General features: G+C 39.9%; 1 protein-coding gene and 1 long non-coding RNA gene across 2 annotated transcripts; both read right to left on the reverse strand.

Annotated features, from left to right (window-relative positions):
• Nucleotides 1-16,131: 16,131 nt before the first annotated feature.
• fem1c (fem-1 homolog c) lies at nucleotides 16,132-38,391 on the reverse strand. The gene is made up of 2 exons (XM_039758950.1): nucleotides 37,144-38,391; nucleotides 16,132-17,625 (listed from the first exon to the last, which is right to left on the reverse strand). Exons 1-2 carry the CDS (start codon nucleotides 37,685-37,687, stop codon nucleotides 16,316-16,318), a joined length of 1,854 nt encoding a protein of 617 aa, XP_039614884.1. The 5' UTR covers nucleotides 37,688-38,391; the 3' UTR covers nucleotides 16,132-16,315.
• Nucleotides 38,392-40,485: 2,094 nt separating this feature from the next.
• On the reverse strand, nucleotides 40,486-75,542 carry LOC120532159. Its single transcript, XR_005634227.1, has 3 exons — nucleotides 75,507-75,542; nucleotides 68,341-68,426; nucleotides 40,486-40,627 (listed from the first exon to the last, which is right to left on the reverse strand). It is a non-coding gene; the product is annotated as an uncharacterized LOC120532159 (long non-coding RNA).
• Nucleotides 75,543-144,179: the final 68,637 nt, after the last annotated feature.

Genomic DNA, 144,179 nt, shown 5'->3' on the forward strand with positions numbered 1-144,179 from the left:
GGATCTCTTTGTATACCATGTTGTCAGTTCGGCACTCCGGTTGTAACATGACCAAGCTGTGCGCTGAGCTTACTCTTTAATCGGTTTCAGTTTCATGGTTTGTTTCAATTACGACAGTATTTGCAGGATTTGTTGTGTTGAAGTGACATTCGGCATCTGTCAAGCGTTGTAAGCACACAACCGGTTTCATCGATAAAATCACATCCAGCTTTTGAGAGTTTACACATTCATAAACATCAAAGTGTCCACTACTGAAATCGTCACCGGTGAATCTATGATGTTTAAGAGGCATTGGCGGTTGTCGAAAGGGGTAAAATATTTGGCCATTTTGGTACACTTGAAAGCGACAACCGAGCAATTCAGCGGCAGCCATCAACTCGCATGCAGAACCATAGGTGAAGGGCTTAAGCATTTCACTCTTCTAGTGCTCCTGTGTAGTATAATTATCTCCTGTACCATCATCAGTCCACACCTTGAACCTGTCCCAGTCATTCAATACATAAGACACAATGTTCCTCCAGATGTCAAGAGTGAGCCTGATATGGCTGTGCAATATGTAACAAAGAAAATGGAAAAGGTAGGTACCATCTCCGGGCATGGAAACCACTTGGTAAGTGACAGTTCTTTGATCGATAGTGATCACCTCGATAGACATGGTAATGGGGGTTGGAATGATAAAGGAAATGGGTACCTGAGAAATGTAAAGTAAGTCTATAATTGTAATAAACAAACAATAAAACAGCGGAGAAGCCGTGGATTAAACAAAAAGGCTGTAGTTATCAGTAGGGAGACGTGAATCCCGTGGCGAAGCAAGGAAGGGAATGTAGAGACCAGAGAGATGGACGGTCTTATATAGGCAGGCAGCCAACAACGTGGGAGGCATTGGGATGGGGGACCCAACACCACCTCACACGGTGGCCGAGCTGCAGGTTATGGACATATATATGTACGTAAGTAGGATTCAGTTAGCATTGGGAACCCGTGTACCAAATTTCTTGAAGATGGGCCCATAAGTAACAAAGACTGTTGAAAAGTTCAATATGGTGGCCAACAGTGGCATCATACCACCGAAATAAGTGCATTACATTGGTTTCGGTTAGTGCAGGGAAGCCGCCTACCAAATTTCGAGAAGATGGGGCCATAAATAAGAAAGTTCAACATGGCAGACGTTGTTGACCGTTATGACCATTACGCATAGAATTTCGAAATGAAACCTGCTTAACTTTTGTAAGTAAGCTGTAAGGAATGAGTCTGCCGACTTTCAGCCTTCTACCTACACGGGAAGTTGGAGAATTAGTGACGTTGGAAAGTTCAATATGGCGGCCGACAGTGGCATCATACCACCGAAATAAGTACCAAATTTCAGCCTTCTACCTACACGGGAAGTTGGAGAATTAGTGACGTTGGAAAGTTCAATATGGTGGCTGACAGTGACGTCATACCACCGAAATAAGTATGTACATTGGTTTTGGTTAGCGCAGGGAAGCCGCCTACCAAATTTTGTGAAGATGGGGCCATGAATAAGAAAGTTCAATATGGCGGACGTTGTTGACCGTTATGACCGTTATGCATAGAATTTCGAAATGAAACCTGCTTAACTTTTGTAGGTAAGCTGTAAGGAATGGGCCTGCCAAATTTCAGCCTTTTACCTACATGGGAAGTTGGAGAATTAGTGACGTTTGGAAAATTCAATATGGCGGCCGACAGTGGTGTCATACCACCGAAATAAGTACGTACATCGGTTTTGGTTAGCGCAGGGACGCCGCCTACCAAATTTCGTGAAGATGGGGTCAGCCTTCTACCTACACGGGAAGTTGGAAAATTGGTGACGTTGGAAAGTTCAATATGGCGGCCGACAGTGGCGTCATACCATCGAAATAAGTAAGTACATCGGTTTTGGTTAGCGCAGGGGAGCCGCCTACCAAATTTCGTGAAGATGGGGCCATAAATAAGAAAGTTCAACATGGCGGACGTTGTCAACCGTTATGACCGTTACGTGTAGAATTTCGAAATGAAACCTGCTTAACTTTTGTAAGTAAGCTGTAAGGAATAAGCCTGCCAAATTTCAGCTTTTTACCTACATGGGAAGTTAGAGAATTAGTGATGAGTCAGTGAGTCAGTCAGTCAGTCAGTCAGTGAGGGCTTTGCCTTTTATTAGTATAGATAATGGTGAATCACATACCACTATGATTTAACTGCTGGGGATATCACATTACACTACTTCTTAATATTGTGTAAATGAAGGCTACAAGAAGAAATTGCTGGAAAAGTTGTGTAAGTTGATGCTAGCTGTAAATCAGTGACTGTACACTGACTCTATGATGGACTGACACACTTTAGAGTGTGTATTCCTGCAGAATGTGCTAGTTAATTGGATTAAAAAAAATCTGAGAATGTTATTTCCTTGGAGTTTGTCTCAGATATCCTGAAATTATGAATTTTCATTTGGTTCTTGTGGCTAGCCCCAGCATGTCTTTCTTGGTCGTTTATCGAACTATTGATATAGTTAATCTGGAGCTGCAGATTATTTTCTGCCATTTTCTCCTGAAATGTCATGATTCTCATATCCTCCTTCATTATTGACTCTCACTGGCCAATAAACTTTATAGAAAATTTAGTTTCCTCTACAATTGTTGGTAAAACCAATATACTTTTATTTACTGAACGCAAATATGTATTTATAAATTTCTGTATTGCGAAGGGTTTTTAAGAAAACTGCAATTACGCATTTAACATTGTAACGTCTCCAGTGGCAGTAAGCAACACAAGTGGATTTTCGCTTATAGTCACTGATGTTTTGCATAGCAGTGTCCAATAGTAGTCTACAAGCATAGATGGACTCCACTTTTCCTGGTAGCGTTTCTCAATGTTGGCAATGTCTTGGAGAAACCTTTCACTATATTCATCACTGACAGCACCAAGGTTAGCTGGAAAGAAGTCCAAGTGGCCAAGAAAATGTATCCTCAGTGAAATGTTGCAGTTCATCGACCTGTATGCCTGTAGTAGACTTTGAACCTGTTTGATGTAGTTTAATGCTTTGCAACAGAAAGTTAGAAACAACATTCTTGAAGGTGGTCCATGCGACATATTCGGCACCCTGCAGAAGGCCATCAAATTGACTAAACTTTATCACCTCTCGGATCTGTGGGTCAACAAAAAACACCTTCTTTTATCTTGGTATCATCGATATGTGGAAACACCTGTTGCAAGTGTGCAAAAGCTTGAACTTTGATTGTTCATTGCCTTAACAAAGGTTTTCATTAGCCCAAATTTGTGGAAAAAGGTGGAAAAATATGTTCTTTGGATCAATCTTTAGTTCATGCACAACATTCTTCTACCCTGGAACCAATTTCCTGCAAGGCTGCCAGTCCTTTATCATGTAATGTGAATCAATTGCTCGGCTATCACACTCGCAAAGAAAACAACAGCCATTGGCGTATCCAAGCTGCAGACCGAGTAAAATTGCAACCACCGCCATATCATCGCATATATTCCAGTTGTACCTTCGAGTACTGAATGTGTTTTACCAGCAGTTCCATGTTCTCAAAAACCTTGCGTGATGGGAAAATTTTAATGTTATTTCTGTGATCAGCATTACAAACTCTATGTGGCACACAAGAAATTATGAATGAAACAAAAACCTTGTAAACCAGCGTTTTGTTAAAATGCAATACATTTATTTTTAACTTAAATTGTGCCACTTGCCATTATATTTATACCAGGAAACCATTACGATGTCACTAATCATGACTTCCGCAACATTGTGAAGAGTACCATGATATGTGTCTAACATGGTGTAAATAAATAAAACCTGAAAGACCTTTAAAATGAAATCAAAAATATGTCAGAAATCCCCCCCGATATAATAACCCTAAATAGGACAAAGCAGATGTATGAAAATGGGTCAAATGGTGGTGCAGTGGCTTATGATTGGTTGTGTGAATCCCACATCTGACAGTGTAGTTTGCACACCCCTACCCTTATATGTATGGGTATGGATTTTCTTTCCATATCCCAAACATATGCACTTTAGATTAATTAGTAATTATAAATTGATCCAGTAAATCAGTTTGGTTATGTTCAGCACAAATCACTCTACATCTGTAATGCAAAGAATCTGAAGTAGCTGAAAAATTATTTCAAGTGTCAAGTCAACTGTCATTTGTCCAGAGTCCATAACACATCGTGTCACTTTTATGACATCGAAGGCGAGTTTGTTAATTCTGCATCACTTTTTGAGATCTTACACATGCAACTTCATCATTGTTGTTGTTGCTCTGCACAGTTAGTCTGGAAGCAGTGATAGTTTTGATGCTTACTTGATATATAGTCATTGGTGAAGAGCAAATACAGTTTGAGGTCAAAGAATGAATGGAGAGGAGCTCTGCCATTTCAAATCTGATTGGATGAAGTTTTGTTACCAATCCTCACAACCTGCAGCCTACTGTTTTAAGAGTATATACCCAGGAGGAGCTGGATAAGCTTTCAATTTAAAATGTATCCAGAACCTTCAGCTGGGTATGGGTTACCTCAATATCAGTACTGACCATGTTCATACACCAGGCTGCATCAACAAAACTAAAAGAGATAATCTCAGCCGATGCATGAGTGATCACAAATATGCGAACATATAGAAGGCCAGAGAAGCTCTTATTGTGACATGAAGGGTGTGTCCTGCAGTCCATTCAACGCAGGTGCTCATAATCTGTAAGGCTCCTAAAGACAACAAGAGAATTCAGAGAGTGTAGTCAGCAGGTATGTCACTAGACTACAAATATTCTCAAAGGATTCAGCTTAGAATACATGGGGTCCAAGGACACTATGGGCTAGCTCATGAAATGATTAACAAATCGCCAATGATTACACCAAATGATTGGGTTGAAACAGACAAGCAAATCCATATCAGAAACTTTTGGCTGTATCCTACTTTGAGCGGCCTGAAAAGAAATGGAATATAGGGCTGGGGTGGCGGACTTTCATAACCTCTCACGCCAAAAAGCAGTGGAAAGAGTAGTACAGCACATTAGTATTACATAGAGCATACAAACAATAACCATACAGCATTGAGTATTACCTTTCTGTCACACCCAGCCACATCAACTTATGTGGACTTCTTTCCATACAATCCTCAATTCTGGCAACAACTTCTGGGGTACAGACGAAACGTTTTTTTGGTTTCACTGCAATGAACACAGTGTGCCACAGCATGATAAGGGACCTAAGCATATAGTTTTTTGATAACAACAGTGCCGCTCAGGCTCCATGGGGTGCTTAATGGGGCTAACCACACTTGCATGCGAGTGCCCAATTGGTTCTAATCTTCCTTTTATGTTTTCTTTGCATGCGGCATTTAGGATAATGTACCCACAGGGGTATGCAGAAGCCTGCATAGGAAGGGAAAAGGGATGAAAATAATGAAGAAAAGCAGAGGTCAAGAAACTGGAATGTGAACCAATGGGGTGGTGAGAAGGCAGGTGGGCAGTTCAGTGGCAGTGGAGTGAGAGGAATGGTGTCACAGGGGTGGCTCATTCCCCATTTAATGCTATGTAGGAGAGATTGTGGGGGCACCAAGGATTGCTGCATATGCCAAGCAGGGCATACAGAATGTGGAGGTCCAGCTCCAAGTGAATTTTAGAAATGTTGGATGTTCTACATTTCTAGAAATTTTATTCTGGAACAGACATAGAAATTAACCAAGTGAAGCAGCTCTCTAACGCCATCCAATCTCCATGGCACCTTCCAGGAAGCTCTACATGATCTCATCCGGCTCACATACTGCCTGCCTACTTAATTCTTGGTGCCGGTTCAGCCTCACTCCACTTATTTCGGGTCAGACGTAACACTGCTGCACCCACCACCAGATGAACGACCTGGAATGGGACCCGAGTGCAGCAGGTGACACCTCAGCACTAGACCACACTGGCAGATGAGATTAATACAAAAAAAAATGTGAATTTCACTTGCGGCAAAACAAAATTTGTTTCACGAAAAAAATCAAGTTCAACTTCACACTGCTCATTTAGCTAATCACTAGCCACTATTACCATTTGCAAGGCCTCAATGTCCACTACATGACTGCCAGTGGCTGACGGTCAATCATGTACACCATTTCATTTTTTTTTTTGTCACTTACTTTTTCTGTGGTGAACTCCATTTAGTTACTGAAACCGTTTAACACAGGCTGAAGGCGCTGATCAATTTTAAGGCCCATTCACACTCCGTCATACCAGGCAAAGGTAAACGCACACATTTGGGATTTTGTTGGAGGTAAATGGAGAGATGGGGAGAATGTATGAATTTCAAAGAGCGACCATGCCCGTGTTCAGTGCTGAAGCACCACCACCACTGTGATACGTAAATGTTGTAAAAAGTCCACTTTTGCGATTCCTGTCCTAACCCAATAGGGTACTTAAAAGCCATTTACTCATAGTTTACTCTGACAGGGTACAAAGTAAACAGCTGTCAAGTCCCAGTCGAACAGCTCACGTGGTAACCATAAAGAAACCAAAACCAAATTATTAAAGCAATAAGTGCCCACCCATGACGGTGTAGTGTCAAGTCATGTTGCATATTTTAAATCTGATTTAGCAAAACAGCAAGAATACAGGTGCCGGTCATAAAATTAGAATATCATGACAAAGTTGATTTCTTTCAGTAATTCCATTCAAAAAGTGAAACTTGTATATTAGATTCATTCATTACACACAGACTGATGTATTTCAAATGTTTATTTCTTTTAATTTCGATGATTATAACTGACAACTAAATTCAGTATTTCAGAAAATTAGAATATCAATTAAGACCAATGCAAAAAAAGGATTTTTAGAAATGTTGGCCAACTGAAAGGTATGAACATGAAAATTATGAGCATGTACAGCACTCAATATTTAGTTGGGGCTCCTTTGGCCTGGATTACTGCAGCAATCCGGCGTGGCATGGAGTCGATCAGTTTGTGGCGCTGCTCAGGTGTTACGAGAGCCCATGTTGCTCTGATGGTGGCCTTCAGCTCTTCTGAATTGTTGGGTCTGGCGTATTGCATCTTCCTCTTCACAATACCCCATAGATTTTCTATGGGGTTAAGGTCCGGCGAGTTTGCTGGCCAATCAAGAAACAGGGATACCATGGTCCTTAAACTGGTAGTTTTGGCACTTTGTGCAGGTGCCAGGTCCTGTTGGAAAGTGAAATCTGCATCTCCATAAAGTCCGTCAGCAGCAGGAAGCATGAAGTGCTCTAAAACTTCCTGGTAGACGGCTGTGTTGACCTTGGACCTCAGAAAACACAATGGACCAACACCAGCAGATGACATGGCACCCCAAACCATCACTGACTGTGGAAACTTTACACTGGACCTCAAGCAATGTGGATTCTGTGCCTCTCCTCTCTTCCTCCAGACTCTGGGACCTTGATTTCCAAAGGAAATGCAAAATTTACTTTCATCAGAGAACATAACTTTGGACCACTCAGCAGCAGTCCAGTCGAAGCGCTTCTGACACTGTCTCTTGTTCAAGAGTGGCTTGACACAAGGAATGCGACAGCTGAAACCCATGTCTTGCATACGTCTGTGCGTGGTGGTTCTTGAAGCACTGACTCCAGCTGCAGTCCACTCTTTGTGAATCTCCCCCACAGTTTTGAATGGGTTTTGTTTCACAATCCTCTCCAGGGTGCGGTTATCCCTATTGCTTGTACACTTTTTCTACCACATGTTGTCCTTCCCTTCGTCTCTCTTTTAATGTGCTTGGACACAGAGCTCTGTGAACAGCCAGCCTCTTTAGCAATGACCTTTTGTGTCTTGCCCTCCTTGTGCAAGGTGTCAATGGTCGTCTTTTGGACAACTGTCAAGTCAGCAGTCTTCCCCATGATTGTGTAGCCTACAGAACTAGAGTGAGAGACCATTTAAAGGCTTTTGCACAGGTGTTTTGAGTTAATTCGCTGATTAGAGTGTGGCACCAGGTGTCTTCAATATTGAACCTTTTCACAATATTCTAATTTTCTGAGATACTGAATTTGGGACTTTCATTAGTTGTCAGTTATAATCATCAAAATTAAAAGAAATAAACATTTGAAATACATCAGTCTGTGTGTAATGAATGAATCTAATATACAAGTTTCACTTTTTGAATGGAATTACTGAAATAAATCAACTTTGTCATGATATTCTAATTTTATGTATGGCACCTGTAATCTTAATACCTTAAAACTTCAGCAAGAGTTAGGACGACTGTATTTTGAGCATTCTGGGATGAATTTTAACAGGACGCTTGTGTTTGTGATGAACTTGCTCAGACGCCGACTACGAATTGTACAAATATACTGCTCAAAAGAATTAAAGGAACACTTTTTAATCAGAGTATAGCATAAAGTCAATGAAACTTATGGGATATTAATCTGGTCAGTTAAGTAGCAGAGGGGGTTGTTAATCAGTTTCAGCTGCTGTGGTGTTAATGAAATTAACAACAGATGCACTAGAGGGGCAACAATGAGATGACCCCCAAAACAGGAATGGTTTAACAGGTGGAGGCCACTGACATTTTTCCCTCCTCATCTTTTCTGACTGTTTCTTCACTAGTTTTGCATTTGTCTACAGTCAGCGTCACTACTGGTAGCATGAGGCGATACCTGGACTCTACAGAGGTTGCACAGGTAGTCCAACTTCTCCAGGATAGCACATCAATACGTGTCATTGCCAGAAGGTTTGCTGTGTCTCCCCGCACAGTCTCAAGGGCATGGAGGAGATTCTAGGAGACAAGCAGTTACTCTAGGAGAGCTGGAGAAGGCCATAGAAGGTCCATAACCCATCAGCAGGACCTTTGGGCAAGGAGGAACAGGATGAGCACTGCCAGAGCCCTACAAAATGACCTCCAGCAGGCCACTGGTGTGAATGTCTCTGACCAAACAACCAGAAAGACTTCATGAGGGTGACTCAAGGGCCCCATGTCCTCTAATGGGCCCTGAGCTCACTGCCCAGCAGCATGCAGCTCGATTGGCATTAGCCATAGAATACCAGAATTGGCAGATGCACCACTGGTGCCCTGTGCTTTTACAGATGAGAGCAGGTTCACCCTGAGCACGTGACAGAAGTGAAAGGGTCTGGAGAAGCCATGGAGAACATTATGCTGCCTGTAACATCATTCAGCATGAGCAGTTTGGTGGTGGGTTAATGATTGTCTGGGGAGGCATATCCATGGAGGGTCACACAGACCGCTACAGGCTTGACAAAGGCACCTTGGCTGCCATTAGGTATCAGGATGAAATCCTTGGACCCATTGTCAGACCCTATGCTGGTACAGTGGCTCCTGGTGCACGACAATTCCTGGCCTCATGTGGTGAGAGTATGCAGGCAGTTCCTGGAGGATGAAGGAATTGATACCATTGACTGGCCACCACACTTTCCTGACCTAAATCCAATAGAACACCTCTGGGACATTATGTTTTGGTCCATCCAATGCCACCAGGTTGCACCTCAGACTGTCCAGGAGCTCAGTGATGCCCTGGTCCAGATCTGGGAGGAGATCCCCCACAACACCATCTGTCATCTCATTAGAAGCATGCACCGTGTTGTCAGGCAAGTATACAAGAACACAGGGGCCATACAAAGTGCTGCGTACAATTTTGAGTTGCTGCAATTAAATTTTGGCAAAATGGACTAGCCTGCCACGTAATTTTTTCACTCTGATTTTTGGGGCGTCTTTGAATTCAGGGCTCTGTAGGTTGATCATTTTCATTTCCATCAAACGATGTGGCATCCTTTCATTCCTAACACATTACCAGTCTATATCAGTATAGATATCCAGGAGGATTTTTTTTTTTCCCATTGAGATCTGATGTGTTTTCAAAGTGTTCCTTTAATTTTTTGAGCAGTTTATAAAAACTTCAGTGATGTGGAGCTTCAAGAAAAATTAAAATCTGTCCATTTTAATCAAGCTTAGATAATTTGGTAATTCCTTTTTTCTTTGCTACCACTCATTTTTGTACATTTTGCAATTTATCATCATAGACAAGATTATATAAACGCAAAACAAAATAAAGTTGACAACGTGCTTTAACTCATGTCCCAATACGAATGCATTAGGAGCCAAGACCCTTATATTTTTACTTGCTTGCATACAAAGTATTGGGAAAGTACAGGAATTGTCCAAAAATTCGATTGAGATTTTCATGAATCGACACTTCAGACCTCCCGAGTCCAAAAATACCATTTTTAGAGTTTTGTCTGTGAGTGTATGTTAACACGGCAACTTTTTTAAAATTTTACATACAAGTATTTGGTACAAAGTGTAGATTTCTATCAACTTCCGGGTTATTTCCGCTAACTGGAAGTGGTACTTTTTTTATTCTTGCAGCTGCAGAGTTTGATTTATTCAACTTTACTTTTATAATAATTGTGCAATATATTAATTTGATTTGACTTATTGATGGTTCTTTCATATTGTCTTACATATCAAATATCCATCCTCATATCCAAGTATATGAGAAAGTCAGGGGAGATTTCATAAATTTAAAAACACCTGAAAAAAGAGCCACCAGGCAATGAAGAACCAAGCACTTGTGACATAAGAGGCTCATCAGTATGCACAGCTTGACTGAGAATGGAGTCCTCTCAAGGAGGACTTAGGACAAAAAGGTTCTAGGAACAAAAACACCAGAGAGTTAGAAAAACCATGACTTGCTTGTATCTATAAATAATGGGAACATATGGATGTGGGGAAACCACATCACAGATCTATGGCTTACTTCAGATGAATGGGGGCTAGGAGTTTGTATTAATGGTGTAGTGTCCACCGACAGAAGAAATGGTAATTAAAGTACATGATGGAGAATTCAGCTTTGTCCAATCAGATTTCCATTCATTTGCACATTTGAGTATGTGGAGACGCTGCTGTGGAGTATGGCAGTGGCAGATTGAGAGCCCCGTGGGTATCATGAGTAACTGCTCCAGTTGCAGTGCTTACAGCCAGCCCCAGCATGAAGAGCAAGTGAAGATCTTCCTTCAGCTCACAATGTAGGGGGCTGCTTCTGATGGTTTTCATAACCCAGATATTACAGATTCGCAGCTGCAACATACAAGAACTGGGATGGATTGTGGTGTGATTCCACGACGGACAAACTCTTTTACTAACTAAACTGCATCCACTCCCAACAGGTCACAGCAGTTTCTGACAAGAACACGCATATCTCACTTTCAACACCTTGTTCAGATCCCCGATCTTTGAACATTTCAGACTGTTTTGTGGACAAACATGGTCACACTTGCTAATTCAGGTTCGGAGGAAGCAACACCTACCCTAGAAGCACTGGGTGAAGGTCAGAGAATAGCCCTTGGCAGGTCACTAGTTCATCACGTAACCCACTCAAAACTGGGGCAATTTAGATTGGCAATTATGACGACATGTGCGTTCTTGGGGAGAGGGAAGCACTGCACTCCGAGGAAAACCAACAAAGGCACAGGGAGAATGAGAAAACTCCACAAGGACAACAACAGAGTACAGTCTGAATATAAAGCAGCAGCTACACAAATCACTATGCTACAAACTAACTCTTCAACCACATCATCTCACTCTCTCAATAGTGGATTCCGTTTAGAGGGGAATAAAACTCCCTGTGGAGATCCATAGTAGCCAAAAGATGACCAAAAAAACCCAAATAACTTTTGAAAATACATCAGAAAAGTGGAGTCCAGAAACAAACACCACTCAAGCTTATTTTATGCATAAACAGCAGTGCTCAAATATTTGTACATAAACACTGCATTGAATTAAGCAAGTGTTTGTAGCACACAATGGCCCAATATAACATGTGTATTATTATTTTGAGATACTACTAGAGAATAAAGTGAAATTAAAATTCTTTACACACATTAGGAGTAATTCCAGCAAAATGAAACTGATGCTGTCACAACAATCTTCTATTTCTTATACCATAATAGGTATTTGTAATTAATATCTTTTAAAATTCAAGAGCACTGATTGACAAGTTTTTAAAAAATTCTATGTATTTAATTTCTAAACAATCATTTAGTCCTGTATCAAAACTCACTAAACTCTCAATATAGGATGTGCTAGGAAACTGGAGCGGTAACTAAAACAGAGTTTCTCATTACTATAGTATACAACAGACCCACCAAGCCAGATGGTGAGCTTCAACCTCCTCCTCTACCTCATGAAGGGCTATGGTCACAACTGACATGCAGTCTAGTAAAGATGGACCAATAAAACAGTCTTCAAGCAGCTGTACAGCAGCTCCAGGGAAACTGGTTTTAAATTCTGGCTCATATTGTACATCATCCATGCAGGCTTTTGTTTGGGGTAATCCAGTTTTTCTCCGATATCCCTGAAATGCAGGTAAACTAGCCTAGTATGAATAAATGTACAACTGTGCATGCACACGACAGACTGGCAACCAACAAAGGGTTGGTTCCTGCCTCAACTCTAGTGATGCCAGGATACGTACGTACAGGCACGCTGCAATGCTAAAGAAGCAGATTGGAAATTAAAATTTAGAGTCAACCAAGGTAGCCATCTGTTTACAAATGGATTTACATGCCAATTAAAATAGAAGGAAATAAAACTACATTTAAAAATAGACACAATTAAAGAAATTTGAATAATTGACATTTTAGACCTGTGGCCAACTGAATAGCAAACACACTGTTAAAGGGCATCCGATTATCTTTACAGGCAGTTAGAATAAATGTGTATTTAGCACTAGTAACATCTGAATACTATACTCACTGGCCACTTTATAGGTAAACACCCGTTCAACTGCTTATTAAGGCAAAATGAGCATCAGAATGCAGAAGGAGGGCAAGTTAAATGACTTTGGACATGGCATGATTGTTGGTGCCAGAGGGTCTAGTCTGGGTTATTTCAGAAGTTGCTGTTCTGCTGAGGGGTTTACAAAGAATGCTTTAAAAAAAATAAAAAAAATAGGAAAAGATCCAGTGAGCTGCAGTTCTCTGGGTGTAAATGCCTTGTTGATGCCACAGAAGAATGGCCAGACTAGTTTGAGTTGATAGAAAGGCAACAGCAATTCAAACCACCACTCACTGTACAAAACAGCATATCTGAATACACAACACCTCAAACCTTGAGTAGAAGAGCTACAGAAGCAGGAGACCACATCGAGTGCCACTATTGACGTCTATGGACAGGCAACTGAGGCTACAATTCTCACATGATCACCAAAATTGGACAAGAGAAGATTGGAAAAACATTGACTGGTCTGGTAAGTCTTTATTTCTGCAGGAACATTCAGAACAGAGGGTCAGAATTTGGCATAAACAACATGAAAGCACTGATCCACCCTGCTTTGTATTAACAGTTCTGACTGGTGGTGGTGGTAATGTAATGGTGTGGAGGATATATTCCTGCCATATTTTGGGACCCTTAGTACCAATTGAGAATCATATACATGCCACAGCCTACCCGAGTATTGTTGCTGACCTTGTCTATCCCTTTAGGACTGCAGTGGGCCCATCTTCTTATGGCTACTTCCAGCAGGATAATGAACCATGTCACAAAGCTCAAATCATCTGAAGTTGGTTTATAAACAGGACAGTAAGTTTACAGTACTCAAATGGAGTGCACAGTCACCAGCTCTCAATCTAATAAAGCACCTTTGGGATGTGGTGGAATAGGAGACGCATCATGGCAGTTTACTGTCATGCATATAAAATTTCCCGACTTCAGAAGAGTTGCCACACTAGCACTTGTAGCTGTATCCAATATGGATATCAAAGATTTGCCATCAAGGACTAAAAAAATGTAACCTTCACAATAACCTAGTGTATTAAACCAACTTGTAAAATGGACAATTAGATACAAGTAAAAAGAGGGCAGTGCAATTTAACTGGACGATAATTAATGCCATGCATTGCATTTATCATCATTTAAACAGCAGTTAACTGGAAAGGACTAAACAATAAAAATTAAAAAAAAAAAAAACCTCAAAGTTTATTTTCTATTGCCAGCAAGCCTAATTACTGATGCCCTCCAAAAGAACACACATTCAAAAGACTAAAACGCTGTGAACACTGTAGATTCTTACTCAATTCAGTTTTTACAAGAACTACACTTTAAACAGACAATAAATGTGGATATATGTGGGAATTACACCATTATTACGGGTAATACTAACAAAACAGACCTTTCTCCAAGATATTTTAACCAGGGTTTTTCTGGATGGATGATTGTTAAGGCGAGAGAGATGGCCTTTGTAGGAGGCTTCAGATTCTATTCTTGGCTCTTCTATTGCATTACTCATTCCTCTGGTAACTCCCACACAGAATTACAGCTCAGCTTTAAAAGAACTGAAGACAAGCACCAAAAACAATTAAGAGCTTTAGAAAGAAACTCGGATTCAGCAGCTAATGACAAGACATGTTGTGACAACGTCCTGGAACAGAAACCGCTAGCCTAATTGCACTGCAGTTTTTATAGAAGAAATTTCTACTATGCTTTTAATTTGGCAAAAACTAAAAAAATTAACCAAAAATTAAAAACACATGAGGGGGAAAAAAGTGAAAAAAAATCTACATTTTAATGGTAGCGGCACAGATTTTTTTTTTCCTCCCCCTGAAGGTATTCAAATAAAATCTGTAACGTGAAAAACAAATTAAACTGATTGTGGAAAGCACAAGAGATTTAAATAAGAGAAATCTCCAGCTGGTACAGTAGGATGTGTGTTTAGCTTACCAGTTTGTTCAACCCACTGAAATGCAAAGCACATAAACGTCACACATGGTAAAGAAGCAAGTGCAATGATTTTATTGTGGACAGTTCAATTAAGACATTAGCTGAGCTAATATGCTATTGGATGTAAATTAGATGTCACCAAAATAAAGTGCAAAATGAGTTATTTGGATGATATTCAGCTTATAGTTCTTTCAGCAAGTCCGTGTTTGTTTTCTAAAAAGCCCTTTTTGCCACAAGAACAAAGCTGATGCACAAAACAGGTTTCACGTTTTAGAAAACCACTGTAGTTTTAATAGTAGTCCACAAAAAAAAAAAAAGTTAAGGGTCATCAAGGATTTTGGTTATGAAGCTACAAAAAAGTGAAATGAATATAAATTACCCAGTGACAAAAATACTGAGACCACTATCCAACTTTGCCGTTGAAACATAATGCATGGCAAATGCCAAAAACAGTAATTCTGCTTAACAGAATACTGGTTACATGCTGAAGTAATTCCAGATAAACCATTCTGACCGATGCGGTTTACTCGTAAAAATTCTGGTAACTTGCAGCATTTCATTGGGAATAGAGAATAAAATCCTTTAGCATTTCAGATTAAACTTAAGGTTGAGTAGCTTCTTATGCCTTGTATAGTAATCATACCCAAGGAAACCCGAGAAAAATGAAAAAAGCAGCATGAAGGTTGCAGTTATATCACTGTACAAAGCACTTTTGTTTTGTCTGGTGTGAATGATAACCTAAGTAGGAGCTTTTAATAGTTGCATAAATAAGAAACACAGGAAAAATGAGCAAGAAAATAATTGTCAATGCCAAACCCAGTCCGGCATTCCCCAAAAAATGGAAAGTGTGTCCTCCCCCCAAAAAAATAAAAAAAATTTTTGAGCTTAAATGGCAACAAACCAAAAGGGCCAGCCACAAGCAAATACTGGAGAGAAGGAGGGCATGTCACAATCTTACTCAATTTTCAAAGGGGTAAACAAAAGCACAAAATGAAAATTAAAATGTGGGAGGGGCCAGGAGCTCAATGGGTGCTGCATACGAAGGGAAAAAAAAGGGGGAACTTAAACGCAAGCACTGAACAGTCACATATTAAAGCCAGTGTGCATAGGAAAAATAATGCACTTACGGTTTTTGCAAACATACAACATACAAGATGCTTTCAAGTAGACAGTGTTAAACTGTTTTGTGCAACCACATTTAAAGGAAATAGGGCACTCCAAAGATTTAACAGAAATACAAGTTTAAGGAAAAGTCTATCACTTTAGCAACACATGTAGCAAAAGCATTAAGAAAGAAGCCTTTAGAAAGTATTTCCAAAAAGCCTATTTGCATCCTATTAAAACAAAACATATCCCAAACTGGGAACTGTTAAGATGTGTTTAAATTATTACCAATCTGGTATGGGCTACAGGGACTTGATATTTAAATAAAAAAAGGGGAGAGAATAAAAAGCACATTTACATTTGCCATGTCTTTGATATTCGTGCATTCTCATCTATGTTCAGAAACGAGTGGGAGAAACAACTTAAAACATACTAAAGACATTCTGCTCAAAACTAGAGCTATTTTAGCAAAAGCTCACATTGTCCAGTCTCCTTTTCCAAACACTTGGCTCAAAACACTGTCATCTGTGCAGTATTACAAAGGCCTCCAATTTCTGAGGGATTTGCCCTCTGTAAAAAAGGTTGTGCTTAACTATGACCCTTGCAGCCAGACACTGCAAAGTGGTGTGGTTGATGGGCTGGATCAGGTTCTTGGCCACTTCCTTCTCATCCAAAAGATCACAAGCAGTCTGCTTAAAGGAATTAGTGCTGTCAAAATGTGCACCAGATGCTATCAACAAATTCATAATGTCAGGTTGGTTGTTAAATGCAGCAACATGCAAGGGACTATTGTTGTCATCATCTCTGCAATTAACATCAGCTCCACACTCTAGCAGGATAGAAGTGACCTGAAAAGAAGGAAATTTGCAGACTGGGTATCGTCCCACACAGGTGGTGTTCCTATCCACTGCAAGGTGTAAAGGGCTATAGCCATTCTTCCCACTTGGCCGTAGTTTGAGAAACCTATAAATGGTCTCTTTCTTAAAATGATCCTGTTCATTGGTGCATGCCACCTTTTCCAGCAAACAGATTAAGTGCAAGATGATCGATAAAGCTTTGCTGAGCTGGGCTGGATCCAAGACAGTCAGGGTGTGTTTCACAGCACGTTCGATTTCCAGTACACTCTTGCACAAGATGCCCATGAGGTCATCAAAGGAAACAGATGTTCCAAGGAGTCCCTTGGCTCGATCTTGTAACATGAAGGAGAAAAGCTCTGCAAAGGAAAGCAAACTGCTAGCTGTCATTGGGCTCAAGGGGTCAAGGTTGCATTGTTGCATGTCCAAAGCATACTTCCAAAGGTTGATGCATCTCTCAAAATTGCCAGAATCTGCATACACCGCTCCTCTGTAGCGGATATAGTAGGATGTGTCTGGGTGGGATGGACCAAGGATTCTCTCTCGAATAAGCAAAGCTTGCATCCTCATCTCATCTGGATCAGCAATCAGATTATCTAGCTCATCAATACTGTTTACTTCTTTGGCATAATCATATGCCATAATCAATTGTTTTGGCTCAGGTTTAAGAAGGACATTACTGCTGTCACTGTACCTCATTTCCATGGCCCTTTTCCAATATTTTAAGGCACCAAGAAGATCCCTCTTTTTGTCCACAAATGTAGCCCCCAGCAGCTCCAGAGCATTGATTCTTTCCATTTTACTTGTCTGTGGATGTTGTGTAAGGAAGTCCACAATGTTTGTGTGACCAGTCACACTGGCAGAAAGCAGAGGTGTCATACCATAGCCATCTTTTTCCATTTTAGCAGAGTACTTCAAAAGCATTTTCATGATTTCCAGGCTCCCGGACTCTGCACAATCATGCAAAGCTGTGTTACCTGCAAAAGAGAGAGAAATGATTGATGTTTGGTATAAATTTTAGAAAAACACAGCTGAATCTTTGATTGTTGTAAAGAGTGAAAGGTGAATAGCACAGGTTTCTTTGATATGTTTAATTTTCCCAGGTGACCCCAAAATTATAAAAGAAAATACATATTCAGGAACTCATAATTGCAGTTGGATGCCCTACTGTAAACCTACCGTAGATCCCGTTATATAAGCCGAGAATTTCGTCCTAGATTTTTGGCTTGGAGCTTGGGGGTTGGTTTATACGAGTATTGTTTCAGATTCAAGATTTCCAGCGCAATGCCGGTTTTGCCGATGAATACGGAAGTAAATAATGACGAAACCACAGAGCCATCTTTCAGATGAAGAAGTAACTTTGCATGCCGGTACTTTAAATTAAAAAAAGAATTTATTCAAAAAAGTGTTTTAGTTGTTGATTTTATTAATAAAATTTATAATAAATTAAATCGGGAAGTTTAAAATGAAATTTTTTGTTTTGATTTACGATCAACATCTTGCGTTACGAAACAGATGCGGTCACGTGTATCCGTTTGTGCGATTGTAAACAAACAACCGAGAGCGTTAGTAGCGTCAGTCGGAGCCCAGATACATGTGTTTGTGGATGTAATTTCCGTCATTGCAGTGATTTACATACATACATACATACATACATACATACATACATACATACATACATACATACATACATACATAATTCATTAAGACCATGCAAGCAAGACACATAATTGCTAAGGAAGGAAGAGAAGGTAAAAGTAAGCGATCGCAATCGAAACGAAGATGGACATTGTGTGGAAATATCTCCTCCCTTACTGCAGCCCAAAGATGTCAAATTAAATGGCGAGTACAGTATGAAATTGTTTCTAGAATAGAATGCCTTTTATTGTCACTATACGCATCTACAATGAGATTAAAAGCAGCTCCTTCAGTGCGGAAAAAAGTTTTGTATAGGGCTTGTATGGTTGTTTTTTAGCCTTAGCATAACGCCGGATCTGCGGCCCCGCTTCTGCTTTCTTTCCCTCCTCCGTCTGTGTCGTCTTCTAGACCCGACAACAATCCACGGAGAGCCCGCTGGTCTCGCTATGTTGTCTGGGATGTTGTGCGTGTGATGAAAAACACTTGAAACAGATGTCTGGCTCTGGACACCGATGTCTATAAGGTTCCGAATGGTGTAGCGGATGTTAGCCAAACCGATCGTGCACAAACAAGGACAAAAAAAAAAAATAAAAAAAAAAAGTACAAAAACAACAAAAAAGTGCACTGAAAAAGAGAGGCCTGAGCTGCTGCAACCATGCGTGCTGCCGTTGCTCCTAGCTTAATCGAAGTAGGCTTGGCACTTTTTATAACTTTTTGGTTAGTACATTAGAAAAATTATTGGTGTTTTGGTAAACTATGCACATTATATTATATATCAAAAATGCCGGCAGTCTCAAATTCTTGCCGATAAACATTATAAATATACTCGGAGACACTTAAGGAAATTTAGAAAATTTTGCTTGGAGAAGGGGGTCGGCTTAAATACCGGTCATCGGCAAACACATGTAATTTAGTAGATAGAGAAGGGGTTCGGCTAATCTACCGGGTCGGCCTGTATTCCGGGATCTACGGTAATTTACAATGTGATCATGAACCTTAACTTATACACAAGACAGAGCAAAGCTAACTGAACAATCTGCAATCATTCAATAGGACAAATGTTTCAAAGCATACAGGTACTATAGGCAATTATATAGCCGGGAGTTGGGACGGAATCTAAAAATACACAACTTTCTAAAACTAAGCTTTTATATACATGCTGTACTTTTTGCAGCAAAATAACACTACTTGTGTAAAAATATACTACTGAGATTGAATGGATACTACCTGTTTTGACTGTTGAAGTCTCAGACCTAATCTAGTTTTGACTTTTACTATTTTAAATTACCCCATATATGACAAATGTGTAACAACCATCTTGCATCCACACCAGTGCTACATACCTCAAGATGAACTCAAGTATTCATTCTACACTAAAGACCTGGGCACTAGTCACTTTCTGCACTAAAGCAGACGGAAACGAATGACACCAAGTATAAATTTCTCAATTGCAAAGTGCCATATTATAATCATACACCAAACTAAGATTGTTCAGCAAATTTTTAAAACATGTTTGAAGCAAATGGAAAAAGATGTTTTTTATTATTTTTTTTTTTTAAATTGTGGCCCAACATTACTGTTCTTAGTGTCTTCAAGACCAAGACCATTATGAACGTCAGATGAGGGGGTGGAATCCCTTGTGGAGAATGGCTGCAGCCAAGCACAATTTCAGTCAACAGTCATAGTGGAGCAATGCAAATTGCGCACACTGTCCATGGTGGCCCATTGCAAGGCACTTCATTGGGAAAGGGTCACATATAGTTTGTGAATACAACGGCGAGTCATGATCCTACATGCCCCCAAAAGGCAGTAACCTCCAACCCATAGATTAAGAAACTAAGATTTAGAAATATCCCTTGCAAATCTGAACTCAAAAATGACAAGTACATTGTAGAGATGATTTCAATGCAAGTATAAAGTATTTGTAATTAATTTGACGAGTCTTTATAATAAAACTGATAAAAAGATAACTTACTCCAATTAATTAAAAATGTGGCCTTTCCGGAAGTTGGTCAACAGTATTTGGCAAAGGATGTGCTGGGGAAGTATACAGTAGCAACAGATACTTTAAAAAAGGTGTTTTTTACTCTTGGATTAAAAGTAGCAGTGGAATAAATGGAGAATATATACTAATCCTTTTCCTTGATTATTAAACAGAAACCACTTCTCACAGTAATGCTTCTCTCCCTTAACAGATATCTTAAATTTTACAATTTTGAACAATGTAGCATATCCTATTAAGACTTCCTCTCGCAAAAGAATTGTTTTGTAACCAACTGTTGGAACTAAAACTGTTGCTTGCTGGATGTGCAAGAAAGAATTGCATTGCACTCGGTACATAGGACAATGTTACCAACTATGAAATAGTTTAGGTAGCGATAAAAGTGACGTGTCCCCTGTAGCAAAGACAGTTAACCGAAATTTCAAGGGTGGTGGCTCAACCATAAGAAGAATCGGAATGAATGAATGAAAATACAGTGGCAAAAAAGTATGCAATCATGGTACAGAATACGTACGAGGGAAGTGTGACAGTCGTGAGGTCTGCAGTAGGAGTGATGGATGCATTCAAGGTAGAGGTGGGATTAAACCAGGGATCAGTCCGGAGTCCTTTCTTATTTGCAATGGTGATGGACAGGCTGACAGACGAGATTAGAGAGGAGTCCTTGTAGACTATGAGGTCAGCTGATATTGTGATCTGTAGCTAGAGTGGGGAGCAGGTTGAGGAGACCCTGGAGAGGTGAAGATATGCTCTAAAGAGGAGAGGAATGAAGGTCAGCAGGAACAAGACAGAATACGTGTGTGTGTGTAAATGAGGGGGAGGTCAGTGGAATGTTGAGGATGCAGGGAGTTGAGTTGACAAAGGTGGAGGAGTTTAAATATTTGGGATCAACAGTACAGAGTAACAAGGTTTGTTGAAGAGAGGTGAAAAAGAGTGCAGGCAGGGTGGAGAAAAGTGTCGGGAGTGATTTGTGACAGATGGGTACCAGCAAGAGTGAAAGGGAAGGGGTCTACAAGATGGTAGTGAGACCAGCAACGTTATATAGGTTGGAGACAGTGGCACAGACCAAAAAAAACAGGAGACAAAGCTGAAGGTGGCAGAGTTAAAGATGTTCAGATTTGCATTGGGTGTTACAAGGATGGACAGGATTAGAGACGAGTACAATTGAGGGTCAGCTCAGGTTGGAAAACAAAGTCAGAGGGGAAAGATTGTGTTGGTTTGGACATGTGCGGAGGAGAGATGCTGGGTATATTGGGAGAAGGAGGTGAGGGGACATGAAGGGGGTGCGAGTAACAGAGCAAGATGCAGAGGACAAGAAGATATGGTGAAAGATCATCCGCTGTGGCGACCCCTAACGGGAGCAGCTACAATAAAAGCAGCATATAAGAAGAATATAAACTTTTGTATCAGTACTTTTTCTGTATTTAAGACATTTTAAATAACCACAGAGTTATTATTCAGAAACTTTAGCAATATGTGACCAATTTAATACAACCAACTTCATCTCTATTTTCTTCCCAAAACTCTTAAGACGATTATAACTAGTGGAATCCAGAATGATTTGCTGCAGCAGCAGGTTCAGAAAGTCTATGTACTAGACAGAAGTCCAGTTCAATTCTCAATAGCTAAAACCTTCATCACAAAAACACAAACTCACAATATCCAACAGAAAAAGAAGCATCATACAAAGACAAAAGCAGTGTTAAAAAGCCAGATAATACTACAGTAAAAACTGGCTAAAAATGCATGAAACTATGGAGTGGGGAATCACATCTTCAAGTTACTAAATTCACTTATTAAATGTTTACCTTAAAATCTATATTTTTAACAAAACAAAAACCCATTAAATCAAAGGAAACATCCACGCACACAATGTACCTAATATTCTGCAGCTAGGCTTTAGGTGTGCAGTCTGTTTCCATGGAAACATAGAACAAGGACTCAAATTTCCTTGTAAAGAGTTTCATTTAAGCTTTGACCAAGTAAGATTAGTATGCTTTTAATGAACTCGGTTGATAAGGTGAAAATATGAGAGCATCATGATTGGAGGAGTGTTTTAATAGGTTGTCATGGATACACTGGGGAGGAGAATAGGTCCAAGTTCTAGTATGAAGTTAAAATAGCAACTGTTATCAGCTAGTAATAAAAAGACAGTTTCATAACAGAGGGTTTCTAATAACACATTGAGACTTTGGACCTGGCCCCATTTAAAAAGGCCAAAACACTCAGAAACAATGTAACAATCTTTATTAAAAGCACAAAAAAGGATAATTCAAATCAGATTATCAATTTCCACTCTAATTCTGGAGAGACAATTAATTGCCATAGAGAGCAACAAAGTATTCAGATTTTCATGGAAAAGTGCTTACATAGCCTACTTCACAAATTTAGCCAAATCCCTTGCTAAATTAAACCTTCTGTTAACTCATTCTAGTATGCTGTGGATTAAGAACATTTCAGCAGTGTTTAGTTTAAATTTCTAATACACTGAAAGACATGCAATTTAGCAACTTTATATTAAAGACATCAAACATCTAAAATGTATTTATCTGTCTTGTTGTTAAACTGTTTATAATACTGAAATTCTACTGAAGTCAGTAACAAAACAATTGCAGATGTGAATTAAAATCTACATCTGTTTGTGACTGTGACCAGGAATGGAATGTTTATGAAAGATTTGCGAGGAGTATTCACTAAGGGAGTAATATACGGCTGCCCAAGTCAAAAAACGTAGCAACACTAGAAAAAGCACACGGGAATGACCATGTAGATGCAAAGAGTGTCAAGGAGTGAGAGAAAGATCTGTTGCAGAGGCAACAGGTGTGTTGAGAAGAAACAGACAGACAATGGTGGTTTGGTCATGAAGCAAAAGGCAGAGAATGACCACAGCAAAGAAGGACTAAGATGAAGAACAGGAGACCCAGACTAAAGTTGTGGCTTGAGGTAGCACTAAATAAGAGAGAATAGGTCTTACTCTAAAAGATGTCTGTGGAAAAAGATTAGGGAAGCAATTGGCAAACCTAGGTAAACCCAAATTATGGTTGGTAAATTAAAATAAATAAATAAAATAAATAGTTTTGAGATTTGCTTATAGTGCTGAAAATCTCATTCAATTTCAACAACTATTTTAGTTTAGACACTACATGATATCAGAAACAAGTACTTATACTAGAAAAGACTCCCTAAAAAAAAAGCATTCCCAAATCTAGCACTACCCCTGTTTGGTGTTGGTTTGTGAAAACAGACCTACTGACGAGTTCCTTTTTTCAATCACTGTTTCAATCCTACCATAGCATATTTCTCCATTCACTATAGGTGTGAAACAGATGGGTTATGGTAGCACCTAGACAATTTCTTTCTCAACCTCATTCAGAATAGCAACATGATTTCTAGATCTGTCCAGTTGACACTTTCCAACTAGCTAACCTTATAAAAACAGTTACACAAAAGATGGTCAAAAGATTCAGCATGCCATCTTCCAAGTCTCCTACGACTGACTCACTGTCATTAAAGTCATCAACAAAAGAATGATAGTGCACCGCTACAATGTATGGAAAGTTGTTACGGCCAAAAATGTGGGTTTGCAGAAGGCGCTAGGACCTTCACATACAGCCCTGGCTATGAACCACTAAATTGCTATGTTGCGATTGTTTACACCTTGGTTGCATGTTACCTGACCAACCCCATAGGGAGAAAGTGCTCCCAACCACTAAAAAGGTTCTTTTTAAAATGAGTTTATACAATTATGGTATACATTCAAGCTTTGTGCACGCACATGACTCGCAATTTAAAGATAGAAGAAAAAAAAAAAAAAAAAGTCAATGGTGGCATTAGAGGTTATAATTAAAATGACTATGAACTATGCAATAAGAATGTACATATTCTGACTGGATTTACTGAACGAACATTTGATACTGTACTTTTCTAAAAGTTTTTCTGATTTTGAATACAGGTATTTAATATAGTCTGAACAGCGAGAACAGAACCTCTGGTTGGAGTGGGAAAAAACCTTATCACACAGGAATATGCAATACCTGACTTTTGTAAATGAATGAATGAGAGAGAGAGAGAGAGAGAGAGAGAGAGAGAGAGAGAGAGAGAGAGAGAGAGAGAGAGAGAGAGAGAGAGAGAGAGAGAGAGAGAGAGAGATTAGGAACAGATGGAACAGTGTGAGGTGTTTTTTTATGGTGGCTGGAGTGCCAATTCTGCCACCAACCCACAGGTTTTTCCCCTGCAGTTTAGAGGGCCTACAAGCAGGGCTGGATGCAGATTAATGTCATACCCAGGATGGAGCAATTGCAGGTTAAGGGTCTTGCTCAGGGGCCCAACAGAGTAGAGTCACTTCGGGTGTTTACGGGATTTGAACCGGCAACCTTCCGATTACCAGTGCAGATCCCTACCTCAGAGCCACCACTCCGCCCAGTGTACATTTTCTGACTGAATATACTGAACGATCATTTGATACTGTACAGCGAAAACAGAACCTCTGGTTTTAAGGGGGGGGGAAAGAAAATTTATCACACAGGAATATGCAATACTTGACTTTTGTAAATAAAAGGAATACCATTAAATAATTTCCTAGTTTACAGCTTCCTAAATGAGATATTTGAAAGAAGTCAATTCTACCTTTCAACCCAAATATTTTACAAAAGCTTGCCAATTTCTTTTCTCAATGTGATCCATACTTTAACAAAATAAAAACTGAATAAGAAAGATAAACAAAACTAGGGATGTTATTATGCTAAGGCATTGCAGACCCCTTTAAAAGGGAAGGATGGATACCTTCAGTTACTTTACATAAATACATTTTACATGCTAAAGAAATGTAGCAATTTACAGTACATATTTAAAGTGAGTTGGACTCGGCAGTAAATATTTACATTATTCTCTACTTTTAATGTGTTCTCTCCTTAAAGCCATCTGGTGTTGAAGCTCAGAGATGAAGATATCCAGAAGAAAGTTAAAACAGGATATAAACTGCATAAAACCATTCAGGTTTATGCCACCTTTGTCCTATCTAAATTCTCTTACTCAGATGGATTAATCTATGCTGCAAAGTGTACTACAAGGTCTGTTTTTGAGGAAATGACCTTTTATAAAAATTATATCTAAATTGAAGAAATAGTAAGACAACAAGTCAGTGCAGATTCACATCTTCAACAACTAACATCCACAAACTAAACAAGCTACCCAGAAACACATATACAGTCTAAATTGCCAGAGTTTTTCCCCAAAGAGAAAACAAACAGGGTGAACACTAATTGGCTCATCCTTTTGTCAAGATTTTCTTAACAATTTTGATATTTGCGTTTCACTGCATTCTTGTTTGCTCCCAAGCATGCTTTACAATGCAGGCAGCAATGTACACAATTAAGCAACACTATACAGTATTACATTACTTGAAGAAAAGCAGGCCTTATTAAACAAACTCATTCCCTTCCATTTAGGTCCTGCTTCAGGTTTTCCTTCTCTACTCTAAATAAATCTGGAATCATAAACTGACCATTTACTTTATTAAGAGCAATCAAAGCCAAATACTACATTCATAAGGAGTGTCCAACATTCGGACTACCTTTATGGCCTGGAATCCTTGCAGATTTTTTGTTTTTTTTCTCCGGCCATCTGGAGTTTTTTTTTTTTTGTTTTTTCTGTCCCCCCTGGCCATTGGACCTTACATGTGGCATACATTAATTAATTACATATGTTAATTAATGTTGACTTATTTTATTTTCTTACTGTGTCTCTTATTTTTCTATTCTTCATTATGTAAAGCACTTTTAGCTACATTTTTTTGTATGAAAATGTGCTATATAAATAAATGTTGTTGTTGTTTATTATGACTGACTAACTTGGGGTCTCAGTCATTGAGGGCTATTTTCACTCCAATGTATTTCCTATTCCACTGTTAATGAAACATAAGTATGTAGTGGGGCCACACAGAGGATTTTATTTGTATGTATGCATGCTGCATGATTTTTGAATGTGAACAGCATTGGTTGTGCCAATTCCCGTTTGTAAATTGGGGTCTGTGCCTTTAAACAGATTGGTCCTGTGGGATTTGTAGTTTGTATGTACTGTACCGATAAAACCGGAAGAGAAGAATTTAGCGGGACTTTTCGATTGTACCATTTTCTAATCAACTTCATCATCAGCAGCTCCTAAACCTTTTGTTAACAGGGCATTCGAAGCAGAGTGCTTGGCCACCAGAATAAGGATGTCAGTGGGTTCTTTTTCCTCCCACTCCAGTCCACTGATGCGCTCTGAGAAGACGCATGCCTCCGAAGACTATTCATTTGGACTCTGGTGGTAGGACTGAATTCACAATCCAAGTTCCAGGAAGCAGTTTATTAAAAGGAAATCTCCCATGACATCTTTCCATCTTTTAACCATTGTTTACATTTCCAGAACCACTGGACTATAATGTCATATGGGGGTTTGATCATGGTGTTTAGGACTTTTGTCATTATTTTTCTTTACCCTGTTTGTAAGTAGTTATTACAGTAAATAAGGAATATTTATATATTTGTTTGTTGGATGTGTTTAACCTATATGGGCATTTTCCTGGGGTGTTAATATTTGGGTGTCAGAGTGGAAATACTGTAGGGCTTAGGTGTTGTCCTGGTTCTATCCATCCCTTTCCTAAGTAAAACTGGTGGCAACCTCCACACTTGCTAGAAGCTGGGGTTGCACTACACGTACATGGCTTGTTAGTATTATCATTCTGTCACAACAGTCATTTCAAAAACTGTTTGTCTTTTCATGGAACCCCCATTCTAAATACTTGTGAAGCAATGCAATTTAAATTTTATTGATCTTGATTTTGCTTCTTTTCTTGTTTTTTTTATTGTGACAGATATTGCAAGAAACGCACAGATGCAAATGAGAGCCAAGTTAGACTAGTCACCATTTGGCCAGCTTTGCATCTCATTATGTTTTGGCTGCTAATTAAAGAAAAAACAAAAAAACTAAAATTGAAGTCAATTAACTTCAAGGCAACATAGTATGTTTCATTATCGTTAGTAATGGAGAAAGTCACTGGAAAGAAAACATGTAGCCACTGCCAGCCTCCAGGAACTGAGCTTGACATCTCCACAGGGTAAGACTATAGCCATAAAAGCATGCAGATTGTTCGCAAAAATTGGGTATGCTGTGGCATTCAAAAAACACTCACTTGGCAGAAAGAAGCCTACCGTTTGACAAAAACTACATTCCCAAATACCATACTAGCCACCACCAGGTTGTATCACAAACACAACGTAGAAAGTATCCATCAATTCCTGACGTTTGATATCTTCTGGCCTTACCACCTGTATGCCACAGCAAAAATCAAGGTGATACCTTTTACAGTGTTCAATTGTCTGGCTCTGATGATTATATACCAATGTACTTTTATCGTTCTGTTCTATTCTTCTTATCGGGCCACTGCTGCTGCAACCAATTAACTTGAAGGCGTTATGCATTTAGAAATGCCATTCAGCACTCCACATTTCCCCACAAAACTGTTGCAAGCAGCCGTTACTATTTAATTTATTTCCTTGCTCACTAGGCCTTTTTCCCCCTCCCTTCTTGCACTATTCTGTTTAAGTTGTGCACAAAAATCCCAAGAGGACAACTACGTCTGAACATGTCCATCACCAACAATCACATAAAGGTCAAAATTACTTAGATCAAACATCCATCTCCATCTGATATTCAGATCAACCACTTCTATGATTATGCCTGGATGTTGTGGTATATTTACAGTATACATACACAGTTGTAAAAAAAACCGGATTGGCTGCTTGGAGGAGGCGGCAATTTGTATTGATGAGCAGTAGTACCCAATAAAATAGCAAGTTAGTGTATATTACAACATGTGATTCAGTCCTAGACACCATAAAAAAGTTTTGTAACAAAACCACTACCCAGTCAGTGGCAACTGCAGAATGTTTGTATTTTAAAAATATACAGAAAAACACAATCACTATTAAGACTATTTAATCAGGAGTGCAGCCACTTCATATTTAAACTGCAGTCTAACCTACTACTTGAAGGACAGTGTCGTAGATTAATATTACACAGGAGATAACCTCTAAACACATATGTACACAGGTGCTATTACTTCATAGTGATGCATTATTCATTTGTAGGTAAGCGACTGAAAGCTGCTGCTCATCTTACATTAACAAATAAGAGTTGCTAAGCAGTGTGAAAAGTTTTGACTAAAAATCAAAATACTTCTGGAAAAGCAGGAATACCAAGGATTTAATATGTTTAATACCTCGTCCAAACAATAATTCTCTTAAATATTAACCATAATGGGAGGTTAAGCTATGATACTGGCTAAAATGGCATTGCACCCGTTTCACTCTATGTTGCAGGTAGTGTGGCTGCAAGGAGGCTCCATATCCCCATTTCATACTAAGCCTGACCAGTATTATGTGGAATGCATGACCACCAGGCGCAACCCCATCACTGGGTCTGGCTCCATAGATGAACCTCCGTAACTATAAACTATAATGTGTACCATCAGAAGGGTCGTTGTGAACCATTTTTTGACTGACCTTTCAGCCTAAACCTCTGTTGCCAAGGGAGAGTCTACCAAGAGCACAAAGCTCCAGGTGACCAAATTGAGCACATCTCAGGTACACTGGCTCTCAACCATAGCAAGGTGATGGTATGGGGTGTGTGGAGCATTATATAAATAATTTGTAGTATTCTACACATTCCCCATAGGAAGGCCACTTCAAATAATCCTCAGTGCATGAGTACTTCATTACAAAAATGGTTTGTTTTCCCCACTAAGTAAAACACGGATGGTGTCCCACAGCAACACAGTTTCAATGCATGAACACCTTCAAGGTAAATGCTCTGGAATTATAGCACTTTACATTACTTGACTGCTACTCTAAGTCATTTGACAATGGTTCTTTTAGCAATGAGATGTTAGTTATCTCAAAATAATTAATGCTACTAAGGAGCATTGGAATGAAAGTTAGACCTACAGCACTTCTTTGAGTAACAGAAATATAGCTGGCACAGGTTCACATTGTAGCTGCAGAATAGAGTATTAGGTAATTTTAGGATCTGAAGGCTCAGACAAGGCATAATACTATTAAAAAACGTGGGTTGGATTTAGAAAAAGTGTAATAACAAAAATGCATGTGTGTTTTCTGTTAAGACATTTTTCTGCATTACAAGTGACATAACAGCAAGGCCACATGAATTTGGGGGTGCTTTTGTTGAGAATGGGAAAGGAATGCCATTCATCCCTTTCTCTAGAAATATATTGTAGATTTGGGTACTAGCTTCCTAAAAGAAAAATACTACCTTGATACTGCAAAGACAAAATTAGCAACAGTGTAAAATCAAATTGATAATCCGTGGCATTTTAAACTTATTTTTTGGTGTCATTAACTAGAGGCAAAAAAAATTAAACAGCCACAAAAGACAGCCAAGTAAGGCTCAGCATCATAAACATTGTGTTTAATCATTTATGAACTGTTGGAAATGCAGGGCTGGATTTCAAAAGATTTGCAGTTTATTGAACTTTAAAACTTGTTTGAATCCAGCATTTACTTTTTATGTTTACCTCAGAACATTATTTTGAATTGAGTTTTATTTTGTAAGTTTGTTTGAAAATCCAAAGAGAATTCAATAAGTTGTTAATAAATTAATGCTGAAAATTTAAAAAAAGATGTTAATATTTAGGATCTACAAATCATGAACAAAGGCAAACATTCATCATAGCCACCCCCACTTTATTTACAAGCAATAATTTTCACTTTAGGTGAATATTAGAACAATTAATCAGCTAACTAATTATCCAAGTATTCCTTTGTTGCAGCCATAATTGTAAATATTCAGAATCAATACTTTCAGAATACTTAAAGTAAATAATTCCCTGTAAAACTTGATCACTAAGGCTGCTTGCCACTGGTTATGTTTACTGGCAAATGTGTCTTAACTACTGAATGGTCCGAGTTTAGATTACCTCGAGTATCGGTATGGTTTGCATACCAAGCCTTCCAGTACTGTAAATCTAGGCTTTCATTTCTAATCATGTCTTGGCTTATCATAGCATTTTCTCTTCCAGGAACAGAATTGCAGCGCAGCATATGGCATGTTAAAGTTGTGTCAAAACATACAGCATAATGGTTGCTACCTAAGATCGGGCACCTTTGAATTTGTAAAGAAAACAAAACTTCCTAAGAATTAGTGTTTAATAAACTGAAGACTAAATATTTTAATGACTAGATCACACTGTCCCTGTAGCCAAAGCCCTAGTGTCCAAACCTCGACCTTAAACTTGACATAACAGCCAACACTAATAATTAGATTATTTACTTTACAAAAAAGTCAGGCATGGAACAAGCAACATTTCATATATATTATCTCTCTCTCTCCTGGTTCGTCCTGCTTCCACTTCAAAACCGGTTCCACCCACACGCAACCGACACGGCATTTCTCGACAAGCTACTGAAGTACGCTTACAAAATAACGTAAACTTTGCATGTAGCGAAAATTTACTTCTCCAGCTAGATTCAATGCGAAGAACCATTAACCCCTTTGCTAAATCATACAAAAACATGCATGAAATCGCTCAGTCCAATCCAACAGCATCTGTATGAATGGTTTTCAAGGGAAACCCTAGGCAAGATTTACGACGATACAATGCTCCAACATGTCACACTGATGTTGCAGTGATTTTCATCAGAGATGACGGGGAAACGCCTGCCGAAAGGGATATTTGCATCTATCCCATAGGCAACTCCTGTAAACAGATTTCCACACTCAATATGAATTGCGATCCTATGGTTTACCCACTTTTATTCCCTTACGGAGACATTGGCCGGCACAAAGATTTACAACATGTTCCAAAGAACCGCCAAGCAAATAAGGCTTACTCAATGCCAATTTTATGTGTACAGATTATTGATGAGGAATACATCCAGCAGCAAAATATTCCAATAGTACGTCGTAGATGAGTATGTTAAAACAGAGGGCGCGCGTCTCAACTATCTCAGATTACATCATCAAGATCTGCACGTGGAACAATACAAAGGACTATCAGACGCACTGCAAGCAAAGGCTGAAAATAACGTATGTGTAGGCAAAATGATCATATTACCGTCCACATTTCCAGAAGTCCAAGATACTTGCAAAAAAACTATCAGGATGCCATGGCCATAGTACGTAAATTCGGAAAGCCTGATTTATCACTTTCACATGTAATCCTGCTTGGCTGGAAATTCTACATGCACTGTCAGATACACAAAGACCAGAGCATAGACCTGATATTGTAGTACGACTCTTTTGGATTAAGCTGCAGGAATTACTTAAGAGTTACTCTACAATAATATCTTTTTGGGGTTGTTATTGATTATATTTACATAATCGAATTTCAGAAGCGCGGCCTTCCTCAAATCCACATGCTGTTTACTCTTCACAATAATTCTAACAACCAGTCTTCAGCCACGGTCAGTTGTATTTGGCTTTTTCTAGGGTTAGATCTTTCCACTCATTATCTGTCGTCTCCGCCAAAACACCTATTCACAACTGCCTCTTTCAAGAAGAATTTTTTTTCTTCTTGATTTCTGAATTCCTTTCTCACCGTCTTCCGTTCCTATTCTTACACCGCAGTATGCTATGGCGGGCGTCGGCTAGTGTTATATAAAGAGACATCCATGCATACATCTTCCTAACCCAGTTATCCATGGCAGGGTTGCGGCAAATGGAGCCCGTCCTAGCAACCTTTGGGCACATATGCCTGGATGGCAAACCTAATTAAAAATATTAGAACATATTAAAGCTATTGATTCACTTTTGTTTTGAGATCGATCTTCTTGCAAATAGTCATGATCATAATCAAAATACAAATCAGGTTTCACGTGACAACTGTATACACTAAAAGATATTAAAAAAAAAAACACACACACACAAAGTCTAATAAAAAAGGTCCTTTATTTTGTTTATCAGACAGTATGTCCAAGTAATGCTTATTAAAAGGACATTATAGTAGTGGGCATGTACTTTTCAGTGATGTATAAATACAGTAAATAAATGAAGAGGAGGTTAGAAGCACACACTGATACAGTGTATTGCCGCACCCACCACGTGACAAACCAACTCAGGATCCAGATTCGGACCAGAGTGCAGCCATGCAACGGGCGATACCTCAGCACCACACTAAGTTCAGATGAAATGAAACAGTGCAAGGTTTTTTTTTATGGTGGCAAGTAACAGGAAAAGTATAAATTAAAAATATAGTAAATAATTAAATCATCCAATATAATTACACAAACAAGCAGGTGGGTACAGTACACAGTGCAGGGCAGGTAGGATCAGGTTACTGAGAGTTCAAAAACCTTACAGCATGGAGGAAGAAGCTGTCCCTGAAGCAAGTGGGAAAGCTCCAGCAGCACTTTTCAGAAGGTAGAAGTGCAAACAAGGGAAGAGCTGGGTGGAGATGAAGTAGTCAGCTTTCATGAGATATCTCATTGAATAGAGAGTTTGGAGCTATGGAAGGTCATGTGCATCTGACATTTCTTTGGAGGACTTTACACTCCTGGCAAGCGAGGTTACCAAACTACATTGTGACGCATCTTATCAGGATACTTTTAATACTGCAGCAGTAAAAATTCACTAGCGTTATGGTTCCCACCCCAAAGCACTTTAGCTTCCTCAGTAAAAAGAGTCTTTGCTGAGCCTCCAAGTAAGCAGATGGCACTGACACGACATTAGGCAGTAGGTGATCTGGACACCCAAGAACCTAAAGCCATTGATATAAACCTGTTAACAAGCAGATATATTCAAATATTTGCCTTCAAGTTCCAAAATTTAGTTACAAAATTCCTGGCAAACACTCATTCAGCTCTGTCACCGCTACTCTCTGGAACACTCTTTCTAGGTCTATTCATGAGGCTCCATCTGCTGACACTCAAACTGAGACTAAAAACCCATCTGTTCTATCTGGCTTTTTAAAATGCTTTTTCTTCCTTACACGCTTCACTGAAATTACCAATACCCTAACAATACACCATACTTTGTTAATCTTAAAAAAGAAACAAGTTAATTTTGCCTTTTTAATCCAATTACTACACCTCTGTTTAATTGATACAGGTCCTTTTAATACTTTCTGCATCACTATTTTGGTGTACCCCATTTTAAAGGCTGACAACTAATTTTTTTTTTAAACTCTGATAATGGTCATTTTTTAAATCTGTCAGGCATGTTTCAAATCCCTTCCTGGCATCCTTTAGTTGTACTTGCTAGATTTTATTCAGCTGCATGCCATACATTTTATTCTCCACTGTGCTAGTTTACACTTCTAACACTACTATACAAGGGTGGCTCAGACACAGGAAGCAGAGGGTGATGGTGCGAAGAACCTCATCAGAATTGGCCGATGTTAAGAATGGTGTTCCACAGGGGTTCGTTCTAAGGCCACTGCTATTTTTACACTTAATTTAGATAGGAATACAAGTAACAATCTGGTTACGTTTGCTGATGATACCAAGATAGGTGGATTAGCAGAAATTTGGAATCTGTTATATCATTACAGAAGGACCTGGATCGCATACTGGCTTGGGCAGATTTGTGGCAGATAAAATTTAATGTCAGTAGATATAAAGTATCACATTTTGGAAGTAAAAAAAGGAGTTACGAGTCAGTGGACTCTAAACTATTGACTTCCCAACAGTGTTCGGAAGCCATTAAAAAGGCAAATAGAATGTTAGGCTATATAGCTCAATGTGTGGAGTACAAGTCCAAGGAGGTTATGCTCAAGCTTTATAATGGACTGGTGGGGCCTCATCTGGATTACTGTGTGCCTTTTTGGTCTCCAGACTATAAAAGGTCCAGAGAAGAGCAACTAGGCCGATTCCAGGGCTACAGGAGATGAATTTTAGAAGAAAGATTTAGAGAGCTGAGCCTTTTCAGTTTAAGCAAAGGAAGATTAAGAGGTGACATGACTGAAGGATTTAAATATTATGAAGGGAATTAGTACAGTGGATCGAGACTTATTTTAAAATAAGATCATCAAGAACACGGGGACAGCTGGAAACTTGTTATGGGTAAATTTCACAAACATTGGTAAGTTTTTCTGAAGTTTTTTCGGAATAAGCTACCAAATAGCATCATAGACAGTAAGACTTTAAGGACTTTCAAAACTCAATTGAATGTTTTTATGGAAGAAATGTGGATAGGACTTTTGCAGGGGTGGTAGCTCCAATGATGGCATCCAAGGGTAATGTCTCACCTCTGTCATTTCAAAGGATGACTAGAAATGCATTAGAAGCTTTATTCTGAACAATTTCTCACAAGAAAGAACTAAAGTACTGCTGGACAGGTGTGTTTATGACTAGGAGGTTATTAGAAACCTTTAAGAAAGGGCAGAGAAGAAAGAGGAAAAAAGGGGGGCTGGAGGGGAGAAAATAAATCAGCCTCTTAAAAAGTTATAATTCTGTAAGTTGGTATGAACAATTCCAAAACTGCCTGATGAAGCCAAATGCTTATGGTGTTTTGGTTTATGTAATTTACCAAAAAAGGAACCTCTCACTGATCTTGTTACACCCACTATATTAAAAAAATGATTGATTAGGTTTCAGTGTTGTGCATTCATTTTCCTAATTGTTGTATATGTAGCTTTGCAGAAAAGCATTTACAAACCAGAACAGATCTCTTTAATGTTTGTACCTTATAAAGTCAATTATAAAATTTTAGCTTCAGAGTACCTGTATGGAAAAAGAAACATGTTGCAAAGTACTGTTTTAGTTCCACATCATACAGGACAGCACAATAGCATTTATATGTATTTCAGGCATCTGCATTCACCTATTCATCAGATGGGGACAGGAGTTATTGGCAATTTTCATTTGTCATCATTTGTCTCAAGAAAGAAATAGTTAAAGGGCACACCACTACAATGTATGGGATAAATGCCTAACACAGACAGATTTAACATGGATATTAGATAAGATCGGTAACCTAATCTAATAAATACAGTAGACCAAAAACAAAACTCTACATGACCAAAAAAATATGACATTTTTCCATCGGTATTAGCCATGAGTTCACTAAGCACTTGAAGTTATGCATTCTTAAAGTGGTGATCCTCAGTAGAGTAATACCGTTAAGACTCAAGTGTTAAATAAAAACCTATATATAAAGGTGCAGTACAAGCACACAATATTATGCAGTTTTTATTGATAATGTCTCAACCATGGAGGCACTGTGCAGAGATTTTGCAATTTTATTATCAGTATATTAAATTGAGCCATAATCTTCCACTGAAAAAAGGCTTTACATAATAAAAACTAAATGAACTGAAAACAGTGATTCAAACTGGTCTTATTTTCTTAATTTAAGACATGACGTTGAAGATCTTGAATAAAATATTCAGTCTAATTTTACATTGATCCACTATAAGTGTGGAAGAGCACAAGAGTATGGCTAGCAATTGAGTAGTGCCCCCTTTAGATGTGATGACTGTCTTGCACCCAACGCTACTGGAACCAGCCATCCTTGAGCCATCTTCCACAATCTTGAACAAGACTGTCAAACCTGCTCAATCTAGCATGATTTCTGTAATGCAACTGAAAAGATCTACAATTTTGGCTAACAACTTAACAGGCACAATTAAAAGAGGCATGCATGTGCTAGATCACATAAAAGCATACAAAAAAAAAATAAAATACTAGATGCAGATTATGCAGTCTAAATCAAACCTCAAATTCAATGTGCTGGCCTCTTTCTGCTTGAACTGGCTCAGCAAAAGCCCACACACCACTGCATGGGAAATGAATGGACTTATTTAAAAAAAATGTTTTTTGGTAATGTACTTTTCGACCAATTGCTGAACAAAGGATTTTTTTTTTTTTTAAACTATGGTAAAGAACTGAAAAACCATTAACATTTCTTGAATTCCACTGTCAGTTCATTTAAATCTGACATATCAAAATGTTGGAGAGGCGAAGACCTTGTTTCAAAAATGTTTTGGAATAGTTTTGAATTATGGCATCCTGTCCGGGGTGAGATCTTGTCTTGCACACTTCATCGTTTAGTTACACAAACTCAGAAAATGAGTGGGTGGAGGAAATCGTTTCGGATGCGAATGCCTGTAGTTTGAAACTGAGAAAGGCAACAAAACTCACTGCAGTACTCATTGAGCTAAGAAAGGGAAGCGAGTATACGTATGATTTCGTTTACCAAACATTGGTACAAAGAACGCACACGATATGTGGTGTTTGAACACGTTTGGACGCGTCTGCTACAAATTCCAAATGAATCAAGGTCTGTCGTGTTCTCTAGAAAAGTGTTGCAACCTTATGACGTATAAAAACCACGTATGGGAAATGCTAAGTCTTCACTTAAAAATAAATAAATAAATAAATAAATAAATAAATAAATAAATAAAAACCATTTTATGATGCCAGATCATTTTACTAGATCTAGTTAATTTTCATAAGGAGAAGTCAATTAAATCCGAATATGACCGACTGATAAGCCGCCTTTTGAGGGGTAGGATTCCACCAAATGACGTACCTGCACATCTGATGAGGACACCATAGAGAAAGAATCTATTGTTGCAAATCACCCTTGGGGATGACAATTTGGGATTAACAAAATGTACCCACTTAACCCCACCCCTTCATTCCCCTCTTTGTTCTGTCAACACCAAGATTTAGAAACTGGAAAATTTTGAGGTGGCTGCTACATTCGATCACCTGACGAACCCACTCTACCTCGGGAATGGATAAGAACACAACTTGGGATTCCCTAGTGTCACTATTACATATCACTACTCATTTCTGTACGTTGTTCACGCACACCTCCACACATCTCTTTTGAAGCTATTTCCCGGTGTAAGCGGCCTCACCTTTAACGCTCTTTCTGTTCACATCGGCTCCTTTCTCCAATAGGTACTGGGCGATTTCCCGGTGGCCTTTGTAACAAGAGATCATGAGGCAGGTGTGGCCATGCCGATTAGCTACCTCCAGGTCGGCATGGTGCTCCACCAGGTAGCGAACGATATCCAGGTGACCGTCAAAGCAGGCGGCCCGTAGAGGCGTAGAGTTGGTCAGTGTGGTGTTGTTGACCGATGCTCCGTGGTCAAGCAGTGACTGCACCACCTTAAGGTGCCCAGCCGCCGATGCCGCCCACAGCGGTGGGGCCCCTTCAATAGTCTCCCCGTCGAAATTCACCGAGCCTCCCGATTCCACAGGAGCCTGGCAGTACTCCAACAGATACTCTACCAGATCTAAGTGACCGTAACGGGCGGCCATGAGTAGCGGGGTAGCGCCGTTGGTCTTTTCGGTCATTAACTTGCACAAATCCTCGCGTGGCTTGTTCTCGAGCAGCTTCTGCAGCAGCCGCAGCTTGCCGTCCCGGGCGGCGTTGAATACCGCCGTCTTCAGATCCATGACTTAAACACACGGCACTTTGTTCCTTCAAAGCCTCATTTAATCAACGCGCCCTCCAGTCTTGAGCCAGCCAAAAACTCTATCACATTTGTTTACCCGATACATTGTGAACTCTGGGCCCTCTGAAAGCAAATAGACCGGGTTTTTACAGCAGACGGGTCTGTCGAAGGTGACCTTTGGAGGACGTGGAATGATAAAAGTTCGAAATTCACTTTTTAGTACGCCCCCCGAATTATTTCCCGTCAGTTCGTTTTCAAATACGGGCGTCTCCGGTCACTTTTCAGATTTCTTTTCCGCTTGAGCCTTCGTATTCGAAGTTCAAACCATTTCGGCCTCTTTACCATCCCGGTCTGAATAAAGGCTCACCTGGTCGTTTTAGCTGTATTATTTTTAACAAGCGCCCATAAGTACACACGTTAGGAAGTCGATCGCATTCTAATTGTTCGCAGGTTATCCGCGTCTCAGTTCCTCCTTCTTCCACCACGGCGCCCGAGTTTCCTTTTCATGCCAAATGAGTGACGTAGTAAGTTGTGCTTCTGCGCAATAACAAAAAGAGTCTTCAACTTTTTACTGTCGAACAGAAACTTTGACTGCACCAAAAATGGTTTGCTTTACAACGCGGTTTCAAACACTGTAATAAAAGTAGCGCAAACCACTACACCCTCGTATGTGCTTTCGTTTACAAGACTCCCCAGTGCGGCACCACTTTCTTTTTGCAATTCTAATATGATTTGTAACTCTGTCAAGGCGGTCCGTCGTTAGATTGACACCCGAACAATCCAATTGTGCTTGAGATTTCACAGTGAACCCATTTTACTGACCCAATCATAACATGGCTTATATGTATACATTTTTGAGGGCGTGCTTTTGTGTTATTTTCTTATATAAATTGTGAATAAGAAAAAGTGGTGTCGATTTTTTGTTCCCATTACAACAATATCATATTTTATTTTATAAACGGTACTAATCATCTTGTTTTAACATTGTTGACTACAATCAAATATGGGATAAGGTGTCATCATCTAATCTTATATTCACTCATGCAGGAATAGTTACGGACTGCCAATACAAGTCACTTTAATGTCTTTGATACTGCAGGATTTCATTGCGAAAGCTTTATCTCCATCGGACATGGAGATAAGATGCAAATTTCACCGCGATTTGGCTGAAAAACTAGGTGCTTGGAAGTGACAGACAGTAAATACAGCGTCACCGTGCCCATCTCCCAATAAACCGACTCAAAAATGTAGCCACACATAAAAATGCTAATACAGTAAGTTTGATCTATGATCATTTCGATTAGTCAATCAACGTTTATTTTAAACTGATTGTTGTGGAAAGTGCCCTCACGGCTCTAGAAATTTAGTTCAAATCCCGATCTAGTCCCTTTCGTCGAGTCTGCATGGGCTATCCGTGGTTACGAGGTTTTGCTGGGGATCAACTTTCTTTCTGTATTGAGTAGAATTAAGCGCCTGAATGACTGGCTAGGTTTAAAATGTCCCTTATGAATATGTGGATGTGTACGTTCATGTGCTCAACGATAAACCGATGTCAAGTCCAATATTTATTTTTGCCTTGCACCTGATCCTGCCGCGAATTTGACATGGATAAAGGGGTCAGTAATTTATGAACAGATAAAAATGCACTGGTAAAACTCTAAACAAGATAAAACGGAAAGCAATGGGTAGCATATAAGCGATGAGAACTGCCGACAGACAGCACGATTAAAGTCATTGTTGCCGTGGAGGAATTATTTAGGAAAAAAAGCTGCAGAACAGTTGCGCAACTTATTACGCTATTAAATAAGGAAATTAATAAAGCATATCCTACAACGTATGCAAATCAGTGCACACGAATTTGTAATCCGACATTCATCTGTGTTTACGGAATCAACATGTGATCCCCCCCCCAACTCGGCTAACACTAACGACTACAGGATTCCTGGAAGCACCGAGTTAGATGTATATGCAGAGGATAATGCTGATGCTGCGGTAGCTCGGTGAGCACGTACGCAAGCAAGCACGCTCCCGGTGTTTGCCGCACAGACGCAGCCCACGCTTTTCTCTCTCCCTCTCTCTCTTTGAAACGCGGACACGACTCAGATAATAGGCTCCTACCAGGTTGATCCCGGCAAACGCTGTGTCGTGAGCTGTGGTATGGAAATTGAGGAATGGGGGTTGGGAATTAGCTGCGACAGTTCACTCCTTCTGTAATTGTCTGACCAGGGGATTTGTCATTTGGTTAACCATGTTATTTATAATCGCTAAGATTAGAATCGAGAAGATTAAATGTGGCGTGGAAACGAATGCGTATTGTCTGTAGCACCTGTCGACAACCCAGAGGGAAATATACACAGACTTGGGGGGGAAAGTGTGAACTACTGGGTTCTGGGATTTGCCTTCGTGGGTTAAACTGTAGTGCACAGATGTTTCTTATTTGCACACGATGTTTCCGGTGGAGACCAATGCCCACAACACATCTGTATTGTCCCACTTCTGCAGATACTTCTAAATTCCCACTTAATGCGAACACAGGTCAGGGATCAATCCAGAATCCATGTTTACTTTAAGCAAGGGCATATCTGAAGTCCAAAGGCTCCAGAGCCTCACAAGACAATATCTTTGTGCCCCCCAAGGGGGTGGATCTAGGTATGGATCTACTATCAGATTAGGGAGCATTAGGGCTCCCTTTAAGGATTATATATTTTGTGATGTGTGGGTCACCGATTTGCTGAAGAGAGAAGGAGACGAGTCCAGGTTTCCGAGAAAATTAGCTTTATTGTAGTGAAAAAAGAACAGTCTCAGCATTTATTCAAATATGAGCTGCCACTTCAGTGCATACAAACACAGCAATGAAGCAGTGGCGTTATCGGTCGTCCTTCGGTTTAGGAACTGATATCTTCTCTGGTCAGGTAGGTTCAGAGGCTGGAGCCAGCCCATTCTGGAGGAGAGATGACAGAAAAGAGGTCAGTGGCCTGTTTTAAATATTACCCGCATCAACAATCGAGCGACAGAAGCGTTACACGGTAAGCCTGAGAATATGCAGTTGCACCGCCGGCGGACAACCAGTTCCCTGCCTGCGTTAACAGAGTTTGGGTGCAGGTTGTCGGGGTCTCAAAAATCTAGTGTAGGCCTAATTTAATTAAAAAATATGTAAACTTAAAATTAAGTGTCATTTATCATGTAGGCTAGCCATAAATAAATAAAAAAAAACCTTCAGATTAAGAATGTTTCATATAAAATTATTATAAATATTTTAAAACACTATTAACGTTTATAGAAAAAATAAAACTTTTTATGAAAGTTATTTATCCTAGGCTAGCTGTAATTAAAAAAAAATAAAGCCTATTTCGTTGCTTGAGGTCATTACAAAGGAAAACATTTTGGTAACTTTTAACTTATTTCTCATGGGTGCCTGTAATAAAAGATTATACTGTATTGACTGGTCTTTTCTATGTCTCATTTCATCATTCTATGATGCATCATGGGTGTATATAACATTTCCCTTATATTTTTCCCTGCATAACCTAAAAACTGTAAGGAAATTTGTATTCACACCAGTGACTTTGACATGTGCAGCCCAGTGCAGCAATTTCAATCAAAATATGAGATACAGTGTCAAATTTTAAAACATCTGTGGCAATCTGTCATGGAACAAGACCACTGAAGAAAGTAGCAGTGGTTACCCAGACCTCATTGTGAAAGGGGCCCCCATAACAGTTCACACTCCTTCTTCCAGCTTACTGTAGCTCTTATTACAAACATGTCAAATAAAAGTGCTTCATTCAAGCAAATGCTGAGGCTTATTTGTATTTGTAGGCTACCAAACACAATCTAATATGTTCATTATATTAGAGTAGATAGCACATACAGCATCACTTAGACACACATCATTTGCATTGGGATTAGTGTGTTTTACATTAAGAACTGGCAATTGAAGAAAAACACAATAGCTTCTATGCATTATCCATTTAACACTAAAACACAAATACAGTAAAACCCTGTAACAGTACAAATTAGGAAATAACATGATCATCGTTTGGCTGCCTTCCTTCCCCACAAGTAATCACAAAAGTTACAGTCACAAGCTCGCTTGAGTTTGTTCTTTATTTCCCCTTATACAACTTCTTGTATTAGGAATTTGTTAGTTTTCACATACCCCATGGGGTCAGAATGGAGGGTCAGCCATTGTACAGCACTCCTGGAGCAATTGTAGGTTAAGGGTCTAGCAAAGTTTAGTGGGGTGACTGTGGATTTTCTTATCTCGCTTTCCTTTGAGACAAATATGTTTAAGGAAGCTTTACTGACTAACAAGGATTTTCATGGACTGCAGTGTTATTTTCTTGTCGGGCTCTTTATTTCCATAGATAATCCTGATAAAGCCCCTGGTATAGTGGTAATATGGTACCAACATATTAGAAATGTCAAGAAAGAAATTTTCACGGTATTTCTACATTACCTAACATTATAAGCTTTTAAAAGTTTCTAAAGTTTTCATCTTCTTGAATGTCACATCTTTAGCCTTAAAAGTTCTCAGAAATGTTTGAAATTCACATAATTTCTGATACCTTTTGGAATACTCAAGACCTGAAGCCATGTATGGTAACAGAGAGACAAAATGCAGGAAACATTTATTGAAATAGAACAGCAGAACTACATAGAGTTAACAAGAGCTTGCATCACCCTTGACTGTCAGCATGGACATTTGTCTACTTTAACCAGTTCCTAAATAAGCAAAAAAAAAACATCATGAGACACACTTTGACCATGTAACCATGCCCAAAGCATGACAGGAATATGGCTCTGAGATGTAACAAAGTGGTGGCCAACATGGATGAAGAAGACCATTGTTGATTTGTTGCAGATTCTCACAGCAACACATGATTAACATTGCTTGAATTTTCCTCCTTAATTTCTGAACAGCCCCTTGTTGGTATTAATAGTGACATACATAAGCTGTGTTTATTGATATGTATGGCTCATGGCAGGCTTGCTGAATTTCTTGCTTTTTGTTAGGTTGGAGAAAAGACCTTGAATTCACAGAATCTATGCAGGAGACCAAAGGCAAACTGCCACAAAAAAACAAAACATGAAAAACTTGAAAATGCTTCACATCTAGGAGATGAGCTGTAGTCACAAATATAAAACTTGAAAGATTTTTTTTGTGTTTATGCAATCAGCTGCCACAAAATCCAGATTCAGAAATTTTGTATGACTGGAATGAAAGCTTTTACCTTTCAAAAAAGCACTATGGCCTAAAGGGCAGTTGTCGTCATAAAAATTACTACTGAAAAATGCACTTTGCCTTGAAGGTAAGCAGTCACCACAAAATTAACCCTCAAAAAAAGCATTTTTCCATGAAAAAGACCCTGCTTCAAAAACCACAATATGAAATTGTATTATTCCATGAAGGCTTTTGGCCATACACATCAAGGCTCAACAATGTATTTTTAGCAACATATTTCTAATACTTTTGATGCACTCTTTCTATTGTTATTAGCCTCTGGCCATTCCTTGTACTATTGTTATACTGCTTTGAAGGTGACATTATTATCTTCCTCAAACAGCTGTCAATTTATTGCATCAACACCAAACCTACACTCTGATCTGTGATACAAAATATCTTCTAGAATGTTCCAGAAATCCAAGTGTTTCAAAACCTGATGCAAACATTTTAACTGAATCCCCTGGTATAAAAAATAGAAGTAGAAGATGAACCATTGAACAATGGCTACAGATGGGTTATTTCTTCGCAATCATGGTGTATATTAAAAGACATATTAAATACTATTTTAAAGTGAAGCATAATTTATACATTTAAAAAATAATTAGACCGCTTTCAATTTATAATAAACTTTCAAACAGGGGAAGCACATTTTAGGCCTACATCATAAAGTACAGTATATTATTACGTCATGTTATTTATATGTAAATTCTACCCGTTTTCTTTTTGTAGAAAATGGTCTTTAACCCTGTCATACCAACTCAAGAGTCTTTTCCAGAGACTTGACCAGTTTCCTCTCAATGGCCAGTAGAGCAAGGTTGCTGAAATGGTTTTGGCCCATTGTGCTGCACCCGTATGACTTGAATAGTTTCGTAAGTAGGAGAAGCTCTCTACACCTGCTGATGTGGCTCCAATTGTTGACATTAAAGACAATAGCTTGTATAGCTGCTGCATTGCACTTTCCAACTTAATTGTTTTAATTAATGTTTGGCTGGCTAGTTTACCCGCTGACTTGCAATCTAATTTGAAATAAATCAATGAACTTTACTAAACTGAAGCAAGGAGCAAACTCAAGAATGCTATATTTATGTTTTTATTTACAGTAAGATATGTATAAATGAAAATAGTGGGCTATGTCACTAACAGATTACAGACTACAAGCAGCAGCTTCACTTGCCAAAAACTGTGACTGAACTTGAAATACCCCGATGCCAAAATGCTGTCAATCAAAAAGAGATGCAGCCACTCTGACGGTTCCTCCAGTCATCATACAGTAGCCCAGTGTCCTTCCAACCCACTGTCCCATTTACTCCCAGAGACACTGAGCTTCTGTGGAAATGACGTTTTGAAGAATTTGTCCAATAAGCATCTAGCTTTGCTACACAGAAAACAAAGCATATTCTAAAGTGCTACTGATGTCCAGTGAAGCTACACTTCAATGGATTTTAATGGATCGTGCTGTCACAGGAACGTTTGAGAAAAAAAAAATCATATTCGATGACCTGCAAGAAGATATTGCTGACTCTGACTCTCCCAACCGTCCAACTTACCAACCTAATTTTCCATTATCCAACACACTATATCCTAACTATAGGGTTACAGGGGTCTGCTGGAGCCATTCCCAGCCAACACAGGGCGCAAGGCAGGAAACAAATCCTAGAATCGCCAATGCACCTTACCTGCATGTCTTTGGACTGTGGGAGGAAACTAAACACAGTCTAAACACAAGAAGGCAAAATATCTAAAGCACTAAACCCAAAAATAAGCAAAAGGTCATTACAATACAAAACACTTATGCAACCAATAACAAAATCCTGGAATTTGGAAGGTTTTCTCAAGGAAAAAGAAGTACAATGGTAGGCTAGAGCAAAGACTTGCAATTAGGCCACTTCCTTTATGTGCTTGGCTCCTCCCATCATATGACTGCCACCTGATTAATGTTTGCCTAACAAAAGATACTGACGGGGCAGGCATAGGCAAAGTGCAGGCAAAAGGAGGGCCTAAGGGAGGATTTTCTGTTTCAGTGTGGTCACTGTCATTGTGTAACCTGATGACATATCAAAGGCCATGTTATTTAAGCCTGAGGCATTGCAGGAACAAACTGTACTGTACTGTACATAGAAATAAAGAATCTCTCAGTCTAAATAATTAAAGGCAAGTCATTTTGTCTAGGACTACTGTTATTAATTTTTTGCTTTCCCAGCTATCGTTTCTGTGGTTTTTTTTTTCTATACATTTCTGAATGTTCTACCTTTGCCTATCTTATGATTGCAATTTCAATCTTTGATCTTTTATTTCTGCCACACATGAAATAAAAATCACCAGTGACAAACTTTTTTTTCCTGGAAAGATGTTCAATTTTTTACATGATAAGTTGCTGTTCTATTCACCTAGCAAAAATAGTGAGTTTCGTAGCCTCATTAGGAGGCTCAATAATTGAGAAAAATGTTATCTAAACCATTCATTTATTCTGCCTGTTCCCTATGTAGATGCCCCAGAGGATGAGTGGGCATCCCGCCCAGGATGGTGGTGAATGCCTTACCCGGCTAAGATGCCATAACGGAAGGATGGAATAAGTGTGGGCCATACCTGTCTGGGATGCCTTATAATTCCTGTCCTGATTCAGATGCCCAAAGACATCAGGAACCATGAGGGGAGCAATTCATCCCCTGCCATTCTAGTTGGCAGTGTCCCTCGTTTAGGGTCCCAGTCTTTATACATGCAGCGCTGCATGGGATTTAGAATCCGGAAGTGCAACCCTGTAGGATTTTCGGGGGGACGGTAGAGAGCACTGCTGGGGGAGGATCTCCCTGGATTTCTTGTCGCCTGGAAGTGCTTCCAACTGGCCATGTAATGTCACCAGAAGTACTCACTGGTTCACCTTAAAAGGAGCTCTTTTACATAACTCTTGGAATCATAGTTGGGAGGAAGCAGGCAACGCTCATCTGGGGGATGAAAGGAGGAAGATTCATTGGTTTATTGTGGTTGTAATTATAGTTGTGGCTTATTACTGGGATGTTTGTGAAGAGGTGCTTGGGAAAGGAATGAAAATCCTTTATTTTATCCTACCAATGTGTGGTACGTTACTATGTCTGTGGTCTGGGGCTCTCTGGTTCCCCCTTGTGGTTACACCTGTTTTCTCATACAGATCCTTTTTGTTTAACAGATAACGAGTCCTAATGTAAATAAATAGTGGAGTAATCAGTGTTGCTGCTTTCTCTAACCCATTCAATTAAGTCTCCCAGGTTTATACTCTCAACTTAAACTGTTGCAAATTTAACAATTTAAATTTATGCATTTTGTGAAGATGGAGGATATCATTTTCGGCAGCACTTTTGCAGATACATCTAATTATTACTTCCTATTATGTCTCCACATCAGTGCTACAAGAGATGGGTCAGTGGTAGGAGCCTGCTAATGTAAATGGACAGTAGGAGACATTTATCCCTAAGAACTGAAAGGCAACGAAACACAGCAGCATCAATGTAGACTGCATGAAAGGATCCGGTGATAATACTAGTAAAATATCTAAAATATTATTGGCATAATGTGAAGAAAAAAACTGGAAAGACCAGTTATACTGTATCTCATACTGCAGTACAAGGACTACCTGCCCTTTACTTCTCTACTCCATGTAAATTGCTGCACCTCTATCACAGCATCAGTCTCCATGCTCCCACTTGCCTTCACAGTCCATTCCTTTCCAGTGCAACATATACATCTACTATGCAACACATGGACAGAGAGAAAATAAACCATTCATTGAATTTATTAACCTGCCTTCTCCAACGTAGGGTGTGGGGGCGCCAGAGACTGTCCCAGTTAAAATTTGGCACACAGAAGACATTGACTCTAGATGAGATACTAGGGCACAACAACAATTACCAGGCTTGTTGATAGATTAGTTATCATATATAAATATTAGTTAATAGGCAAGCCAACATCTTTGTGATGTGAATGGATGGGGCTTGTGGTGGTCTGTTGCCCCATTCGGGGTTGTTTCTTCTGCCTTGATCTTGTTTGGGTGCAATGTCTGGCTAGGGATTCTTGTGTTAATACAAAAATGGGTTCACAAAATGGATAAATGGAAAGTATTTGTGATAGCTTACTAAATCTTGACAGTGGCCCCCTTTGCTGCTCGTGTCTTTCTATATTTATTAAGGCAACACTCCAATCTTCTATATGGTTCATCCAACCATCCATTTTCCAACCTGCTATATCCTAACTGCAGGGTCACGGGGGTCTGCCGGAGCCAATCTCAGCCAACACAGGGCACAAGAAACAAACCCTGGGCAGGGCGCCAGCCCACGACAGCCTATACAGTCTCACTATTTAATAGCATGAAGCCATAAATGACCTGTTACAACCAATGAGCCTGTGTGCTACCAACCTTTAATAATGCCTACATGTACATAGATTCTCAAGCCCACTTAATTCAATTCAGGGTTGCAGTGAGCCCAGAGCCTATCCTGGCTGCACTAGGCACAAAGTGGGAAAACAGTTTTGGACAGGGTAGTAGACCTCTAAAAAGTAAGTGCATAAATGAATAAAATGTAATACTTTGCAATATAATCAATAAAATCAAGGGAAGACCCTACTATTTTAAGTGGCTTGCATTAAAAACAATAGTACAGATGTCATTGAATTCTTATGAGAAAGGAAAGCAGATTTTGATAGAATACTCATTTGATCATATATATTAACCATGTATTAATTCTTATCATTAATAGCTGAAGAACACAAAAGATTTGATAACGTATATACGATTTAGCAGTGTAACCAAGATAAATATTCAGGATATTGAACTGGTGTCTATTACAGGTATCATTAAAGTCTGAGCTCATTTGAAAATTCAAACTTTAGGCAAAGAAGCACTTAAGAATTTTTAGTATTCTTATTTAATATGGAATGGAACCGTGTGAGTTTTTTTTCTTTTTTTTTACAGTGCCTGGAGTGCCAATCCTTCCACTAACTCCCCTGCAAGTTGGAGTACCTGCTTGCCGGAATGGATGCAGGTAAACATCATACCCAGGATGGCTGCACTCAGGTCCTTGTTTGGGATTCTGAGGTGGTTCGTTGTGTGGTAGGTGCGACAACGCACTGTATCAGTGCATGCTCCCAACCTCTTTCTCTGTTTTATCTAATATTTAAGTAAAGCTCTTCTTGTATTTATTCTTGCATGTCATACAGTTGTTCATAATATATTCCTGACTTAAATACTGTATAATGTAGGCATAACCTGCATAATAGAGTGAAATCGTTTTATGATAAAATAATGACAGATGTAGTAATGTTGGTTAATTTGTTAGGCTGGTTACCAGCTTTATATTGTTAGCCCATTCCCCCAATGTTTGTATTGGTTGTCTTCCATATCCCAAAGATGTTTTTGTTAGTAGTGACAGAATGGAAGTGCTCTGGATTGAAGCCAACGCCCAGAAATACACCAGTATAGTCAACATAATGGTTGGGAAGGGGTTTGATTTAAACAACTTTAAAAGAAATGTGTACAAAAGGAATGTGCAGAATACAAACTGTAAATAATAAAACTGGTCTTTCCAATACTACCTCAGTCTATGGGCAAATAATGCTCCTTCTTCTTTCTCAACACACTGTCTCCTCCACCTTCTCTCTAGACAGGCCCTTACCTCTGCTCCTCTCCCAACTTTAAGCACATCTGACAGAGGACGAGAACCTTATAAGTCTGCTTCTGAAGTTATTCGTTCCTGTTACTCAGCATTTCCAAGTCTCCCCTGTCCCACAGAGATTCCTACAAATGCTACACTTCACAAGAGTCTCTGAGAGAACCTTATCCCTTGCAACAGAATAATTCTTCTGTCCACAAGCAGAGGTTAAAGAAAAAAGAAAATTTAAATCATTATTCTTTATTTGGAATTTGCATTTATATACTGTAAGAGGTTAGGGGCACACGCTTATACAGCGCATTGCTGCACCCACCACATGACAAACCACCTCAGGATCCCAGATTAGGACCCGGGTGTAGCCATGCAATGGTTGACACCTCAGCACCACACTAGTTCAGATGGAATGGAAGAGTGTGAGGCTGGAGTACCAATTCTTCCACCAACCTCCAGGTTTTTTGTCCCTACATGCAGGGCTGGATACAGATTAATGTCATACCGAGGACGGAGCAATTGGAGGTTAAGGGCCTTGCTCAAGGGCTCAATGGAGTAGAGTCACTTTTGGCGTTTTTACGGGATTTGAACTGCCAAAATTGTGATTCCTAGCATCAGAGCCACCACTCCACCCCATTAGCAGCTTGGGGAATTATTGCTCCTGTAGAGCTCAACCCCAGCTAAGAAGAGGTTGACATGGTATCCCGAATGAAAAAGAGCATCAGGAATATATATTCCCTGTAGTTCTTGGTGTCCACTTAGTTAAAAGGCATCTGTAAAGAAATCTATAAATTTGTTTGAAATGAGGAAATATTGGTTTGTTTGTCTGTGTGCCCCACTGCCCTGTAATGAAGTGCCATGACATCCAGGATTGTTTTCTGAGTTTTCGCCAGTGCTGCTCCTTTGTTCCCAATGAGAGTAAAAGTGGGCTTAGAGAATAATAGAAATGGACATACAAGAAGTTCTTAATGTTAAGCTATACATATTATTGCCACCTAGTGGTAAAGAGATATTCAATATACAGAGATTGGATGAAGTCTTTGCTGTAAGTTAAATATATACTGTATGTAACAGCCACCTATCCAGCATTAACTGTTTTAATGTCATCCCCACCACACTCAATCAGTGTTTATGTTTTCTTCTTGAGGCTGTTACTTTTGATTTAAGCAAGCCTTTAAAACTCTTTTATCCATTGTCGAATCAGTCATAGTATCTAGTCTCTTAGATTCTGTAGGGTTTTGTCCTGTTTATATTTTAGGTTTTAAACCTTAATTTTTTCAGGTTAACTTTTATTCCTATGACTGGTCCTCCAAACGCTTTTACAGGAACTTGTCTAAATTCTTACCAGTTCTTCATGTTTTTGCCCAATAGTTTGCAGACCACATCTCCTGTCATTTGTATTCAATTTTTGATTAAGTTCATATTCCTAGCTGCTCTTTTGTCTGCTTGAGTTGACTGCTCCATGCTCACATTAATCTGGAGACAAAAGATAAAGAATAAGCACCCAAGTAGGGTTGAAGAGGTGGTGTGCGGTGGCATCAGCTCAAGACAACAACATCTGATCATTTCTGCTCAACTTTCATAGATTAATGTTTTCTACTGTATCCCTTTGGCTTTAATGTTATTCAGATCCTCTAGCACCAGTCCATTTTCATTTATATAAATTGATTTAACATCGATTTGTTATGTTTCTCTAATCCCTTAAGGTTGGCAGATTCATACTCTCTGCATTTGACCAAGTTGCAATTTTCTACTTTCCTTCTCTCTTCCTCACCATCCTCTTCACTTTTTGCAGTTATCTTAATCAATTACTTCCTTATATTATTAGCACTTGAGAGCATCTATCTATCTATCTATCTATCTATCTATCTATCTATCTATCTATCTATCTATCTATCTATCTATCTGCAGGTTGTCTTGTTTGAGTCTCTGTTTTCTTGATATTTTTAGGCAGTTAAATTATTTTCTTGAACATATTGTTAAATTTCACCTGCTTTCATCAGTAATTAGTAATACAGTATAATGTAATTTAATATCTGCTGTTGTTTGGATCAATTACTTATTCTTAATAATGTTTCTCTATTTTTTGCGACGTATAATGTGCTGCTACAGTATGTGAATTTCCCTTTGAGAATAATAAAGTTATCTATCTATCTATCTATCTATCTATCTATCTATCTATCTATCTATCTATCTATCTATCTATCTGCAGGTTGTCTTGTTTGAGTCTCTGTTTTCTTGATATTTTTAGGCAGTTAAATTATTTTCGTGAACATATTGTTAAATTTCATCTGCTTTCATCAGTAATTAGTAATATAATGTAATTTAATATCTGCTGTTGTTTGGATCAATTACTTATTCTTAATAATGTTTCTCTATTTTTTGCGACGTATAATGTGCTGCTAGAGTATGTGAATTTCCCTTTGAGAATAATAAAGTTATCTATCTATCTATCTATCTATCTATCTATCTATCTATCTATCTATCTATCTATCTATCTATCTATCTATCTATATTTAATCTTTAACCTCTTTCTATTACTGCCACCTAGCCAAATATATCTTCTTTTCTTGTTGCCACCAATTGATTTTATGTCAGAACTTACTTTCTTGGCATTTCTTCTTCCTATTGCAATTTTTTCCTGCATCATTAATTATGTTACAGTCTACTAGTCATTGCCCCTCACTCTTTTTCTTTTTTTTTTGTTAATTACATTTTAAATTCTTGGAAAATTTTTTCACCCTCAAGAACTGATATCATCATATATATTCGTATCCTCATTATATTTTTTGAGTCTGTCTCAAATTTCACATGCTATTCGCTCAATGCCTTGAACTGTTTCTTGACCAAAGCTAGTGCTTCTAATTTTGCATGTTCTTCTTTCGGTTGTTATTCTTTGCCCTTCTCAGGAAAATAAATGTATGGTAAGGCTATAATTTTTATTTTTTGTATACCCTTTGTTATCTCTTTCTTATTTCAATTCTCAGCTTTTCCCATTTTTCTTGCAATCCAGAATATGATATGCATTTTTACTGAACATATTGTGGAATGACATCTTTAAATCCTTGCTTGTTCTGTTAGTTAGTGCTAAGGCTGTGATCCCATCTTATCTGACTCATTATACATTGGAAATTGAGCCTCAGGTACTGTGTGGGCATCCAACATTACTTACACCTCTTTGAAAAATAAGGCTGACAGTGGCGAGTTATATCAAATGCATATTTTTACAATCAGATAATTCATTAAAGCCATTATGTAATTGTACTTAACAATTAGTAGTCAAAAAAACACCATATCAATGATACTAGAAATAAGTAAAAAAGAGCACACAAGAAAACAGAGAATTGGTGGGATCTTGATTATAAAAGAACTCCATGTATGCAAAATATGTGAAAAACTCATAAAAGTCTTGCTCATATACTGCTCATAATTAGATTCTGTGTTCTGGTGGTCGCAGATGACGCCCTTGTGCACCTCTTGACCCTCAGGTACCACTCCAGACACCGGATAAAAGTCCAAGATTTCATTATTAAATAACACTAACATGCACAAAGCACCCTCCTCACTACTCATAAGCCAACTACTCACACTAATAAATCAATAATCCTCCACTCCCAGATGCATTGCCCTCCTACCACCCAGCTCAGCTCTCCGTCTGGGAGCTCCCTTAGTTCTTTTATACACCCTGACCCGGAGGTGTTCCTGCCCAATCAGTCCACAGTTCCTTATTCCTTCTGGGTCAGGGTAAAACAGTCCTTTTCTTCAAACCGGGAGCACGTCGTTCCTTCCTGTCACGTGACCGTGACGTACTCCCGGGTTATAGGGCACATAAGAGCCCACGAGCCCCCCTACAGCAACTCCCTCTGGCCCCCAAGGTATCCAGCAGGGCTGTGTATAAACACTACATAGTCCATGAGGCCCTGCTGGAACCTGGGGCACAATCATGCTGTCGGGAGAGCTCCTCCTGGCAGCCTGGAGGTAAGGGCTGGAGTAAGAAGCCGGCAGTCCTCCACATGGTGTATTGCGTAGAAGGTAAAAGTGAAAGGGTGCATCCTTAAAGGATATCTCTTGACTACCATGCTTTACCATTGACCATGTCCATTGTATCATCTGCAATTACTTTCACATCATCTGAGCTTTCTTGTTTTTGTTACCTCTTATATTTAAGGAGCTAACATTTAAGGGATAGTAACTAATGGGTCACTAGCTGTGCCACCTGTCTAAGATGAGTTAAAATCTAAGTAATCAGTGTAGACCCCAGATTTGAAGTGCACTGTGCAATGCATATGTCTCTGGTATATGTCATTTGGTATGGGATTCATAAAAGTAGTGTTAATGTTTGTTATGCACCATCTATTGGAATAACAGAGACAATAGCAAAGAGAAGGGCACACAGACACTTATCCTTTTATTAAGGTGGATTCTACTTCTTCTTTTCTTTATGTTTTGGAATTTCTACTCTCATACTTTGATTTTCTTGCCTGAATATTGGTATATTTAATAGGGGCAGGGGGTTTACATCCAAAATTAGTATTTTCAATTACTAAGATCTCTAAAATGTTCCCTTTTCAGTTGTTATTCTCTGTATTTCTCAGAAAATGTAAGTTTTAAAAGAATAAACAGAGTAATCATAAAGGTATGGGGCAACAAAGTGATTCTCGTATATTCTGATGCAAAAAAAAAATTAAAGTCAAGTCAAGTTGGGGAGCATGCACTGGTACAGTGTGTTGCTGCACTCACTACATGACGAAACAACTTGGGATCCCGGTTGGCAACCCCCCAGGCAGACACGCAGTCCAGTCCCACACTCCAGAAATTACCCTCTATCTGCTGCAGCCAGGTGTACATGGGTGACCACTTGGCCTGGTCCAGCCACTCGGGTCCCCAACAATAAGGATTTTATGAGCTAGATCACCCTCGGGGAAACGCGCCACCTGGCTGTACTGCCGTAACTGACGCTCCCTCACAATGCAGGTGATGTGCCTCATTCGGGACTCCATGAGCAATCGCTCATTCGACACAAAGGCAAACCAACGGCACCCAAGAATTTTCCGGAGAGACACAGTACCAAAGGAGTCCAGTCTTCGTCTCAGGTCACTGGATAGCGTCCATGTCTCGCAACCATATAGCAAGACAGGAAGCACCAGGACTCTAAAGACTTGGACCTTCGTCCTTTTACATAGATATCAGGAGCACCACACACCCCTTTCCAGCAACCTCATGACCCCCCATGCTCTCCCAATCCATCTACTGACTTCATAGGAAGATTCACCAGAGACATTAATGTCACTGCCAAGGTAAGTAAACCTCTCGTCAAGGTTGACACTCTGTCTGCAAACAGACCACTGCTGATGGCTGTGCCCAAGAGGTCATTAAAGGCCTGGATCTTGAAAAATAAATTGAAGGAAAAAAATAAACCAAAGCTTCATCAGACGGTTCTCTCCATACTCTCCCAAGATGGTGGTTTAAATAGAACACTCATAGGAAGAGGTGGATTTGGTAAACCGGTTACCGGAGGTGACGGAGGCCAGTATATCAAGTATTCTTTCTGCAAAGGGAGGTAGAAGAGAGGCATTAGATGACAGTGTCAATCCCTGGTTTGGAGGGTAATCACTATCAACTGAGCTCTGAGATTGGTTCCCAATCGCACTTGTGTGACACAGTCCATGCATGTTAAGGGTATTTTATTAAGGAGTATATAATTAGCTCAAGCATTAAAGAAAATTGAGTTATATATTTTAATACATTCATGTTTACCAGATGCTGGAGTGTAGTGATGAATCCCATTTTGGATGGACATGCAAGTTGGAATTTCCCTGTACTCTGTACATGTGACAGTATCGCTACTAATATTAATAATAATGTTTTTTGAAAAAAGAAAATTGACAATATTCTTTCCAGCTACTTTGGTTATTTTGGCTCTCATTTGGCTTTGTCTGTTCAGTTAATGCCTCTGCATTTTCCTTCTGCTATTCTGTCAACATTAAATCCACCATTAAACAACACCACATAGTTTCTCTCCATTTTGGTATAATGTCATTTAATCCACCTCAGGCTTGCAGCTCACCATATGCTAAAAATAAAAAAATCAAGCTCTACCATATACAGTATGTTCATAATACAAGTTTGTGGTGCCCTAAAATAGGCAAAAATAGGTGCTACTGTAAACATACTATGTTCTTGCTGTGACAATACATGTAGCTTTTTGTGATGTGTTAGAAAGAATGATTGCCAAAGTGCTCACATTGCCACGACAGTGTTTCAGCATCCTTTCACATTGATTTTGTACTTTTTAATTTATGCATGGGTGGCACGGTGGCGCAGTGGGTAGCACTGCTGCTTTGCAGTAAGGAGATCTGGGTTCGCTTCCTGGGTCCTCCCTGCGTGGAGTTTGCATGTTCTCCCCTTGTCTGCATCGGTTTCCTCCCACAGTCCAAAGACATGCAGATTAGGTGCATTGGCGATCCTAAATTGGCCTTGGTGTGTGGGTGTGTGCATGCCCTGTGGTGGGCTGGCACCCTGCCCGGGGTTTGTTTCCTGCCTTGTTGGTTGGGATTGGCTCCAGCTGACCCCCATGACCCTGTAGTTAGGATATAGCGGGTTGGATAATGGATGGATGGATAAATTATGTATTCATGTTTCCTTGCTTCATTGGTTTGCATTTTAAGTTTTTGGCATTGTGCTAGAATGATCTTATCTGAATTATACTGCTGTGTACCACAGCTTGCATGATTGGTATGTCATATACACATGTCAGAAGGTGACTTCATGGTGGATTTTTTTCTGTTCAATATTCTGTTCATTTTCAAACAACAATTATTCTAAAATCCAGAGGAGAATACATCAGATTTCACTAAAATGATTAATGCCTAATTCAGTTAGGGGCTCATCCATTTTTATTTTTTTTTATTTACAATTGTAGTAACCCTTTGTTATACATCTTGTCAAGCATGGTGAGATACACCTTTGCATGATAATGTGCTATATAAATAAATTGTTAAGCATTTTGAATTTAGATTGTCAGATTTGGTCAATGACTATTTAGGTAACTAGCCCTTACCATTGAATGAAGATATTACTTATTGATTTGGAATATCTTTCTCTGCCAGTATAGTCGTGCAAAGGCCAAATAGATGTGTCAGTGTCATTTATGTCTGATGAACTGGGACTACCTACCTTTCCCATCACTGTCATTCTTCATACAAAAGGCAGCGAGTGCTGGCAGCCAGGCACATCCTGTTTTAGCTTTTTAACACAAAAACAAAAGGATGAAAAAGGGATAGAAAAATAAAACTTACAAAGAGTTCCCAGTTTGTAAGTATACCGTACCCTCCATAATGTTTAAGAGAAAGACACATTTTTTTCTTGATTTACCCTTCTGCTCCAAAGTTTAAAATTGCATATTCAACAATGCAGATGTGATTAAAGTGCACATTGCAGTCTTTCATTTATTAATGGTATTTGCATACATTTTGGTCACACCAGAAATGACACCTTTTATACAGGGTTCAGTGCACCATAATGTTTGGGACATAATATGGTATCCATCAATCCACTATCCAACCCGCTATATCCTAACTAAAGGGTCACGAGGGTGTGCTGGAGCCAATCCCAGCCAGTACAGGGCACAAGGCAGGAACAAACCCCGGGCAGGGCACCAGCTTACTGCAGGGCGCACACAGACACAGACACACACCAAGCACACACTAGAGACAATTTAGAATCACCAATGCACCTAACCTGCATGTCTTTAGACTGTGGGAGGAAATCCACGTAGACATGGGGAGAACATGCAAACCGGGTCTCCTAACTGCGAGGCAGCAGCGCTACCCACTGCGCCACCATGCCGCCTATGGTAGGTATGTTAAAGCAATCATGTTTAATACTTTGTTGCATATCCCTTGCGTGTAGTGACTGCTTGAAGTCTGTGATTCACAGACATCACCAGGTGCTGTGTATCTTTTCTGGTGATGCTCTGTCAGGCCTCTAATGCAGCCTTCGTCAACTCCTGCTTGTTTCAGGGGCTTGTCTTCTTATGTTTCCTCTTCAGGAAATGGAAGACATCATCAATTGAATTTAAATCGAGTGACTGGCATAGCCTTTCAAAAATTCTCCATTTTTTTGTTGTGAAAAACTCCTGTGTTGCCTTAGCAGTACATTTGGAATCATTACTTGGTTGTAGGATAAAGCACCATCCAATGTGTTTGGAGGCATTTACTGGATCTTGAGCAGATAAGATGTTTCTATACACCCCAGAATTCACTGAGCAACTGATGTCAGCAGTTACATCATCATTGAAGATAAGTGTGCCAGTTCCTGTGGCAGCCATGCATGCCCAAGCTATAATATCCCCACCATCATGCTTAACAGATGAAGTGCTATGCTTTGGATCTTGGGAAGTTCCCTTTCGTCTCCACATGCTGCTCTTGCCATCACTATGATACAGGTTCATCTTTGTCTCTTCTGTCTACAAAACCTTTTTCCAGAATTCTGCCGGCTCTTTTAAGTACTTTTCTACAAACTGTAATCTGACCAAACTGTTTTCATCTTACACTGTGGCTTCTGCATTTCTGTTCATGAAGTATCCTGCAGATAATAGTCTCCTGGAGACTATTTTGATATGTCAGAGAGCCATATGAGGCTTTTTCTTTACCACAATAAGAATTCTTCTATCTTCAGCACTGGACATCTTCCTTGGCTTATGAGTTCCTTTGCATCAACTGAGCTCACCCTTGTGTTCTTTCTTCTTAATGATATTCCAGACAGTTAATTGAGGTCCACCTAATGTTATACTGATGTCTCTAATAGATTTATTCTTGTTTTTCAGTCCTCATGATGGCTTCTTTGACTTTCATTGGTACAGCTCTTGTCCTCATGCTGAACAATGGCAACTACAGTCTCCAAAGGGTAGACTCAAACCTAAAGTATTTTATGTCAGCACTAATAAAATAATGGAACAGCAGGCACCTCTGATGGCAATTGTCCCATATTTTATGGTGCCATGAAATGGGGGGACCACATAGTAAAAGTGTTGTCATTTCTATCTGTGGTGATTGCAAGGAATGCAAATACCCATGCAAGGTGCTCTTTAATCACGTCTGAACTGTCTGATTTGTAATTTTAAACTTTGGAGCAGGAGGATAAATCAATGGAAAATACTTCTTTCTTCTAAATATTGTAGAGGGCAATGTAAGTAGTTATTTTACAGAGTTTATAAACTATGCTTGTTTTGCCTGATCGTCGTTATAATTTGCATGTCTAATCTTGCTCTGTGCTTGTCAGCCTCCACACCCAAATCTGAAAAAAAGATTTGCTTTTTAGAATAATAATCCAGTGTTGTCTCCAGTGTTGGATAAATCATTTCATGAGATATATCACACAGGGCAATGGCAAATTACTTTGGATATGTTCCAGGAAGAAAAAGCATGGAAAACACAAGTAAATATAGATTGGGATGTCATGAATGTCTTTAAATATCACAGCAAAAGACATGCTATACAGGGCCCTTAGCTGCCAATCTGCAACCCTTCTAGGCCTGTTTACCTAAGTGTGCATGGCTCTGCTCAATCTGTCAAACTCCCAAAGCTTGACAAAGACCAACCTTCCAATCTGGAGCTGTATAGTGCCAATAAAGTAGAGCCAGATTACTGAAGCGAGTGGAAAAAAAAAACACTTGTTTATTATTGCTGCCACCCATACAGTATACGTGGGAAAGAGAAGGGCTGTATATTATGTCAACAAGCACAGAATGACTTTCAAGTAAAACTGTCTAGTCTGAACATGCAGGCTGCCTTTTTCCTTTATTTTTTCCAGAATGTTTGGTGGATAAGTAGCTAAAACTGTCACATGCATTGATAGATCAGTTATAAGTTAATGACGTTTTTTCATTTTCATTCTCTGACACTGGGAATAGGATGTAGCTCTGTTCATTATCTCTTCATCTAGCACATCTTTTAGAAAATTCATTTGAAATGCTGAAAACATGGATTTCATTGTACACTCTTTAGCAGTGAGTGTCTGTACCAAGGTGTCATACTCAGTTCCTGAAGCAGATTTTTTCAATCCACACTCTTAATGAAAGGCTGATTCACAACTTATTAATGAACGAGACATTAAGCCCGTTACAATAACTGGCGCTAGAACAGCAGTGCATAAACATTAGTAGAAACGGTCTATATTAAATGGCAAGGGACTTTGACCTCATTCTGTTTGTTGTCTTAATTTTTTTTGTCAAAAATATTTTTGTAAGAAGCCTAAAGTAAAATAATAATCAAAATAAAATAGAAATGTATATGAAAATACAGTAAGTATAATTAATATTGCCTTAGTGTAAAACTTTGTAACAATCTGTAATACACAATATCTGAAGAAGATATTTACGAAAGAATTTCTATTTTTTTACCTCATGAAATGTTTCTATAAAATTTCATTATAGACAACATTTCTTGTAAATACTCTGTCTGAGTTTGGCAACAGTTTGCCTTGTTCAGGACCATCTACAACCTTGACAACAACATCTGGAAAACTTCTAACTCTTGACAATGCAACATACAACTGATCGTGGCTGAATACTGGTTCTAGCAAGTAAATGGAACTTTTTCTAAGGTTTGCTCTTCTGAGTCCTTCTCTTTTAGTATTTTTCTGACATTTTCTTTTTCTTCAGTCAACAACAACAACATTTATTTATATAGCACATTTTCATACAAGAAAAAATGTAGCTCAAAGTGCTTTACAAAATGAAGAATAGAAAAATAGAAGACACAATAAAAAATAAAAATAAGTCAACATTAATTAACATAGAATAAGTAAGGTCGGATGGCCAGGGTGGACAGAAAAAACAAACAAACAAAAAAAAAAAACTCCAGACGGCTGTAGAAAAAAAATAAAATCTGCAGGGATTCCAGACCAAGAGACCTATTTTCATATTTTTATATTATCAGTCGATCTATTTACTCGTATTTTTCTTTGTCTTTCAGCCTTTCTTTTGTTGATGTTTACTTGTTGAGCTGACCGTTCTTCTAGGAGATGTTGCTTATATAGGATTTGATTGTCTGTGTCTTTTGTCCTACTTGACGTATCCTTTTTTTTTGGGTGGCATGTTGTTAGTAGATATGTCTGTAATATTTTCTCTTACAGTAATACTGGCTTATATGTTGATGTATTATCCATCACTGTATTGTGTGCCTTTAATTTTCTCTCACAGTAATACTGGTTTGTATTTCCGTAAAATGCCTGTTATTTTCTCTGACAGTAATACTGGCTTTAATGTCTGTAATATGACTTTAATTTTCTGTCACAACAGTGGGCAATCAGCAGAGTGACCCCAGCAACTGATGTAATGTGTGGCGTGCAGCTGATAATCGTGTCTGTGTCGTCTCCCCAGCAAGTACTGTGCAGTTCCCCAGCAAGTATTGTAATCTGTGGTGGCGTGCAGCTGATTATTATATGTGTGGCATCTCCCCAGCAATGGATTTTATGTGCGCGGTCGCGACTACCCAATCAGCACTCTCCCCAGCAATGATGCCCTTTATTTGCTTATCATGCGTGGCTGCGGCTAGGCTGTTCACTGTGTGCCCAGCTTCCAGTATGTGTGCGTCCATGATGCCGTGCACGCGCACTTCACCAGAAGACACACACACAAGGACACCTAGACACACATAGGGGTTTTATTAAAGAGGATTAGACGTCTTGTGTTAACACAGTAATACTGATTAGATTCCATTAAAATAACCTACAAAGATGTCTTGCTTTTCCCGGAAAGGCTTAGCATTAAATTTCTTTTTAAAGCCCCAGTTCAATTCAATTTATTATACCTTATGATACAATGAAAAATATATGTTGCTAGTCCAATTGCTGTAGAAAAATTTGCTAAACAAAGTAAATGCAATAAAAAAAAATCAGTCATTTTCTGAACTGCTTTGTCCTGAACAGGGTTATGGAGGGTGCTGGAGCCTATCCAAGCTACCACAGGCACAAGACAGGAACAAACATACACACGCCAGACACACACTGGGGTCAATTTACTATCACCTGTCCACCTAATCTGCATATCTGTGGACTGAGGGAGGAAACCTGAGCAGCCAGAGGAAACCCGTACAGACACAGGTAGAACATGCAAACTCCACACAAACCCTGGTCTCCTTATTGCAAGGCAGCAGCACTACTACTACACCACCTGCAATAAAAACTAATAAATATAAATAAATACAAGTGAAAAATATTTTTTTCTTTTTTAACATTATCAGATTTGATCATCTTTTAAACAGTAACTTTAAATAAATGTGATACAATTGAAAAAAATGGAATTTGTAATCATTTATTCAACAGAAGCATGAACTGATGTTCAATTTCCATCTGTGGGAAAAGGAAAGTACCTCCTTGGCTCTAATAGCAGATATTGCCACGTTTGGCAGAAATAACTTCAAGTAGGCATTTCCCATAACTGTCTACCAGTCTCTATTATTGCCTGGGACAAAGTGTTTCCCAGTCCTCTATGCAGAAGTCTTCCAGCAGTGTGATGTTTATTGGGTGTTTTACATGCACAGCCTGTTTAAAAGTCCATCCACAGCATCTTGATGGAATTCAGGTCTGGGCTTTGACTTGGGCATTCCATACTGCTTCATTTCTTTCTTTACAACCATTCCTTGGTGCATTTACTAGTTTGTTTAGAGTCTTTGTCTTGTTAGAAGGTCCAATTTCAGCTTCAGTTTTCTGACAGATGGTCTCAAATTATCCTCAAGCACCACTCTGGTACAATGAAGAATTTCTATTAGATTCTATGATGCTGAGCTGCACAGGCCCTGATGCAACAAAGAAGTCTCAAACAATAATGTTTACAACACTATGCTTTGTAGGTGATATTAGGTTCTTCTGTTCAAATGGCATATTTGTTTTTTGACAAAAATGATAACTTCTGGTACTCTGGCCTAATTACTCTAACTTTGCTTCATCTGTCCAGAGCACATTGATTGCTCCAGAAGCCCTGGTCTTTGCCTAGGTTTTCAAAGTCAAACTTTAGTCTTGCTCTGATGTTCTTTCTGGGTATCAAATATTTTTTTTCTACCTTGTGCCTTATGCACTTGTGCAGCCACTTTCTAATGGTTGGGTCATACACTTTGATATTAAAAGTGGCGAAAGCCACCTCTAGGTCCCATGATGAAATTCTAGGGTTCTTAGAGACTTCTTCAGCATCTTGTGTTCTCTCAGGCTAAACTTGCTGGGAAAGTCTGGGCTGGACAAATTTGGAGTTGTTTGAAATCTTCTCCACTTGTGGATGATCTTCTGGAAAGTGGAGTGGCTAATTTACAAGTGTATAAACATCTTTTTAAATCCCTGTCCAGACTCATAGGCATCTATAACACTGTTTCTGAAGTCCTTGGAGAGCTCTATGGATGTAGGCATGGAGGTAACACACATTTTGTAACACATGGTGTTAATACACAAAGGGCAAACATAACTACATGTCTGAGGCTTAAGACAGATGCACCCAAGATGCTCTTTAATACAGGGCTGTCTTAAAAGTATTAAAAGCCCCTGGGCAAAGCAGTGCACTGGGGTCTTCTACCTGCACAACCACTCAGCAAGTCACAACATACATAAATTAGCATGGGGCCCCTGGGCAACTGCCCAGCATGCCCATGCATTAAGATGGCCCTGCTCTAATGATGTTCTAACCATTATAACCTGACCTGGTGCACCTAATTATACTTTTAGGTTTTTGAGATAATGGTAAATGTAGAGGTGCTTACATTTTTGGCATGCAAAATTAAAATTTGCATATATTTAAATTATACAATGGACTTCAAAATGTAAATGTGGCATGTTTGTTATGTTATACCACTTTATCGATACTGTTTAAATGGAGACCAAATCTTAAAACATGACATGGGGTATACTTTTTTACTTTATTGGTGGCAAATTATAAATAACTTAAATATCAGATATCAGCAAGCAAAGGACATGTTTTAGACAGAACAGATATCATCCAGAAAATACAAGTAGCTGAAGTACAAACAGTAAGAAACACTGAATAAATAATGTAAGCTAACTAATAATATATATTAGACTCCTACATTGGATTATGTACTTTCATGTACTTATAAGTTATTCAGAAAAAATGTGGCGATCAGATGAATTTTAGGACTTATTTGTCATCATTCCTAATTTTTCACAGTGCAACTCAATTTTGCATATTTGACTGCAAAATTATGCAGTTTTTCCTGCCTGACTGAGCATATTGTCATCACATCTTTTTCACATGGATGGAACTGATTTGCATTTATTTTGCACTGCCTTGGCCATGCTGTTGATTGAATCTTAGTTTGGCTGATACCCATGTAGTCTTCACTGTTGTGACATCATCACATATTTGCTATTGAAGCTGGCAGCATGGCAACATCAAACATTTTTGCTATTCTTAAAATTTTTTCACTGTTATGTTATTGTTTGTTTTTGGTTCTAGAAAATTCAGGACATATTGGTTTTGACCTTTGTCTTTTATTATTTGTTTTAGTTCGTTTTGGTTTAGATATACTAACTTCAGCCTACTCTTACTCAATGATTTTACCTGTTCCTTTATATCTTTATTTCTCCAATATAATAATATCAGTGAACACCCCACTAAAGCATTCACATCATTGTTATATTGTGTAGGCACAGGTGTAATCCTAAAATTTTAAAAATGCAGCCAGCTTTGGGAATAAAAAAAAACCCAATAATTTGTTGTTTTCTATTGTGCATTGCTTTTCTCTCTGTTACCAAAAGATTTAGTTGATCGTTGTGAGCTTCTGACAGCATCTTGGAGGTGGAAAGGATCCCATTATTCTTTTCTGTAATGGGAACATCAGTGTTATAGAAATGTATAACCTGATGTCACGCAAGAAAAGTTGCAGTTAGCAAGTGCCAAATAACTGATAATCCATCTCAAGTTAAGTCAGATGTGTAAGGAGACTTTGGTGCCATTATAAAATATAATATAACATGTGCTGTAAAAAAATTGCTTATTTAATGACATTTGGATTATACTAAGTTAATGAAGTATGACTCAGTGTCTGAAATGTTTTTATCTTTCTGTTAATTCTAATTAATTTCACATATTTTAGCATTACCTGTACTGTGCTATTATGTGAATGGATGTCATATAATGCTGGTCTTCAATTTTTGTCTAAAGTTTTGTTTCCTAAACAATTTTGGTGATTATTAGACAGCTTCATACTAAACACAAACATAATATCTGGTTGATTGTATCACATAGGAATTTGGAAAACATTTATTGAATTTAGTGTATTTAATTGCTAAACGATGCTGAAACATTGCATTAGTTTAAATAAGCAAAAACTGTTTTCCTGATGATTTTCATTTGTCCTCAACATCTGATGTTTCTCATTTCAGTCCAACAATTGTCATCCACCACTGATGGATTCCACTTGCTCCACTTGTCCTAGTGAAACCTCTTGCCATAATCTTTACATGAATGCACTAAGATCAGCTTTGAAAAAGTCCAAGTGTGAATGCAGAAAATGAATCTTCAGGTACATGAGGCACTGCATGGTTGTGTATACTTTAAAGCAGGTTGTCAATCAGCTGGACATACTTTGGTACTCTGTAGTTACCAAGACATTTCTCAACAACATCCTTGAATGACTTCCACCCAATTTCCTTGCAGACCTTCTAGTAGATCTTTGAACTTCTTGTCTTTGATGACATGTCCGATTTTTGTAATCAACAAATATGCCATCCTTAATCTTGTCACTAGTTATTTGTGGAAACGCCTGTCACAAATATCAAAATCCTTTATCTTTATTGTTCATCACTTTCACAATTTATTCATCAGTCCAAGTTGTTTTGAAGAAGAGATAAAAATGCCTTTCTTGGGTTAAGAAGTGCTTTATGTGGCACACCTTTCTGCCCCAGAAGTAGATGCTTATGGAGCAGCCAGCTCATTTTAATGTAATGAGTCAGTTTAGCATAGCAGCCTTGTTCACAGTGCTTGGTCTGTCCAAGCTGCATTCCTACTAGTAGTGCTGCTACTTTTAGATCAGCACAGATTAAGATACCATTGTTGTGGGTCATGCTCACAACTCAAAGCTGTGCCTGAACCAAACAAAACAAATTACTTTAAGGGCAACATATTAGTAGACTTACAATATGAAAGCTAATCACAAAAATAGGTGATTGCAATATAACTGTATGTAATAGGAAAATTTAAATGTAAATTTTGTGGTCAGCAGGTTAAAATCTACAAGACAGACCCAAAAGGGGTGGAGAAGTTACATCTTTGTTCTCCAGTGCAACCTTTAACAAGATGTCTGATAACCTCTTTAAAGGCAGAATTATGTCATCCATCAAAAGAAAACTAGAATCACACTTAACTCTATCCAGTAGTATTTTGTCATTGCATCTTGAATGATATAGAAGAAAAAACAGTTATAACCCCTGACTCCATCTGCTATAAATGGTAAGTGAAAAATGATGTAAACAGTTTAAATATGAACAACAAGGTACAGGATTGCAAGGTAAAAATAATTTTAAGATAAAACCAATCAACAAAAAAGCACATGTACAGCAATACAAGTCTAAATCAATTTTACAGCAGACTATCCACTAATAAACTCACTGTGATATTTGACAATTTTTTCTCAACGGGAAGAATACTAATGCACGCTCAATAAAAAACATTATAATAAGTAAAATAAAATAAAAAAAAAACTATTGTGTATAACTCTGTAGATGTTCTTTAGAATTGGACAAGAATTCATCCATCCATCCATCCATTATCCAACCCTCTATTCATTAATGTTAATTTAATATAAGTCTGCTGGTCCCCTGTGTAAGTGCCATATGGGATAGTCTGGCATCCCATCCAGTAAGAAAGGTGGCCCATTGCTTGGAAATGATGCCAGTGTGAAAAAACTGTGATGGAATGATGTCCCGACCAGGTTGGGAATAGATACTTGATGGAAGTATCAGGGGAGTTATTCTATTCAGCGTGTATATATGTTCCAGACATGATAGAGGACAGCAACCGTATGTTGCTGCTCCCATTTTCCAGACCATGAGGCTGACTGGGAATTGCAGTCCTTTGGAACAGCCCTGCTGGGTGCCATGATTGCTGCCAGGGGAGCTACAGGGATCGACTACAGTATTCCTACTTTATGACAATTCTGCCTGACCAGGAAGTACCTCCTCTGGACTTGGTGCAAACACCAGAAGTACTTCCAGGGTCTGCTTAAATGCTCTGCCTCATGGGAGTTGGAGTTGGGGGACAGTGGACAACACTTGTTAAGAGGAAGAGAAGAAAGATGAAGGATACACTGTCCCTTTATATACAGTGCTGTGTAAGGTATCCAAATGAAATAAAAATCATTATATTTGAACCCATTACTGTTCATATCAGTTTACATCCAGGGCTCGGGGCTCAGTGATGCTCACACCTGCCAAACTCTCTGTTTAACTCCTTCTGTTTTAATTAATATGAGGAAGAATAAAGTAAATGTAAATGGGCTTTTCACCACTAGCTAGGTTTTAGGTTGTGGTGGTGTTTTAGTAGCTTTAGTTGTGTTTGGGTTGATGAATCTCTTTCTGTGACTGACTGGATTGATTATATTTTTAATTGGTTTGATTTTTTTTTTATTTCTAGCTTATAGCAATGTGTGTTTGATTATCATATTATAATTCTTCTTTTTCTAAATAAAAACAATTTTAAGCTAAAAAAGTCACTGATGCAGAGGAAGTCTAGTAACTCCTGGTTTACTCCACATGCCTCATAATTATTGCCACTTATTGGACACAAAGGCAACTCAACAATGTCTGAGTTGACCAGAAGATTGTTATCCTGTGCTTTTGACTGACACAGTGTCACCTTTATGCATCAACATATTCAAATAACCATTAAATGGAGCTTACAATAATTTTATCCCCAACTCTTTTTTGCCATTCTCATTTAATTATTTTACAATACAGAACAGAAAGCCTTTTATTGTCATAGCAATTTTTTTTCTTTTCTTCTTTCAGAATTCAGAATTTTAAAGTTCCTTTAATACTTAGTCTAAGTCCTGTAAACTTACTGTACCTTATGATAGCAGAGGTATATTTACACATTTTAGGCATGGGTGACATCACGATTAGCCACCAGAGAGCCTTGTATAGTCATTAGAAAACTGCAGCCTAACACAACCTCAGAAAACCAAGTTTGCCAAATCGATTAGCAGCACTAATTCCCATTTCCCAATCAAAAGACATGTGTTTTACAGTTTAAAATTCTGAGCCTCAGGCATCTCTGCTAAAGCAAATCAAGCACAAAAATATTTTCAAATTCATTTGCGCACCCAGATGTTCAATGCAGGTGCAAGGTTTCAAAGCAAGCATAATCAACAAAATGAGTGTGACTAAGAGTCTTTAATGCAAAAAGCCTATTAAAAGCTGAAAATAAACTATTTCATATTTATTACTTTCCTTGGTGCTAAGCATAGTTAAAGTACAAATATTAATTAGAGCAAATGTACAAAGAAATAAAGTCTGTCCCTTTGGGTGACATCTATAAAGAGCCAGGGTCTGCTTTGTTATAAATATGAATGACTGAAATTAAAAAGATGTGATGAATGCTTAACCAGCATCACTGACAATAAGATGTTCTTGTCGTCTGCTATTAAAGTGTAGCAAGCAGTGTGTATCTATAAATTATTGTAACTGAGTGCCTTCTAGAGCTGTTCCAAACTGGAAATTAGAGGTTGGAAAGAAGTGTAAATATTAAAAATGAATAGAAGTGTGTCCTCGGGCTTGCAATAAGAAATGATAAATAGCATTATGAAGTAGAATACTTTATTATAAAATCAGAAAAGGTGGGGATGAAAAAGGGAGAGCACAAAACTAATTTGTAATTACATGAAACACAAAGGCCCTAAGCCTCAGTGGGCCTGTCTGTCACGTTTTGCTGGGGTGAGTTCCTTGTTTTCCCATCTCTAATGCACAAATTAATATTTTCCTTTTATCTCATGGTCACGCTCAGCTCTCCCCCTCTTTCCCTGTTGGTGTCTCTCTTTAGTGTTTATGTATCCCAGACAGGAAACCTTTGATCCACTCCCAGCTTCAGACTGCCATGAACTGTACTTTATTTTATATTTTTTCAAGTCTTTCTTTAGCTTCTGAAAATAATGGAGATATCCTGTTGGGAGTTTTAGAGGTTAATTGTCAATTTTTTTAAGAACATTTTTGAAGATGAGTGGCATGGTGCAGTGATAGCGCTTCACAGTAAGAAGACCCAGGTTTGCAACATGGGTCACCCCTGCATGTTTGCTTATTCTTTCCATGTCTTCATGGGTTTCCACCAGGTGCTCTGGTTTCCTCTCACTGTCCAAAGACATACAGACTAGGCGAATTGTTGATGCAAACTTTGCCCTGGTGTGTGTTAGGTGTGTGTGTGTGTGCTTGCCCTGTGATGGACTGGCACCCTGTCCATGATTTGTTTCTGCCTTGCCCTTGTGCTAACTGGGATAGGCTCCAACACCCCCATGACATGACATTTTTGAGGATGTTATTTTTGAAATGTGTCCATTTCCAACACCATTTTGTGTTTTAGTGATAAGTGAACCCCAGGGATTTTGCTTCACTGTGTTATGGAACTTTACCAAAGATCATGAAATGCAATGAAATCAGTGTGGAAGAAGGACTGATTGTTGTGACCATAAATGTGACCTGAGCTGTGAGGCAACATTGCTACCAACTGTGCCTACAAACAATACACAAGAAATGGCCATAAACTGGCAAAGAGTTAAACAAAATAAAACATGTCGTGCTCACAGAGTCCAGATCTTCAGGGTACACTCTTGCCATGCCACGAAGTGGCGAGTGAGATTGGTGTGTTCCATTGTTTAAAGCTGTGGCATCTGAAATCAAGAAAATAGAGCACATTTAAAGTTGTAGTAAATCTTTTGTTATTATTAATATTTCAAAAGGTCTCATGTGTTTTCTGAGGCGGAGGACTCCTTTAAGGCTTGTTTTGACTCATAGCTGCGGCACATGGCTAATTATACATGTATTCAATCGGTATACGTAAGTAGCCTTGCGCTGTGGCAGCAAGTGAGTGAGCACATAAGAATCAGTGTTATATATTCGGTGGCAGTGCTCATGATATTTTCATTATAGGCAGTTAATGTACCCCTCAAATGAAAATACTGCAAGTTTTATTTTGTTTTTAAATTTGGCTGGAGTACAGACTGGTAAACAACATCAAACATGCTTTGATGGACAGCCGGGTCCCATGCCCAGCTGGGACGCTCCTGCTGCATATGTTCTGGGGGAGCCACCATGGACAGCTCAATACCTCCCCCAGGACGCGTGGTGGCAGCCTCCCAGGCCGATGTTCGTTTCCCAGTCTCCCACGTGGCTCCATGGAACATGGAGTCCTCCACAGCCTGGTTGGGAGATGGGGTGCCTGCTAGGGGGTACTGCTGAGACTCAACAACCTGGCTGGACAAGTCATCAACCCCACCCGGAGGTGCAATTGGGACCAGGTGGTCAAGCACCTGGAACACATCCGGGTGGGGTATAAAATGGGCCTGCCTCCATCACTAAAGGGCCAGAATTGGGAGGAAGAGGACGAGGTTGCCTGGGAGGAGTGGTGATGCAAGGTGAAGAGTTGTTTGTGTTTTGTGTTAAGTGCTTTTGGGACTGTGTTGGTCCTGTTCGACACGGGGAAGACGTGCCCCACGGCTGAAGAACTAATAAAGCCTGTGTGATTTTTACACGTGCCTCTGCGTAAGTCTGTGCCAGGTCGGGTGCTATATAGCGTCTTTCACAACTGGCGTAGCCGGCAAGATCCTGGTCCGTCCATTTGGGCCGGAAACTGCAGTAAAATTCAAGTAGAGACCCGGCATAGCGAAGCGCAACAGCGCGAGGCACGTGCTCAACTCAGCTGCGCAGAGAGCGCGCATGGCACAGAGAGCGCGCACGGCACAGAGTGCACAGCACAGCGCAAGGAAGCTCGCACACGCGACAGCGGCCATAAGCCGGCACACGCAACCCAACACGAGAGAGCGCAACTGAGGCAAGTTGCCCAAGGAGCAGCTGTAGGTGGCTCGTTTGAATGGAGAAGAAAAAAGCCAGGTGGAATCAGAGGCTAACTGGCAGAGGCCGCCACACTAGTCCGCCGCATGGTTTACAGTTGGAGGTAGGTGACGGGCCCAAGGCTGAAGGGCCGCGGGTATATTTTCCGCATGTGGGTCATCCTACCTCCTAGACGCCGAGGGGTGAAGCACCCGATGCGGGCAGGAGGACGTGTGTCCATGGCGTGACAGTGGAGCCAGCTTGGGAGAGAGCGAGGCGGAGCTGTGTCTTCCCTTCGGCCTGATCCAGCGGCTGGGGGAGGAGAGCCCGGACGAGCTTCCCAGCGAGGTGTCCCTGCAAGAGGAGCAAGAGCAGCTCCATGAAGCAGGTAAAGGGGGGTAGTGCGTGTGTCAGTCACCCGCCGAGGACGATTGGCAGGCGGGGACGACGGACCTTCTCCCCACACCTCCGGATTACCCGAAGGGGCCTGTGGGGGATCCACAGAGTCTCGATGGCTCGCGATCAGCGGGCAAGGACAGGGAGAGCCCAAGTCCACCGCCGACCGAAACCATTAATTTCTCTTGGGCTGCACGGGAGAGGTGGAATCCGTCCTCCTGCCCCTGCAGTCCTTGTTTAAATTCTTACAGACCCTGCAGGAGACGAAGGAGGGGCTCGAGAAGAAGCTTGGCGGCCCGTGTGGAGCCTTGGCTGAGTGGCTTCGGGGGCATGGAACGCCATCCTCCTACCGGCAGGACAGAGCGGTGCAGGTGAGTGAGACTTGTGCCGTAGAGAAAAGGGGCGGGGCACATCGGCGGTAGCGATGGTTAGTGCTGCTTGCCAGGCTGTCCCGCCCACTACACAAGAGGTGGCTGCGATGACCGACAGCTGGGCAGGCGAGCGTGCAGGGAGGCAACAGGCAGAAGCCGGCTGCCAAACAACCCCCAGCCCCGACCGCCAGGGCCGGTCTTGTGGCTGTCCAAAGGCATGCAGACGGTGAGGGGTCCCTCGTTTTTCCATAGGGGGACTCAAACCGCCAGTGCATCCCAGAGAAAGAGGAGGATCCGGAAGAGGAACCTCCTGACAAAACGCAGTGTAAGCCTGTCGGCTTGAGACCACAGGAGTGCTGCACTGCGGAGGGGCGGAAACGTCACAGGCCCTCCTCTATGGGGGCAAAGGGGCAGGGGTTTCCTGCCTGCTTCCGCTCTCGCAAGGGTCGAATTGGAGGAGGTTGGTTGTGCTTTAACTGCGACCGCGGTGGCCATATCTGGAAGTGTTGTCCAGAGAAGACATACGAGTGGCAGGGATGTCGGGGCAGCACCCCCAGACCTGTTCATTATATCTCCACAGGGCACAGCCATGGAACCAAGGATACCAACTCCCTGTCCTGGAGAGGACCAGCCCTCGCGGGGAAGGCCGATAAGTCCCACAAGCCTCATCTGAGGGAGGGGCACTGTGATGGACAGCCGGGTCCCATGCCCGGCCGGGACGCCCCTGCTGCATATGTTCCGGGGGAGCCACCATGGACAGCTCAATACCTCCACCAGGACGCGTGGTGGCAGCCTCCCTGGCCGATGTTCGTTTCCCAGTCTCCCGCGTGGCTCCATGGAACATGGAGTCCTCCACAGCCTGGTTGGGAGACAGGGTGGCCGCTAGGGGGTGTTGCCGAGACTCAACAACTTGGCTGGACGAGTCATCAGCCCCACCCGGAGGTGCAATTGGGACCAGGTGGTCAAGCACTTGAAACACTTCAAGTATAAAATGGGCCAGCCTCCACCACTAAAGGGCCAGAATCAGGAGGAAGAGGACAAGGTTGCCTGGGAGTAGTGGTGGTGCAAGGTGGAGAGTTGTTTGTGTTTTGTGTTAAGTGCTTTTGGGACTGTGTTGGGCCTGTGGGACACGGGGAAGACGTGCCCTACGGCTGAAGAACTAATAAAGCCTGTGTGATTTTTACACGTGTGTAATACTACATTTTTTCTTTATGTCACTGTATCTGGACAATACTGTTATGAGTTTTATTCACATGTGCATGTTAACTGTGGCACACAGAGGCTCAGCAGTTAGAATTGCTGACCAAGCATTGGATTAGATAGCCAAAGACAACTGGAGGCTTGTATAGTCAGCTTAAACACAGGTTAGGGTATTTCTGTCCTCTATCAGCACAAACCTTCTTTCCTTCTTGGGAGAATGAGAATCGACATGTAAGCACTATGATATTTCTGTATTTTGTGGGAGAGGAATTCAGCCCTTGTTCGGAGACGGAGAAGACCAGCAGATGAAGCAAGAACCATATAAAAGGTCTGGACAGTGGCCAGACCCTTCGAGGCTGTGCCAACAATAGGTGTTGGAAACCCTCCCAGCGTAGGGACGGAAAAAATGGCTGACTGTGTTGATCCAGATTCCCACCTGGATAAAGTCTGTCCATATGCCTCCCCGTCTGTAACTGCGTAAAACGTCAGTAAATGTAAGCTAAAAGATATTTTGTCTCATGTGATTCTTGTACCGTAATCACTATGGGAGGGATATCGCCTTTTCTGGTATATTATGATATTGTTTAATTATTTAATAAGCCACAATATTAAAAGAACACATTTCCAAGAGAGCTAATGCCTCTGCAGGAAACATAATGGCGTAGTCGGCAGGATTGTGGCTACATTAATAATTATATTATTATATATTAATTATAATATTTTATATATATATTAAACATATGCTTACACTGATGAATGGGAGGCTCGGTAATAATATTTGATATATATATTTCGGATTGGTTGCGACGGTCATGGACTCCGGCCGAGAATTAAAACTGCCTTAACATGCCTGGCCTGATTAATTTATCCCATCAAAAGACAAGAGGCGGACTTGTCAAACTCGGCACAGTGCATGAGGCTGGAAAGAAAGCCCGACATCTGTCGGCGAATCGTGGTAGCGTCTGCTACCTACGGTATGAGAGTGAACTTTAAGGTTGGACTTTTAAGTTTAACGCATAAGTGGGACTAAAATTGGACAAAATAAATGGAATACAACAAGATTGAAACTGATGGCACGAGACTGGCTGTCCAGTAAAATGAAACGGCACTCACAGGGGCAGCACAGATTAATTAATGGCCGTCACGAAGCCCAAAATCTACCTAGAAAAGTAAATGCCGTGTTGGGAAACACGTATTTACAATAAATTACATCGCTAGCCTTTAGAAAACAATATTGAAGGCTATAAAGAACGGCGTTATTGTATATTAGTTGCGGCAGGCAGACAAGACATGCAGGCATTGCACTCACCTTGCCGTTTGCGTGGTAATTCAGCGGAGCTGAAAAAACTTAAAGATGAAATCAAAGCAACAGCGATAGAATCCATAACGTCTCAATCACGATCGCTAAAATAATTTGTAGAAATCTTTAATGGCATCCAAGCAGCTCGATGCAAAAATACAAGCTTCGTCCACGTGTTACAAGCAGTCTAAAAGACGCCAGCTGTTTCTATCAGTCTACCTACAAGGGTAAAGGTTACAGGTTAAAGGTTTTGGCAAAACCCCCACCTATTTTGGTACTTTTAAGAAATTGCCGTGTGTTTAAACACACAGAAATAATTAAATTACCTTTTAAATATAGCTTAAATAACGAACATACTTTATAAGCTAATGTTTAAAAAGAATTTGTAAAACGGTGTACACATATAGCTAAAATGCAAAAGAGCTCGAACAACAAAGTGGAAAAAGAATAAATACATTTGGGGTTAAAACTTACAATAAGAACAATTGGTTTAAAGCAAATCAAAAAAGAATGTCTCCACTTTTGTTTAAAACTTATAAACGTGCAAAACATTTTTTCTTTTAAACCCTGATCAAGTTTAAAGGAAAAATACTCTTTAATAATACTAAATAATAAGGGAGACAAGTTCTCACGGATATGTAGCATGTGCCCGATTGTGCATGAATGGAGGTTATGTATTTTGGGAACTCTTAAGGGAATGTATGGTGGCGCAGTGGTTAGCACACTTGCCCGGTGATATGAGATAAAGGTTCAAGCATGTATGTTTTCCTTGTTAAGTCAGAATATTCTTTGTGACCGCATAACTTTTCTGGGAACACTTTCTTGTTGTGGAATTGTGCTGCGTGATTTCCTCGCGTGGATTTTCTTGTTGTCGCAGAATTTACGGATCGCCAACGGGTAATACGTTACCCTCGTTTGACGCTGAGTCGTGATGTTCGCCACGAAAATTCCATGATCTGGAAAATAGCGTATGAAACTGAGGTAAGAAGCATTCCTAATATTTTCAGTAATATCAGCTTGCGGCCTGAGATGTTGTTTGATTAATAATAAGCATGAAGGAAAAGACGTGCTTAAGTATGTTGCATGGTGAAACCCTATAGATAAACAAAAAAGCACAACCTCGAGTGAGTTTATAGCACGTGTGCTAGAAATCGAGAACTTTATTCTGTGAATGAAGTATTGTTGTAAAGAGAACGTGAGTATGTGAATACATGTGAAAGAATGAAGCAATTGCCAAATACTGTGTGTAGAAATGACTGAAACGAGTGAAGGTTGATTGTCTGTTCTCTAGTGAACGAATTTCTGCTTTAGCTAAGTAATTCTACTTGGACATGAAGCAGAGTTTAGAATCTAGAAAAGAAAATAAAAGACGAATAAATTATTTTTATTCAGAGTCTGGGGTGGCAGATGCGTGTTTATGTCATTTGTACGTCTGTCTTTCTATGTTCGTCAGCTGACTAAGAATGTTAAACTGTAGAAATGGGAGACGTCCCATATAAGAATATTCAAAGTTAAATGTAATACATGTGAATATCAATAGTGATCATGACTGGTGATTGATAACACAATCTGTGCCTGGTCTGTGTTTTGAAGCCTGCAAACAGATGCAGAGTTTAAATAACGCCATGACTTATTGACCTCGACGAATCTCAGAATAGCTTGTAACATGGTCAGTTAAAGAGAAGAATTTTCAAATCTGAATTTCATGAAAAGTGTTATAAGCATAAAAGTTGCATTTAAAATCTATAGATGTTCTTTTCTCCAGATTCAGCAAATCCAGTGACCAACGGATGGAAAACACAAACTATGTTTCTATACAAGTTGCAAAAAATAGCTTAATAGCAAGTTTGGGCAGAGCAATTAGAAATAATCTAATCAAGGATAGTGAATATTTATCAATCATAAATTAATGAATAGCAGCTATTAGAATAATTTTCTTGCATGCTGATTTAGTGCAAGTGTTAAATGTTTTAATGAAAATGCAAACAAATGAACACTAGACTGATTTCGTTCTTTGAAAAACAGTATAGAGGGTTTACATATTTTGATGTATGACAAATGATTATTATTATCACTTCAGTAATTACAGACTGTATTAGAATTGAAATACATTTATTGATTTGTTCTGTAAGTGATTAATTTTAGGAAGAGTTGTTATTGCATCAATGTATTAGGTTAATGCTCAGTGATAATGCACATAGCAAAATGGATTATTCAGTTATACATTAGAACCATTGTATATAACATCCTGTTATAAGTTAAGACACTTGGATAACTAAGGCAATGTGTTAATTTTGTGTAATGTATGATCCTACTGAAGAAACATTGTCACTAGCATAGTTTAAATGTATTACTCTATTTCTTACTGTTATTTTATGAGACTGAACTGCGGGTCTAGAATTGTCATTTATAATGCTGCATTTGTATGATACATATGATTGGGAAATAATTGCTTTATGTTATGTATTTGCTCTACCTTCCACCCTTCGCTAGTTTAGCATAGCAAGTAGCTTAAGTTTATCCACTAAATTTAGTGGTTAAAGCCTCTCCATTCAGTGGTAAAGTTTTATGAATGAAGTAACAGGTGGTGTATATACAAACGAAGATTTACAGAGACTGTACTGCACTAATGACTTTTAATCTGTTGCACATACCTGAGAATAGCTGGTGAAGAAACACTTGCTTTCCAGAGGAACGGAGTAAAGAACTAAAGAAAGATTGCAAGTCCAGCTACTCAGATTTGATGCCATGAACTAAGACAAGTTTTATGGACTGTGGCAGGGACAGGCTGTAGCCACTGAGGGGATGTGACAGCTGTTGAAGGCTCCCATGAATGACCACTGAATACAGTGCAAGCTTAGAGGGAAGTGCACCTCTGCTAAAAGGGACAGTCACCATGTGTTCATCTTATGAGCTCCCTAATGGCAAAAGGACTGTTTACTTTCTGTTCCAGTAACAACAAACTTTAGTGCCTTGAAGCAGTCACACTTTGTTCAGACGGATCTGCAAAGTTACCAATCTGCAAAGCCACCAAGAAAGAGACTTTGTTAACAAACCACTGAGTTGGACAAGGAATATATATATATATAGCAAGTCTAGGAATATACTTGAAACTATTATAAGAAGGGCTCAAAGGTATGAGGATATGCATGATTTATCAATGATGTGAACTTGTAAATTGGTAACTTGGAATAGAACATCTGATAGTGAAGTTGGGGAGGATAACAGATAGTGAATGAACAATTATGCAATAATACTAGTTAAGAACAATTAATAATCATAGCAATGAAGCTAGAATAGCATCTGAGTTATGTTACAACTATTGTAACTCATAAAGGGATCAGACATCAAAGGGTGGGCACATCTAGCAACATATTGAAGCTAGAAATGATAGAAGTGCCAAAGAATAGTGTAATCCATCAAGATGCTATATAGGATTGTAATATAATCTGATGCTATGACACCCACTGCATGAATTCAGTAATATGTAGACACAACACAGACTATGTAAGAAATAACAGGGCAAAAATCTCCACTAACACCATTGATGAGATATCACTACTTGATAACAGCATGTTAAATGTAACTGTTTGTCCATGTTTACGCTGGTTTTAGATGAATGGTACAGAAGCTATAGTGATACTACATCTCACATGTCCGCAAATGACTTGAAATATTGACACTGTGATGGGGGATCAAGTACCTTTTGTTTTGTGGATATGACTTTCAAATATTGTTTTTTGTCACAGATCCAGTGACAAAGGGTGGCTTGTAATACTACATTTTTCTTTATGTCACTGTATCTGGACAATACTGTTATGAGTTTTATTCACATGTGCATGTTAACTGTGGCACACAGAGGCTCAGCAGTTAGAATTGCTGACCAAGCATTGGATTAGATAGCCAAAGACAACTGGAGGCTTGTATAGTCAGCTTAAACACAGGTTAGGGTATTTCTGTCCTCTATCAGCACAAACCTTCTTTCCTTCTTGGGAGAATGAGAATCGACATGTAAGCACTATGATATTTCTGTATTTTGTGGGAGAGGAATTCAGCCCTTGTTCGGAGACGGAGAAGACCAGCAGATGAAGCAAGAACCATATAAAAGGTCTGGACAGTGGCCAGACCCTTCGAGGCTGTGCCAACAATAGGTGTTGGAAACCCTCCCAGCGTAGGGACGGAAAAAATGGCTGACTGTGTTGATCCAGATTCCCACCTGGATAAAGTCTGTCCATATGCCTCCCGTCTGTAACGCGTAAAACGCCAGTAAATGTAAGCTAAAAGATATTTTGTCTCATGTGATTCTTGTACCGCCGTAATCACTATGGGAGGGATATCGCCTTTTCTGGTATATTATGATATTGTTTAATTATTTAATAAGCCACAATATTAAAAGAACACATTTCCAAGAGAGCTAATGCCTCTGCAGGAAACAACGTGCCTCTGCGTCAGTCTGTGCCGGGTCGGGCACTATATAGCGTCTTTCACAATGCGCAAAGCAGTTCGGGCAGCAACCTAAAACGTGAGGTGGAGTATACTTACAATACACTAGTTTGAAAGTCCTTCCATGGCTGCTACAGCTCTGTGACATCAGGTTAGGTCCACAAAACAGCATGGGGCACTGGGTACAAAAGCCTAAGCCAGCTGCATGGCAAATTTTCAGGAATATATTTGTCAAACAATATCACCAGCAATCACTGCATCTTCATGTGAGAAACATTATAGCAAATTTCACTGATCGAAACTATTGTTTTTATTAAGAGGATCTCCATTGTTTCTTGCTTGTGATGCAGAGATTCCAGGCTGTGTTTGGGCAGAATGACTGGGTATATGTGATGGGTGACATAATTACTATAATAATATAAAAGATGAGAGTTATACACTTCCTGACTGTCCAACTTTGTTGATGAATCAAAACACACAAACAAGTGAGTACATTATTATTAAACATATCTCTGGCTATGAATTACTTTCCATTCTTTGACTTGGATTTATGTCTTGCATTTTGAATTTGGCTACATGCTATATTCTGTTTATTGATTCCCTCACTATATTTCTGAATCTACGATCATCCAGGCTTTTATTATTTAATTTCTTACAACTTTGGCTTGTTACTACAATCACAATACATCTTTTGATTCCATCTTACTTTAAACTGCTGCCACCCTGTTCATGCTCACTTAATGCAACTGGAAGTGATTACATTTTAAGGCCCACCCTGGAGTCATTGCCAAATACTGTTACAATAATTTCCGGGGCTGAGGTTAGACCTGTCATCCTAAGAGTTTTACTTTGGAAACCCCATATAAAAAGGGAAACATGGCCAGTATTTGAGTAAAGTGAACAATCTGAAATTAACTTAACAAAGCATAACATAGCATAAAACAAACCCATAGGGCTAAAGAGTCAGCTATGCAGGCTATCAGGAGCAACACAACAGCCACATAGCTTAGGTTTACATTGTCAAGTAGTATTAAAAGCAGTAATGTCATACAAGGACTATTGGTCTTGTCTCTTTGGCCCAATTAATGATGCACAAAGTATTCATTTTAACTTTCACTCACCTGTTACCACAATCTACCCCAAATACAAAAATGCACAGAACGAATGGTGTCTTTTATGTGCAGAAAATCCTTTCATCCACTTTCAAACTGGGTTTATTCATTTTAGTATCAGAGTACAGAGTATACATTTTCAAATAATATTTTTATTTTAGCAAAAAAGAAACAACATCTACATTAAGAAATACAGTATATAACGCACCAGACATCTATCAATCATCATCTATCATCTGTCAGTCCTCTGGTTTTCTGTTACCTGAGAATTTGCCACAATGTTCTGTGCCTGCACACATTAAAGAGAGCTATATACAAATAAAATGAATGGAACTGAATATTAAGTGCAAACGTTCATTCAGATAGTTACACTTAGTTAATTACATTATACTGATTTCACAAATTGTGAGCAGTCACTGACAATCCAACAGCCTAGCGTTTTTAAGCAAATGTACAGTACAGTAAATGGAAAGTCGCAGCCTGTCAGCAAAGTTCATTACTTTTTCCCTTCATGCTTTAATAATGGCAAGCTCACCATAGTTAAGATCACCGGTTCATTAGATGTCAAAAGTGTGACACAAGGATACTGACCCAAGATGACTGTACAATTTTATAGTTTTTTTCTCCCCTGAGAGTTAAATAAAGTCGCAAAAGACAATGCAATCAATTCCTAAAATGTCATTATCATCACCGCTAAAATTTATTATCATATATTATATTACTTGTGGTGGGCTGGCGCCCTGCCTGGGGTTTGTTTCCTGCCTTGCGCCTTGTGTTGGCTGGGATTGGCTCCAGCAGACCCCTGTGACCCTGTATTTAGGATATAGTGGGTTGGATAATGGATGGATATTACATTACTAAAGTGTCTTATGTAATTGTTTTAATGAGAAATATTGCATTATTTGAAAGAAATATACACTCACATCAATTTTAAGGTGCTCGACTGCAGAAAGGTGACTAGTGAATTTTCAAATCTGTTTTTTTTATCTGTTTTATCTATGACAAGTATGAGCAAAGGCAGAGTTTATTCTTGTGGTATTAAGAGCAAGCAAGGAAATAACCCTGAATGGGACATCAATCCATCACGGAGCACAGTCACACACAATTAATATTAAAAGTTGTCAATTGACTTAACATGCATAACTTTGTCATGTGGGAGAAAACCCCAATGAACACAGGGAGAATGTATACACTCTGCATAGGCAGAAGCAGCAGCGCTTACCATTGTACTGAGATAAGCACATGATAAATGGCTGTCTGATTTTCCCCAAATACAAACACAATTAATTTGTGTGTTTTTAAAGGCTTTTCTTGCATTGGAAAAAGTTTGGCAAGTAAACATATTATCTTTTTCCACAATAGCTGCCCAGGTGTATTGAAGAGCTTTTAGTATTCATCACCTTGATCTGAATCTTTCACATACACCATTGTTTGCTCTTTTAACACTGTTTGCTAACTGTATCAGTATAATCTCTTTAGCCTTTTGCTTTACCTGCAACTGCCCTCCCTCCATGTTATACATTCCCCTTTACCTTTTAGCTACACTCCTTGTTGTAGTTTGTTTCTGAAAAAATACTTTTTTTTTATTCAAAGCTTATTTGTAGCCTTATTCAGCTTCCACATTTAATATTTATAATGTATTGTAACAATACATAACATTCTCTCACCTGCTTAACTGTCTAATCTAATTTAGCTAAGAGCATTGAAGTAGTGTAACCTTCACAAACTTGTGCAATATGTATATATACAGGACCAGGGGAGAAAACAGGACCCTGCATTCCTAAATGGCATGCTGTTACTTGGGGTTTGTGGGCTCCAGAGATGCCGCCTGGGGGTGCTTCAGAAATTGGTGGGCCCTATTTTATCAGGCTTCTGTCACACCCAGGAGTACTTCCGGTTCATGCTAATGGGCTACCTGTAGCACTTTTCCACTGCATAGTACGGCACGACACGGTTCAGTTCAGCTCACTTTTGGGGGGTTTTCCACTGGGAACAGTACCTGGTACCTGGTCCTTTTTTTAGTACCACCTCAGCCGAGGTTCCAAGCGCTACCAACCGCTACCAAAACGTGACGTGTAAACTCTGCTGGTCACTGATTGGCCGGAGAAAATCGTCATTACTGCGTCACTGAACTTGCGACACGAGACACAACAGACCCGCTAGATTTTTAGCACAGCCAGCGAAGGTTCTTACCCTTGCGCGTCGTCGAGCTAAAGTGTTGTCGTTGTCTGCGTGTTGTTGTAAAAGTTCCAAAACTCTCTTGTTTTTTTTAGCTGTGTTTTCTTTGGCTGCCATCAGCCTCTTTTGAAACAAACTCCTTCGTCTTGCTGTTAAAAACATCCACATGCCGAGAATGAAGAACACCATTCTGTCGATATGCTCCATTGTTGTTTGTTTGTTTGTGGCGCGTTTACGATGATGTCACGGCAGTAGAGGCGGCGCAACTATAACGACACGTGAATAATCCCGCCCACTCTAAAGCGGTACTAAACTGCAGTCGAAACGCAAACCGAGCCGAACTGAGCCGAACCAAGGTGAGCTGTACTAAACCGTGCTGTGCCGTAATATGCAGTGGAAAAGCGCCACTGGAGTGCTCCAGGGAGCAGCATAAAGGGGACCACCTAATTTCATTCAGGGAGGCAGAGTTGGGAGGTAATGGATGAAGCTTGCTGAAGGAGGAGTGGGGATAGATAAACAGACAAGGAGAAGAAAAGTAAAAAGACAGAGTACTTTATTCTTGTGCTTTGTACTGTGCATTGCTGGAAAACAGTTAGAAAGCATTTCTCACAGCTGAATAAAAAGTATGTGTTGTGCTGAACTTGTATCAATGTGTGTCTGTGTCGGGTTTGGGGAACTGGTGTTCCCCTGGTGGCGGCCACACATCCTTCTATATGAAAGCGGTTGGGATTGTCCTTCCGTCCCGTGAGTGCTACGCAGGAGCGGAGTTTCACACATGCCCTGTCCATTTTGCAACGCATAATGGGGTTTGTAGTTTCGTTTTTCCAGGTAAAAGATGATTTTCTACTCCAGACTGTGCGATATCTTCTTCTTTCTTACTATATAAAAGCGGTCGGGATTGTCCTTCCGTCCCGTGAGTGGAAAGCGTAGCGGTATTCTGCTTATCACAGACTTACTACTTGCAGCTTATGTACGTAGCGACATGATGTGAGCAGAGTTCTGGTGCTCCCATCGTTCCCTTGCTTTTGTGTGCGATGCGCTGGAAAAAAAGACAAAATTATGTCTCTGGAAATAATGTTGATGGAGTACAAATGCCTCACCACGTAGTAAATATCAGGGGGGTTCAAAAGGGCAACCTCAATATAGAAAAAAAGTTTAAATTTCATCACAAAAAATAACAGAAACTACGAGTATTAAAGTAATACCGCTCAAATTCAATATAACCAAATTAATGAGTTTGTATGAAATATCTAATTGATCTACATATTGAATTGCCTTCAGAAGTGGTCAACTTAAAAGTCGGTCGCCTTAAAAGGCGGGTCAGCCTAGTATATATATGTACTGTGACAGATAGGGGGCGCTATCGCTCCCCTGAACCCTTGACCAAGACGTCAGACATCAGGTAAAAGTCCAAATATTGACTTTATTAGTACTGCACAGTGCACAAAGCACCCTCCTCTCCACAATACTCATAAATTAAACAAATCACTAATAAACAAACCAATCCTCCACTCCCAGACGCGTTGCCATCCTTCCACCCAGCTCAGCTTATCGTCTGGGAGTTCCCACATTCCTTTTATAGTTCCTGACCCGGATGTGTTTCCCATCCTTCAGTTCATGATTCCTTATCACTTCCGGGTCAGATAAAAAATCCTTTACTTCACCCTAGAAGCACATCATTCCTCTTGTCCATGTGACTCGGATGTACTTCCGGGGGTGTAGGGCAAATAATCTTCCTCCCTGCAGCTCCATCTAGTGGTCCCTGTGGTATCCAGCAGGGCTGAGGATGAAAACTCCATTGTCCATAACTCCCTGCTGGTATTCGGGGCACCTCCACACTGCAGGGAGGGCTCCACCTGGCGGTCTTGGGGTATTGGCCAGGATAACTGGCCGGTCATAGACCACTATATATATATATCTATATCTCTATATATATATATATATATATATATATATATATATATATATATATATATTGTCACGCTTGGGTCACAGATTTGCACAGAGACACACAAGGTCGTGGAAAGAAGAAGGATTTTTATTCAAACACTGCAAACAAACATTTGACTCTTCAAACTTGCTCCTTGACAGAGATGACAGTTTTGTTTATCAATTAAAGGGTAGCGTAAGTTTCTTCTTCTTCAAATGTATACACATCAGGAGCAGAAGCAGTCTGAGAGAGAGAGAAAGCAAAACAAATCAATACCAAAACTGACAGGCGCTGCGCAAGGCTTTTAAGTCGGCAGAGTACCGTGCGAGGCTTGTATTACGCGTTATAGCGCAAGGGTAAGGAGCAATGTGAGGGTAGTCAGTGTTTCAGAGGTTGTGGTTTTCCCAGGCGCGTCTGTCTCTTTTTGAGGAGCGAACAGCCCTCCAGCTCACACTATCCCCCTCAGCTTTACTGACATTCTTGTGAATCAAGCGACTCTATGTACTAGGTTCATGTTCATGTAGTCGTGATAATACGTCTGTGTTGACGTGTTCAGAACCTGGTCGGTGCTTTACTGTGAAACTGTAAGGTTGTAAACCCAGAAACCATCTCATTAGACGAGAGTTTGTATCTTTCTATCGGTATAACCTTTGAAGTGGAGCATGATCAGTTACCAAAGTGAAGTTTCGTCCCCACAAGTAATAGCGAAGTGCTTCCACAGCCCACCTGATTGCCATTCATTCTTTTTCAATTGTAGAATAATTACGTTCCCTAGGTAGTAATTTCCTACTTAAATATGTGATTGGATGTTCCTCTCCATCAAAAATCTGTGACAAGACTGCGCCCACACCAAACACGCTCGTGTCTATTTGCAAGTTAAAGTCTTTTGTGAAATCTGGGTTTCTTAGAACTAGGTAAGAAGACAATGCTTTTTTCACGTTCACAATTTTCTGTCCACAAGATAAGTCGGTTTTTCTTGCCTCTAGTAAATTCTGTAAGAGGGGCTGCTCTATGTGCAAAATTTGGGATGAATCTTCTGTAGTAACCGGTAAGCCCCAGAAAAGCGCGTACCTGTTTCAGTGTCTCAGGTCTCAGATAAACAAGCATTTCTTCTATTTTCCTTAACTGTGGTCTAAGTAAACCCTTGCCCATAGAATAGCCTAAGTAATGAGTCTCAGACATACCCAGTTTACATTTCTTAGGGTTAGCAGTAAGGCCAGCCTGCCTCAAGCTTTCAAGAATGGCTTGAAGCCACTCTGTGTGTTTGCCAATCATTGCTGAAAATCACGACATTGTCAAGATATGCCCGGCATATTCAGAGTGAGGCTGTAGGATCTGATCCATCATACGTTGAAAAGTCAGAGGTGCCCCGTGAAGACCAAACGGGAGTCTTGTAAATTTATAAAGTCCGTCAGGAGTCGCAAATGCTGTTTTCTCACAACTGCTAGCATCCAAAGGCACTTGCCAATAGCCTTTTGTGAGATCTAGCGTAGAGATATCCCATAAATGCCGAAAGTGACTGTACTTTGTTGAGCCCCTGAGCAAGGCCCTTAACCTGCAATTGCTCTGTCCTGGGTATGACGTTACTCTGCACCCAGCCCTGCATGTAGGCCCTCCAACTTGCAGGGAAAAATCTGGGGGGTTGGTGGCAGAATTGGCACTCCAGCCACCATAAAAAACCTCACACTGATTCCATTACATCTGAACCTGTGTGGTGCTGAGGGGTCATCCGTTGCATGGCTACACCCGGGTCCTAATGTGGGATCCTGAGTTGGTTTGTCATGTGGTGGGTGCGGCAATGCGCTGTATCAGCGCGTGCTCCTAACCTCTTACAGTATATAAATGCAAATTCCAAATAAAGAATAATGATTTTAATATTTTTTTTTCTTAAACTGCAGGTCACTTACTGTTGCAAGGCATTTAATTAGCAGACATGATGACTATCTGTGACAACAGCTTCACGGTTTCAAGCAGCTAGAAGATATTTATCTCAAGTACTTAATATTTTATAGAATGCTAAAACTCTGTAAAAAGCATCCTGTAAATCCCTTGACACTCTGCTGAGTCATTTCCAATTAACAGCTATAAAGCGATTTAAGAACAGGACATTCCATCATAACTGAACACTTCATCGATAACACTGAAAATAACATAGTGTGCAGTAGTGGGTAATGGTGACTTTTAATTTAAAGTAATACAACAGCTTTAACCAATCACTTTGTAAAAGTATGAAAAGAAAGACTAGGGTCTTTGCATCACCTAATGTTTCAATGCAACAGTGTGCTTTGAATTAAAAACTGTAGGGTGGTGATCACTATGAATATTGAGGAACTGTCAAGAACTGACTAACCAGATCATTAAAAGTATGACAAACTCACCAAAATGCCAGTTTTGAGTGTGTTTTGTTTGTGAAAGCATTTTATATGACCAACACAAAATGACAGATAGTATTTAGTGAACACATAGAGTAGTCAGGATGTTTTTTTTTTCTTTTCGTAAGACCTTCAGAGCTTTTAGCCCACTCAACCTGTTTGTCTAGAGATACCTATTCCACCCACATATCATTTTTGCATTTGTAATTAACTTGACAAAGCAACTGCTCGAACGTATAAGCACCTAATTTTAATTCTAGTTGTTGCTATAGGGACTCAGTGCTTAAAGTGACAGTAATTGACACAGTGAAGGAAGATGCCCTATAGGGGATGACACTACATTATAGGACACATAGAAGTAGAAGAATAAATGCAATAATATGCTACTGACAACAAGCAGCCTGTCAGCTCTTTAAGTAAAAAAGCAATGTTTTTTGGTTGAAAAATGAAGTAATCCTTATGACCAGATAAGTATACTGTTTTTTTTCCCCACAAGGTTTCAGGAATTTGTTGCAAACAACTCAAATTGAAAATAATATATGGTGTACATCAAGTAACCAGGTTTGTGTTTCTATTAAATAAAATGATTATTTTAATACTGTCTTGTTTATCACAGTGTACGAGAGTGGTAATGGGTTGCATGCTGGTTAGTTGCATGAGTAAGAATTTTGGAATATTCTGTACATGTGCTACTACTAGTAACACTACCACTATGACTACTGTCTTCTTTTTATAGAATAACCCTAAGCCTAATTATGAAGTTCCTGGAGGTTATTAATATAAAAACTGGCAAATTTCTCACATAATTGTGCAGAAAATTGTTTGGTTTTGTGAAAATTAGTTCTTTGATATGTTACTGATGTCCTGACAGAAGTATGAGTGACTCTCTGCTTTTGTTACAAGACCTCATCCTGTAGACAATGCACCAACGCAGTTAGGGTGTTAGCCTTTAAAAGAAGAGATCTTAAATGGTGCACATATCACTAGAAAATTAAATACGGTATGAAAAAAAAGGTTGAGAGGTAGAGATTTTGACATTTCGGAGAGGACTGTGCTGGAGGTCAGCTTTGACATCATAGATATCTTCATGGTATGGCATATGAAGGGCTTTTTTTTTTATAGAAAAGACAGACAGGACAGAGTAACTGTGGGTTAATGATGTCATCTGTCTACTGATGTCTTTTTTCCACTCTGTTTTTCCTTTTTGCTCTTAATTTTAATCTTAATTAACAAAACAGATCACACTAACCTCATTTTGTGGAGTAGCTAAGCTCTTACCCTGTACGTCTTTTTCTCCATCCATCCATCCATTCTTTCTCTCTATTAGTATTTTTTACTAGACCACACGGGTCAACACAAAAGCAGATTCCTAAAACAGTCAACGTAGCCTACCAGACATTAACATGTTTGGCAAAACCACCCATTTTCACTGCAAAACTCCAATTAACTGCCAATTAAAATAAATAATTGCAGCAAAAATGAACAATTCATTCAAAAGAGTAGCACACAGCATCACATCACTAACATATACAAAAAGTCACTGGCAAAACACTGGTCATCCTTCAAAATGAGGCATAACCAGGGCATTGTTGCCAGCCGTACAATGTGATTCTCTTTGCTTGCTGTGTGTAATGCCAGAAATCAGGACATTTACTCCATTATTGTATTGAATTCAACTCCAATAATCAGTATAAACATGTATGGAATAATTAATGGGATTCAAGAATGAAAACACACACAGTCTTCATTGTCAAAGACAAAACTGCTCACGCCTTTATAGTACTACAACAACAACATTTATTTATATAGCACATTTTCATACAAAAAATGTAGCTCAAAGTGCTTTACATAATGAAGAATAGAAAAATAAAAGACACAGTAAGAAAATAAAATAAGTTAACATTAATTAACATAGAATAAGAGTAAGGTCCGATGGCCAGGGTGGACAGAAAAAACAAAAAAAAAAACTCCAGACGGCTGGAGAAAAAAATAAATTTTTCCAGACCATGAGACCGCCCAGTCCCCTTTGGGCATTCTACCTAACATAAATGAAACAGTCCTCTTTGTATTTAGGGTTCTCACGGAAGGACTTGATGATGATGGTCACATAGATTTCTGGCTTTTAGTCCATCAATGTTGGAGCATCATGATGCTTTGAGTAGGTGGTGGCGCCACCACAAAGAAACCGGAAAAAGAAACAGAAGAGAGAGTAGGGCTCAGTACGGATTTTAGAGCCACCATGAATAGTTATTATGATGAATTGAACATACAGAGTATCAGGATTAAGTTAAAGTGAAGTTATGAGAAGGCAATTGTCACATACGTGCAAGTAGGAGGCAGCTAAAGGGCCTGAGTAAGTGTAATGAAACATCTGACCAGGGGGGTGGCGGAGTGCGCTGACTGTCTTTCTCAATTCCCTACAGACCTTTCCCGGGAAATCCTGCAAGGTTCCGGCGCCTCAGAAGACGTCACTTCTGAAGCCGGCCCCTTTGCTGATGTCACTTCTGAAGCCGGCCCCTTTGCTGACATCACTTCCGAAGCCGGCCCCTTTGCTGACGTCACTTCCGAAGCCGGCCCTTTTGTTGACATCAGTTCCACTCCAGGCCTTTAAAGCCTCCATCTTGGGCTACTATAACCAGTTCTAGTTTGGACTTTGTGAAATGCACTTCGTATTTCTGATACAACAAACCCTTTTGCAGCTGGGAAAAACAATATATGGGTTGCTGCCCCAAACCTTTATGATGTCTTTGGCGTATTCTTATCACGGTGGCGTAACCGGCAGGATTAAGTCCCAAAAGAAACCGGGACACGAACATGAAATCAACCAGGTAGGAAAGTACTGGGGCCAAGTTTCTGGGGGGGAGTACGTTTGGGGGTCAGGAAGGACTCAGTGCAGGCTCTGCTCCTCAAATACAGCACTGGGCACATAACTTGCCAAAGGGAGAGTGTGAAGGGGACATACAGACGTAGGCTGGTTTCTGGGGATGAAACGAAAAGGGCTTATTATACTCTCTCTGAGGAGAGAGCTGAGCAGCCCATTGGGGCTGAGGCCCCAGATAAATGTAGGCTATCCCCAGTCCAGCAGGCAAAAATAATACAAAACTAGGAATTTGATCCAGAGAGATCAATCCAGACACAGGCTATGACCCTCTGGGAGCAGGTGGCCTTATGGCTAAGGCCATTTGAACTATCCACTTGCCAAATAGTGCAGTAGGTAGCCTGCTTTATTTTTTTAAAGAGCCTCCCAAATAACTTTGCCCAGCCGGACTGGGGAGATTTCCATTCTATGGAAGAGCTTATAAAGCTTGTAAAATCATCCATGCCAGTCTCGAAATCTGGGAGAGCAGAACCGTCCTCTAGTGAATTTCCTAGAAATTACGTCCTACAAAATAAATCTCTTCCACATAAGTTGGAGCCTGTTTCTGAGTTCCCGGGCCACCGGACGTGCAACCTACCCGGGAACAAGGCGGGATGTAGGTGGAAGGGGGAAGACGGTTTGTGTGCTCTTGCCAACCCTCTGACGTTATCGAATAGGGGACCGTAGTCATTAATGGTTACAAAGTCAATGCCTTGTTTGATTCCGGCAGCAACATTTCCATTGTTGATTGCCATTATGTCTTACCGAGACAAAGAATTAAAGAAAAGACCAGTATTAAATGTATTCACGGAGACACCCGGATGTACAATACCGCCCTGTGTTTCATAAGTCAGGGAGGATCGCTAAGAAGAATTCCCATGGCAGTTCACCCCAATCCTCCCTTTCCAGCGATTCTAGGGCGGGACTGGTCAGAAAATAAAAGCGGTAAACTATTGACTACTCCCGATACAACTTACGCCTAGTTATAAATGGGGCTAACTCATCTCAAGCTGTCTCCACAAGATATGGAAGCCCACGAGGAGGACGAGGAGATTCCTGGACCGTCGCAGGCAAATACGTCATCAACCCGCGCCTCGACGAGTCGGGAGAAATCCCCTCCCCTTGAGGTCAGACCGGATCCTCTCTCATTCACATTCAGTTTAGAAAAACACTGGCTTCTTTTAAAAGGGAGCATTGGAATGATGACTCCCTAAAATTTGCAAAAAATGCAGTAATCCTTGTCAACGGCCAACACACACACCAGCCCATGCCACAAGGACCTCACTTTGTAATAGAAAATGATCTATTATAATGGGTCGCGGAACATGGGGCGGAGGTCTGGAAACTGTTGTTAATCCCACGAACCTACTGGCGGCAGGTTTGTGAATTAGCTCACGCCCACCTCCTTGGAGGCCATTTAGGCTCAGAAAAAACTTTAGAGCGGATTAAGCTCAGATTTTGTTGGCCGGGTATGCGAATTGGGGTTGATATTGTAGGACCCTTAGAGCCCTCAGCCCGAGGACATAAATATATATTAGTCCTCGTGGATTATGCAACCCGATATCCGGAAGCTGTTCCCTTGCGCTCTGCTTCATTTAAAGCAATCGCACAGAAACTAGTAGGAGTATTTGCCCGTGTTGGTATTCCTAAAGAAGTCCTAACAGACCAAAGAACACCTTTTACCTCGGAGTCGTTCAGGGAAACGGCCAAGTTACTGAAAATAAAGCACTTAAAAACCGCGGTGTATCATCCTCAAACCGACGGTCTAGTGGAGAAGTTTAATCAGTGGACAAGCACATGCTTCACAAGGTGGTCAGCGGGGATGGGAGGAATTTGGATCAACTCCTCCCCCTCGTTCTCTTCACCTATCGGGAAGTCCCACAAGCCTCTACATGGTTTTCTCCTTTTGAATTGTTATACGGACGACAACCCCAAGGTATATTGGATATTTTGAAAGAAGGTTGGGAAGGAGAGACTCTTCCCTCTACAGATATTTTGGAATATATCACACAGTTACGCGATAGATTTGGGAAAATTCAACCTATTTTAAAAATTCATATAGAAGAGGCACAAGCAGCACAGGCCCATTATTATGACTGTGGCACTACACTCTGAGAATTCCATCTGGGGGATCATGTCATGGTATTAGTTCCCACCTACCATTCTAAATTGCTCGCCCATTGGCAAGTCCCTTATTAAATTAAAGAGAGAAAAGGATTGGTCGAATATTTGGTGAAACAACCCAATCGTAGACCAAGTGACCGGGTTTATCATGTGAACTTGCTGAAGCCATGGAAGGAGAGGGAACCAGAAACCTCCTCCGCTCAGCCCTGGTCATTCTTTGCTCACATAGACACCCTTAATTTCGGTGAGGAATTAACTTATAGACAAAGACGGGAGCTGGAATCAGCTATCCTGTCCGTCTCAGAGGTGGTGAGTGAAAAACCCGGAAGGACCTCTCTGATTGCGCACGACATAGTGACTGAACCAGGGGTTATAGTCCGGGAGCGCCCCTATAGACTTCCTGAGGTAAAGAAAGCAGAAGTGGGGCTGGAAATCAAGCGGATGCTGGAACTAGGAGTGATTGAGGAAAGTTATAGTCCCTGGTCCAGCCCAATTGTCTTGGTTAGTAAGCCTGACGGCAGTTAGAGGTTTTGCAATGACTTCCGTCGGCTTAACCAGGTCTCCCTGTTTGATGCTTATCCCATGCCTCGCGTGGATGACCTCCTCGAGAAGCTTGGACAAGCTGAATTTTTGTCCGTGCTTTACATGACAAAGGGGTACTGGCAGATTCCTTTAAAGGACTCCGCGAAGGTCAAGACCGTGTTTAGCACTCCTAGCGGACACTGGCAGTATTGTGTTCTTCCATTCGGGTTACACGGGGCTCCTGCGACTTTCCAGCATCTGGTGGATAAAGTGCTCCTACCCCATAATGCATACAGTGCTGCCTATCTGGATGACATTGTCATCTATTCCAGCACATGGAAGGAACACGTACAGCAGGTCACTGAGGTATTGCAGACACTAGGAAAAGCCGGGCTTCGTATTAATCCCAAGAAATGTTTCTTTGGATTGAAAGAGGCTAAATATATGGGCTATCTGGTGGGTCGGGGTACCGTGAAACCACAGCGTTCAAAAATAGATGCCATTGTAAAATGGTCCTGTCCGCAAACCAAGAGGCAAGTCCAAGCCTTTCTTGGGTTGGCCAGGTACTACCGCCAGTTTGTACCTCGGTTTTTAGAGAGAGCGGCGCCCTTGACTGATCTTACAAAGAAGAGGGCTCCTAATCATGTGGTATGGACTGACAAGGCGGACGCTGCATTTAGTGACTTAAAACAGGCTCTTACGTCAGCACCAATATTAAAAGCTCCTAATTTTTCTCTCATCTTTTATTCTCCAGACGGACGCTTCAAACACAGGCCTGGGTGCCATGCTGAGCCAAAGCGTCGATGGTGTTGAAGACCTCATCATGTACCTGAGCCGGAACCTGAACTGTTGGATCGGGAGACCAGGTATACAGCGGTGGAAAGGGAAGCCCTTGCGATCAAATGGGCGATAACACAGTTGAGATACTACCTCTTGGGCCGGGAGTTCACTCTAGTGACGGATCATGCACCCTTACTTTTAAGTTTAGCTTTTGGGATTGTAAGGAGACACTCATTTGAGAATCTGAGGTTACGATTTGGAATATAGGGTGTCAGACATTTTGATATATAAGATGGAGCGAGATTATTTAAGGCTTTATAAACCATAAGTGGAATTTTAAAGTCAATTCTGAAAGACACAGGTAACCAGTGTAGTGACATCAAAACTGGAGAAATGTGTTCGGATTTTCTTTTCCTAGTTAGGATTCTAGCAGCTGTATTCTGCACTCGTTGCAAATGATTTATGGCTTTTATGGGTAGTCCTGAGAGGAGTGCGTTACGGTAATCTAGGCAACTGAAAACAAAAGCATGAATTAATTTCTCAGCATCTTTCAATGATATAAGATGTCTAACTTTTGCTATATTTGTTAAGTGAAAAAATGCTGTCCTAGTGGTCTGATGAATATGCGATTTAAAATTCAGGTGACAGTCAACAGTTACCCCCAACAGTTTTTTACTTCCATCTTAACTTTTAATCCTAATGCATCAAGTTTATTTCTGATAACCTCATTGAATCCATTATTGCCAATCACTAAAATTTCAGTTTTCTCTTTATTTAGCTTGAGAGAGATAAGTGGCCTCTGTCTGCATTTACCCGCAAGTCATTTACTACTTTAACGAGTGCAGTTTCTGTGCTGTGATTTGTTCTGAAACCTGACTGAAATTTATCAAGAATAGCATGTTTATTGAGGTGGTCATTTAACTGCATAATGACTGCCTTCTCTAGAATTTTACTTAAGAAGGGCAGGTTAGAGATGGGTCTAAAATTTTCAAAAGCAGAGGGGTCAAGATTATTTTTCTTGAGTAGGGGTTTAACTACAGCAGTCTTAAGACAGTCTGTGAAGACCCCCGTATTTAATGACGAATTTACTATGTGAAGGGTAAAGTCAAGTACTAGTAAAAAATCAAATCCTGTAGTTTCTGAAAACAGAAATACAGAACAATAATGGTCTTCCTTGATCTATTTTGTATTTAATGTGATGATTGATGATGATAATGTTATGATTTAATCAACATCAACTAGGATGTGCTCCCTAGCAATGCATGAAGGGGTGGAAATACCTTCTGAATGTTATGCCTTCGCTATGGAAGGCAAGAGACAAAGAAATGGACAGGAAACAATGAAAAACATTTGCATGCATCGTGGGAGCTAAAGACTTGTTGATCATAATTTTCCATCAATTAACATTTATCTTATGTCTATAAAAACACTAGTGACAGATGTCCAGGGACCTTGCCCCACCGGGATGCCGGAAGAAGGGAAGGCCCGGGAAAAGGGCATTATCTTCCCTGGACCACAAGGGGGTGATCTCTCTGGATAACATGGGGACACAGAGCTTGAGAGCTCAACCCTATGGAAGGACGTGACCACCTCCAGGGGGTGCCTGAACAGCTCTGGAACTGTGGTCCGCAGCTCTTCCGCCACACCTGGAAGTGCTGCCAGAAGAGGAGCTGAACTCACTTGCGGCACTTCCGGCATGCCTCCACTCCATTCAACAGCCGGAGTCGGGTGGAAGTGGACAGAGCTTGGAAGAGAGGAGTGGAGGCGACAGAGAGAGAGAGAAGGAAAGAAGTCTGAAGGACTGATTGATGGTGATTGGTGCACTGTGTTTGTGTGTGGTGCAATAAATGTGTGTGTTAAGGACGGTCTGTGTCTGCCTGTTTGTGTCTGGGCCCGAATATTTCCACACACTGTATTAGAAGACATGAGCACATTTACACTCTGTAAAATGTCCAGGAAGGAATAACCCATGCTACAATATACTGTATTTCAATTACCTTTATTTTGATCAAATATGCATTAGTAATTCCACACCTCTCACAAAAAATTATCCACCATGCTAGTTCATCCTTTCCTCTAGATTTGTCCATAAGTTCTCATCCACATCACATCTAATGTTCTCTCTAGCAATAAACCCATGAAAGTATCTTTTAGCATGACTACTCCAACTTTGGCAGTGCTCAGGAGAAATATCTTGGTTTCCAGTATGCATGGCATCCAGTAAAAATATTTGGTCATGTGGATGATGGTCATAAATCATCCACCTCCATACAGAATAGAATTCCACTTTGAGGTTCAAAAAGTGGTGGATGGGCTGGGGTTCATGAAAGTGAAGACATCCTGGGGTGTGCTGCTAACTACTCTGTGATTGCAATGAAGTGGAATGCCACAATAGCCCACACCATAACACATATTGGAGCATTGTCCTCACTTGCTTTCTGTCATACTCTGGTACAAGAATCCCTTAAAGTTAATCTATGAACAATTAGAACAATTAGAACAATCTAGACGAGAACAGGCCATTCAGCCCAACAAAGCTCGCCAGTCCTATCCACTTGCTTCCTCCAAGAAAACATCAAGTCGAGTTTTGAAAGTCCCTAACGTCTTACTGTCTACCACACTACTTGGTAACTTATTCCAAGTGTCTATCGTTCTTTGTGTAAAGAAAAACTTCCTAATGTTTGTGCGAAATTTACCCTTAACAAGTTTCCAACTGTGTCCCCGTGTTCTTGATGAGCTCATTTTAAAATACAAGTCTCGATCCACTGTACTAATTCCCTTCATAATTTTAAACACTTCAATCATGTCACCTCTTAATCTTCTTTTGCTTAAACTGTAAAGGCCCAGCTCTTTTAATCTTTCCTCATAATTCAACCCCTGTAGACCTGGAATCAGCCTAGTCGCTCTTCTCTGGACCTTTTCTAGTGCTGCTATGTCCTTTTTGTAGCCTGGAGACCAAAACTGCACACAGTACTCAAGATGAGGCCTCACCAGTGCATTATAAAGGTTGAGCATAACCTCCTTGGACTTGTACTCCACAGATCGTGCTATATAACCTAACATTCTGTTAGCCTTCTTAATGGCTTCTGAACACTGTTTGGAAGTTGATAGCTTGGAGTCCACTATGACTCCTAAATCCTTCTCATAAGGTGTACTCTCGATTTTTCGACCGCCCATTGTGTATTCAAACCTAATATTTTTACTTCCTATGTGTAATACTTTACATTTACTGACATTAAATTTCATCTGCCACAAATCTGCCCAAGCCTGTATGCTATCCAAGTCCTTCTGTAATGATATAACGGATTCCAAATTATCTGCTAATCCACCTATCTTGGTATCATCTGCAAACTTAACCAGCTTGTTACTTATATTCCTATCTAAATCATTTATATATATTAAAAATAGCAGCGGCCCTAGCACTGACCCCTGTGGAACACCACTCTTAACATCAGCCAGTTCTGATGAGGTTCCTCGCACCATCACCCTCTGCTTCCTGTGTCTGAGCCAATTCTGCACCCATCTAAAAACATCACCCTGAATTCCCACTTCTTTTAACTTGATGCCCAACCTCTCATGTGGCACCTTATCAAATGCTTTCTGAAAGTCCAGATAAATAATATCATAAGCTCCACTTTGATCGTATCCTTTTGTTGCCTCCTCATAGAATTCCAACATGTTAGTAAAACACGACCTCCCCTTCTGAACCCATGCTGACTGTTCAGAATAACTCCTGTCCTTGTCATGTGTTGCTCAATCTTATCCTTAATAATTCCTTCCATTAATTTTCCTGTGATGCTTGTTAAGCTTACTGGCCTATAGTTGCTTGGATCTGCCCTGTCACCCTTTTTATATAATGGGATGATATTTGCCATTTTCCAGTCCTTTGGAATCTCTCCAGTGCACAGTGACTTCCTAAAAATATGTGTCAAGGGTTTATATATGTACTCACTAGCCTCCTTAAGAACACGAGGATAAATATTATCTGGGCCTGGTGATTTGTTTGATTTCATCTTATTTAATCTGAGCAGCACTTCTCCCTCTACAATTTCCAAATCCCTCAGTACCTCCTTAGTAGTTGTGTTTACCTCTGGCAGGTTATCCACTTGCTCACTTGTAAACACCTCAGAAAAATGTAAGTTTAGGGCATCTGCTATTTCATTGTCTGTATCTTTTAATTCCCTTTACTATTCCTGATGAACTTGACCTCCTCCTTAACTGTTCTTTTACTACTAAAATACTGAAAGAATCTCTTGGGGTCTTCTTTCGCCTTATCTGCTATATTCCTCTCCAACTGTCTTTTAGCCTCTCTGATATCCTTCTTAATGGTTGCCCTCATGTTCTCATACGCTCACGGTTCTCTTTGCAGTCATTAGTCTTATATGCCTTATACAGCAGTTTTTCCTTTGCAACTTCTTTTTAAATCTTTATTAATCCATCGTGGAGATTTTTTAGTTTCCTATTACTTCCAAATTTAGGTATGTATCTGTCCTGCATTACATGTAAAACATTTTAAACCTGTTCCACTGCTCCTCGACTGTCTCCACATTTAAAAGCTTATCCCAGTCTATCCTACTTAGACTTTGTCGCATCTGCTCAAAATTAGCCCTACTAAAGTTCAACTTAACAATTTTAGTCTTTGCATCTGTACTCTTACAAAATACTGAGAATTGTATTACATTATGGTCACTTGACCCTAGTGGTTCAATCACCTCTACACCCTCAATTCTATCCTGATTATTACAGAATACTAAATCCAGATAGGCTTCACCCCTTGTTGGTGCTTTAACATGCTGTGTTAAAAACAGTCGCGATTACTTCTAAAAACTCCTGCTCTTGTGCTCCTCCATCTGTAAGGTTATCCCAGTTAATATTTGGATAATTAAAGTCCCCCATGACTATAATATCCCCTGTAAACTTGCCTTTTGATATTACTAAAAGATGTGTGTTGAAATTACTGTCTGAATTGGGTGGTCTATAACACACTCCTAAAATGAGACCTTTTCCCTAATATTTTCCAGGCGAAGCCACATGTCCTCACTAAGATGGGGCTCATCATCCAACTGAAGATGACTTACATTTAATTCCTGTTTGGCATAAACAGCAACCCCACCTCCTTTTCTGTTCTGTCTATCCTTCCTAAAAAATGTGTATCCCTCTATGTTACACTCATCCCCATCTTTGTTATTTAGCCAGGTTTCCGTTATTGCTATAATATCATAATTGTGCTCTGCTACATACAACTCCAACTCACTTACCTTATTTTTGATACTTCTAGCATTAAGGCAAGCTATTTTTAATGTGTTAATCCTTCTATCTTTACGTGTTTGCTTAAAATTTACATTACTATGCATTTTTATTTCTACACCATTGTTTGTTCTTCCATGTATAGATCTAAATCTGGCCTGTCCTAAACTCCCTGCCCCCATTCCCTAGTTTAAACAATCCTCGACTAGCCTACACATACGCCTCCCCAATACATTGGTGCCCCTCCGGTTCAGATGTAACCCGCCACGGCGAACAGGTCCCATCTGTTCCAAAAGGAGTCCCAATGCCCCATAAACCTATACCCTTCTACCCTGCACCAAGATTTGAGCCACGTTAAGCCTTCTAATCTCCTCAATCTTACCTGGACTGGCGTGGCACAGGCAGAACTTCGGAGAAGACTACCTTGTCAGTTCTGCTCCTCAGCTTGGTACCTAACTCTTTGAATTTGGATCGCAGAACTGACAGACTACCCTTATGTATGTCATTTGTTCCAACGTGGACAATGACAACTGGATCCACCCGCTCTGGCCAAGAGCCTATCCACCCTTCCAGGAGGTCTCCCACCTGTGCTCCCGGAAGGCAACACACCGTCGAGACTCTCTCTCTGGAGCACACCTGCGCTTCAATCCCCCTAATGATTGAGTCCCCAACTATCACTACCTCTCTCTTTTTGGGAACTGGTTTTGAGGTGGCCCGTTGGGGCTCCTCAACCCTGCCTACCACCTCAGAATTATCAGAGTCACCGTCCAGCTCCGCCAGGACATGATAACGGTTAGACACTTCTAATTCTGGGGTTGATGCCCCCGGACAGTGTGCACCCTTTACCTTACGCCTTGCGACCGTGACCCACCTATTCCTACCTGTCTGGTCTGGAATCTCCTCCCGCCACCTTAGGGGTGCACACTATCTCTAAAGGACACCTGGGCCAAGTCCGCCAATTCTCTATTACAACGCAGGTCAGCCAACTCCTCCTCCAGTTCAGCGACCCTGAGCTCGAGGTGCTGGATCAGCTGGCATCTCTTGCAGATGTAGCCCTCATAGACAACTGGCTCTTCCAAACCATCATCTAAAAAGTCCAACATCCAACAGGACTTGCATTGCACTGGCCTCATTATTAAAATTTGATTTGGGATTACTAAGCTGCCTTAACTATATATTTTTTTTTCTTAAAATTAAATTTCTTCTTCTTTCAGCTGCTCCTTAACTTAAATGGTAACACTAAGATCTGCTACAGATATTTTACACCTTTTCCCCCTTAAGCTCCTGTACTGTTCTCCCTCTCAGCTGCCTGCCTTTCTATGAGGTTAACTTTACTTTTCTCTGTCTCTTCTAGCTTTGCGCTCTTCTTACTTATAAGCTCTTCACTCGCACTGTTTGTATTCCCCCGTATTAATGAACCAATACGCTGTCGCCCACTTAACTGTTCTGCCTCTGGACGCTAAGGACTGTTTAATCTAAAATAAACAAATAAATAAAACTTTACTACCTTATTTGCTCCTACTGCTCCTTGTGCCTGATCGGTGTCTTAACGCAGGCCGCTTACCTGCGCACTACTGAGTTTCCACCTTTTACTGCTTTGAAGTCAGCCGCGGCCTTTTTTTCTTTTCCTTTAAACTAAGGAATCGCTGTTACGACGACGCGGTTATTTATTTACAAATGCCGATATCAGTTACTGCTGCTTTCTACCCTGCCGCCTCGATGCTAATTCAAATACAGATAACAAGAAAAAGAACAAGTACAAATAACTTTTCCAAGCGCACTTCCAAACACCCAGCTACTTTTGCTCTTGTGCGGGCGAAAAAAGCAAAAACCCTTCTAAAGGGAAAAAGCTTTAAAATTCCCACACGGTTCCTTAGAGGCAACCAAAACCCAAGTTTTTAAGAGCAAAATGTATTTTTTTAATGTAAATCTCACACCACAGAACAAACCAACACTCTCAACAGACTCTAGCGTTTGCAAAGCACACGTCAGCACAAAGCACACGTGACTCTCAGCTCTGAGCACCCTCCTCTCCCATGAATGAGATGATGTGCCCGGTGTTGTACAGATCAATGGACTTGCATTATTGCTCTTTACCCAATTATACTTCTTTCTCATTGGCATGTTTATGACAGGTTAAATCCAGTTTCATCAACAAAGATGCACAAATTAGATGTTTGCCTGGCTTCCAACTCCATAAATGCTGCACTCTTAACCCTACATCTCTGAAAGAGAGTCCATGACTGATAACATGGTCAATAATTCCACCCTTTGTTTTGTATTAGACCATCACCCCTGATCTTCATTTCTTGCTTCCACCACAAATTTGTTGGTCTTTCTATTTCCCTCTTCCTATAGCAATTCTTCCTATATGATGTTGTCTTACTTGGCACATGTTTCAAAGAATACCTGTATAATATGCATCTTACCTGTTTTTCTGCAGCCAGGGAAACTATACGGGTGGCCCTCCCAACCTTTGCTGTGTGTCCGGCTGGTTATTTCACTATATATAGTGATATATAGTGATATATATAAATAAATCAAAGAATACTTTATAAAGGTTTGGGGACGAGCCCCGTATAATGTCTATGTGTTTAGGACAAAAAGAATAACAAAGTGATCAAAATAAGGTATTTGTCAACAGACCATGGAAAACGTGGCTTTTTTATAGAAAAACTGGAGGCAGGAAATGAGAGGTGGAAAATGACAACAGCTGCAGGAGTACAGAAGAGACTTCATCAAAGGAGGACTGGCGGTGATGTCATCTTGGGGCGACGGGTCTGACGTCATCTTGGTGCACCCGGATTGAGTCGTCTTGGAGTGCCGGGGTTGACATCATCACAGGAGAATTGGAAGTGACATTGCCGATGGGAAGCAGAGACGGAAGAGATTCAGGATCATTTTTGTGAATAAACGAAAATACAGGAAATGGGTTATTGCTTGACTTCTTTGGTACTGCTAATAGAGAAAGAGAGGCATTAATAACAGTACCGTGCAAAAGGTTTAGGCAGGTGTGAAAAAATGCTGTAAACAAAGAATACTTTCAGAAATATAAATAATGATTGTTTATTTTTATCAGTTTACAAAATGCAAAGTGAGCAAACAAAAGAAAAATCTAAATCAAATCAATATTTGGTGTTACTACCTTTTGCCTTTCAACCAGCATCAATTCTTATAGGTACACTTGCACAAAGTCAGGGATTTTGTAGGATTATAGTCAGGTGTATGATCAACCAATTATACCAAACAGGTGCTAATGATTATCAATGTCACACGCAGGTTGAAACACAGTCATTAACTGAAACAGAAACAGCTGTGTAGGAGGCTTAAAACTGGGTGAGGAACTCTGCTACCAAGGTGAGGTTGTGGAAGAAACTTTCATGTCATGGCAAGATTGAGCACAGCAACAAGACACAAGGTAGTTATACTGCTTCAGCAAGGTCTCTCCCAGACAAAGATTTCAAAGCAGACTGGGGTTTCAAGATGTGCTGTTCAAGCTCTTTTGAAGAAGCACAAAGAAACGGGCAATGTTGAGGATCAGAGACACAGTGGTCAGCCAAGGAAGCTTAGTGCAGCAGATGAAAGACACATCAAGCTTATTACCCTTCGAAATCAGAAGATGTCCAACAGTGCCATCAGCTCAGAACTGGCAGAAACCAGCGGGACCCAGGTACACCCATCTACTGTCCGGAGGAGTCTGGCCAGAAGTGGTCTTCATGGAAGAGTTACAGCCAAAAAGCCATACCTCCGACGTGGAAACAAGGCCAAGCGACTCAAGTATGCACGAAAACATGGGAATTGGGGTGCAGAAAAATGGCAACAGGTGCTCTGGACTGATGAGTCAAAATTTGGCTGGAGCAGAAGGCAGTTTGTTCGTTGAAGGGCTGAAGAGCGGTACAATAATGAGTGTCTGCAGGAAACAGTGAAGCACGGTGGAGGTTCCTTGAACATTTGGGGCTGCATTTCTGCAAATGGAGTTGGAGATTTGGTCAGGATTATTGGTGTTCTCGATGCTGAGAAATATAGGCAGATACTTATCCATCATGCAATACCATCAGGGAGGCGTATTATTGGCCCCAAATTTATTCTGCAGCAGGACAACAACCCCAAACATACAGCCAAAGTCATTAAGAACTATCTTCAGTGTAAAGAAGAACAAGAAGTCCTGGAAGTGATGGTATGGCCCCCACAGAGCCCTGATCTCAACGTCATCGAGTGTGTCTGGGATTACATGAAGAGACAGAAGGATGTGAGGAAGCCTACATCCACAGAAGATCTGTGGTTAGTTCTCCAATATGTTTAGAACAACCTATCAGCCGAGTTCCTTCACAAACTGTGTGCAAGTGTACCTAGAAGAATTGATGCTGTTTTGAAGGCAAAGGGTGGTCACATCAAATATCGAATATGTGTAGTTAATCACATTTCTATAATCCTTGTGTTTATCAATATATTGTATGATCCTGTTTCTTAAAACAAGGGGACTTCAGTTACCTTTACATAAATCTAACGGATGGAGGCAACCGCATACACAGAGAAAGGTAAGGTAAATAAAGTAGGAGCCTTACAGAATTATTTAATTACAGTAATTAATTATCAGTTTTGCTTCAGCAATGCCAATAATTACTATAAGGTAACTCTCTCCTCATTTACTACATAGTAACTTTATCAATGGTTTTGAAAATGTAGATTCAGTATTGAAAACATTGGTTAGCAATTGAAAAATCTAATGGCAGTTTCCTGCTCATCATTGGAAATTCTTCCTCTCCCCCATTTAGGCAGTAATCTTTGGGTCCTAAAGAATAAGAACAAAACTCAATGCAGGTCCAAAGGGTTTGATCACAGTAATTCACATATAGTATTACTGCAGTACGTTGTTCTGTCTGACACCACTGAGGAATCTGACCTGTTGGTCTGACTGTTCAGCTGACAGCAAAACATCTGGCTGGGTAATTGGCAGATGTGTTTAGCTTGATTTATTTTTTTACTTTGCAGAATCATACATACATCTGTTTTGATTAAACACAGTAATTCAGTTTTGAATTTGTTGTTAATAGTTTTGAAAACAGTAGGTAGGCCCACACAAAATGTCCTCAAAAATGCATGAGGTTATGTCAGTGGTGGATTTTAAATGAGAAAAGAATCCCTTAATTTTGAAGCATGTAGTCATTGAATGAATTTTGTGTGAAAGCAATAAGAACCAATCTACAGTTTAGCCCACACAGATTGGTGTTATGGTAACTTTGTAAAAGGTTTTTTAAAATCCAGTGAAAGAATAAAATATAGCATTGTAGAAAGAAATCACACACCAAAGTTTTTTTTTTTGTGATATATAATAATAATAATACATTTTATTTATATAGCACCTTTCCCTTGCTCAAGGCACTTCACAGAGTTTACGATAGAATGGCAGGGTATACATTATATAGCATTGTACAAACCAGATAAATAAATAAAGTAAAATAGTAAATTCAGAGAAAAGCCTAACAGACAACATAATTGATGGTGTAACACACACACACACAGGTTACATGAGCATCTTGACAGAGAGGTAAACTGAGAGAAGGGTAATAAAGTCAAGTAGAGCTAAAAGCCTTCCTGAACAGATGAGTTTTGAGTTGTTTTTAAAAAGAATTCATGGAGTCAGCTAACCTGATTAATTTCGTTAGGTCATTCCAGAGTCTGGGCGCAATAGCTGAAGGCCCTGTCACCCATGAAGTGTAGATTAGTGTGGGGCACAACAAGATTGCCAGAATCAGAGGATCTTAGTGGGCGGGCAGACACATAGTTATGGAGGAGGTCACTGATGTAGTTTGGCGCGAGGTTATTTAAGGCTTTGTAGGTTATTAGTAGGATTTTATATTCGATTCTGTAAGACACAGGGAGACAGTGAAGACGGAGCAGGATGGGTGTGATGTGCTCGCTGTTGCTGGTCCATGTAAGGACTCTTAAAGCTGAGTTTTGAATAAGCTGGAGCTGTGATATAAGATTAGAAGGGGCACCTGCCAGTAGGGAATTACAATAATCAATGCGGGATGTGATAAAAGCTTGGAAATGTTTCTCAGCATTAGAAAAGGAGAGGAAGGAGCAAACACGTGATATGTTACAGAAGTGAAAGTAAGAAAGTTTCTTAATGTGGTTTATGTGGGTGGAATAAGAGAGGGAGGAATCAAAAATGACACCAAGATTCTTTGCAGTAGAGGCAGGTCTGATGAGATCACTGCCAAGATGGACTGGGATAGAACTCATTTTATTAAACTGCATTTTAGTCCCAATTTGCAGGAATTCAGTTTTGTTGCAATTTAATTTTAAAGAGTTCTGTTCCATCCAGGTTTTAATTTCACTAAGGCAGGTTGTGAGCTGAGAAAGCTCTGATGAAGTTCCACTTTTAACATTGAAACAGAGTTGAGTATTGTCTGTATAGAAATGATAACCCAGTCCAAAGCTACGGATAATATGGCCAAGGGGAAGCATATAAATACAGAAGAGAAGAGGGCCAAGGACAGAGCCCTGAGGAACTCCATGTGTGACTGGCACTGAGCTGGATCTGCTGTTGCCAAGACTAACAAACTCTTGCCTATCAGTCAGATAGGACTTGAACCACTGGAGGGCAGTGCCAGAGATACCCAGCATGTTCTCCATTCTGGACAGTAGACTGTCATGTCTGACAGTGTCAAATGCTGCACTGAGGTCTAACAGAATTAATAATCTGATTTGTCCAGAGTCTGCTGCCATAAGCAATTCTTTGGTTATCCGTAGCAGAGCAGTTTCACAGCTGTTCTGTGCTCTGAAACCAGACTGAAAGGGTTCCATCAAATTATTAGAAGTTAAGTAGTTGGTGAGTTGGGAGGCTACAACATGCTCAAGAACTTTTGACAGGAAAGGTAAGTGGGGAATAAGCCGAAAGTTGTTAAGGTTGTCAGAATCAAGCCCAGACTTTTATAATATTGGGGTTACAGAAGCGGTTTTAAAAGTGAGCGGCACAGAGCCAGTGTCAAGGGATGAGTTTATTATTGTCGTAACAGTCGGGATTATGGCATGAAAGCAGGATTTAAGTAGTGTGCTGGGGATGGGGTTCAGTACACAAGTAGTCAACCTCATCTTACAAAGCAGGTTATCAACAAACACAGATGTGACTGGTGAGAACTTAGAGAAGGAGCTGGATGGAGTAGGAAAACAGGGAGAGATATAAACAGATGATGTATTTATGTTAGTTATTATTTAGATCTTTAATTTTGTTACTGATAAAGTGGAGGAATTCCTCACAGACTTCTGTAGAAGAGGTAGTTGGGCCAGATGCGGGTTCGATTAGTTTATTAAATACAGAAAACAAAACCCTTGGGTTATCGTGCCAACTTTCTATTATTCTGCCATAATGGGTGTTCTTGGCAGCAGTTAGTGCTTCTCTATAAGCTCTTTTGGTGGTCAGGGAAAGCCTGGATGTGCACGGTGAGGCCAGTCTTACGTGACATTCTCTCAAGGCGTCAGCCAGCTGCTTTCATTGATCACAATTCTGAATTATACCAAGGAGCTGAACGCTTAAAGGAAACCTCCTTATGTTTTAAAGGAGCTGTTTTATCTAATGGTAAATGAAGGGCTGAGTGGTCAACAAGACTATCTAGTGTTGACGGAATAGGTGCAGACAGTAAAAGATCAGAAATGGATCCAGAAAGGATAGAGGGACAGATATTTTTAAGGTTTCTATAAGAAATTTGTCTTTTACAGGTAAGAGAAGGGAGAAGCAATGAGACAGTGAAAAATACTGCTTTATGATCAAAGACTCCCAAATCAGTGCTGTAAATGTTGGCAACAGATAGTCCAGAAGTACAGATCAGATCCAGTATATGACCACCAGAGTGGGTGGGAAAATCAATATGTTGTGTCAAGTCAAAACAGTACAATAAGGATAGGAATTAATTTCTCAGTTTAGATGTAGTAATGTCAATATGGATTTTGAAATCACCAAGAAGGATAATTCTCTGAGAGTAAGAGCTTAGGTGGGTTAAAAGTTCAATCAGATCGGATAAGGATGCATTGTATTTTAGTGGACAATAAAGAACAATGAGTGAGACGAGACTTGATTCCATTATTAGTTTAAGAGCCAGGCACTCAAAAGACAATGGACAGTCAAGTGGGATTCGTTTGATGTGTAAATCTACTCTGATAATTACTGCAAGTCCACCGCCTTGTCTTGAACTGTGGGGTTCAGTGTGGACAGTGAATCCAGGTGGTGTTGCCTCCGTGAGAGACGTAAATGTGTTCAGTTTTTGCCAAGTCTCCGTTAAACACAGTATATCAAGTTTGATGTCAGTGATGAATTCTGATAGCACTAATGTTCTGTCATTAAGAGATCTCGAATTAAACAATGCAATACTAGTTAACAAGGCTTCTTTTTGTACACAGCTATGATCAGAGTTTATTTTTACATAATGTAAATTTGGCACACTGACACTTCTATTTCCAGTGCCATGAGAAGGACAGCGTATTCCTGAGCAAAAGCTGCCAGTGGTCTTTTCATTCGCAGCCCGGCGGTGGCAGTTAACTGACCAGTGATATACATATTTCGGGTGCCACAAAACCCTGCCGTCTTTTAGGATGTTCCAGTGAGACCATTATGTGTAATTTTGCATGACCAGGAAATGCATGACACCTTTTAAACAATCACTTTGATGACATCATGTGTCTCTGGCCATGCAAGCATACCAGCACTGTAGCAACCATGTATAAAATTGTAATGCCAACAGAAACCTAAGATGGTATTGGAAAATCAACTATAATAAAAAAAACTATTTTGTATATCAAAATAAATTACAGAAATGCATTCAGCAAGCTTAAAACCCATTAATAAAAGAATAATGGAGTAAAAATACAAATGATCATGACTTCATCACACTTCATCACACATCACATGCCTAATCCAGCCCTGGCAGTCTGACAAAGTGGTTACCTTATACTGTAAGCTTGAGCTTTAACATCTATCAGAATCATTTGTTCATAAGAACGCTTGTCATAAACCCTTCATCTTCATTTGGAAACATAAGATTGAGGAAAGGGGAATATGCTGGTAGGAAATCCCTTTGACATGCATGAATGTGCCTGGAACCAGTCTGTCACTACAGATGAGTGGTGATAAGATGCATCATCCCATATGACAACATAGTGTGGGCCATAGATCAAAGCATTCTGTTCCTTCTTGGACATGAATATTTGTATGAAAATCCCATCAAGGAATGTGATAAGGCATGGGATGTTACAGGGTTCGATCTTTGAGATGTATGCAAGAGCACTAGTGCCTTATATGGCTGCACACATCATCATTTTTTCACCACTCTGACCTGGTACCTGGACTGTTGCCCTATAGCATTCTTCCCACACCACCTTATCTTAGACAGGCAGTATTGAAGCCATCTTTATTGACATAAATTATTTGCCATTGGAATCCAGTTTCATTATCCTCTGCAATTACAACATATTAATTACTACCAAGAAGGCAGAGTGAAAACTGGGTAAAAAGGAATTACAGCCTTTCTTTGTACAACCCCAAATCAGAAAAAGTTGGGACAGTGTGGAAAATGTGAATAAAAAAAGAAAAAAGTAAGTTATAAATTCTCCTCAAATTTTATTTCATTGCAGACAGTATGAACACAAAATAATTCATTTTTTTTGTCAACATCATGTGATTTGTAAATAAATATCCATTCTTGCCATTCAGATTGCAACACATTTCAAAAAAAGTTGGGACAGTACAGCATTTACCACTTTGTACAGTTCCCCTGTCTTTTAACAACACTTAAAAGATGTTTAGGCACTGAAGAAATCAAGTGACTAAGTGTTGCAGGTGTTAGTTTGTCCCATTCTTCCTGCAAACAACGTTTTAGGTACACAACAGTACGGGGTCTTCGTTGACGCATTTTTCGTTTCAAAATGCGCCAAACATTCTCTATAGGAGACAAATCAGGGCTGCAGGCAGGCCAGTCAAGCATCCGCACCCTCTTCTTACGCAGCCATGCCTTTGTCATGTGCACAGTATGTGGTTTGGCATTGTCTTGCTGAAATAAACATGGGCGTGCCTGGAAAAGACGTCGTCTTGAAGGCAGCATTTGTTCCTCCAAAACTGAGATATACTTCTCAGCATTGATGGTGCCATCGCAGAAGTGCAAGTTATCTTTGCCGAAGGCACTGACACAACCCCATACCATGACAGACCCTGGCTTTTGGACTTGTATCTGGTAACAGTCTGGATGGTCCTTTTCCTCTTTGGACCGCAGCACACAGCGTCCATTTCTTCCAAAAAAGATGTGAAAAACCGATTTGTCTGACCACAATACACGTTTCCACTGCACAATGGACCATCCCAGATGCCTCTGAGCCCAGAGAAGTCGACGGCGCTTCTGGACACTATTTATGTAGGGCTTCCTTTTGGCACAGTACAGTTTTAGCTGGCATTTCCTAATGTAACTACTGTACGTACAGTAGTGCTTGAGAGTGACTTCCTGAAGTAGTCCTGAGCCCACGCAGTTATATCATTTATTGATGAATGACGGTTTTTAATGCAGTGCCGTCTGAGGGCTGAGATCACGGCCATTCAGTTTAGGCTTGTGGCCTTGGCCTTTGCGCACGGTAATTTCTCCAGATTCCCTGATTCTTTTCACTATGTTATGCACTGTAGAGGGAGAAATGCTCAAATCTCTTCCTATCTGTCTTTGAGAAACGTTTTTCTTCATCATTTGAAAGATTTTTGCCCGCACTTGGTCGCAAACTGGCGATCCTCTGCCCATCTTTGCTCCTAAAGGAGTAGGCCTTTCCTCGATGCTGCTTTTGTACCGAATCATGATTGCAATCACCTGTTAACATCACCAGTTTCAAATCACATCATTATTTAGTTATTATACCTCATTACTACCCCTGAATTGCCCCCATCCCAACTTTTTTTGGAATGTGTTGCAAGCCTGAATGGCAAGAATGGATGTTTATTTACAAATCAAATGATGTTGACCAAAAAAAACATGAATTATCTTGTGTTCATACTGTCTGCAATGAAATAAAAGTTAAGGGAAATTTGTAAATTACTGCTTTATTTTTTTATTCACATTTTCCACACTGTCCCAACTTTTTCCGATTTGTGGTTGTACAATCTAAAGTACATGTATAGTGTTGACAACTTACTTGTACATACAGATACTTCAGGTACTTAACCTTGACACTGCTTCTATCAAAATATACTTTGTAGATCTCTATCTGAAGTGGTGGTATTTCAACACCCATATACTAACAGTATGAATATTAGAGAAGATGGAGTGGCCTGTAATTACAGCTGTTTATATTTCATATTTCACATTGTGAATTGGAGCAAAAGGGTATAAGGCCTCAAAAAAGAGCCACAAAAGCAGACCAGGCCATTTATTGGTCGGTGTGGAAGAGCCTTTCACAAATCCAGCTAGTCATCTAACTATATATAAATATATATATATATATATATATATATATATATATAACCACTGTATATATATATGGTTTCAGCCTATACTGGCCCAAAAGGGGAGCTGTTTTTACCATTTTAAAATACAACAAAATACTGGGTGACTGCAAACTTTTAGCTTACAGACAAAAAGAGAAACTAAGTGTTTATTAAAGAAAATCAATAAAGAGTAAAAAAAAAAAAAAAGAACTGGTCTAAAAAAGGCAATTTGTTGAGGTAAACAAGTCCCAAACATAAATCCCAAAACCAATTTACGGAACAATGCAAAAAATAATTAAGAAACACAAAGCTCACTGTAAACACCACTAAACTCTATGCACCACTGGTCGGTGGTGAGACGGAAAATCCAAAAGGACTGACATCATGGTGGCCCCACCTCCTGGGGACCCACAAAGTACAGGGAATGGCAACACAACATTTAAAGAGGCAGCCTATTAATAACATATTATACATAAATCTAATAAAAAAAATAAAAAAACAGAAAAAATAACAATTTAGAATTAACAACAATAATTATTTCCACAGCACATTTTCATATAAACAACGAACAATAAAACAATAAATAAATACAAGCCAGGGAAAATAACCCTGACTGTAACACAACAATGGCATTGTTTGTTTGCACCATCTGAATAATTGCTGCCTTTTGTCCAAATTGAATATTTTGGCTTATCACCAACCTTTCAGTTCCATGAAAACACAAATATTTTTCTCCTGAACACATTTATTATAGTGCACTATTTGGAGAAGGAAAGCTGTACTGTTTTATACATGTTTGAGAAGTACAAGTTTGCTCTGCGGTGACTTACTAATTCTCATTCATATATATTGTGGAGGATGGCCGGCCATTTATCCCGGCCAATACCCCCAAGCCGCCAGGTGGAGCCCTCCTTGCAGCATGGAGGTCCCCAGAAGACCAGCAGGGCATCATGGACAATGTAGTTTTTATGTGCAGCCCTGCTGGATGCCATGGGGGCCACTAGGGGACACTGAAGGGAGGAGTAATGGATATTTTCCCTACGCCCCGGAAGCACACGTGGACAAGAGGAATGATGTGCTTCCGGGGTGAAGAAAAGCACTTGTTCCTGACCCGGAAGTGATTGACAGTCAAATGGACTGGGGAATAGGAGCATTTCTGGGTCAGGAGATATAAAAAGACTGTGGGAGCTCCCAGACGGCGAGCTGAGGTGGGTGAAAGGATGGCAACGCGTCTGGGAGGATTGGTTTACTGTGTTTATTGTTGTATTTGTGATTAGTTAATGAGTATTGTGGAGGAGAGGGTGCTTTGTGCACTGTGGCGATTTAATAAAGTCAATTTGAGGACTTTTACCTGGTGTTTGGAGTCGTGGACAGGGGTTCAAGGGAGCGAGAGCGCCCCCTATCTACCACAATATCTAAGTTGCACATTAAACTGAACCCTTCGGTCAGCCTCATGCATAAATGAGCCATGATTAAGGACATGTTCAATAACAATATATTATTAGAGCTTTCAGTTTAGAGTCTCACTAGTTCTTTCGACCTTCTCCTGATTCCTGCCAGTTCTTAATGCTGTCACCTACTCATTTTGTGGCAGTACACTGCTTTGCACTTTTTGACTTTGATTCTTGCCTCCCATTTTATTTTTGTCACTTTGATCATTTGAAACGCTGGCTGTGACTTCATTTTGCTATTTAACCTTTCTTCTTTCAACCTTTCATCTCATGAGCTGACCTTTTTCTTGCCCTTTCAGGACAAGCCTACCAATTTTTAGCCCAAGCAAAATAACATTAAATAAAATATTTTTGAACTTCTAGCAAGATCTCATCTGAACTTGAAGCATGGAATCTAGTATCACCAGAACACCTCTCCATGTATTAGTTTAAGATCACACTTTTTTGAAAGTATTCCCAATTAAGGCCAACATTTTCCCACACATGCAGAGAACAGGTTGAATGACAGCCTGTATATACCAGTAAGATATCAAATGGCTTGTACAAATTTGTCAATTCTACCAAAATTATGAGACTTTATGATAGATAGATAGATAGATAGATAGATAGATAGATAGATAGATAGATAGGTGCACTCAAGTATTAACAATATAAGGAAATAATTGATTAAGATAACAGCAAAAAAGTAAAGAGGAATGGTGAGGAAGAGATGATTTGTTTGAAGGTAATTTGTCCACAGGGAGAATTTTTTTACAGAACCTTAGTAAATAAATAACTAACAGCATCAAACCACTCAAATATACACCAGAATTACTAAAAAGAAAGAAAAACTTCTGACCACAGTGAGGAATTACAAAACCATATAGCCATTGGTGTAATGAAGCCCCAGCTATGTTTCTTGCCACACTTAATGCTTTATTTTGCTAAATAATTTGGTGGCTGAAATGACTTGGCACTGTATAAAAAAGTTTTCTTTAATAATAATAATAATAATACATTGTATTTATATAGCACCTTTCCCATGTTCAGGGCGCTTTATAAATTACTTCACTGTCATTTGAAGAAATAAATTACATGTGCACTTTTTTTTATTAGAGTCCTTCATGTTGGTCCACAATTGGTCCTATACTTGTCACCATAACCAGGACTAACCTCCTTTTGGCCACAGCTTCTGGCTGCTGCCTCCACTACTGAGGTCTTAACAGTGCCCCTCAGACTCCATCTTCCAGAAGCCTCAAAAGATCCTTAAAGACATAAGAGTTAAACTCATCCTGAATGCAGTGTCTATTAAATATAGTATCCTCAGGGCACGCACACACTACCTCTTTAGGTATTCTGGGTTGCTACCTGCCTTTACCCACATTCTCAGAACAGATGTCATAACTGTAATAGTGATATACCATATAACAAGGTGCTTAAGTTTCACTTGCTTTTATTAACAGGCTATTAGTCAAATATGTCTTAGATTACACTATGTAACAAATTTTTATTTTTATTTTGTTTCTGGGTACAAAGTGTATTTTCCTAACCCGTTATGCCTAAAAAAAATAGAAAATAGCTGTTGTTTCACAAAAACTTTGCTTTTGTGATCAGGATAATGATATTTTGAAATTTGTCTGTTTTCGAGAAAATTCTCGATTCACATTCAATACTGAGTAGTCTTATAATATTCTTGAACTGTTAGAATTGTCCAGGAGTTTTTAGAATTTTCCAGAATCATCTAGAACTTTCAAGAAACTTTTAGAACTTTCTAGAACGTTCTCGGACTGTCCAATAGTAGTCATACAAGTATAAAAGCACAGGTGACTCAAACCAACATGTTACTTTTTTGATTTAGATGGCATCAAGAGGTTGCTTGCACCCAGCAGATGCATTTTGCTACGCCTATGGACAATTTATAAAGACAAGAGCGAGAAAGTATTCCGTGAAAGCATGTCGTAAGATGTGCGAGGCCTACAAGGCATACTTGGGCATGCCTGTCGGGGATCAAGACAAGCCCTGGGCACCTCATTTCACATGTGAATATTGCAAGAAAACTCTTGAAGGATGGTACAGGGGAGAAAAGAGAGCCATGAAGTTTGCTATCCTGCGAATTTGGCGGCAACCGACTGACCACTCAAGCAACTGCTACTTCTGCATGGTGGATCCTACCAGTTCGCCAAGCTGCTGAACAGGACGGAGAAAACAGCTTGGAACAGTTTCGTTGCAGTGGTTCATAGCTTCCTGGGTAATCAGAAGGCTGAAAACTATGTGCAGATGGTTTGGACTCTCATAAAGAATTACACCAAAATGGGATGCAGAATCTCTCTCAAAGTCCATATCCTTGACGCTCATCTTGACAAATTCAAGGAGAACATGGAGCTTACTCAGAGGAGCAAGGCGAGCGCTTTCATCAGGATCTACTGGACTTTGAACGTCGTTACCAAGGACGGTATAACGAAAACATGATGGGGGACTACATTTGGGGGCTTCTTCGAGAAAGCGATTTGCAGTACAGTCGCAAATCTAGAAAAACTACTCATTCCTGAACCTTTTTGAGTGGTTTTGACTGTCTTTGTCTATTTACCATGCAAGTGTTCTTTATCAGACCGCATGAACGAAAAGATAAAAATTCCCTTGTTTTGGCACTATAAATACGAAATTTTCTGTATAAAAAAATTTACACATTTTGTGGTCATAAAATCAAAGTCTGTGCTGAATGTAGTCGTTTTTCCATAGGCTTTAGACATAAGCAGTTGAAATATAACTCTTGGAAGCCAGGAACAAAAATTGTGTTACATAGTGTTATGAACAATCCCTGATTAACATAGACATTCAAAAACAATCACCTGGCTTGAGATGAGGAATATATGACCTAATCATGTCTTTCAAGGTATATCATAAATACAGACTCATCCTATGGTATCAATTAGTAACATAACCAAAAACATACAAGAATAAAGCCGGGGTACTCAATTACAGTACTAGAGGTCCCCAGTGGCTACAGGTTTTCATCCCAACCAATTTCATAATTAGAAGCCAGGTAATGAAACTTGGTATTCAATCATATGGCTTATTAGCACTTTCATTCTCTGAAGACAAACATTGTATATTTTTTTGCTTCTTTGGGAGCATTATCTATCCGTTTTGTGGTCATTAACAATATTTCAAGCCACTTGAATAACAGATACTTCATGATGTATGTACATAGACATAAATGGAAGAATGTTAGCTGTTGAGCTGGTGGTTTCTTTGTCATTTGCACCTCATTATTAATTCATGGATGGTTAAGAGAACAGGCAACAATCAAAATATTGATGCAGCTGTTTAAAACTGAAATAGGCAAATGGGGGTTCTGGATTGTAACAAGCAAGCTGACTAAAACTAAACCCAACAAATATTGCTTTATTAGTAAATAAACAGGTTTTAATTAAGAAACTGGTTAAAATGAAAAAATGCAGCTACTGCAGACCTCCAGGACTGTAACTGAGTACCCCTAGAATAAAGTACATTGGCGTGAACTATGAATGCTCTTTTAAATCATACTCCATGACATGATCTCCAGTTGTTTCTGATTATTTATCATGGTTTTTTTTTCCCATTTAATTTCTATTTATATTTTGACATACCTTGGATGACATCAACCTAAGCTGTTGTCAAACTGGTTAATATGGACGTGTCCCTGGAGCACAGCTGCTGAAGTGCATTTGTTAAACTGGTAATGTATTAGGCATCATTTTTAATTATGAGAAAATGATTGTGGTAAATTTTTGTCTGAACTTTACCCAAAAAAAGAGGACAGACTCTTATGTACAAAGTCTTCATCAAAAAATTCAGTTTCCCCATATTTTGCCCCATCATGAATGTTCACCTGAACAGTTAACCTTGGCTTGTGTTAAAGTTTTACTTTCTGGTTTGCTCATTCAGCCTCTGCCATTTGTAAAAAAAATAAACTAAACAATGTGGTTCTTTTATTTTATCAGAGTCTTTCTTGTTGTTTGCATTCTGCAAGGTTATGTTTTCCATCTGTAAAATGGTGTTTCTTATCCACTTGGCCATGATATAAAACAATCCAAATTACACCCGCTCTCCATTTTAGTGATTTGGCTAAGTTTCCACTCTGACAGAAAGCTGAAATTCTCACTCCAAGAATAAGTTACTGCATACACTCACTGTAAAAAAAATGTTTAGATGTTTCAATTTACAAAATGTACTTCATTTGGTAACAACTAATATAACTGAGTATTTTCATGCCAAAAGAATTATTTGATTGAAATGAATGTAACTGAGTTGAACGAACTTGAAATGGCAAGGTGTACTAAAGAAAAAATAAAAATTGGTCTAATCATATTTTCACTACATTATAGAAAAAGTGTACCTTTAAAAATAAGTCAGTAATTGAATTAATTACAACTAAAAAGAAAGGTCTGTCCGACTTACCTGCTAAACTATAACTCTATCAGCATACAGAAGTCGATTAATGACTAATGTGTTATAATCATCAGGCTGCTCAATTTTGAGCTTTGAAATGAATCCAATGGTTCATAGAAATGCTCTGTACTGTTGGTAGAGAAGGAGAGGTTGTGTTTGTGGTGGAAAAAGAACCATGCATGAAGAAGACAATGGGAGAAGTACTAAGCAGAAGTAAACACACAAAGTTACCAACTATAAATTCAACAGTGGTAGAGAGAATGTTAAAGAAACACTTGAAGGGTTTTTCATCTTTTTTATTTTTTCTGCAAAATAAAGAAAAGGGCTGTGCCATCGATAAAGAAATTAGCTTATATTTACAATTATAGTCTGGTCATTTGCTGGGTCAATAACATATAGTGAATACATGATAGCCAGTTATGATTATGCAGTTTTTATTTTTCTACATATGTAATTTTACATTTGTTTACATGTTTACCTGTGGTGGGCTGGCGCCCTGCCCGGGGTTTGTTTCCTGCCTTGCGCCCTGTGTTGGCTGGGATTGGCTCCAGCAGACCCCTGTGACCCTGTAGTTAGGATATAGCGGCTTGGGTAATGGATGGATGAATTTAAATGTTTATTGTGTTTCTTGAGGTTTGGTTATGTTAAAAATTTAATTGTAACATTTTTCTAACAATTTTTGAAACCTTTGTTTGTGGTTGCCTTCCTGGTTTCTACCATGTGACAACTGGAAGCTTAATGTCGTTGTTACAACAGTATAAAGGTCAGTCACCCTATACGATGTCCAAGATTGTGGATAATGATATTAAAACACAATTTCTATCTTTGCTTCTCTTTCGATTAAAAGATTTCAGTTGTTTCAATGAACTCCTTTCATCAGGTGATTTTGGTTTTGATCTCATGCTTATTCTTCTGACTCCATTTACTGCCTCCATCCGGGTCCTTCTTAACACTATTGTGGTTATGGCCAGCCAGTTTTTATTCTTTACAGAACACAATCCCAAGCAAGTGATGTGATTCTGAGAGTTCTGTAAATGTTTTATCACCTCCATCATCAGCAGCAGTCACTTGCAGTGGGAGAAAGACCCCTCAGGATTATCTGTGCAGTCTTAGATGGCTGCAGAGCCGAGAGCCATAAATCTTGAAAATGGAAAAGTGGAGCAGAAGGTTTGGTTTGGGTAGGACTTTCAATAATGTCTACTTTTTTGGGCAAATTTGTGTGGCAGATTTTGTACCTATATTACAACTGTTTTCCAAGCAAATTATTATTTTTTGAGATGTAAGCCTCCGGAATGAAACTGAAATTAGTCAAGTTAGCCACTTATTTAACTTTATTATGTGATAGTTTAAAAATAAGCAAACTGCACTAGTCATATTGATTGGTAAATTGACATATCCCTATCTGTAGCACAATACATAAGAAAGCTAATATCTAACTGGGCTAACGATTTAAAATCATGGTAAGTAACTCCAGTGGTAAATTTCTGTTGAGTTTTACTTGGCTCATGGATGGTAGAATTAGTAGTCAAAAGAGATAGAAAAATATTAGCAGCTATCACAGGACAAAGTCAAAAATTGTATCTAAATGGGTTTTAAAGGGATTGTTTACATCAGCCTGCTCTCTTTAGTAGCATTCATCAAATCAGTTGTATTTGTTACTGATAGCAAAACCTGCCCACTGCCTGGTTTCTAACAGACAACTATCACTGCTGCCTGAGTGTATCTCTCCCATTTTTCAATTACCAGCATTGGAAGTGTTGTGGAAAAAACTTTCCTCTGTTTTCAAAGAAGCCATTTATCGAGACCAGATGAAAAAGCAGAACGATTCTTTATTTGCACATAGATTTGCACAAATGTCTGTGTCCACGGTGGCGCAGTGGTAGCGCTGCTGCCTCGCAGTTAGGAGACCCGGGTTCGCTTCCCGGGTCCTCCCTGCGTGGAGTTTGCATGTTCTCCCGTGTCTGCGTGGGTTTCCTCTGGGCGCTCCGGTTTCCTCCCACAATCCAAAGACATGCAGGTTAGGTAGATTGGCGATTCTAAATTGGCCCTAGTGTGTGCTGGGTGTGTTTGTGTGTGTCCTGCGGTGGGTTGGCACCCTGCCCAGGATTGGTTCCTGCCTTGTGCCCTGTGTTGGCTGGGATTGGCTCCAGCAGACCCCTGTGTTCGGATTCAGCGGGTTAGAAAATGGATGGCTGGATGGGTCTGTGTCCATGGAGTGGGGAATCATTAATACAATTCATTTTCTTTTATACTTTCCTATTACCATTACCTTTTCTAATACATCATGTCATCTGACTCGAAATATGCTGAATTCTAACATCTTAATAATAATAATAATAATAATAATAATACAATTTATTTATATAGTGCCTTTCCCATGCTCAAGGCACTTCACAGAATTTAAGAAAGAATGGCAGGGTATACAGTATATAGCATTGCACAAACCACATAAATAAATAAAGAAGATTAAGACAGTAAATTCAGAGAAAAAGCCTCTGACAAACAGAAAACATAATTGATGGTGTAACACACACACACACAGGTTACATGAGCATCTTGACAGAGAGGTAAACTGAAAGAAGGGTAATAAAGTCAGGTAGAGCTGAAAGCCTTCCTAAACAGATGAGTTTTGAGTTGTTTTTACAAGAATTCATGGATTCAGCTGATCTAATTCATTTTGGTAGGTCATTCCAGAGTCTGGGCGCTATACAGCTGAAGGCCCTGTCACCCATGGTGTGTGGATTAGTGTGGGGCACAACAAGATTGCCAGAATCAGAGGACCTTAGTGGGCCGACAGGCATATAGTGATGGAGAAGGTCACTGATGTAGTTTGGTGCAAGGTCATTTAAGGCTTTGTAGGTTATTAGTAGAATTTTATATTCAATCCTGTAAGACACAGGGAGCCAGTGAAGGCGAGTGTGATGTGCTCGCTGTTGCTGGTTCATGTAAGGACTCTTGCAGCCGACTTTTGAATAAGCTGGAGCTGAGATATAAGATTAGAAGGGGCACCTGCCAGTAGGGAATTACAATAATCGATGTGGGATGTGATAAAAGAATGGACAGGGATCTCAGCATTAGAAAAGGAGAGGAAGGAGCAAACACGGGATATGTTATGGAGGTGAAAGTAAGAAAGTTTCTTAATGTGATTTATGTGGGCGGAATAAGAAAGGGAAGAATCAAAAATGACACCAAGATTCTTTGCAGTAGAGGCAGGTCTGATGAGATCACCGCCAAGATGGACTGGGAAAGAGCTCATTTTATTAAGTTGCATTTTAGTCCCAATTTGCAGGAGTTCAGTTTTGTTGTAATTTAATTTTAAAGAGTTCTGCTCCATCCAGGCATTAATTTTGCTGAGGCAGGTTGTGAGCTAAGAGAGCTCTGATGAAGTTCCACTTTTAACATTGAAACAGAATTGAGTATTGTCTGCATAAAAATGATAACCCAGTCCAAAGCTACGAATAATATGGCCAAGGGGAAACATATAAATACAGAAAAGCAGAGGACCGATGACAGAGCCCTGTGGTACTCCTTGTATGACTGGCACTATTCTGAACCTGCTGTTGCTAAGACTAACAAACTCTTGCCTATCAGTCAGATAGGACTTGAACCACTGGAGGGCAGTGCCAGAGATACCCAGCATGTTCTCCATTCTGGACAGTAGAATGTCATGTCTGACAGTGTCAAATGCTGCACTGAGATCTAACAGAATTAATATGCTGGTTTGTCCAGAGTCTGCTGCCATAAGCAAATCATTGGTTACCCATAGCAGAGCAGTTTCCCAGCTGTGTGGCGCCTTGAAACCAGACTGAAAGGGTTCCATCAAATTATTAGAAGTTAAGTAATTGGTGAGTTGGGAGGCTACAACACGCTCAAGAACTTTTGACAGTCAATAATCAATAAGTAGCCAATCAATTACAGCCACCAGTAACTTCTTATATATGACGATTCTTCCATCATTCTAAACATCGCTTTGTTTCCCATTAATCTCATCATTGCTTCATAATAGGGTTGTTTGGGCCTTCTGACTAGTTTGTCCTTGCTTTTTAAGGGGGTGCTTATTACTCATTTACTTCATTTTAACCTTAGCAGCAATCTTGGTGGCTCCTCTAGATGAGGCAAAAGCCTCACATGCCCAAGCTTCAAGCCATGTTTAGTTAATCCTTTAGTTACCTTCAGTCCTTTTCTTTATGCTTTTAATAATCTATTGTTATAACTTCATTTAAGTATATCCTTATATTAAATTGTAAAAATGATAATTTTACAGATAAATTCTAGGAAATAAATTCAGATATAAAAGGCTTTTGCAAGTCGCTTTGGATAGAAGCGCCTACTAAGCAAATAAATGTAAATGTAAAAGTATCATAAAAATTGTGCACATTCACATGATCAGTTCCATCTCTTTTCTTTCCAGCTTTGCTTCATGTTCACTTTCCATTGCCCGTATCTCATTCTCATATATTATTTATCTACTCCAGCATCTTGTATAAAAAGCATTAAAAGCAAAGTGGCTGTTTTAAAAGTTAAAAATGTAAAAAGAGCGCCTAAAACTTTTATCATGCCCATCTTGTCATTATTACCACCTCTGTGTTTACTTCTTTATCCCCATCAAACATTCAGCATATCAACTTTCTTCAAATAAATACCACTGGAAATATCTAAGTTTACAAAATCTGCAAACATAATCCAATACAATTAGTTTGTACACTAAAGAGGTTTCTTTCCACATCTTTTCTGTATTCACTAATGCTATGGACTCACCATTTCATTTCTCCTCTCCTTATGACACCATCAATTGTCTTGGTGTGTGGATCCCAATAGCCCAGCGGAGTTATGGGCACACTGTGCTGTAAAAATGACGCTGTCCTTTGAATGAGATGTAAAATCAAGCTCCTGACTTTCTGAGGTCATAAAAAGATCCCTGGGTGTTCTTTGTAAAAAGCAGGGAGTATCCTAATGTCCTGGCTAAATTGCCTACCTAGATATTCTGGCCCCATTAATCATTCCCTGTTCCTAACTGTCTTTCTCTCTCACCCCTTCACCACCTAACAGCTAAAGTGTGGTGAGAGTACTGGTGCAAAATGGCTGCCTTCACATCATTCAGGTGGATGCTGCACATTAGTGGCAGTTGAAGTGGTGCTGCACGCACTATGTAAAGCACTTTTGAGTAGTGAGAATAGTGCTATATAAATGTAAAGAATTATTATTATTATTCCATCCATCCATTTTCTAACCCGCTGAATCCAAATACAGGGTCACAGGGGTCTGCTGGAGCCAATCCCAGCCAACACAGGGCACAAGGCAGGAACCAGTCCTGGGCAGGGTGCCAACCCACCGCAGGACACACACAAACACACCCACACACCCAGCACACACTAGGGCCAATTTAGAATCGCCAATCCACCTAACCTGCATGTCTTTGGATTGTGGGAGGAAACCGGCGCCGGAGGAAACCCACGCAGACACGGGGAGAACATGCAAACTCCACGCAGGGAGGACCCGGAAAGCGAACCCAGGTCTCCTAACTGCGAGGCAGCAGCGCTACCACTGCGCCACTGTGCCGCCCATATTATTATTATTGCATGGTGCAAATAAAATTCAGCCCTGAAACCAGTACTTACAAACTTTATAAATACTGGAATGATTAATCGTCTTAGTTGAAAATTATGGCTCTAACATTATACTGGGAGCTCTCTGCCTATTGTGAAAGTATGTGTTAAATCAGATAAGTAAAATTAATACTGCATTAATGACGTTAAACATGTTCTTAAAAGTCCATTTTAAAGTGATTACAACAAACAAAGAAAATCTTGCATTTTTTATTGTGATCAATGAATTATAGTTAAGTTAAGGGATAAACCAAACATTCATTTACAACAAGCACAAAAGTACAAAGAGGGTGTCCTAATGTCACTAATGGCCATTGAACATAACACCTACAGTTTCTGATTGACAATATAATGAAGAATATTATAAAGTAGCATAGAGAAATGATTGTTTATTAAAACAGGCTTAATAGTACTGTCTGTTTCGATCATGTTGTGCACTTATGAACCTCGGATCACTGGGTGCACCTTACATCCCTTTTTCTTTGTATGTCTTGCTGCCATTATTCATCAGACATTCTAGCCCTTACATTTCTCTTTCTTTGGGCTTCTTGTTGCCAGTCTCCGTCAGACATTCCAGCCTCGTTGTAGAAACTGGATGATATTCACCTGGATGCCCGGACAATAGGCCACATAGTTTACTATCTTTAGCCAGCCACTTGCCTTTGTCCATCGGACATTCCCACCCTCTTGTGGACATTATGCAAGAGCATTAACACTGGACAGACGGACAGACGTCTTATCACTTTTTATATATAGAGATAATTCAATTGTGGTTTTAAAGTACTTTTGAACAGTAATGTTTAAAATGAATGAATGAATATGTATAAACATCATGACACAACTTTGTACTCCTCTCAAAAGTGTAAAGGCAGAGTTTTCTCATGAAATACTGGACCTACTGGCTAGAAGGGAATTTCATATTTTTGTAACATTTACAAATATTGTGATTTATCCATCGATTATTAAAACCATTTAATCCATTCAGAACATTTGTTAAGAATAATATAAGGAACTACATGACACTGTCACCAGAATCAATTCAGAAAAACACATACAGTGCTTCCTTATCCTTGTGTAGATATAACTTTAAGAGGTCTGAACTGACTGTTTGATGTGAATAAATGCGTCATTGAATTAAAGTGTGTAGGAGTGGAAAAGAAAGTGTATCTAAGTATGTAAGATGTGTATGTGTTTGGATCTGCTCCAAAGAGTATTTGCACTATGAGATGGGGCCGAATCCCTTGGATGATTCCTGCTTTAATATTTGGAGCTATGACCCCTTTTTAAGCAGCAAAGGCTGCCCCTTTTCTTTCAAAATATAATAAGTCATTTTTAACCCCTCCCAATCCAGACCAGTGTCACAAAGGTGCTGGAGTCTCTCCCAGCTAGCATAGGGCTTAAGGCAGGATAAGCTCCTGGAAAGGGCACCAGTACATCGCAGGGCGAGCACACACACCCACCCACTCACACATCAGACACACACTAGGTTCAATTTAGCATTACCAATTCACCCAACAAACATGTTTTTGGACTGTGCGAGGAAACTGGAGCACCCTGGGGAAAAACATGCAGACACAGGGAGAACATGCAAGCTCCACACAGGGAGGACCCAGGACACAAACCCTTGGTCTCCTTACTTTGAGGCAGCAACACTAACACTCCACTATAATATAATATAATATAATATAATATAATATAATATAATATAATATAATATAATATAATATAATATAATATAATAACCCAAGACCCAGTCCTGGATAAGCAGGTTAGGAAAATTAACAGATGGAATATACATATATATATATATATATATATATATATATACAGGGCCGGATTAAGGTGGGTGCTATTGATGCTGCAGCATAAGGCCCATTCCTGAAATAGGCCCAGATGAAAACAGACAAGAATTTTCCGGAAGCTGAACAGTTTTCCTTTGCTATATTAACCTCAAAATAATTATTAGAATGAAATTTGTAGTCCGACTTTCAGACGGCTAGACACAGCGTTACTTATTATACAGTTACTATTGTTCTTTGCGCTGTGACGTAACTATAGCATCGTTGTGTTTATTGTTAACCGAAGATTTCAAGTTAATGCTATTAATTTTACGTTAAACAGTTTACTTAGTAATTTAGCTGCATTTTTTACAATATCTAGTTATAAGTGCCACGTAGTAAATTTTTCACCTTGAAAGTTAGTTGCACAGTAAAAATCGATGGCTATTTAAATGGTTATTTGTAAAGGTAAAAGTAAAAGCCAGTCCGCGGGCCCGGCATGGATGTTTAGAATTTTTAAAATCCTCGACAGGATTCTGGTCTATTATGACATTTAAATCATGGACAAATTTTTACCCTCAAGAGCCTGAACTGAGTCACTTTGACCCAATGTCTCTGCAAATTCATTTTTTCTTACTCTGTTTCGTAAGAGAATTGCAAAATTTTGTGTATTTCATTGTTAGGTTTTCTGCATTAAGTGCACTTTTCAGGCAATTGCTATTGAATGTTGATGTTACATAGTTTGATGTTAATCTCGAGTTGTTACGATACTATGTTGTTATTATTATTCATGTTCAATATGAACATATGCGTCGCAAGCAATTAAGGCTCCTTGGTTGGTCTGAGTGCACATGTACGGTGAGTGTGGAATGCACATGCACCAATGGCGAGAAAAAATAGGCCTTTTTGCGCTGCAGCATTAGGCCCAATTTCATCTTAATCCGACCCTGTATATATATATCTTGTCAAACACTTGGGGGCGCTATTGCCCCAAAACCCAACAGACAGACACCCAGGACACAGGGTAAAAGCAATGAGAAGTATTTTAATTGTTTCTTGTTCTCAGTTAGTGCCTCCAAAGCACTACAGCCACAATAAATATAATTCTTTTCTCCATTACACCTCCCAGCAAGATCCGTCACACTCCTCCCAACTCCGGCTCGCTTGCTGAGTCTCCACCAATTCTTTACATCAGGGGTCCCCAACCCTCAGTCCGCGGCCAGCCAGGACGTGAGAGAACTGCCAGCAACGGAGACTCACTCAGTGAAGGGCTACAGCAAAATGGCTGCCCCCTTCACTGAGGGCACTTTTCAGAATGCAAGGTGGGTGGGGCTTTAGAGAGAGGAGAGAGACCGAGGTGAGAGAGTATTACAACGAAGTATTTTTATGGTCCCGACAGTTTCCCCATATGACATGAGTCTATAGAAATCTCGTTACTATGAAGTACATTCAGCACATACTTTCATTACAATGAAGTGACCTTGAAATGCTTAAATGAATCATCCATAGAGCAGTTAGTTCTGTGGTCGCAGCTCAGTTGTGCACATTTGCACAACAATCCCCAAACAGAAATATTGTAAAAAAAAATTCTTTCTTCGAACTTTCCTCACACTGTTTTTTGCTGTTTTTGTTTTCTGTGGTTTTCAGTGATGCCTTTTGCTTATTGCTCGTCAACATTTGAAAAACATCCACTGGAATTTAACTTATTGTCACCCTCCTATAGAAATGGAAGGCACAAAAAAACGATAACAGTGTTAATGTTTGTGATGGGCAATCCATTGAAATGACAAATATCTTTGTTATATACAAAAAAAGAAGAAAAATCTCGGGATGCAAACGTATGCGAATTGCTGAATTTGAAGACAGTTTTTATGTGGTTCAGTAATGCTCGTTCAAGAAACATTCCTATTAATGCGGCACTCATTCAAGAAAATGTGAGGTTTCTAAACTCTCTTGCGACCTCCGTGAACTGGACAACACACTGAAGAGCGTCCTGAAGTGCGATCACTGCGTCTGTTTAGAAGAAGAATGTTTATCTGTTGCCAGTGCCACAGCAGGCTCATGCTGCTGCGTCTCTCCGCCAAAGCAAACAGAAAAGACCTCGATGGGTGATGCAAGGAACATTGTAAATGCAGGGAACATGATTACTTGGCCACTAACCCGGTCACAACCCTGCCTGACTGCTGTGTCTGTTTATAGGAGTGGCAGATCCCACTACAATAAATAACCATGCTGTTCCTGTTTCAAGCTGAATAAAGCTGGTTTTGCTAAAGTTCTGAGACTCAGTCTCATGTTTTGGGGTGTAAAACAGGGACTTATAGCGTGACGCCAATCTTTTAGGAATCGCTTCTGTGGCGCTTCACTGCAGCGCTGTGAGCCTGCTGTTGCCCTGCCCCGGCAACAGACAAACAGTCTTACACAGACGTGGCAATCACGCTTCAGGATGCACTTCAGCATGATGTTCCCGTTGGGTGGGGAGAGGGGATCCTAAAACAGTTCAGAAACCTCACAATGTGAACAGACATACATGCACTATTGGGCACCCCAACTTTACCCACTCTGCAGACTCAGTATCCAGCCAGGCTGGAGGAGTGCTGGAGGAGCCTGAGGAGGAAAATCTGAGGCAGTGGTGGAGCAGCAGCACATGGGGCAGAGGCAGAAGATACCCATTGTTCAAGTTAGCAGATAAAGTGGCTGCATTCAAAGCCAAACTTGATTTATGGGGCCGACAAGGGAACATTGGGATTTTTGATATGTTGTTAAAGATACCAAGCCAGGGCCTTCTTTCTCCCAGCTGGTGTATTATCACCTATTTCAGCTTTCAATAGAGTTTGAGCATTATTCCCAACTACAAAAGACCCCCAAAATGGGAAGGAATGGATCCGTGACCCATTTGTGAATAAGCCAGGTTATTTAACTTTGTCTATGCTTGAAGAAGATCAACTGCTTGTGGTTGCAAATGATGGTGGCCTTAAAAGTATGTTTGAGACAACTTCAAATCTCCATACGTTTTGGATTAAAGTCAAGGTGGAATATCCTGAGGTTGCCACAAAAGCACTGAAAAGTCTGCTTCCAATTCCAACATCCTATCTTTGTGAGGCAGCATTTTCTGCAGTTACAGAAACCAAAACAAGATTATGGAGTAGACTGAACATAAGCAACACACTTCGTGTGCCACTGTCTTCCATCATCCCCAGATGGGATCTTCTGGTTGCTGGAAAACAAGATCAGGGCTCACACTGATTCTGCATTATGGTAAGTTGTATAATTTCTATCACAATATTATAACTTAATAAATAAAAATGTAACAAACCCTCCCCGAATCCTCCGCCACCCATGGTCCATGGAAATATTTGCTTCTAGTAAAGCGGCCCTTGGTGTCAAAAAGTTTGGGGACCACTGCTTTATATAGTCCTTGACCTGGGTCAGATAGAGCATCCCAACTCTTTAATCAGCCCAGAAGTACTGTGGGGCTTCTGTCCTCTTGACTTCCAAGCATTTCTGGGCAGCAAGGGAAGCATGACTCCCCAGGTCCTGGTGGCACCCAAGGCAGGACTAAGAAACTGGACTCCAAGTCCCAGGATGCCCTGCGGAAATCCGATGCACCGCTACACTAGAGGAGAGCTGCCATCTAGTGTTTTGAGGAAGGCAGTGTCCCGAAAAAGCTGCCTTCCTCCATCCTTACAGTTCAGAGGCATCCCGGCTGTGATAAGATGCCGGCCATCTGCCACACACACATATGTATATATATATATATATATATATAGTGACAGATGGGGGCAGTATCGCTCCCTTGAACCCCTGTCCACGACTCCAGTACTTGACTTTATTTAATCGCCATAGTGCACAAAGCACCCTCTCCTCCACTATTCTCATAAACAATCCAATAATACATAATAAACAATCCTCCAACTCCCAGATGCGTTGCCACCCTTCCACCTAGCTCAGCTCGCTGTCTGGGAGCTCCCACAGTCCTTTTATATACCCTGACCCGGAAGTGTTCCCAATCCCCAGTCCATGTGATCCTGTAACACTTCCAGGTCAGGTAAAATATTCTTTTCTTAACCCCGGAAGCCCGCCACTCTTCCTTTGATGAACTCCCGGGTTAAAGGGCACAAATAAGTCTTCGGTCCTCCCTGCAGTTCCCTCTTGCGGCCCCTGTGGTACCCAGTAGGGCTGAGGATAAAAACTACAAAGTCCATGACTCCCTGCTGGTCTTCGAGGCACCTCCATACTGCAGGGAAGGCACCATCTGCCGGCCTGGGGATATATGGGGATGACAAGCCGGCTAAATAAACATATATATATATATCTATATAAATATATATATATATATATATATATATATATATATATGCACCGACCAAACCCGACACAGACAAATGCGCAACACAAGTTTTAATTTTTTTGCCCAAAGGAGACGCCTTCTCCTGTTTCCCACCTGTACAACACAGCTCACAGCACCAATACACAGCACAGAACACTCTTTTCTTCTTTTCCTTTCTCTTTCTCTTCCTCTCTGTCCACCTCCACTCCTCCTGGCAAGCTTTCTCCCCCTTCCTCACGATTTTGCCTCCTGGAATAGTGGTGGCTGTCTCCTTTTATAGGGAGCCCAAAAATACTCCAGGTGCTTCATGACCGCACAGGGTCCAATAGTACCTGCAGCATCGACTGGCGGTGCCCACATAACCCAACAGGGCTGCACCAAGCTCCAACTCCCATGGAGCCCTGTGGGAGTCCAAGGCACTGCTGCAACCTGGGGGGGCTGCCATCTATCACTCCAGGGGAGGTAATGCTCTGAATATGTTCTTTCCCCAGGTCCTTCCAGTATAGAGGCATCCCACCCAGGTACTGCCATTATATATACATATATATATACATATATATATATATATATATATATATATATATATATATATATATATATATATATATATATATATATATATATATAACACTATATGGCACCTGACCTGATACAGATTGGACACGGGAGGCACGTGTAAAATAAAACAAATACTTTTATTTTTCTTCATCTGTGGGCTATGCCTTCCCTGTACCCACAGACACAACACAGTCCCAAGCACATAAGTAACACAGGACTTTCTCTTCCTCATCCACTCCTCCCAGGCAACCTTGTCCTCCTTCGCCCAACTCTGGCCCCTGAGGGGTGGTTGCTGGCTCCTTCTAAAGTTCACCCGGAAGTGCTCCAGGTGCTTGATCCCTGAGTTCCGGCCGCACTTCCGGGTGTGAGGAATATGTTGCCCATACGGGCTCAGGAGTCCCAAACACAGCACCCCCTGGCGGTGCCTGCGGGACCCAGCAGGGCTGCACCCAACTCTAATTCCCAGGATGCCCTGCGGGAACCCGAGGCACTGCACCACCCCAGGGAGATGGCCATCTAACATCCAAGGGGAGGTATTGCAGTGTCAGGGTTGTTCCCCCTGAATATCTGCTTTGGAATAAGGCCAACTTGGTATACGTCCTGTTTGGACGTGAAACATTTTGCTTGGTATACAATCTTTGTTTGGAATACAACTCGCGTGCTAAAACACTCCACGCTACCCTTGTTTACCTCTCTCGAGACAAAGCCACGACTGCCCACGAGTGTTGGTACGCCAGTTGCTAGCATTCAGTGAACAACCTGCGCGGTACCCTTGTTTACCTCTCTCTCGAGACAAAGCCATGAATGCGCACAAGCGTCAGTATGCCAGTTGCTAGCATTCAGTGAACTACTCGCGCTATAACTCTATGTGAATTTTCATGTGATTTTGTGTTTTATTGCATAAATTTGAATTGATTGTTGAAAAGTATGAAGGTGGCATGCATATCAGGGACTTGGCTGCTGCATACCGTATGCCGAGAACGATGGTTTCTACGATTGTGAAAAACAAAGACGTTATTAAAAAATATATATATAACCGTATTTACGTGTGTACCACGCTCACATTTTTTCCCGAAATTTAGCATTAGAAAATAAGGTGCGCGTCATACACAAGGAAACTGCGCATCATACACTAGGAAACTGCTTGTGCTCGCTCTATCGCTCGTGCTCCCTCTCTCTCGCTTGCTTGCTCGCACTCTCTCTCACTCACTTGCTCGCGCACTTGCGCTCTCTCTCTCGCTTGCTTGTTCGCACACTCTGCTCTTTCTCGCTCGCTGGCTCGAACACTCGCGGTCTCTCTCTCTCTCGCTTGCGCACTCGTGCCTCTCTCTCGCTCGCTCGCTTGCTCGTGCTCTCTCTCGCTCGCTTGTGGAAAAACGATTTTCTTTGTAAAAATTACGGTGCACGTCTTACACGACGGCACGTGGTACACGAGTAAATACGGTATATAAATACTGTATATTTAAACTATTGTGCTATTTCTTCAAGGATCCAGTGTTCTGGATTTTAATCCCAAACCTGAGCGTTTACAGTTTTTCTCGATTGCTAAGACACATTCCTGGAGAGCTGCTCTCCTTTTCCCTAAACTGTGAACACAAAACCCAATTTTCTAGCTACATTCACAAAACCTCTGACTCTTCTTGCAAAACCAAACTTTCACCCCAAAACAGTTCAATCTGTGCTCAAAACTGGACTATGCTGTCAAATCATGCCTCAAGTCAATCTAAATTAAATACTCTACTGAGTAGTCACTAAACACTACATTGAAAAAAGGAAAACACAATGCTCAGGACATGAAGCGGTAGAAATAAATGTTTATTTAGGCTAAATGCATGTTGCAAAACAAAATACCTGGGCATTTTTAACACTTGTACATAGAAAAAAGAATTTGCAAAAAAACAGAAATTCTGTGCATTTACATGTAGCACTTGTATGTAAAAATAAAGCACAAAAATATACAAATGAAGTACAAAGAAAAGAAGTGCATTACTCCGCCACAGCATCATTTCTCCGTACTGGGTCAGGCCCAGGACTTCATCTACATCACAGGCCACATTTTCTCTGGCCAGGCAATGGGGGAAAAAAAACCTGGCATGCCGTATCCAGGCTTGACATGCCTCCACACCCATGTCACCACAGGCCAGTTCCATGGCTTGCAGGAGATTTACCCTGGTATAAGGTTGCCATTCATATACCTTCCACCGCCATGCGGAGAAGAATTCTTCAATGGGGTTCAGGAAAGGGGAGTACAGTGGAAGGCAAAGATTGATAAAACCTTGGTTCATATTGAACCACTCTCTAACCTGGAGGCCTCTGTGAAAACTCACATTGTCCTAAACAACGACATAGATGGGCTGCTCATCCTGCTGCCCTAACAGAGCATCTCGCATGTGATTGAGGAAAATGAGGAGCTGGTGAGTGTTGTAGGGCCCTAGGTTGGCCTGATGGTGGACAACACCATGATTGCTGATGGCAGCACACAGTGTGACATTGCCACCACGCTGCCCAGGGACACCAACAATGGCCCGTTGGCCAATCACACTACGGCCTCTCCTTCTCCTTTTGGTGAGATTAAACCCAGCTTCATCCATGTAGATGTATTCATGGAGTTTTTCCATTGCATCCAGTTCAAAAACTCTCTGTAGGAATAGATATATATTTTTGTAAGTGATGTAGGCCAACTACAGTAAATCACTACTTACAGTAACCAGCATTTATGTGTCTGGATATATACCAACCTGTACATACTGGAATCTTTGCTCTTTGACTCTATCAGAGTTGCGTTCAAAGGGCACTCTGTACAGCTGTTTCATGCGCAGTCTGTTGCACTTGAGGACACGGTCAACAGTAGAGAGGCTGACACTGTCAATACCCTCAAAATGCACATGGTCCTCAGCTGAATTTCATGCAGTTTAATGGTGTTGTTCTCACAGACCATGTCGACAATTAGGGTCTCTTGGTGTGGGGAGAACATAGATGTCCTACCACCCCCATGTGGCAGTCTTTCAATTCTACAAAAAGAGAACATGCACTTACAAAAATACATACATGGAATAGGCCTACAAACAGTCAGACTAACCCTCCATTACAATACTACATTACACTGGCACAGTGATGTACTGAAACATGTTTACTGTGGTACAGTATATAGTACAGTCATTGTACATATGTAATTGTTGTCAACATTTACATACTATAATGTCAAAAAAGGTAACTACCTGTTCTCTTCTCTAAATCTTCGGATTATGGTGGACACAGTGAATCTACTGATTTTTGGTTGTACCCTTAGTCCAGCCTCCTTCATTGTCATACCATGGACAAGAACATGGTCAATCACAGTAGCTCTGATTTCATCAGATATTACTGTTCTTTGTCCACCTCAACCACTTTGACCTGCTCGACCTCCTCTCACACGAACTCCTCTTCTTAGATTTCTATCCATTGTAGTGTCTCACAAACCAGTGCTCTGGCTTATATGTACCCTCACATCATTAGCCACAAGTGTGATAAATTTTGAGTTGTGTTCAACCGGTGACAACTGAGCTTTAATTGTGTTTGACTTTTGCCACCTGTGCTCACCATTAGGCAACACAGGTGCATCACAATGACAATGTGTTGACAAGATGTGTCTAAACAGGTGAAAAGTGCTTATGGTTTTGCCAAAAGTCTGACTGATTCAATAAGTGGGTTCAGGCAACTGAGAATTTGGTTCAGACAATAGGGTTTAGTGTTTTAGCAATCGAGAAAAACTGTAATGTGCGGAATGTTTTTTGCAGTTTGGTGTTGTCTTCCTCCAGGTACTTTGAGTTTGCCATAGGCATGTAATTCCAAATTGGCTCCAGCACGAGGTGTGCATGAGTGGGATCAGCAATAGCATGGACCCTATTCAGGAATGTCTTGTGCCTTGTGTCCAGTGCTGCTGGGAGAGGCTCCAGTCAACTCCAAATAAAGCTGGATTAAGCAGGTTTGAGAATGCTTATCATGTTATAGTATAATACAATATACAACACTTTCCCTGGCACACTGCCCTAGTGTATATGTATAATTTACTTAGATTAGCTTATTCTAAATTGATTCATGTGAGTGTGACTGTGGGTGTATGTATATGTCAGAGCCCTATAATGGACTTCCTTCTCGTACCGAGGTTGGTTGTTGCCTTGCACCCAGTGCTAATAGGACAAGCTTCTGTACTCCATAATCTTCATATGATTAAAACATGTTATGTCAAGTTATGTTCTAATTTAATCAAACCTAGAATAACAAAGTGGTTTCTGCTACTGCCTTATAGCTCCAAAAGGATTGCGTTCAGTTATTGTCCATTCCATTATAATCTTTGTGGAGTCGGTAACTTCCGCAATTTTCTCAGTAAGTATTGAGGGAGTTCTCTAAATAATTCCAGAATTGGTAAGTGTGAGTGTGCCAAGTCTATGCAGGGGTGATTTCTGTTTTGTATCCAGTGCTGTTGGGATAAGTTCCAATTGGAAGGTGGGTCCAAGTAAAACAGAAATCTTATGACGTCAGATCCACCTTCATTAGAGTTAAGGGAATCATGTAATTTTAAGCAGCACTGTAATGCAGTAGATGATGGATATCATTATCTGTCTAGTCTGCGTGTTTTCTATGTGTTTGTGAGGTTCTTTTCTCGATATCTGGATTGCCTCCCACATTCTACAGATGTAGTTACTAGATTAATTAACAGTTTTAAAGATGTGCAGTTTTGGTGCATATATAGGTGGCCCAAACAGGCATTACTTTGCCTTGCATTACTTACTGCCAAGATAAACTCTGGCTACTTATACTGTATCACTGTAATGGAAAAAGCAAGCAGTATGAATAAATATATACACTAGCACGAATAAGTATATAATATAATTTTCTGCATAAATCTTCTTAACATTTGGAGTCAGTCATCTTTTTTACCCCCGTGGCATTTAAACATATGGTATAGCTTCTAGTCATCTTAAATGTAAATGTCCAGTATACAAATAAGAAAAGCCTGTAGGTTACAGAAATGAATTAATTGCTATCCATTACAATTTCATATGTAAATGTCTATATATATAAAACAAGAAAAGAGGACCCGAATAATGTAATATTTTGGCACACACGCTCATGCAGCCTATTTATTTAATGCGTGGGAAGTAAAGGTTATCTCTCAGCAGGCAGTCTCTGAGTGGGCAGTAAACCTGTTACCAAGGAGTTTTTCAACCATCTCCCAGACGAATAGGAAGATTCTTGCTAATCAGCAGCATTGGTTGGCCTGTTAATAAAATGCTGGACCAAAATAATTAAGCAAGGATTTATCAATAGAAAAGATATACTGATTTTTTTACATGACAATTCCCAAAGCTGCTAAGTAACTGGAACTAAAATCTACATTTTTAGAGAAGTAAACTCTTTACTTAGCTTGTAGAATTTGCAACAACATGGGGCAGAACGCAGGAATTAACCCTGGGCAAGATGCCAGGACATCATAGGGCACACTAATGCGTTTAATCAGTTTAGTCCAAATTACAATCACCAGGCGGTCTAATTTGGGATTTGGAGGGAACCAGAGTGTCTGGACAGAAACCTTTACAGACACAAGGAGAATGTATTGTACCACCTCCAAACAGTTTGATGAAATTCATACTTGCAAGTTCTTGAGTTGAAATTCTGACCTGGGGTCAGATTTATATAAACTGTCTCATGTGTATACAACATTCCATGCAAAAAGGCAGAATTTATAAAGGAAAACATGCATATATATTTACAACTCTGACTCATCTGTATGTAAAATTTCAGAGAATCTGGAAAATTATAACACTTGATCAAGTAGGGAAATTCAGCAAAAACAGCTAAATGGTAAACCTTGCACATAGTAATGCAAATCACCAAGCTGTTATTATGTGTTGATGTGACAAACATTAAAACTTCAAAGTAATGAATATGATGTACAGACTCTTTTAGTTCCCTTTTAAGGGTTGTCACAGACATGTGAATAGGAGGAAGCTGAGTGGACCAAAAGAAGGTAATTCCACGCCAGACCATGGAGTGGCGGGGTGTACTAAACTTTCCTCTGTTTCTTCTGCAGACCAGATACAGGAAAACCTGCCTGATTTCTCTGCAAAGACATCATTTCCGGTTCCGACGCTCTGAAAGACATCACTTCTGGTTCAGGCACTCCGAAAGTCATCACTTCCAGTTCTGACAAGCCAAAAGACGTCACTTCTGGTTCTGACAGCCCGAAAGACATCACTTCTGGTTCTGACTCCCCAAAAGACATCACTTCCGGTTCCGGCATCCAAGATGACATCATTTCCAGGACCTGGTCTATAAAGACGTCATTTTAACTCAATGAATCAGCTCAACTTGAGAACTCAATCTGTGCACTTCAGTGCTTATTTAAACCATTGCAGCCTGGTATAATATATGGGTGGCTGCCCCAAACCTTTCTGTGTATCTGAGGCTGACTTATTTCACAGGGTGCTTAATGCTGCATACTTGCTCTGAATAACTTTTTTTTTTTACTTTTTTAGTTTATATTGTCTACCTGTTTTCACTTCTTAGGCAACTGGCCAGATCAGGAATATCTCAGCCAAGCTTCACTCCATCATTCCCACTGTGCTGCAAGCCATTAACCGACTGATGAGGCACTACATTCAGTTTCTGTGATGGGTGTATATACATAAAAGATAACATGCTTTAACCAACATAAAAATGCAATTTGCAACAGCGTCCGATTCTCCTAACGTAATTGGAGCAATTAACTGCACTGATATTCCAATAAGGGTAACCAGCAAGAATGAAGCTACTTTTGCTTACCATAAGCAGTGATATTTCATTAATACACAAGTCATTTGTGATGCCAACATGAGACTGATGAATATTGTGACTCAGTGGTGTGGGTCAACCTGTGATTTATTTATTTTGAGGCAAAGCACTGTTGGCAGATGACTTGCTCATGGTGCTTCTGTATGTGATGGCTGGCTTGTTATTAAGGTAATTAGATGAACCCTCAGTTTTCCACATGGCCTGTACTATTCATTGTAACAGTAATCACGTCATTACATCTGCCAAGTGATACTGAATGCAGAAGACAGGCACTATGATGTCACACATGCTCTTGTGTATTTAGACATGGAGCACACAATAAGACGCCTCAAATACAGGTGACGATGTCTCAGTGCATCAATGTGGGGCTGCTCTAACAGCCAATGAAGGTCTGCAGCATCATGACTGCATATGTATGAGGTTGGTCAGCATAGTTCATATATACATTTGTGCTTGAAAGTTTGCAAACCCTTTAGAATTTTCTATATTTCTGCATAAATATGACCTAAAACATCATCGGATTTTCACTCAAGTCCTAAAAGTAGATAAAGAGAAACCAGCTAAACAAATGAGGCAAAAATATTATACTTGGTCATTTATTTTTTGAGGAAAATGATCGAATATTACATATTTGCGAGTGGCAAAAGTATCTGAACCTCTAGGATTAGCAGTTAGTTTGAAGGTGAAATTCGAGTCAGGTGTTTTCAATCAATGGGATGACAATCAGGTGTGAGTGGACACCCTGTGTTATTTAAAGAACAGGGATCTATCAAAGTCTGCTCTTCATAACACATGTTTGTGGAAGTGTATCATGGCATGAACAAAGGAGATTTCTGAGGACCTCAGAAAAAGAGTCGTTGATGCTCCTCAGGCTGGAAAAAGTTACAAAACCATCTCTAAAGAGTGTGGACTCCACCAATCTACAGTTAGACAGATTGTGTACAAATGGAGGAAATTCAAAACCATTGTTACCCTCCCCAGGAGTGGTAGACCAACAAAGATCACTCCAAAAACAAGGCGTGTAATAGTCGGCGAGGTCACAAAGGACCCCAGGGTAACTTCTAAGCAACTGAAGGCCTCTCTCACATTGGCTAATGTTCATGTTCATGAGTCCACCATCAGGAGAACACGGAACAACAATGGTGTGCATGGCAGGGTTGCAAGGAGAAAGCCACTGCTCTCCAAAAAAAACATTGCTGCTCGGTTCACATACTTTTGCCATTCACAAATATGTAATATTCGATTATTTTCCTTAATAAATAAATGACCAAGTATAATATTTTTCTCTCATTTGTTTAACTGGTTTCTCTTTATCTACTTTTAGGACCTGAGTGAAAATCTGATGATGTTTTAGGTCATATTTATGAAGAAATATAGAAAATTCTAAAGGGTTCACGAACTTTCAAGCACAACTGTAGTTGTTTAAGGGTGGCACCAGGCAGCGTTTTAGGCACGTTCATGTATACACATTTGCAAGATGATTGTGATTTATAATGGGTAAATTGTGCAGAAATGTGAGTACATCAGATTTTATAAATCTGATTTTTTTTGGTGTACGCATTTTCCTTTTTTCTGGTGTATGCATACTTTCACGCTCGAATCCACCTAAAGTTTTATAAGTGGCTATTATTTGTGTGAATTTTGCTCATTCTTACAATGTTATATGTGTTATCTTCCAAGTACTTGGGAGACACATGCTTTAGGTTGGATGGTGACTCTACTTTTTCTGATGCTAGTGAGTATACAGTACTGGCCTAAAGTTTGGACACACCTCCTCATTCAATGTGTTTTCTTTATTTTCATGACCATTTACAGCACTCCATCACTCATTCTTGGTCAAATAGCCCTTACTCAGCCTGGAGGTGTGTTTGGGGTCATTGTCCTGTTGAAAAATAAATGATCGTCCAGCTAACCTGACTTCTGCCCAACACATCTGCTGGTCCCAACCCCATTGATAAAGCAAGAAATTCCACTAAATAACCCTGATAAGGCACACCTGTGAAGTGAAAACCAGTTCAGGTGACTACCTGTTGAAGCTCATCGAAAGAATGCCAAGAGTGTGCAAAGCAGTAATCAGAGCAAAGGGTGGCTATTTTAAAGAAACTAGAATATAAAACATGTTTTCAGTTATTTCACCTTTTTTTGTTAAGTACATAACTCCACATGTGTTCATTCATAGTTTTGATGCCTTCAGTGAGAATCTACCAATGTAAAGGTCATGAAAATAAAGAAAACACATTGAATGAGGAGGTGTGTCCAAACTTTTGGCCTGTACTGTAGGTATGAGAGTGACATCTGGAGGTCTGGTCCCACAGATAGTGATACGAAGGTTCTCCCCTATTAGGTCTAAACAGATAGGAAACAACTATTGTGATGATCCTTTAAAAGGAGTCCTGAGGATGATACGGCAGACAGAGAGGTTGGCCGAGTCAGTTGAGGGTTACTGATCTTCTTCTGGGTCAATGCCTGTGGAACTGAAAAGAAAGTGTTATGTTTCAGCTAGGGTTTGTTCCCCAGATCAAGCATGTTCTTTGTATATTTTATCTTTGCATTGTTTTTCAAATATTTTTTCCCATTTTATTGAATTTATTAAAAGCATACAAGCAAGTTAAACTTGACAAAACTAAACTTAAAATTCACTTCACACCCCACCCATGAGAAATAGATGAAGGCCAACAGCCAGAGAAAAAATAAAGAGAGAATCCTTTTCCCCACTATAAATGCTTATTCTAAAATTTTATTAGTTAGATCTTGTCAGGTTTTAAAAAAAGTTTTGTACAGATCCTCTATGTGAGAATTTGATTTTTTCCAATTTCAAATAGTATATAACATCATTTACCCACTGACTTAAAAGAGGTGAGCTAGGAGTCTTCCAGTTGATGAAGATAAGTCAATGTGCCAATAATGAAGGAAAGGCAATTGCAGTTTGTTTGTCCTTCTCTACTTTAAGCCCATCTGGAAGCACACCAAACACAGCTGCTAATGGATTAGGAGGGATTGTGACACCAAGGCTGTCTGAAAGGCATTTAAAGATTTTGATCCATAATGATGTTAATTTGGTACACGCCCAAAACATATGGCTCAATGAGGCTGGAGCTCAATTGCAATGTTCACAGGTTGGATGTTGCCCTGGAAACAATTTTAAATGAGACAGATGTGCTTGATAAAACACTTTTAAGTTGAAAAACTATATGCTTTGTGCATATGGAGCTTCAGTGAATTCTGTGCATGGCTGCCTTTCACAAATTTTCTGAAATGTTGAGTAAGAGATCCTTTTCCTACTGTACTCTGGGATCTTTGAAAGGAAGGAACTTTATAATGTTTTTATATATTATAGAAATGCTCTCTGAGTCTTCAAAACTGATCAATATGTCTTCTGGAATAGAAGTAGGTGGGAGATGAGGACAACTGGGTAGATTTTGTTTAGCAAAGTTTCTAATTTGGAAATAGTGGAAAAATTTGTTGATGGAAAATTAAATTTGGAGTGATGATGTTATCTATGTACAAATCTGTAAATGATTTAATCCTGTATGTTTTCCAAACATTAAAAATTGTATGAGTTAGAGAGGGTGGAAAAAATTATTTTGCATATTATGTTATTAATTCTGCTATTGATTTTGCTTTGTCTGCATCTATGTAATATTAAGATATTTATTGACATTGTATTGTCCATTAATCATTTTGTCATTATGTCAATGGCCCTCACATTGTGAAGAGGGGGGCTGAACGCACCCCAAAGAGACACAGCCACTCCTCTGAAACCCCCTCTTAAATGGTGATACAATGGAAAACAAATAGTTTTATTTTCACCTCCTCTTTGCTCGATTAGCTACTGGCTTGCTGCTGCTGCCGTGCCGCATGATCTGTATCTCGTGCGGCGCTTCGAACATTTAAAAGCCTGTACAACAGCTGTCCTACTCTTTGTATTTTATTTCTGGCCCCGGGCGTGGTTACATCTTTTGACACAAAGTCCAATCTCGCGAGATGTGAGTTCTTGATATTTTTTTGTTTATAATTTAAAAACAGAATAAGAATCTGAAAATCTAACATCACATTAAAGTTGATAAATTCGTAAAAGAATGATACAAAACGTATATATGTAGGTTTTTAAAAAAGCCCGATTTAAAGCGTGACATAAAAACATCACAACAATCATTAGAATTTTATATATAGAGAGTAGATATACATTAGTTTTCTTTGTTTTCTGCCCTGTCCCCTTTAGGTGGAGCTTACTGAGCTCAGATACTGATTATGTTTTTTGTGATTATTGCTTTCCTTCACAGGTAAAACTAGATTTTGTTTCTCTTATTTACTGCTCCTGCTTAATTTGTTGCAATCCTTCTAATAAATAATCATATTTGTTAGAACTAAAAGTTTACAGCTTCCCTCCTCTCTATTATGAACATTTTCAGACATTGGACTTTAAAAAGCCTTATTTTGGGGGGCTGTGCAGTGCAAAAGCCTGACATTTGAGTTCAGGGCTAGGTAGCATAGAGGGACTGTTTGGATTTTTTTTTTTTTTGGAGATCTGCACTCATTTGAGCTTTGGGGCAGGATCCCAACAGGAAACAGACCAACACCTCACCTCTCTGGCATCTTGTGAAAGTCTGACCTGAGATTTCTTCAGAACAGTTCCTCTTATGTCTGCATACAGAACGAGTTTGGTCCTGGACCAGGAAACAGATGTGTAATTAGAAAAAGAGTCAAAACCGGGAGATTAAAAAAATACACAGGCATCAAATTCAAAACTTCTTCTTCTTTAGCTTTCAGCTGCTCCCGTTAGGGTTTGCCACAGCAGATCATCTTTTTTCCATATCTTTCTGTCCTCTGCATCTTGCTTTGTCACACCCATCACCTGCATGTCCTCTCTAACCACATCCATAAACCTTCTCTTAGGCCTTCCTCTTTTCCTTTTGCCTGGCAGCTCTGTCCTTAAGGCATCAAATTCAAAACAAGAGACAAGAATCATGATTGGTAATTCAAGTGCAAAAAGTCAAAAAATGTTAGAACAGAAGAATGTTTGTGAAAGCAGTATTTGAAAAAGGGTTTTGAAAGTTGAATTAAAATCTTGCATGACATTTTATCTCGTTGTATCATTACCCAGAGGTCGCAACATCACAGGGCATGCGTCTAATAGCTCCTGAAGTGGAGAAAATGGGAATTTCCAAAAATAAATGTCAGACTCATATTTAGGAGCCTCAAAAACCTCTACAATGAGTGTTATATCTCAGAAAACCATGGAAAAAAACATAAAAGATAGAAACAGAAACCAAACACCACCAGGCAAAGCCAAATAATCAAACTCTTGATTGCTGTGACAGACATTTTTATTTAATTTTTCTTGGGTTTTCCTTTAGCCAAAACAAAATCTATTATATGTCTTTTCTGGAGTTTCCTAACGCAGAGATTTTTTCACAATCATTTTGATACTGTTTTGTTTTAATAACGAGGGCTGCCAAGTTTAGGGTTTCATGTCACCCATAGTAATGCATAGGAACTTTTCATCGGTGACATCATTGGTGCAACAGTGTAAAAAGTCACCTCAAGCCATCCCTTTCCCATCTGAGATTTGTATATTGTAGTGTTTTCTTTGGTGGCACACTTTTTGTAACCAAAACCATCCCCAAGGCACACCACAATCTCACTAACCACAAACACATTATATCTCATACATGTGCTCAACTGTCCGAAGGGGTTGGACTACTGGAGAAGCCAGTAAAAATGCAACTCTGAGATCAGCATTCACAGACACAGCACTTGGTGACCATTTTGCTGGCATCTCCCAGCTGCTTCATCTCTTTGTCTGTCCCACCCTGCCACAGAGGCCTACTATAAACTGGTTCTGAGAGACTTGCTGGCGACCACACACCCAGGCAGATGGGTTCTAGCTGCCTGGAGATGCGTCTGAAGTTCTCTAAGTGCTGTGTCTGCAATATAGTGATCATGGAGCTGCTTTTATGCTAGCTTCTCCATGTAGTCCTTTCCTCCTCAAATAGATCTCGACCAACAGAGAAGGTTGTCTCTCTCAAGTTCTGTCTCAAGTTCACTACACTATTATTTCCACGGCACACCTGGGTAGCTCTCACAGCAGCACAACAAAAGAATAACATATAAACTCCTGACCCCACATATGTTATACCAATCAGCTCATCTTGATGTTTAGTTTTGCAAGGTATTGAGCATTATGGGGTTCCTAGTATTTTGGCCCCCTAGACCCACATTACTTTTAGGCTGTTTTTGGATCATGTTTTGAGCAGGAAATTACACCCTAATGATAAAGAGTAAACCAATAGGTTTCTTCAGTACAAATGATCAGAAGGCATTGGTTGTGAATGCCACATCAGCTTAGGCTAGGGGTTCACTGTGTGATGGGAAATGAGCAGGTCAAATTTACTCCTTTTATAAAACTTAACAAAATGGGGATTAGTACTATAGGCATGTGGAGTGTTGTTTTATGCTATTTCAAGGGTGCCGATCATGAATATATTTTTGATATGTGATCCTATACTGGGGCAGCATGGTGGCGCACTGGTAGCGCTGCTGCCTCGCAGTTAGGGGACCCAGGTTTGCTTCCCGGGTCCTCCCTGAGTGGAGTTTGCATGTTCTCCCCGTGTCTGCGTGGGTTTCCTCCGGGTGCTCCGGTTTCCTCCCACAGTCTAAAGACATGCAGGTTAGGTGGATTGGCGATTCTACATTGGCCCTAATGTGTGCTTGGTGTTTGTGTGTGTCCTGCGGTGGGTTGGCACCCTGCCCAGGATTAGTTCCTGCCTTGTGCCCTGTGTTGGCTGGGATTGGCTCCAGCAGACCCCCGTGACCCTGTGTTCGGATTCAGCAGGTTGGGTAATGGATGGATGGATGGCCTCTAAGAGCCACTCCCAGAAGGTTATGAATGACAAATTTCAAACATAAGCATGTGGGGTATTGTTAAACTATAGGTTGTGGGTTGCCGGCTTTGGGTCACATGTCACAGTTGTATTATACAGGAATGGGTCGTGTATGGTTTGAGAAGTGTGTTAGGGTCAGTCACCAAGGGGTTGTTAAAGCAATCTTCAATATTCCGGTCTGGAGATTGGCATGAATCTCCAAGGGCTCTTCCACTACTCTGACAATCATCCTTGGTCTTGAAGACACTAAGAAGGGCGAGATTGGGTCTTGATAGGTCAGTGATTATGAATATGGTGTTATTTTTTATTTTTATTCCATAGGGATCTAGACAGTGAAGAATGACAATTTTCTACTACAATAGAGAATATTTGGACTTTAAAATTTAAATAGTAGCACACATTTCAATATTTCAAATATCTGATGCAAGTCTTCTTCTTTATTATGTATTTCTACGTCATGAAATAAATCATTACATTTTTTATGAACACTCCACAGTTTACGCTAAATCAGAGTTTTTATATATAGCAATGTGTGACTTTCGTTTTGATTTTTGGTACTGAACTTCTGCTCCAGTTAGGACTATTATTTTTGGTTTAGCTTTAGTCGCTTTGACAATCCTTTTCTTGACTCCCAGCTTTCGCCTTAGCTTTCTTTCTGTCTGGATATGCAAAACCATTAAACTAAAGGAGGCCTTACATAACTTTTTACAGGACAGTACATCCAATTAAAAAATAAAGTTTTCATAGTGTGTGTATATACAGTATATTTCACCATCTGTTGATTTAAACAGAATGCTAATTTAAAGAACACTTGCAGAAGAGAAGCAATTAGGGAGAAAGAAAGCCAAGATGCAGTATGTGAGCATGGAAGATCTAAAAATAAAAGAAAACGTTTCTCAGAAATAGACAGTCAAGAAACTTGGATCTCTGCTGAAAAGCTACTACTAGCAGAAGTCATGCTGTTTAATATTTTCAAGCTGTTGATTAGCTACCTAGTTTTTATTTAGATCAGGTTCAAACACATACACACCCACACATACTCATAAATAAAATCATTATGCTAGGTTTATGGGACCAATTTAACTGACATGGGAAGGGATTATAACTAGGTCTGAATGTGTGACATCTCTGTTAGTTTCTTCTGCAGACCAGAAATCAGGAGGAATCATGAAGAACAACTTTGGGCCCAACCTGTCTCTGTCCACCAGTACAGCTTTTATAAAGGATGAGCTGACAAGGAATCTAATTGTCTCAAGGACTGGAAATTAAGAATAGCTATCCCTTAGGAGTTCTGAAACTTGCCTATGGTAATTTATGCACAATCATGTACACCACTTCAATAAATATTTTTTCTATCTTGGAATAGCAGAACCCTTTCACTTCTTGTGACAATTTTTAGGTATGTTTGCATGTAATGCACAAAGCACCTATTGAATTAGTCCATGTCTGTTTGTCCATATGAAGCAACTCAGCCTCCCGATACAAAAATTTCAATTTTATCTTCACAGCAATTACACCAACTTGTATATTTTGCTGTTTTTCATCTCCAATATCTGCTACTGACTGCAAACAGACCACCAGTACAATTCATGAAACACCAGCAGACTGCGTGTGCAGGTCAGGAGTTACTGTCATTGGATGACTGAGTGCACGCGAGATGCTACCTGAGCTGGAACGGCTTAAGCGCAAGCAGAAGAAAAGCAGTGCAATACCTCAATCTTCCCGATCCTTTAACTCATAACCGTTAAAGTATAAAATACAAGTAAGGAAAACCAAACATTATCTATCTATCCTCTTGTGAAATGAGTTCCTGAACAAAAATAGCACTTGTCAGAAAGGCTAATGTGGCACCAATTGTCACTCTGACTGAGTTGCAGAAGTCAGTGACTGCAATTGGAGAGGATATTCACAACTCAACAATCTACAAGGCATTGCTCAAAAATGGTCTTTATAGAAGAATGGAAAGGAAGAAGTCTAGGCTACAAAAATAAATGTTGTTGCCTAAATTGATATCGCAGAGATGTGGCAGAACATCTTGTGGTCACAAAGAGACTATAGTGGAACGTTTTAGCTTGAAAACTATAAGTGTGGTGTAAATCTTACATTACACATGAGCCATGTAGCATCATCCTCATTGTAAAATATGGTGGTAGTAGCATCATGTTGTGGAGAAGCTTTTCACCAGCAGGACAGACAATCTGATAAAATCTCATATGGAGAAGAACTCTATACAATGCAGACATATCCTAAGGGAAAACTTGCTCCCCTCTGCCAGAAAGTGTGAGCTAGGGAGGACACTGACATAAAGTACACTACCAGAGCAATAATGGATTGGCTTAAAATGAAGAAATTGATGTCCTTGAGTGGTATGTATCAGCCTGGGTCCCTGACCTGGCTGGGATACAAATCCTTGTTTCATGTCTCTTTTTTTCATTTTTGATTCTTTGACTTTTGTTGATTATGTGCACTATTCATTGCTTTTATTGTTTATGTATGTGAGCTGCCTATGTCATTTTCTATGGGTTTTGTGGGTAGTCCCCCAAGAGGCTGGACCACTGCCAGGAACTGCCCTTTGCCCTATAAATCCAAAGGGTCTCACACAGTTTCTGGTGGTTCATTTCAAACATGCCAAGGAGTGGCGAGTCTGTTTTTCTGTGATTTTGATGATTTACAGATAATTTGATTTTCTGCTCAGATTCATTTGATTATGTCTTTGGATTCTATACTGGGACTTTGCCCGCTCAGATTGCCTTTTTTTCTTTTGTGCTCTTCCGAGCTGGCTTTTTGTTACAGAACATTCTGTGAAATAAATAGTTTTAATTCATAAAGATTCTGTTCACGCCCTTATTCTGAGGTGGGTTGGTATAGCCCCCCTCTATTGGGCAGTGCTTTTGGAACTCTTTAGTGCCTGAGACTCTAAATCCATGACAGTCGGAGGTCTAAACTTAACACTGCTGAACATGTGTGGCAAGACCTAAAAACTGCTGTCTACCACAACTCTCCAGTTGACTTGACAGAGCTTGAGCAATTCTACAAGGAGGAATGGGTGGCACATTGTGCTCCATCATGCACAAAGAAACTTATCCTAAAAGACTACTCCTTGAAATACAGTAGTTGTGATGGCCCAGCCAAATACTGAATGAGAGATGAATACCCACAAATTGCTAACATTTCAATTTTTGGAATTTTTTGTCTTTATTAAGTAGAACAATGAAAAAGAATGTCTGATTTCCAACAAAAATAAAATCCCAGTCAAACTAAGAAAAATCCCAGGTTACAGCAATCATATGTGGGAAAAAAGGGTTGGAGGCTAAATATGTTACTTGTACAAGACATCAAATGATCTTGAATCCTTCACAGGACCAGGGTACACTCATATGCAATGCCAACCATCACTCAGACTGGACTCATGTATTTGCCAGTCAGTCTTGTAAGGAATTTGTCATGTACTTAATTTCAGTAGTTTATGATTATTCTTTTATTTACATGGGAACCACCATATTGCCTAAGCAGTGATGTATGTTGCTAACCAGAGTTTTTTTATTTTATCAAGTTGTAGACTCATCAGATCACCTCTTTAAATGAAGGCAGTGACTAGATGTCTGCCATTGAATTCATTTAACCCAAAAACTTCAGTGAATTCTCTTGCCCAGCTTCCTCTGCCTCGGTTTCTGGTTTTTGTTTTGGCTTTGGTGTATAAAATGGTTCGAAGTCACATTACTCTCCATCTTATCCATTTAACTAGTTTGCATCTCACCTGCAGAGCACTGGATTCAAAATGACTGGGAAACAATCTAACAAACACATTTTAGGATAGAAGAGGAAATCTGGAGTAGTGCGATCCTTGAAGAAGATGGTGGCTATATGTGTGTCACACGTGTGCACTTGGGGAACAACGTAAGGGCTTGAATGACTGTAATTCTCCACGAAACATGAGGTTGCATTGTTGAATAGCAATCTTCACCTCCCTCTGCAGAAAGTAAGATTAACACTACTCCACCTATAACATCACCTATGATCACATGAAAGTCAGCCACCTCTTCCTCCCAGAACGCCTCTTAAATCGAACAGATGTCATCCTAGGCAGTCAGACTGATAAATAACAGCAAAACTTTCTTTTTAGCACTGTTAAAAACACTCACACAAGTGAATATACTGGGTTGGCCATAAGGTGAACCCTTCCTTTGTCTATATGTCTTGACAGAGTTTCATAGTGATTTGCACCTTCTCAAAGAAGGAAGAAGGTATCTTTTTTTTGTCCTTTTTCATTTTCTTCTCATATGCTCCAGGACATACAGGTTAGGTTGATTGGCATTTCCAAGCTGACCCTGCGTAAGTGTGGGTGCATGATGGGACAGTTTTCACTCTCCAGAGCACTTTCCTGCCTTGTATTTAGTGTAGGCAGAATAGGCTTTGCCCACCTCTGCAACCTTGAATTGGATTACATGGCACTGTAAATGTTATTAATTTCTAAGACTGC

This window comes from Polypterus senegalus, chromosome 7 (assembly GCF_016835505.1).
Source record: "Polypterus senegalus isolate Bchr_013 chromosome 7, ASM1683550v1, whole genome shotgun sequence".
Lineage (NCBI taxonomy): Eukaryota > Metazoa > Chordata > Cladistia > Polypteriformes > Polypteridae > Polypterus > Polypterus senegalus.

Bases quoted from the DNA above. Each gene is read 5' to 3' on its own strand.
- fem1c (XM_039758950.1), bottom strand. From the start codon at position 37,687: ATGGATCTGAAGACGGCGGTATTCAACGCCGCCCGGGACGGCAAGCTG. The intron at 17,626-37,143 runs GTGAGGCCGCTT...TCTCTTTTGCAG, and splicing joins GAACAGAAAGAGCGTTAAAG to GTAACACAGCTTTGCATGAT.